At 39.8% G+C, this 144,179-nt stretch overlaps 6 protein-coding genes across 11 annotated transcripts in view; 3 read left to right on the forward strand and 3 right to left on the reverse strand.

The window, feature by feature from the left end:
• The first annotated feature begins 2,017 nt into the window (after positions 1-2,017).
• Positions 2,018-46,194, forward strand: fancd2.L (FA complementation group D2 L homeolog). Of its 4 annotated transcripts, none has more exons than XM_018256917.2 (44): positions 2,018-2,149; positions 6,086-6,161; positions 6,312-6,452; positions 8,131-8,198; positions 10,417-10,520; positions 11,411-11,474; positions 11,924-11,976; positions 12,061-12,139; positions 13,482-13,606; positions 14,114-14,201; positions 14,389-14,493; positions 14,874-14,974; positions 15,115-15,220; positions 15,980-16,015; positions 16,784-16,930; positions 17,258-17,392; positions 17,546-17,677; positions 17,753-17,860; positions 22,213-22,322; positions 23,647-23,704; positions 23,792-23,911; positions 24,790-24,863; positions 26,385-26,525; positions 28,004-28,104; positions 29,961-30,076; positions 30,172-30,280; positions 31,154-31,255; positions 32,181-32,290; positions 34,027-34,164; positions 34,752-34,865; positions 38,629-38,757; positions 38,871-38,989; positions 39,119-39,229; positions 40,186-40,313; positions 40,405-40,504; positions 41,185-41,307; positions 42,888-42,981; positions 43,275-43,346; positions 43,456-43,494; positions 44,494-44,568; positions 44,893-44,967; positions 45,058-45,204; positions 45,621-45,719; positions 45,846-46,194. In XM_018256917.2, the coding sequence occupies exons 2-44, from the start codon at positions 6,095-6,097 to the stop codon at positions 45,918-45,920; spliced, it is 4,338 nt and encodes a 1,445-aa protein (XP_018112406.1). In that variant the 5' UTR covers positions 2,018-2,149; positions 6,086-6,094; the 3' UTR covers positions 45,921-46,194.
• A 1,732-nt stretch (positions 46,195-47,926) lies between these two features.
• Positions 47,927-48,955, reverse strand: fancd2os.L (FANCD2 opposite strand L homeolog). Its single transcript, NM_001095309.1, is given in 2 exon segments — positions 47,927-48,470; positions 48,912-48,955. A coding segment is annotated over 1 exon segment (522 nt). The 5' UTR covers positions 48,463-48,470; positions 48,912-48,955; the 3' UTR covers positions 47,927-47,940.
• A 1,856-nt stretch (positions 48,956-50,811) lies between these two features.
• emc3.L (ER membrane protein complex subunit 3 L homeolog) lies at positions 50,812-63,501 on the forward strand. Of its 2 annotated transcripts, NM_001094319.1 has the most exon segments (10): positions 50,909-50,966; positions 52,404-52,572; positions 53,818-53,875; positions 54,372-54,465; positions 57,109-57,213; positions 57,913-57,994; positions 58,742-58,821; positions 60,151-60,233; positions 61,445-61,473; positions 62,270-63,497. In NM_001094319.1, coding segments are annotated over 9 exon segments (693 nt in total). In that variant the 5' UTR covers positions 50,909-50,966; positions 52,404-52,417; the 3' UTR covers positions 62,277-63,497.
• Positions 63,502-82,963: 19,462 nt separating this feature from the next.
• On the reverse strand, positions 82,964-87,307 carry LOC121403160. Its single transcript, XM_041591061.1, has 3 exons — positions 86,590-87,307; positions 84,016-84,138; positions 82,964-82,989 (listed from the first exon to the last, which is right to left on the reverse strand). Exons 1-3 carry the CDS (start codon positions 87,071-87,073, stop codon positions 82,964-82,966), a joined length of 633 nt encoding a protein of 210 aa, XP_041446995.1. The 5' UTR covers positions 87,074-87,307.
• Positions 87,308-103,369: 16,062 nt separating this feature from the next.
• LOC121403110 lies at positions 103,370-118,768 on the reverse strand. Of its 2 annotated transcripts, none has more exons than XM_041590754.1 (7): positions 118,689-118,768; positions 114,854-115,219; positions 112,096-112,197; positions 110,360-110,381; positions 110,244-110,278; positions 106,927-106,961; positions 103,370-103,693 (listed from the first exon to the last, which is right to left on the reverse strand). In XM_041590754.1, the coding sequence occupies exons 1-7, from the start codon at positions 118,729-118,731 to the stop codon at positions 103,562-103,564; spliced, it is 735 nt and encodes a 244-aa protein (XP_041446688.1). In that variant the 5' UTR covers positions 118,732-118,768; the 3' UTR covers positions 103,370-103,561. The 2 variants fall into 2 exon arrangements, with proteins under 2 accessions (XP_041446688.1, XP_041446687.1); XM_041590753.1 differs by having other exon boundaries at positions 103,370-103,696.
• Positions 118,769-137,776: 19,008 nt separating this feature from the next.
• The window catches only part of LOC121403111, a 9,719-nt gene continuing 3,316 nt past the window's right edge, over positions 137,777-144,179 (forward strand). Inside the window, exons 1-3 of the mRNA XM_041590755.1 lie at positions 137,777-138,027; positions 138,636-138,989; positions 142,853-142,966. Of these exons, the coding sequence (XP_041446689.1) occupies positions 137,985-138,027; positions 138,636-138,989; positions 142,853-142,966 (511 nt within the window). The 5' untranslated portion in view covers positions 137,777-137,984. The remainder of the gene's footprint in view (positions 138,028-138,635; positions 138,990-142,852; positions 142,967-144,179) is intronic.

Genomic DNA, 144,179 nt, shown 5'->3' on the forward strand with positions numbered 1-144,179 from the left:
AGTTTATGGCAATTCTGTTGTAGAAGTATTTCATTTGCTCTTGCTTTTGAAGCTTCTGAAGAGAAACCTTGTTTGGACCTAGTTGCCATCATACCTCCTAACATTTTGGAAATAAAAAGAGGAACAAAAAAAATGTTTTGCAATTTTTTTGACCACGCCCATTTTTGTGGCCACACCCCCAATAACCATGTTCATTTTAGAACATTTGCCAGGTTATAAAAGTTTTTCAGTTATTACTGTCTTGCTAATGAATGTGAATTAGCTGTGAGTCTAACTTCTCCCAAGGGACTTGTTATCTTATATTGTTACAATTACTTATTTCCTTGAAATTGTTACAATAGTATCTTATAAACAGCTGTGGCTGTTCTGGGCTCTGCCAAAAGCCAAATAAGTTAGAAACATTGTTTCTTTTTCTGGCTGTGCAGAGAAAAACTGGACTTTCCAGAACAAATGAGGGACTGCAGGTTGAGCTGTCAAAAGAGGGACTGTCCCTCTAAAAACTGACAGGAGGTATGTGTCATGTATGCACAGTATAAATATTACACTCTTATGGAGCTGAAGAAGTGGTAAACCTAACAAACAAGTTTCAAGGTTCTGGGTAACTGCAATAGCAAATATTCAAAAAACTTTATTTTTTCACTAGAAAACTTGAAATTTTAGAGAAAAAAAAAACACTGGATTTTTGAGATTTCTTATAACCCGTCCTGTCAAGTCAATGGAAGAGGCACCTATACCAATTTGAAGTTATCGTGGCCTGCGCTGGGTTTGGCCAGAAAATCCTACTTTCTCTGGGTTTTTGGAAAAAAAACTAGTAAAAATCTAGCGATCTGGGAAAAAAAATTGGAAAAAAAAAATTGGTACGAGTTTTCACTTGATTTTATAAGGAAAAGTTGTATCATACTTATCGTAATTTTCCTTTTCTGGTCCTCTCCATATCAATCACTCTCGGGATAGGCCCCTCCCTCTCCTAATTACAGAACCCATACCCACCCATTAATTAATTAATAAATACTCACCCTCAGGCGCTCCCCCTGCATTTAGTAATAAGTTCATATCCTCGTTAAGACACCACGGGTAGGGAGATCTTGACATGGAGAGGACCAGGAAAGGAAAATTACAGTAAGTATGATACAATTTTCCCTTTTCCCCAGTCCTCTCTATGTCAATCACTCTCGGGACGTAGAAAGCTTAGTGTCCCTGGGTGGGGAAATAATACTCCTTTAAGCAGTTATGATGCAAAAAATTATTTAATTCATAGAAGAAGCAGATTTAAGAATTCTAGAGCCAAAGAGAGAATATTCAGAAGATGTAACAGCCAGTTTATAATGAGAAATGAAGGTGCTTGGCGTAGACCAAGATGCTGCTCTGCAAACCACCTCCAAATGAACCCCAACTTTGGCCGCCCAAGATGCTGCTTGACCCCTGGTTGAGTGAGCATTAACATTAGATGGCTCTGGAAGATCCGCCAATGAGTAGGCTCTCCTGATTACCCATTTGATCCATCGGGAGATGGACCGGGGTGAAGCCACATGACCTTTTCTAGAGCCAAGGACCTGATAGGGAACTGAAGCCTGCCATTGCATGTGACTGCTCGGCTGTGATTGGCTGTCCCCCTCCTACGGCGCTTAATGTGATAATATTAATTTTTAGCACCATGTAAAAGCAACACCATATATTACTCATAATTGCCTACAAAATGAGGGGGTTTCTCCTGTGGAAAATACATAAACTCTAACTGGGTCTCAGTATAGAAAAGTCAATAAAAGTCAATAGTGCCAGTGCTGCTTCATTCCTGAATATTAATCTTGCAGAAATGTAACAACAGCCTCTGCCTGTACAGCCCTTCCCTTCCAGCAACTACTTGTAACTCCGCCCATTCTGCGCAGCCGCACTTTTTGTCTCCAGTTTCACAGTTCTGCGCAGTACAGACTCTACTTGTCTGTCACAGATAGTGAATCGCTTGGTGTTACCTAGCAACAAACCAGCGCTGTGTTTCCCTTCGCCATGTTGTGGCTGGCAGAAAGAAGCCGCTTATTGGTTGTACGGTGCGAGGAGATCACGGGAGCGGAAATAACGTCATTCCTGACGTCATTGGCGACAACCTTCTCAAATATTTGGCGCCCTTTGCTGTCCGGCTCATTATAACTAGGTGCGTGACTTTGGCGTTTAGGGTGCATGAGATGGGGGGGTTGCGAGTGTTGCTGCTCTTTGGCTTTTGCAAGTGGGTGGGTTATACTAAATGCAGAGACCAAAATAATGATCAGTATAGTGAAATGCCGGGGCTGCTGTACAGGGCGTATTTGACTATAAAAGCTCTTGGCACAATGCCCTTGTTGGGATTAAAGGGGCACTAATCCTAAATCACAGGTGGTGGGCAATTTGTTAGACAGATCCTCCCCTTCTTTAAAAATGCATAGGGCAGGGCCATATTTCTATATAGACGCCCAAGGGCATGTTGGTGACCCTCTGGTGCCTATTTAATAAAAATACATAAAAAATGACACTTGCAGTCAAATGACAGAGCTGAGGGGAAGGGATCGGAGCATCATAATGTTCTGCGCAATGGATTCCTATTATTTCTCCCACCCGTGTCTGGACTGGCATTTATTATAAGCCCTGGCACTTAGAGAACACAGAGGCCCAAACAGTCCCCACCAGATAATTACTGTCTATGGCATTTTATAGCAACCCCTCTGGCATTTGCAGAACCTGCATATTGCTAGTCTGTGCTTGAGCACACCTCTTCTGCAATAGACAATAGTTGTTAAAGGAGGCAATACATTCTATACTGATTATTGGGTTCCATTCAGAAGACATTAAAGCTTGAGGTAGGACCATATCCTTCTTGCCTTGTGTTGGAGCATGCTCTGCACAGAACTCGCAATTGCTGTACTGTGCCCAGCTTTACTCAGCACAGGGGATGCCTGATAAAAAGCAGATGGCAGATATCTGGCACCTTAGGGTCAGGGCACACAGATTCGGGGAGATTAGTCACCCGACGACAAATCTCTTCTTCGGGGAGACTAATCTCCCGAACTGACTTCCCGCCGGCTAAAATGTAAATCACCAGCGAGATGGCAGTCTGAGCACTTCGTTTTCCATAGTTGCCTCACGAGAAAACTTCGGGCGACTTCGGAGAACAAAGTGCTCTGACTGCCATCCTGCCGACGATTTACATTTTAGCCAGCAGGGGAGACAGTTTGGGAGATTAGTCGCCCCGAAGAAGAGGAGATTTGTTGTCGGGTGACTAATCTCCCTGAATCTGCCTGTGTGCCCTGAGTCTGACCCTTAAGTGATTTTAGGTTAAGATCTCCATGAAAGGGTAGCTGCCTTTGATATGAATTTTATTATAAAGTTGGATGTGTAATCATTCTCTTTACAAATAGGCTTTATTATTTTTCTGATGTAGTTTTTATGTGTTAATGGTTTTATTAGTTTAACCCTCAACCTAACATGTTTTTCGTGTTGCAAACTATACAACAATGCCATTGGTCAATTTTTTTTATGATAGTAACAGTTTCGTTTTAAGAGAAGTCACAACAAGTTTTGAATTTTCTACTGGTGCTGAAGCAATTATGTTTGTGTCCCATAAATATTTTAATTGCAATAAAGGTGCTGGTTATTTCAATATTGGGTCTTGCAACAAGAAGCTATCCACATTAACAACCAGATACATTTCCTATGGTTTTATCATAACACTGCTGGTCACACAAACTCCTGTTGTTTTAGGTACAGCAAAACCTGTTTACATGCTATATTTGATGCATGGGGTGCAGGGAGTCAGACTCCCATTTACTGATTTCTTCAAAGCCTAATGGTGTCAACAATTTGTTGAATCATTTATTAAGGTTGTGCAAACCCAAAATTCTAACCGCAATGTGGGCATGTTTTTGATGTACAGGTATGGACCTTTTATCCAGAATGCTCGACACCTGGGGTTTTCCGGATAAAGGATCTTTCTGTAATTTGGATCTTCATACCTTGTCTACTAGAAAATCATGTAAACATTAAATAAACCCAATAATCTGGTCTTGACTTCAAATAAGGATTAATTATAGCTTAGCTTGGGATCAAGTACAAGGTACTGTTTTATTATTACAGAGAACAAGGAAATAATTTTTAATAATTTGGATTATTTGGGTAAAATGGGGTCTGTGGGAAATGGCCTTTTTCATAATTCGGAGCCTCCTGGATATCGGTGTTTCCAGATAACGAATCCCATACTTGTATTAATACATTTTAAGTTTTTCCAGAGTGTGCAATCCTTACTTGATTATAGGACTGTCAGCAGAACAGTGTTTCTATCCCTGTCCCTTTGGTTGCCATCGAACAACATTAGCCAGGTGTTAACCCTTCCGTCATAGTAGAATGGGATCTTGTGTGCAGCATTTCCGAGATGCTGCTCTGAGAAATATATTCTTAGGGAATTTCAATGAGTATTTATTTTCATGTCCCAAAATGAAAAATAAAGTTTGCCGGTTAACATAGATTTATTGTTCAGCGTTACGCAATAAACAATACTATTGAAATAAAGTTGCTTTCTATATTAGACTTAATCTTTCTGTCTTTCTTCCACGCTGGTTGGTTCGTAGTACACATATAGGCTGGAAGCCAAAAGAATAGTCATGTATGTATGTAGCTATCTTTATATGTAAATTCCATTAAAGTATTATTTGTCTGGCTGTTTACATTCTCTGCACTCTTGACTCTGACTCCTGCAACTGTGTTGCAAACAGGCTGATTGAAAGACCCGGATGAGAACTGACACCTGTTACATTGTTTTAAGGCTCAGACCCAGCCAACAGATATGGATAAAAAAATGATGCCTTTAAATCTAATTACATTTACAAAGAACTTTAAAACCACTTAAATGTCAAAATATATTTTACAAACAAACAGCTGAATGAATCCCTGCAGTGCTGTCATAGGATATAATGGCTAATGCTAGCTTGGGCAAGTGTAAAGGTTTGCTTAAACACCCTGCAAGGAAAATGCTTTAGTAAATAGTGGAAAAACATACTCTGCATATTGTGTGAAAAACAAGAGTGTTATACTCTTTTAAATATAGAAGGAATGTGCTTAGGAAAGTCGTGTATTGGGCTGTTTTGTGGAAATTTTCTGCAAAAACCTTTTCAGCTGTTCCACTTACTGCTGCCTTCTTTCCCAGGCTGTGCAGGGGAGCCGGCAGTACTCGGCTCACTACACTGTAGGATAGTAACCAATCAACAGCTAGGCTGACCTGACAGGGAACTGAAGCCTGTCTTTGCTTGTGTGATTGCAGTTCGGTGATTGTCTATCCTCCTCCTACTGTGCTATCCATTAGGATACGCCCACCCCTTATTTGAGACACAGACTTTGACAGTTCTATGGGGAGCTCCAACAATGAGGGCATTTTTGAAGAGAATATTCATTTTTAGCCCCAAAACCAGTAAAGGTATAGGACCTGTTATCCAGAATGCTCGGGACCTGGTGTTTTCCAAATTCTAGTAGAAAATCATGTAAACATTAAATAAACCCACTAGACTGGTTTTGCTTCCAATAAGGATTCATAATATCTTAGTTTGGATCAAGTACAAGGTACTGATTTATTGTTACAGAGTAAAAGGAAATCATTTTTAAAAATTAGGATTATTTGGATAAAATTAAATCTATGGGAGACAGCCATTCTGTAATTTGGAGTTTTCTGGATAATGGCTTTCCGGATAACGTATCCCATACCTGTTCTGTGTATTATTCATTATTACCTACAATAATGAACTGACTGCATGCCTTTGATTGGCTAAGCCCCTCCTACAGTGCTTTTGGCAGAGACCATTAGGACACACTCACCTCTCTTTTTTAACACTGAGAGCAACTGTAGCAGATTTATAGGGAACTCCAATAAAGAGGCCATTTTTAAAGATAAGATTGCTATTCCCAATTGTAACCTGCACCATATATAATTCATTATTACCTACAAGATTGGAGGGGCTTTTGGTTATGCTAAATGTCTTCTTTAATTAAGGCTGGAGAATTAAGCTTTATAATATCAATCCTACACAACTGAATTGTACCATATTGTCAGAAATTTTTTTTTTTTTAGCAGACTAGTGCAATGGTGGCCAAAAGAAAGCTGTCTCGATCAGATGACAGAGAAGAGAGTTTTACTGCAGACACTTCCAGTGAGTAAATCATGTATGAATAACTTCTGTCATTATGCCTATATTTCTACCTGATAAATAAGACTTGCGTTGATTTTTTTTTAATTCTCTATAAATGTTCTCATTTTGAATTATAATGTTCTTTTGCTCTGTGACATTTTGCATTGATAGAAAACAAGAAGTGTCGTACGAGCAGTAAAAAGTCAAAGGCCTTGCCCCAAGATGGCGTGGTGGAGAATGACAGCATATTCGTGCAGCTCCTAAAGTCATCAGGAATGACTCTCAAATGTGGAGATCGTCAAAATGAAATTGGTATGATCCTAAAACAGATGCTGTAAGCTTTTATCACGAGAGCTAATTTGGCATAGCCTGTTAAAAAGGGGAATTATAAAGGCTAAGGTGGGGGAGTTTGGTACTGAATTGATATTAATGCATGTATACAGATTGATGTTTGCAGTGTCTTACAGTTTTATCTTTTGTGTGTTTTCTGTGCCACATGTTGCAAAATCAACATGTCAAGATTTTATAAAGGTAAATGCAGTAAATATGGCATAGCATAAATATGGGCACAAAATAGATATTATTCCACTGCTTTTAGAGTGGCATTTAAATACACTGAAATGGAGTGGATCATGAATGCAGGATAAAATGCTCAGTTGTATTTATTTAGGATTTCGTATTATGATGGTGCACAGTATATTGGTTTGTTTTTTTTAGGGATGCACCGAATCCAGTATTCAGTTCGGGATTCGGCCAGGATTCGGGCTTTTTCACTAGGATTTGGATACGGCCGAATCGAATCCAAAACCTAATTTGCATATGCAAATTAGGGGCGGGGAGGGAAATGTAGTGACTTTTTGTCACAAAACAAGATAATGAAAGATGTTTTCCCCTTCCCGCCGCAAATTTGCATATGCAAATTAGGATTTGGTTCGGTATTCGGCCACAAAGGATTCGGAGCTTCGGCCGAATCCAAAAACCGTATATACCCGAGTATAAGCCGAGTTTTTCAGCATCCAAAATGTGCTGAAAAAGTCTACCTCGGCTTATACTCGGGTCAGCGGTACCCGACCCAAGTAGCTGAGATTGCAGTCACTTTTAATCATTCCTATACCAACAGTACACTTGGGGAGAGACTGCAATATCCCACAATGCCCTCTGTTGGTTATATGAAAGAATAACAGTGCGCCCTCTGTTGGTTATATGAAAGAATAACAGTGACTGCAATATCACACAGCGCCATCTGTTGGTTATATGAAAGAATAACAGTGACTGCAATATCACACAGCGCCATCTGTTGGTTGTATGAAAGAATAACAGTGCGCCCTCTGTTGGTTATATTAAAGAATAACAGTGACTGCAATATCACACAGCACCCTCTGTTGGTTATATGAAAGAATAACAGTGACTGCAATATCACACAGCACCCTCTGTTGGTTATATGAAAGAATAACAGTGCACCCTCTGTTGGTTATATGAAAGAATAACAGTGATGGCAATATCACACAGCGCCCTCTGTTGGTTATACGAAAGATTAACAGTTATGGCAATATCTAACAGCACCCTCTGCACATGGTAGTGGGACAGTGGGACAATGCACACAGTAATACGTTTGGCAATTCTCTGTCACCATCAACTTTGCAAAGAAGTCCGGTTGATCGCTGGGGGGGTCGCTTTGGCAGAATGTGCGCTGCTGGGAGACAGGGCTGTAGTTGTGTCTAGGCTTATACTAGAGTCAATAAGTTTTCCCAGTTTTCGTAGGTAAAATTAGGTACCTCGGCTTATACTCGGGTCGGCTTATACTCGAGTATATACGGTAGTAGAATTCGTAATAGTTTTTTTAAATTCCCCTTAAGATCTTGTACCTTGTGTTGTCTAAATTAGGTATCAATATAGATATATATGTTTTGGTTACTTAGGAGACTTGAAAATCCATGACTGTTTCATCCGATTTGTAATGATGTTATCTATTATCTGTCTGTCTGTTCAGCTGTGGATCAGGCTGTTTTCCAAAGAAAGCTTCAACAGGCTCTAAGAAAGCATCCCAGGCACCCAAATGTGAGTATTGGGACGTAGCTCTTATTTGATTGTACTACAGGTACTCCAAATCATTCCATTAAGTGCATGCCTGAAATACAGGTATGGGACCTTTAATCCAGAATGCTCGGGACCTGGGGTTTTCCGGATAACAGATCTTTCCGTTATTTGGATCTTCATACCTTAATCTACCAAGAAAAATCATGTAAACATTAAATAAACACAATATGCTGGGTTTGTTTCCAATAAGGATTAATTGTATTTTAGTTTGGATCAAGTACAAGTTACTGTTTTATTATTACAGAGAAAAAGGAAATCATTTTTAAATAATTTGGATAAAATGGAGTCTATGGGAGACAAATATTCGATAATTTGGAGCAATCTGGATAACGGGTTTCTGGATAACAGATCCCATACCCATCCATTTTCATATGCCACCCTTTTTTCCATTATAACTCTCAACTGAGCACTGCTGTTAAAAAGGCATTAACTGTTAGATGTTCCAAGTAGTATGTGATACGTAGACCATGTAGAGATGGATTCTACTTCTGTAAAATAAAATTCTCTCTATCTATAAGTGGCAGTGAGAAGCTTTTATAGAGAGCTCACAATCTCTCCATAGTTTTATACCACTTAAACAGATCAGTAGTAGTAGTCTAGATGGCTAGAAATAGGTCTGCTACAGTTAGCAGCTTCATGGTCTCTTTGTGAGAAACCTTAGACTTAGGCATATTTACCAATTTTTGAGTTTGAGGGAAAAAAATGCAATCACAAGAGAAAAAAAAAGTAAAAAACTCGCAAAATGTTATTCTGTTTTATTCTCTAGCACTAGCCAATTTAGAAAAAAATTATTCTGGACTATATTCTCAAAAAGACGCAATCTTGAATATGGAGAAACCTACTAATTGCTAATACTGAGAAAAGAATAGGAACTTTTTGTAGTGAATATTCACCCAGGTTAAAAACAGGTTTTTTTCCACACAAAAATGTGAGTTAAAATAATCTCGGCGACTTTTCAAGACAATATCGTGATATAATTCCGGTAACCATGCAGAAATTATGGCCATCTTTTTCACCATCTTTAGAGCAGACGAATGCTGAGAAAAATGTGTCTAATTTAAATGTCAATAAAAATTACTGAAAAATTAATGAAAAATGTGTCTGAAGAAAAATGTGGAAAACAGTGAATGGAAAGAAGGAAGTAGTTTGCCTTTAAGTTAAAGGGATACTGTCATGGGAAAACATTTTTTTTATCAAAATGAATCAGTTAATAGTGCTGCTCCAGCAGAATTCTGCACTGAAATCAATTTCTCAAAAGAGCAAACAGATTTTTTTTATATTCAATTTTGAAATAGACATGGGGCTAGACATTGTCAATTTCCCAGCTGTCCCGAGTCATGTGACTTGTGCTCTGATAAACTTCAATCACTCTTTACTGCTGTACTGCAAGTTGGAGTGATATCACCCCCTCACTTTTCACCCCCCAGCAGCCAAACAAAAGAACAATGGGAAGGTAACCAGATAGCAGCTCCCTAACACAAGATAACAGCTGCCTGGTAGATATAAGAGCAACACTCAATAGTAAAAACCCATGTCCCACTGAGACACATTAAGTTACATTGAGAAGGAAAAACAGCAGCCTGCCAGAAAGCATTTCTCTCCTTAAGTGCAGGCACAAGTCACATGAACAGGGGCAGCTGGGAAATTGGCAATATGTCTAGCCCCATGTCAGATTTCAAAATTGAATATAAAAAAAACCTGTTTGCTCTTTTGAGAAATGGATTTCAGTGCAGAATTCTGCTGGAGTAGCACTATTAACTGATGTGTTTTGAAAAAAACATGTTTTCCGATGACAGGATCCCTTTAACTTTTAAGTATCCTATAGAATGTGATCAGTGACTTATAGCTGCATTTTCTACAAGTGTCCCTGACTTATCACATGATTTGTTAGCTTTAATTTAGGGCCATTTACTTTGCAGAGTTAAAGCAAATCCCCAATATATGGAGAACCATCTGTATAATGAGCTGCTCCTTATCTCAAAGCCTAATAAAGGCTACAGCTGATAAAAACAGAAAGTAGAATTGCCTTGTTTACGGCGAGGAAAAACAAAAACCATCTGTTTCTTGATTAAAAACAGTATGTTCAGTACAAGCTCTATTCATTGATCTCATTGAACTTTTCTATTCCTTAGAGATAGATGATATCTTATGTGATTGTATATGCTTGATTATTATTTAGGTCATTCAAGAGTTCATCAGTGGACTAGAATCACACATTGAAGATCGAGATATATTTAGAAATTGCCTTCTTCCCTGTGGAAACAGACAAGAGACAGAAGCAAGGTAAAACCACTTTTTACTAACATGGCAAGGCAAAAGTGAATTATCTTTTACCTGTGTTCATCACTGAATTGTTGGTTTCTTCTTACCTTTGTGTTGGGGATATAAATCTGAATGAAATATCTAGTGAATCTCTGTCGGCTCAGTTTTTAATGGCATTTTATTGGTCTTTAAATTCTTTTTTCACTTTCTATTTCCTTCAGCACATCCATCTATTTGATTCAGTTTTAACATTTCTATTTTTTTTTTTTTCAAATTATTTGCCTCTTACCCTCTTTTGTTGCTTTACAATTGAAGATGCTATCTGAATGTTAAAGGGGTTGTTCACCTTTGAGATAACTTTTAGTATGATGTAGAGAGTGATATACTGAGATAATTTGCAATTTATTTAGATTTTATATTATTGAAGGTTTTTGAGTTATTTAGCTTTTCATTCAGCAGCTCTTCAATTGGCATTTTACCAATCTGGTAACTAGGGTCCAAATGACCCTAGCAACCATGCATTGATTTGAATAAGAGACTTGAATATGAATAGGAGAGGCCTGAATAGAAGGATCAGTAATAAAAAGCAATAACAATACATTTGTAGCCTTACAGAGACAGCGATGCCCATTTGAAAGAAGAAAAAGACAAATAACTATAAAACTGTAAAAAATAAATAATGAAAACCAATTGAAAATTTGCTTAGAATTGGATGTTCTATAACATAATAAAAGTTACTTTAATGGCGAACCACCCCTTTAAGAGTCACTGGCTCTGGTAGTTGCTCTGGTAGGAATTAGATTTTCTTTCTTTGTGCAAAAAACAAAACAAAAGAAAAAACAGTTTTTTTTGGGTGGATGACCTATTTAAAATAGTCTCAAATAATGCTTGTAATTGTTCTTTATTAACAGTACCATGACTGGTTCCTTCCATGACAGCCTAATAAAACTCCTGTTGGGTACAGATATTTTACAGGTATATCAAGTTTTAACCTAATACTTTCTCTGACCGATTAAGGTTCTGTTAATATCACAATTAAATGGACAATTTTCTGACCATTCATGGAATCAGGAAACAATACAGACTTTACATGCATCCCTTCCTCTTCCTTTTCTTCCTGACATTTTTTAAATAATATGGCCTTAGTCTCTATGCATAAAGTTCTTTCATATGAGAAATCATGGAGATCGCCACTCATATTATACAGATATAGTTTGTTATAGATAGTAACTATTTACTGGAGTATATTCATTACAGGAAAATATATGACAAAGAAAAAATCCACGTCTAATATTGTTTGGACTTCAATTGCATTATTATCATGAGAATTAAAGTGTATGAAATGTTTTCTGTAATTGCATGTGTAAAATATTTTTTATTGAGTTGAAATGTCTTGTACTCATTTAAATATATGTTTTTATTAGGAATCTGTTATAAATACATTGTTTGAGAAACTTCCAGAGTTTTTATATGATAGGTAAGTTTCTTGTAAAAGTAATTTAAAAAAAATCAGTTGGTTTTGTGGAATTTGTTTGATGATAACTTTTTCAAAATGTTTCAGTGTTGGCAGCGATGGAATCAGCATTCCTCGATTAATCATCAACCAATTTAAATGGCTTGACCGCATACTGGATTGCAAGGTATAACATCAAGGTGTTTATCAAAGGTCAAATTTTTGAGTTTTATATAACTCGATGAACTCACAACTCGAATCGTTTCTAATGTAAGAAATACCTCGAATGGAAAAGACGCAAATCAGTTCAGGGCTAACTCGACTTGATTGAGTTTTGGGCGATAAAAAGCTCGAATTGATAGAGTTTTGGGCAAAACCCTCCGAAAAAACTCAAACATCACGAAGGCTATTACCATCTTCAAATAGTTCAAGAGACCCCCACATGACTTCGACAGGTTTTAGCTGGTGTATTTTTGTATTTGAGCTATTTCCAGGGTCAGGGTACGTAAAATGTGAGTTTTTTTAAAAAAAAAAAAAGTTTAAAAAAACGTGAAAAATGTGCGGTTTTGTTTTATCTGAAAATTTGAATTTTGAGCAAAAAAATGTACTTGAAAACCCGAGTTTTCTTGGAAAACACAACTTGATTCGTAAAAGATAATTCAACCCGTAATAAAAATAGATGGCTGCTGTGAACTCCGAGGCCACAATCGGCACCGAGGGGTGAGTAAAAAATTAGGGGCATTTGCCGGGGGGGGGGGCAGGTAGGCTGGGGGAGGAGGGTCTACCTAGGTTAGGGGGGGAGGGTTTTTTTTATTACAGGTTGAATTCTTCTTTAATAGATATGATATATAGAGACCCCCCCAAAAAAGGGAATAGCATACTGATAAAAAGCAGGATCATCATTCATTGTATGTATTAAAAATGATGGTGAATGTTGTTTTGCAGTCGGACGCTTACTGGGTTTTAAATGGAGCTATAATGACTATTACCTGACTGGTATCTGGTATGGAATTGACGATACACCTATGAGACAGATTTGATAACCTGTTGTGCAAGGACCATACTAGTTTGTTTATATGGTTCTGTGCCGGATGCTTCTTCATTTACCCCTATTGTAATCCAATCAATGGCCTGGGGGTCTGAGGACATATATAGATGATCAGATTACAACATTTTGGCCAACCACCATGACATCCTAAATTAATCAGATTACAACATTTTGGCCAACCACCATGACATCCTAAATTGGCAGTTGGGTTTGTGAGGTTACCAGAATAGAAAATGCTTTACGTGTCAGGTCTCCTGCAACTATAACATCTTTGCGATAAAAGGCAAGACTAGAGTATGTGTTAGATTGTTGCAGTATATGGAAATTATAGTTCAGATTTGGTTCGGTATTGAGCTGAATCCTTTGTGAAGGATCAATTTTTCGGCAGATCTAAAATTTATGGTTTGTATGACTCCCTCTTAATAAATAGTGCCCAGTTTATTTTAAATATAAACTTGCAACTTGGCTTGCTTTTTTTTAGGACCTCACTCTAAAGATTATGCAATTGATCTCTGTGGCACCTGTTGATATTCAGCATGACATTGTCACTAGCTTGCCTGAAATCCTGGAGGATTCTCAACATAACGATGTTGCAAGAGAACTCAAGTAAGTAGCCCGATTGCACCTGTATAATTATTTCTATCAAGGCCCATAGCCTACAGAGTATTTTCCAGTTAAATAAGGTCAACTGCGCATTTTCACTAATCTTAGCATTCTTAGTTTAGTTAATAATCACTTTGGAATTGTGCTAAATATCCCTGAGTTTAAAAGAGTGTATGCATCTGTCAAAAAAGTGCATTTTCCTTGTTATGGTGAGCTTAACACTTTTACATACTGTATCTCAACTCCTGTAAGTTGTACTCGCAAATTCGGTGCTGGGAAGTGACTTTTATGCAGTCATTACAGGAAATGATCTACTTTGTTCACTGCTGCATGTTGCACATCATCTGGCACGTTCAAAAAGCTTGTAAGTAAAAGCTAGTGCTTGATGATGGTCTTTTTGGACAAGCAGCTGGGGTCTACCTTTCAGCTACATCTGCAGTTCCCAGCCAATGAATCTGTATGGAATGAGTTTTATTACATCAGCACTAACTTTGAATTGTTTCCCCCCAGCTCTCTGTTGCAACAGAATACACAGCTTACAGTGCCAATTCTAGATGCCTTATCCAGCCTCAATATTAATGCAGACCTGCTTTCTGAGGTAGGAACACGTTGATCTCATTGAAAAAATAAGCTTGATTTTGTTTTAGATGAAACCCCCTGCACCCACAAACATCTCAGTCCTTGTAGTTGTGTATTGTATTGCAGTTATTTTCCAAACTAAATGCACCCAAATGGTAAATGGCAAGTTTTTGTACATCTAATCGTTTACATTTTTCCCTACACAGGTGCGCCAGTCAGTTATGTCCACCCTCTCAGCAGTTGAACTAGAGGATTTGCCTGTAATAATAAAGTTTATTCTCCATGCTGTAACACCTTCAGATGCATTAGAGGTGAGCTGTCTTGTACTGTATTTAACCAAGAACATATCTACATCATGGTGACATTTTTGCAGGAAAAAATATTTTTTCTCTTAGCAAATAATACTGTGGGCACATGGGGTGCATTCTCCACCAGCAAAGCGCAGAAAACATTAGAACTGCCCCACCCACACAAATAGGTAATATGTGCCCCCCCCCCCCGGTATTGTTGCTTCTCAGCCTAAGATTTTTCATCAGAGAATAGCCTTGTGCCTTAGCCATTTGAATGCTTACTGTAGGTTCAAGTATTTTTGAAGCTGCAATTCTGAACTGCACATGTGATAACTTATTAATACTCAATTTATTGTGTTGTGTGTGTGGATATCCGTTTTCTAACATAATCTTTTTTTCAGGTGATTTCTGAGCTCAGAAAGAAACTTGACCTGGAGTCCTGTTCTTCGCTTGAACAGATATATGCAACTCAGAGTAAAGAAAGAAATAAGCCACATGCTGGGTAAAGTACACCTAAAGCTCACCCTAGTATGCTCAGAATCCTAAAGCATCAATAGGCAGCCTTGTAGTATCGTTGTTTCTGTAAAATGTCTGTAACGTTTTTTAATGTGACATCGGAATAATAACCATTTCTTTTTTCAGCTCTTCAGTGAATAAAACAAAGAGCAGTGACTGTGTCTCGCTTATGATGGATGTCATTAAATCGTCTGTCCGATTTCAAAAGCACACGTCTGAAGCTTGGATGAAGGTGAAATTTGCATAGTATCTCTTGTGCAGTTGAAAATAAAGCTTGTGCTTTTTTATGCATTCGTATTTGCATTTGATACCATATATTTTTCCAAAATTCACGTTTGAAAAAGTATTTAGTTCTGTTTTATCCATTGTCCCTTGATATTCTGACAGCTTTGCATGGTTGCCCATGCTTAAATAGTTATTTCAGTTCTACATTACATGTGTGGAATTTTGTCTCATGGGAAGAGTAAAAAGAATAGTGGGGAAATTACCTTACCCCCCCCCAGCACACACACACATTTATGTTGACGATAGGAACCCTTAAAATTGCTGACTGGAAGTCATGAAAGTTTTTTTTTTTAGTTTATTTAAAAAAAAAGGTAAAACTCACAAAGTGCTCCAAAAACAACTTTTTTTCAATTGCAATTTGCGAAGCAGACATTCCATTTTTACCAGTGAAAGGAAACTGTACATTATAGCTGTAAACCTTAAGTTTTCTTTGGTGCTACTGGTCCTTTAAAGAGCAGCAGCAGAAAGTGCTGACCCATGTTTCATGGTAGACTTTTCAAGATGAATAATCTGATGCATGCTGTGATTTTCTGATAAATTTGATTTACAATAAATTCTGACTCTAATCTTTAGACTGTAGTGCTTAATTATATTCTATATTAGATTGATATGTTTAGTTCATCCGTTTGGTTTAGTGCATAGTGAGGATTGGTTTTTTTTATGCTTGTGTTCTGATTCTCTCTAATACTTTCTTTGTTTATTTAAGGCAATAGAAAATGTTGACACTGTTGGAGACCATAAGGTAATTCTATAGTAATAACAGATTTTACTGTAATCAGAACTTGTCCTGTCTTCCACATTATATTATTCATTCAGGATATGTCGTACCTTATAATACCTGTTCTAATATTGATGTTAAGTCATCAAATGTAGAGCACAATCTATCAGAGACTTTTTTTTGCTATTTAAATTGCAATAAGACACAATCAATAAGACAATCAATAATACATACAGTGAGTTTGCTGTAAGGATATAGTCATGTGGTTTAGGTTTTATAAATATATATTATTTTATATTGAGGTAGGAACACAAGTTTGTACCAAACTTTGTTGTCTTTAAGGAACAAGTCTTTTTGCCAGTGCTTCTATTTTTTTATGATTTGTGTCTTGGTTCTTTGTATTCTGTATTCATACTTTGTGGAATTATAGCACCCAATATCAGAGAATATGAGTGAAGTAGTTTTGTGGTGATTTGACATTGTTTGAAAAAAGTGGTGAAGCGAAAGCCTCAGATCCATCCTTGTGCCATATACTTAAATGAAGCTTATAATGGTGACTTACAGATGGATCCAAACTTGCCATATCATTTACTATATCATAGTAAATGGAGATATGTAACCAAAACTGGAATATCTTTCTGCTGACCTCAAACATGTTTATATTCTGTGCATGTGAAGTTAAAGGAGGTTCTCAAGTTTTTGTCATGTTATAATGATGTTTGTGGTGGTTCAATTGATTTTTCTAAATGTTGTGCACTAGGCACTGACTTTTTATTTTTATTTCTCTACCAGGTTTCTGATTTGATTGTTCTCCTGATCCTTTACACCACACAAACAAACAGCAGCAAGAAACAAGCAGAAAGGGTTCTGAGGAACAAGATTCGTTCTGGCTTCATTTTGGACCAGCTATTACAGAATGCCTTCAGGAATCATTCACAGGTGAGCCATGGAGGAAGGCAAATGTGCACTTTCACAGTCATGTTTTCAGGTTTGGTCTCATTCCACCAATATCGCTAGCATTTATACGAGGCACCACTTGCTAAAATTTTCTCAGCCATAAAGTGTAATAGCAGCATCTACAAAAAATTATGCAGCACAAATTGTGCATTAACACTAGAATTAACACTTCAGGGCTCCATTCACCCTCTGTTTTGCAGGAGCCCTTAGATAAATGTGTATTTGTTCGGGCAAATAAATAGCTTTCTGACAGATTACCAGTGCTGTGCAAGTGTGACTTTAATTTTATAAAAAAAATCTTTTGTGCAGGTTTTGCGAGACTATTTTCCCTCTATTCTGTCCCTGGCCCAATCTATGCTACGATCCGCAGAGCAGAGTGTGGTCTCATTTGGCAGCCTTATGTATAAAAGTGCTTTCTCTTCCTTTGATTCTTACTGCCAGCAGGTAAGACAGCATATACACAAGACGTGTGAATGTAATACAAGTCCAATTGAATTTACAATAAATAATAAAAATCACAGTTTTTTGTTGTGATTATATTGTTACAGCAGAATGTAATGCTTTTGTTTAGAATATAAACTTTCACTGGTCTTGCAGGAGGTTGTTGGAGCATTGGTGACCCATGTGTGCAGTGGTTATGCAGCTGAAGTTGATGTTTCACTTGATGTGCTTACTGATTTGGTGTCCAGTCATGCTGCTGCAGTTGCTCTTTATGCTGTTTTTGTAAAGGTCTGTAAGAACTGTCATTTAGAAGTCTCTCATTTTGTTCTTTATGCATAGTAAATGTAATATCCTTTCTTTCAGGGTATATTAGATTACCTGGATAACCTAAATGCACAACAAATCCGTAAACTGTTCCACATCCTCAGTGTACTTGCTTTCAGCAGGGGCCAGGAGGGAGGCCACATTCAGGTACAAAAAAAAAAAAAAAATGTATGGAGTTATTGAATTGTACTTTTTGTAGATTTCTGCACAGTTACAGAGAGTTCAACAACATTATTCCTGGGGCTCCCAGGCAGTGAACTTGGGCAGAATAAATATACTGATGTTGAGGTTACGCACTGGTTTGAAAGGTTCTGGTCTTAGCCGCATTTCTGCCTATAGCAGCAGCCTTTGGCTTCGGGTGGAGCCCTCCGCTACTCAGATGCCGCCAGGTGTTATTGAGGGAGAACAAGGGAGAGAGTTCTTGGCAACCTCGGGAACCATAGGTGTAGGGATAGGATGGAGGAGCAGCTAGCGAAGTCAAGGAACAGGCTGGGTCAAACCGCACAGGCAACATGATACCAAGGCGGGTAGCAGGAGCAAGGTGGGGTCACAGGCCAGTTTTATATACAGGTAGAATCAACGCAGTACCAATTGGAATCAGAAGAGTCTTCAAAACAGGCAGAGATCAAACCAGGCTGGGATTAATAACCTCAGATATTGAAAATGGACCAATGAATTTATGCCCCAATTTGGTGGAGGGACTTTCAGTCCCTATCACCCACCTTATAGTCAGGTGACGCCTTATGTTGACTGTCTGATGCTCTCTTTTGGGCATATGTTGCTGAGGATAGAGAACTTTGGGCCAAATCTTAGGTAGGTGCTCAACAAAAGAATTAACAGCAGGCACATCCGAAGACTGGCTTGAAAACGAAAAGTCTCTAGGATTATAGCCAAGAACAATAACAAATGGAGATGCTCCAGTGGAAGAAAGAGTAGCGTTACTGAAAGCAAACTCAGCCCAAGGAAGAAAATCGGCCCAGAGCGACTGTTTGCTGGAAACATAACACCTTAGTTATGATTCCACAATGAAATCCATGGATATATGAGTCCATGGCTTTACAGGAATAGGAAGTGACTGCAGCAGCCCCTGAGGCAAAGATCTGGAATGTTTGGAATGTTGGCAAACTAGGCATGAATCACCATATTTGCCAACATCATGCCTCAAGGTTGGCCACCACAATGAACAAGAGAAGAGGGAGCAGGTTTTACTATGGCCCGGATGAGCTGCAACTTAACAGTCGTGGGTCTCGGCCAAAGCTGCCTCACGCAGGCTTTCCGCAACAAAAAGTTTGCCAGAAGTCATATTAGGAGGATTAACCTGTGCTTTGGAGGAAGACAGATCTGGGCTCAGGGCTGCCACAATTACCCCCTTCAGTACAATATCCTTATATGCTATAACAAAATTGAATCAAGCAAAAAATATTGCCCACCTAGCCTGCCTGGGGTTTAGACGATTAGCAGAATCAATACACAACAGATTCTTGTGATCAGTAAAGACTAACCATGAGTTTGGCACCATCCAGAAGATGTCTCCACTCCTCAAACGCCCATTTTATAGCCAACAATTCCCTATTACCAATATCATAATTAATCTCCGCTGGGAGAATTTCTTAGAAAACAAAGCACAAGGATGGATTTTACAATACAGTGTCATTGTGAATCTAGGATATAGAGAAAAAGAAGAGTGATTGATCAATGCACATTCCCTAGTCCTCTGTCATATAAGTAATCTGTGCAGATGCATGTATTTACAAAGAAAGGGTTTTTTAGTTACAAAATTATGATCATAAAATTGATAAGCCACCATACCACGTCAAGGTAAAACCCATATGGCAGTCCCTAACTATTTACCTCTGGTCATAATACTCAAAAGCTAAAGCCTGCCGGCATAAAAGCATTACCTGAAATAACGGTCTCCCTACCTGGGCATTGGTTTCAATCATAGGGCTTAGTCCTCCCCCTCCATTAGCTTTCAAAGGAAGAAAGATAACCTAGACTGCAGCATTGGTTCCATGAGATTAATCCTTCCCCACTTTAAAAGGGATGGGTGTGGGGGTGCTACAACCACATTGAAGCCTGGCCTGAAGCATAGCTGCTAAACTTCCGAACAGAATAGATCTGCTAAAATACAAAATGCAAAAAGGAAAGGTTGTGGGCGCACTCCATGGCTAAATACTAAAATACAATGGAAGTGCTACTGATCTGGCCAAATTAAGTTAATTTGACTTTTATGAGTGTCTGGATGGCGGTATTTTTGACCATTCTTCCATACAAAATCTTTGATGGCTGCCTGCATGGACAGCCTGCTTCAAATTATCCCATAGATTTTCCATGATATTCAAGTCGGGGGACTGTGATGGCCATTCCAGAGTATTGTACTTCTCCCTCTGCATAAATGCCTTTGTCGATTTCGAAGTGTGTTTAGGGTCATTGTCTTGTTGGAATATCCAACCCCTGCGTAACTTCAACTGATGCTTGAATATTATCCTGAAGAATTTGTTGATATTGGGTTGAATTCATCCGACCCTCTACTTTAACAAGGGCCTGTACGGAGGCAGGGCTTTGGCTGCCTTTTTAGAAAAAACTTCAACATAGGATGAATAAACCAAGGCTAACCCCTCAAGAGAGGTTGCCGCAAGTACTTGGCGCGATTCGGAGCCTGTACCCCAACTTAGCAGTTCACCAGTGACCCAATTAATCTGAGGGTTGTGTTCCCGTAACCATGGAAGCCCTAGAATCACCGGGGTATGAGGGCAGTGGATTCACTCAGAATGATCCCCCTCAAATAAAACAAGCCCTTCCGACTGGGAAGATACCCATCCACCCCTAAAGGTCTACCATCAATTGCCAGTAATCTGACTGGCGGAACTAGAGACCTAGTGGGAATACCAGGCCTAAGTACAAAGCTGAGATGTAAAATAAATTCCCAGCTGCCCCAGAATCCAGAAAAGCGGGACACTCAATGCAGCCTTTATCCAAATTTAAGAGTACTAGAATAAATAACTGTGGGGAAGATTGTTGGGGTTTGAAACGGCATGACCCAAACAGGACTCCCCAGACCTATTTAGGATCTGTTGTTTCCTGGCCTCTTGGGACAGGTATTGTGAAGATACCCCTTTTCCCCACAATAAAGGCACAAGCCTTTAGCCAGTCTACGAGCCCTTTCTTCAGGGGTTAGTCTGGTAGAGCCCAATTGCATAGGTTCCTCTAGATAGAGATTAAGGGGCAGCCAAGAGGGGCTTAGGTGCAGAGTCTGTAGAGGAACTGGCTTTTTAGAGCAGTGTTGTTGCATCCTGTCTCTACTGCCCACAGCGGTACTCCGTATAATAGTCCTCGACCCGCAGCTTGCCTTTCCTGAGACTACATATGGCTGCATCGACAGAGGTGGTGCGATCATTATAAATGATGGTCATTGCCTTGAAGAAGGCTGCTAGGGAAAGTTGTGCTGGATCACTAGGGGACTGGCTAAATGCCAGGTTGGGGATCCCCCTTTAACAAGGTAATAACGAAATTAACCCTCTGTAGGGAAGGAATAGGGTAAAAACCCAAAATGGAGCTTACATGACTTTTGGAAGGCAAAGAACTTGCCAGAATAACTTTTCAGGGAAGGAGATCTTGGGTTCAGTGAAGGAGCTACCAGAGGAGGGTGGTAGCAGTCCTTAGAGACACTGGCTCTGATCCTGTTCACCTCTGGAGAAGACTTTCCAAAATGGACTTGGTCGTGGCCGTAGAAGCAGCTGCTCCGGCGGCATCTATGTTTCAGGGCCCAACGTACTGTAACGATTGGTGTCCCAAAACCAGAGCAGCCGCCTTTGACTTCGAGTGGAGTCCTTCGCTACTCAGATGCTGCCAGGTCTTATTGTGGGAGAACAATTACAGAGGGCTCGAAGGGGCCAGTGCAACTTTGTGACTTTTATTAGATTACTCCATAAATGTTTTCCACTCCAGGTTAGTTTTAGCAGAATTAGATGTAGTTTTATCAAATGTAAATCACAGTATGAAGGGAATACCATGTTGTCCAGGTCTAAGGGCAGAAGCACAACCACAATATTTTATTCCCAATATAAGGCATTTGGTAAATTATTCGTAATATTATTCAGTGCGGGTCATTGTCCCTGCTTGAGAGCATTGAAATCTTGGTTTATGCTGTCTTGCCACACCAACTAACATTGTTTCATGAAGCTAGAGTTACTTGATAAATGTTAAATTCTATTTATGTGCTATGTGTCTAATTAAATGTTCTGTATACCGGTACATCTATGTTCAAAGTAAGATTTCTAAATCAAATTTGTCTTTTGTAAAAGGTTCTATCTTTGCCTATATGTTTAATAAATCTAGCTTTGCCTGTCGCTTTGACCGTTTAAAAACTATAGAAAACCGCTGACAGAGAATGCACCAGATACTGGTAAAAATATACCTATAACTTTTTGGCAACAGCAACGTGTCCTGTGTAAATGTGTCAAAAATAATGATAAAATGTCTCTTGTTTTTCCCCTCAGGATGACATGTTTATTGTGATCAGGAAGCAGCTGTCCAGCACAGTCCTTAAGTACAAACGAATTGGTATCATTGGAGCTGTGCAAATGGTTGGAAGTATGGCAATGAACAAGTGAGTAGCTCTGCCCACCACAATCATTTAACCTTAACTCAGAAAAGCAACTAAACACCCCCCGTATGAATAATGTACTACACTGCAAACTTGGAAATGGTAATAATAGTGACGTTTAAATATGGGGCCCATTTATTAAACCACAATTTTTTTTGGTTGAGGCTTTTGGGATGAAAACTTGAATTTTTCGTGGAAGGGAAAAACTAGATTTTTTTGAGATTCATCATACCCTAAAGATGATAAAAATCAGAATCCAAAAACTTGTTGAGGTCATGTAGTAGTCAATAGCAGATGTCTTGAAGTGTCTGAATTTGCACTGGATTATCTGAAAAAATTGGGGTTTTTGGCCCATAATCCGAAAAAGTCAAGTTAAAACGAAATAAAATTGAGTTTCTAAAGCTTCAACAGTATGATACGAATTGATGCTTGATTTTGTCGCTCCAATTTTTTACAGAAAAATTATTGATAAATTCGTTGAAATCGTGGAAGGGAGTTTTGGTCGAATTTGTTTCATAAATTTTTTTTATTAATTTAGGTTTTAGCAAATCCGCCCCATAGTCTTTTTTTTTTTTTTTTTTTTCGGTTTTGGTGTATAAACTACTTGGCTTTTTTTGCTGTTCCCTATTATGAGATGTAAAATGTGTTTTATTTCCCTGCAATTAGCAAATACAGATAAAGCAACCTAATCTTTAGGCAAAATATTTATTACTTTGACTGGTATTACATAGGATTCATATCTGACCCTTATGTATCTTCCAGTTTGCTATTCATCTTGCTGCCTGGAATTATTGTGATTGACTTCCTAGCAACCAGCTTTTTAATTTGCAAAGGGAAAAGCTCAAGCATGAAACATTTCATTAAAAACACAACAAATGATAAGACTTTTGCAATATTGTTTAAAAAGTAATAACCTGAAGTTAAGCAAATGCTGCTTTCAATAGCAATTGCTTTTACAAACAACTTTAAAAGCACAGACATGTTTTAATAAATGTATAATAGAAAGTTGCTTAGAATTATGTTTCTTATTTTGGGGTTGACTTGCCCTTTAAGTAAATCCATGCCAGAGCAGTACACATAATGGCATAACTGCTTAATGGTATTAATGCTTATTATTTCATATGTACTGTGATTGTTTCAGATTTTTTATGCCCCCCTCATGTTGTCCAAGGGATCCAATTAACTTCTGTGTATGAACAGCATTCATAAAGATGAACTGAGTTTCATTACAAAGTGAATATCTCTAGATTAGCATTGCAGTGTATAATATTTTTGCATTTTTAATAGTCATTCTCATTTCAACACAACTTCTATTTTTCATTTAAAGAAAACATGGGAGTAAACATCCAGAAAACAAACCTCTAAGTGCAGAAACCTTCAGACAGGTAAGTATGCATAAGATATAGAAGCAGCTTGCGGAATACTGTGGGCAGGTAATATATAGTGAGGTATTTCTTTCTTTGTGGCTTCAGGTGACAGCCCTTCTTGAGTTGCTACAGACTTGCAGTGAGCGGGTAGCGGAAGCCTCTGCCCTCTATTATGATGAACTGTCCAGCCTGGTGCAGAAGAGAAATCTGGATCCACAAGTCATGGTACAACATCTATTTATTTGTCTGTCAATGCTCAAATTCTGCATGCTTGAAACAAGTAATTTATTATGGCAATATAGTTCAGGACTTTTATTTTACTCTTGGAACCAACCATTACTTTGCTAATTAACTACTGTTATAACAAAACAGGGATTTCCCCTTTGTGAGAGAAAATGCAGTTTCTATTGCCATAATATGTTCCATTTTTAACGGTGGTTGGTGCATCCAGCTGTTTGATCTCCATAGCATCACTACATCTTTACGTCTATGGCTAAATGTAAGTGCCATGTTGGGGCAAGCAGTAATGCAGATCTGCTAACAGTCCATCATGTGCTGCATTGACCTTACTTTATAATGTTAATAAACACATCTGAGGGTAATGTATTTGTATAGGAAACATTGCCCCGGCCGTACCTTTTAGTAACCATGTTTGAGGTAATCTTTTGAACTTTACTGAACCAGTGACATGTAGCAGAACCATATACCCGCTGACTGGTCTCTGTAGAGTAATGGGGCTGGTGTAGATAATAAGGGGGTTCTGCCACTATACATAGACGTGTATTTGTAGTCATTTGTATGCTAACAGTCCATCATGTGCTGCATTGACCTTACTTTATAATGTTAATAAACACATCTGAGGGTAATGTATTTGTATAGGAAACATTGCCCCGGCCGTACCTTTTAGTAACCATGTTTGAGGTAATCTTTTGAACTTTACTGAACCAGTGACATGTAGCAGAACCATATACCCGCTGACTGGTCTCTGTAGAGTAATGGGGCTGGTGTAGATAATAAGGGGGTTCTGCCACTATACATAGACGTGTATTTGTAGTCATTTGTATGCAGTTAATCTGTTAATCACGCATGTACTTGTGTTCTAGAGTTGGGTGGGGAAGACTGTGCTAACAGACTTTCAGGATGACTTTGTGGAGGATCTCACACCAACTGAGGAAGGGTATGTTGCCAGTTACTGTCTTTATTAGGGGTTTCTATTTTGGGAGGAATATAGGCGGCTATCCCTGGCACAGCAGTAGCAGGTACTTCATCTGCAGCAGCTGATTTAATTAATCCACCTAAATCCCTTATTTTCAAACCCGACCTCAATCCTGTGGGAAACCAATGTCATAAAACGCCAAACAGACTGGAGAATGTTGTGGGCCTTTGCTGCTCTGCCATATGTGACAAGCTGGCTGTACACACAGTTTTTGGGGGAAATTAGCTATGGTAGGCAGGTAAGCGTAGGATCAGGAGCATAAAGACATGACCATGTCTTCAGGCAAAAACACAGGCTTTGGCAAACTCTTACCAACATAAAGGTAACAGGGACACAGTTCATTAATGATTCAACAGCCCACATTCAAGACTTTTCCCCTGCTTTGGGGTTCTCGCCATACAGGACGCCTTCCACACTCTGGAATAATATTCTTGGCTTCTCACTAAGTCCTGCTGACTCTCCCCTCCCTACAGGGATACCAGCTCACCTGCCTCTGGCCTGTCTCACCTTCTGGCTGTTTTCAAACACTTTAGACTCAATCACCTGGTCAACTCCCCCTCTGCTCCTTGCAGTGACAGGCAGCTCTCCCAGCACCTCCGGGAGTTCCTAAAACAGACAGGTAACCTTCCTGATCTGTACCCTTCACAGAGACACCTTCCTAACATTTTCACTACATTTAAATACATTTCGACAGGACATTCTTCCTGTGGAAAGTTAGCTCTAACAAGTGAACTGGACCACTATAATTTATTGTCTGGCTTGCCTGTTCGTTTCAGAACAATATAGCTTGCAGGGCCAGTCAGCAAAATCCTTTAAAGGAGAAGGAAAGCTACAGAGGCATTTTATTGCCAATAGATTAGCTGCAATAGTGCAAGATAGAATGCTATATTTATTCTGTAGAATGTTTTACTATACCTGAGTAAAAAGCTCTAGAAACTCTCTGTTTGTTTAGGATAGGAGCTGCAGTATTAACATGGTGTGACATCACTTCCTGCCTGAGTCCCTCCCTGCTCTGGGCTCAGATTACAGCAGAGAAGGGAGGGGGGAGGAAGAGGAGCAAACTGAGCATGCTCTTGCCCAGGGCAATGAGGTTTAAGATGAAGGCAGGAAGTCTGATACAGAAGCCCATGTGTACACAATAGAAGGAAAGAAATGCAGTGTTTCTTTTGACAGGGGACTCAGAGCAACACTACTTTGGGGTTTTACTGGTGTATTTAGATGGACCTTTCTGATAAGGCTTACTTAGTTTTAACCTTTCCTTCTCCTTTAAACAGAGAAACCATCCCCTGTTAAGTAAAATCTTCTTTGCAGCTTAGATCTACTATATTGGGGAGAAATTAAAGGCAAACTCACCTTTTTACACATTTCTTTGGTCACTCTACCACACATGTTATGAACAGTTGATTAGTACATATAACCATATGTCTATTGTGTTCTTCTAAGATTTGCTAGTTATCATAACCGTATTTGCTCTGTTCATAGAAACTACATTTTCCCACTGAAAGCCATGTACAATCTAGATGAGGATGATAGCCAGGGTGGGATTGCTATCAACCTACTTCCTCTTCTGTCCCAGGACATGCGCAATAGAGGTGCAGAACAAGTAGCCAATAAAGAAGGAAGGTGAGAGTGCATTTTTGGCCACTTTTGGTATCGTACTATGTCAGCAATTCTTAACCTATGTGGCAGAATCAAAACATGGATATTTTATAATGTTGTGTTTCTTTCTACAGTAAAAAAACATTAATGAAAGAACAAGTAGCAAACAACTGGAAATCTATATATATTTTTACATTTAGCATCTACAAATAAACCTTTTTGGCAAAAAATACTTTATATACAACCAAACGGTTGTATTTTACTCAGTTGTTCTTTGTATCTGCTATGTAAATGTGCCCTACAGCCCAATTTGAACTTGAAATGTCTACAAAGCATTTACTCTATATAAACTGTAGTAGTGTTGCTGAATTATACACTTTTCACCAGTGCAAGGAACAGTGCATAACCAAATGCATACTGTACATTTCATTCTTAGATGTTACTTGTCCTTTACTGCAAGGTCCCCATCCAATTTTTGGGGCATGTAAATGATTCAGTTCAACTTTATTTGGGTCCCCTAAGAAATAAAAATAAAAAACTTTAAAAAATATATAAAGACATATCTAATGTTAGTGAAAAATTGAGCAATGGTTTTTTTTTTACTTTCATTTGTGCAGTCTATGTAAATATACTACCAGGAACAATGTAGATACATGTATTGGACCTATTATCCAGAATGCGCGGGACCTGGGGTTTTCTGGATAATGGATCTTTCCGTAATTTGGATCTTGATACCTTAAAGGGATACTGTCATGAGAAAAAATTAATCAGTTAATAGTGCTGCTCCAGCAGAATTCTGCACTGAAATCCATTTCTCAAAAGAGCAAACTGATTTTTTTTATATTCAATTTTAAAATCTGACATGGGGCTAGATATTTTGTCAATTTCCCAGCTGCCCCTAGTCATGTGACTTGTGCCTGCACTTTAGGAGAGAAATGCTTTCTGGCAGGCTGCTGTTTCTCCTTCTCAATGTATCTGAATGTGTCTCAGTGGGACATGGGTTTTTACTATTGAGTGTTGTTCTTAGATCTACCAGGCGGCCGTTATCTTGTGTTAGGGAGCTGCTATCTGGTTACCTTCCCATTGTTCTTTTGTTTGGCTGCTGGGGGGAAAGAGGAAGGGGGGGGTGATATCACTGTAACTTGCAGTACAGCAGTAAAGAGTGATTGAAGTTTATCAGAGCAGAAGTCACATGACTTGGGGCAGCTGGCAAATTGACAATATATCTAGCCCCATGTCAGATTTCAAAATTGAATATAAAAAACCTGTTTGCTCTTTTGAGAAATGGATTTCAGTGCAGAATTCTGCTGCAGCAGCACTATTAACTGATTCATTTTGAAAAATTTAACAATTAAGCAATAGTTTTTTTTTTTTAAATTTCCTTTGTGCAGTGTTCTGTAAGAAAAGGGGTTCTTCTATTTATACGATTGCCTTCTTTATGCATAGTTCAAAGATTATTCCTGCATCTTTGCTCACACTCACTATTAAATTACTGTCATCAGGGTTGTTTCTCCGATCTGTCTGTCTCCATTTTTTCGTCTTCTGAGGCTATGTATAGAAGATCAACATGAAGGCAATCTGGAGGAAATCGATGCATTATTAGGTAATAAGTGATGGATAGTATTGCATTGTTAAACTTTTAACAGTGTTTATGTGTACAGAATGCAAATATGTGTTTTCCCACAATTCCAGAATACAAAAAGTGTGCACTTGACAGCACAAATATTTTCAATAATAAATGGCACATAACAAAATGGATGTCACTTTGGCTGGCTATGTATTTACATTTTTAAAAATGTATGTATAGATTCTTAGCACTAAATAAAACAACTTTGTAATATGTCTATTAAAAATGTTCTACCTCCTTTGAGATACAGGCGATCGTTTCTGCAGGTTTCTCTCTTCTCCCTTGATAAAGATCCCCCTTAAAGTTCAGCTGCGGCTGGCTGTCAGGCTCTTAAAGGAGAACTAAAGCTTAATTAAAGAAGGAGCTAGAAATGTTATACATTATGTTTTGGGCTTCTGTACCAGCCCAAGGCAACCACAGCCCTTTAGCAGTAAAGATCTGTGTCTCCAAAGATGCCCCAGTAGCTCCCCATCTTCTTTTCTGCTGATTCACTGCACATGCTCTGTGCTTCTATCACTTACTGAGCTTAGGGACCGACTCACAATATACAGTACACATAGAATAGAAATGTCACAATATAAGGCTGATTAGTAATTAATACAGATAATTACTACATGGCAGCACAGAAACCAGTGCAGAATCTAATAATCAGCCTGTAGCATCAGCTTATATTACAGACAAACCTAATTTTCTGCTTGATAATTTGTGACGACCCCTAACCTTAGCCTCTCAACAGCTGCTCAGAGCCCACTGAGCATGTGAGTGTCAGAGACACTTTCCAAGATGGTGACCCCCTGTGACAAGTTTGAAGTCCTGGATCATTGCTGCTATTGAGAAGCTCAAACTTTAGGCTGGTGCAATAAGTTCAGTATATAAAATATGGCATTTTAGCCATATTAATTTTTAGGGTTTAGTTCTCCTTTAATGGATTTACGGGCTGCCCCGCTGATGCTGATAACTACTGAAAGGGTCAAGGGTGGCCTAACCTTCACATATACACATACTTGTTGAGGAACTGCTGGCCCTTAGAGCACCAGGGAGAAGGAGAGTCTACGGCTGTTAAACTTTAAGAGGGATTGCGATGAAGGGAGAGGAGAGAAAGCTGCAGAAACTCCTGTATCTCAAAGCAGGTAAAAAAGTTTTAACAGACATATATTAGAAAATTTTTTTACTTAGTGCTAAGAATCTATACATACATGTTCAAAAAAATGACTTTGCATCCCCGTTTAACCACAGTTCAGCTGTTTGTAACGTTGCTGTGATCAGGAGCAGTGCTCGAATGAAGCGCTCTGGTGTAAAGTACAGGTTGCTATTGTGCCTTTCACATCTATATGTAAAAGTACATGGGCATATTTGTCTCTAGAATATACAGTATAGATGATCGTTTGAAAGCTGAGTAAACCTGCCATGTAGGAGGCCACATATGTCCATCTGACAGGGCGATTAATGTCTAATAAATACATGTAGATAAAGTTGTTAAGGCTCTTTAACAAGGGCTAGGACAAAATGGGAAAAACCAAAGGACTCCCTGTCCTTTAAGCCAACTATACAGTTGACATGCAAGTACAAATGTGCCTCCTACATCTCACCCCTTCTTTATTCAGCACTGCTGAAGTCAAGCATCATATATTAAAAGGAATGTGTGTTTGCTATATTATAGCTGCTTTTGTTGGCAAGAGAACATTTTGTTAGGGCAAAGTGCAAAAGGATGATTCTTTGTGCCTGTTTTTTTCACTTTGCCCTTTTTTATCCTCTAATGTATTCCCGTATAGGTAGATATTGCATATGGTTACACACAGAAATATTTTAACAATTACCTTTTGTCATTTTAGGCTGTCCCTTATACCTAACAGACCTAGAGATAACAGAAAAGATGGAGTCTCTGTCCAAACAAGAAAGGGAATTTCTCTGCTCGCTATTGTTCTTTGCTCTTAATTGGTTCAGAGAAGTAAGGATTGTGATGGGGAAGGGGAAAGTTTTACTCCTGCCAAATATACTGCCAGAAGCAATATAGATGATAGGATATTTTCTCATTCTTATTAGATTGTGAATGCGTTCTGCAAGCAGCAAGATCCAGATATGAAGGGCAAAGTGCTGACACGATTACAAAACATCACATGGCTGCAGTCCGTTCTGGAGAAATGTCTGGCAGGTATGCATGGAGATCACAGCTCAAATTTGGAACTTTAAAGGGCCAGTACTGAAATGCATGTATACAGTATGTAGTGGGAAGAAAAAAATCAAAGGTCATCAGGCATTTGTCTTGTGTTCTGGTGAATCATAGGAGATCCACAACGGCAACGAGAGTTTTGATCCGAGGTCAGAATAAATTATACGTTAAAGCTTTGAATGAACTTATAGTTTATATGTGACAGTATATATAGTGGCTAATACCATGGTGTCATATACTGTTGTGATTTGAACTGTATTCAAATATATTATTCAATTGAAGAAAACAACGTAGCAGGGGATGCAGGTATATATGGCCCTGGCCTAGCCACTCGCCAGTAGTAAATCCAAGAAAAGAAAGTTTTGCCAATACCTGTGTTTGCTTTCAACTGGGTGCTACCACATTTATTCAAGGTGCTTCCAGACACTTTACAATTGATCAAACGTTTCGGGACCGCATGGCCCTTCCTCAGTGATCACTGAGGAAGGGCCATGCGGTCCCGAAACGTTTGATCAATTGTAAAGTGTCTGGAAGCACCTTGAATAAATGTGGGAGCACCCCGTTGAAAGCAAACACAGGTATTGGCAAAACTTTCTTTTCTTGGATTCAAATATATTATCCCAAAAGCTTTACAGGTCCAGACATCTCTTCTTTATCTTGTTCTCTTTTGAACATCCTTGAACATCAACCAGTTACTTGCACTTGTTTCTGCTTTAATGGCTATCATTATCAAATAATCAAATTATCTGTCTGAGTTGTTCTTCAAGTTTTGGTGTGTCTGTTGGTAAAATACATAACTTCTATTTATTGGAAAAAAAACCCCAGCTCTATCTGTATGTACTTTGTATTTTGTAGCCTCTCCAGGGTACATCCCATCATCTGCACACTTTGATTCTGAGCCACAGGAGGTATTGCCTTCTGCTATAGCACCAGCCCCGGCAAAAAAGGCAAAAAAAGGTATTCATTCTTTTTATGTGTTCTAGTTAAATCAGAAAAATATCTATTTTTTAACTAAATTATACATGTAAATAATGCCATGCTACCTGAAATATGAAGTTTACAGCAATAAATGAAAGAGGGTTATGTGCATTAAAATGTAAGGTACTGTTGCCATGCACTGGTAAAACTTGAATGTTTGCTTCACAAACACTGCTATAGTTTACATAAAAAGCCACAGTGTAGACGTGGGAGCCACCACTGAAGCTGAATAGGGCATAAGGCCTTCACTAGGCATTTTCTGTGCAAAAATGTGCAGACGGAGAAAACACCTAGTGTGTCACTGGCCAAAAGGCACATGTTTACTCGCCAGATAACCATAAGCTGTGTAGAATACAATTCTTTTAGGTCTTACACAAGAAGATAAATGGGTGGAATTATGTACAGGACATTAGAATAATAAATCCCCATTTTGTGTGGGGGGCAATTTTAGCAGCTTTTTGCAAAACTTTCTCCATATCCTCAATATAATGATTCAGTGCAGAGGACCTCTTGTCTTTGACTTATGGCAACAAAACCTAATACCTAGGTGGTCTTTTTTTTTTTCTTTTATTTGTCAGCTCCACAGTGACAGCCCCAGTGGAATTGACAAGCCTATGTCTTGGTCAATTATGATTTTTGTGGTGTTGATCTAAACGGGAATGCCCAAGAAAACCCACACATGAACAGGAAGAACATTCAAACTGCTTGCAGATAGTGCCCTTTCTGGAATCAAACCTAGGAGCCCATGCTAGAAGGCAGCAAGGCTAAACGTTGCACCATTGTGCTGTCACACATCAATTGCATAAACTACTGTATCTACAGATCTGCAGTATATAAATCATGCAGTGGATGAGTGAATAGTAAAGGCTAATAAATGCATACAACATCCTTTTTTTGTTTCTAGGCAAAACCCCAAAATCAGCAGGGAGTAAAAATGCATCTGCTGACAGCTCTCAGCTAGAGGAACACATGGATACTGAGAAGTCTGAATTAGAAAAAACTCAGCCAGAGAAGGTACACAACATGCGGCTAATCACTTCAAATACAGAGGGCAGAAAGCCTAGAGGAGACAAATGATCTTAATATCAATTAATATTTAAGGAGCCGAGTTGGTTTTGTACTATTTCTAGTGGTAGTTTCAAGGTGTTCGATTGATTGTGAAACAGAAAATTACTCTATATCTGTTGACTTTGTTGTTCAATGAATGTGCTTGTACGTTTAGCAACTTGGAATATGGCAACAGTTTTAGAAAGCGATGTACTGTATATACCACTGGGGTAATGTGGTTGACTGGGGTAATGGGGTTGCCAAGACAGAAAACACTAGTAGGTTTGTAAATATGCTGAATGACAACTTTTTATTCCAGCTCGTTCAAGAATCTACTAGGAACAACTTTCTTTTGGACCTTGTAATAACTAACAATACTTAACTCATCTCTAACATTTGTGAGGGTGAGCATTTAGGGAATAACATGGTCTCCTTTGAGATTCTGTTGCAAAGGCAATTCTATAAGGGAGTAACTAAAACACTAAACTATGACAGTATAAGGGCATCTCTGCAACATATTAAGTGGGAAATGCTTTTTACAGGGTTAAACACAAAACAAAAATGGGAAGTCTTTAAAATGCTGCTTAATAAATATACTTGTCAGTATATTCCACTTATAAGCAAGGAACGTCATTGCAAAGCAAAACCTTTTTGGTTCAATAGAAGTGTTGGTGTTGAGGTGGGTAAGAAAAGAAGTGCTTTTATGGCTTTCAAGTTATCTGGGACAGCCGAATCATTTATAAGGTACAAGGAGGCCAAAATATCATGCAAAGAAGCTATCAGGCAATCTAAAATCGATATGGAAAAGTATATTGCAGCACGATCAACATGACCTATAGGTAACTTTCAATGTACATTCATATTTTAAAAAGTAGTTTTTTAGTGTCTGTATAACTGTTAGGTAAACAAAGGTCCGGGTCAGATGGTATTCATCCCAGGGTCCTTAGCGAGCTTAGCTCTGTAATTGCCAAACCTCTTTACTTAATTTTTGAGTATTCATTGAGGTCTGGCATAGTGCCGAGAGACTGGCGAATTGCTAATGTGTTGCCGCTATTTAAAAAGGGATCCAGTTCTCAGCCTCAAAACTATAGGCCAGTTAGTCCGACTTTTCAAAGGGTTAAAAAAGGATAAGATACTGGACTTCATAGCAAATCATAATACTATGACTGTGTGCCAGTATGGTTTTATGCGTAATAGATCTTGCCAGACTTAATTTCTTTTATGAGAAGGTGAGCAGGGACCTTGATTCTGGGATGGCAGTGGATGTGATTTACTTAGACCTTTTGTGTGTATTTACGCTCAAATACGCAGTTTTTAAAGTGCAACATATAAATGCCCCATGTCACCTCACCAAAGACCTATAATCTCTCACTTTAACATGGAAAAAGATGAGGGGTGGTTTACTGCCTATCTCAGAAAGGTTCCATAATCAAGGTAAACAATGCCCGATTTGGTGTTTTGAGAAAAAGAGTTGAAAATACAGGTAGGGGACCTGTTACCCAGAATGTTCTGGACCTGGACAGATTTTTTTCCGTAAAATCTTTGTTTTCATCTTTATGCATTTTTTTAATGAGATTTTTTTCATAGGGCATTTTTTAGAGATAAGCTTGTAAACATGGCTCATATTTCTGTTTTTTATATCTCGCTGTGCTTGTTTGTTAATTATGATGGCACCTATATTTTCTATTAATGCCCACATACAGGAGAAGGAAGAAAGCAAACCCTCCATCAACCTAAACAACTACCGTGCCTATTTTCGTGAGTTGGATCTGGAAGTCTTCACTGTTCTACAGTGTGGCCTACTTACGCGATCCCTTCTGGACAGTGAAATGCATACAAAGGTACTGTGTCTCCCCTTAGCCAATACTAAAGGACTCTTGAGTTAGGGCTAGATTCGACTTTTCTGCCTTCTCTTCTCCCACCTGAACTCCCACCTGATAAAAGTAGGTATTTTGTTGCAGTACAGGTATGGGACCTGCTATTGAGGATACTTGGGACCTAGGGCTTTCCAGATAACGGATCTTCATAACGGAGTCTACTAGCAAATCATGTAAACATTAAATAAACCCAATAGTCTGGTTTTGCTTCCATTAAGGATTAATTATATTTTAGTTGGGATCAAGTACAAGGTACTGTTTTATTACTACAGAGAAAAAGGAAATCATTTTTTTAAATTTGAATTATTTGGATAAAATGGGAGTCTACGGGAGACGGCCATCCACTAATTTGGAGCTTTCTGGATAACGGGTTTCCAGATAACGGAAACCATATCTGTATATGGTGGAATTAGATGAAAGAGCCAGTCTGGCTAAATGATTCCCTCTCACACCACATTAACTGAGCAAAAAACAACAAGTTCTTTTTATTAGGTTGAACATGGTTGTGCTTAGTTTGTGCCAAAACCAACTTTTGTATTTTTACCTGCTAGGCAACTGAAGTGGTGCAGTTAGGTCCAGCTGAACTGGTGTTTCTCTTGGAGGATCTGTTTCGAAAGACTGAAAACATACTCACTTCTTCTGCAAAAAGAGTGACGTTCTTAAAGGTAATATTGTGTAATAGTGCTGAATGTAATGCATGTTTTTAAAGGAGATTTAAACCACGCTATTTGTGTTTTTAATTGATAAGACCTTATGCACCCTCCACAACCACATTGGTGCCTGCAGTTGCTGACCATAAGCATGCACAGTGGAAGCAGAATTCGTTTTCTCTGCCATCTCAAGGTGGACACAGGAAACGATGGGGTTAAGCTCCATCCTCCGGATGCAGGACACTTGATATTTAAATTAAGGCGGCGTGCCAGAGCAGGCTTAACCCCCCCTCACACACACACTGTACACTATAATCAGTTTTACAAGTGTCCTGTCCTGGGAGGATGGATACCCATCACTCAGATGGATTCTTCGGTCAGCTGAGTCTGACACCCGGGGTGAAGCCTAAAACAGTGCTACCTGTTTTTACAATAGCTAACCCCTTACGTGTGGAACAGCCCCGGGGTCAGAGCCTAGCCATTCAGGCTATACCGACCATCCAGACGAATCCCTGCGCTGAGACAACCAGAGCAGATGGTCTGGCCGGTGTGAAGGGTAAGTGGCATATTTTACCTGCGGGTTAATGCGGCTCATGCCTCATGCGGCTGCATTGTGTAGGTGACCAGCGCTACTACTCCCACCCCCCACCCCCGCGCCCTTCTTCCTACCGGCCTAAAACCTTGTCGGCCAGTATAATCCTCCCCCTCCCTGGACTGCAACTTGATACGCGCAGTGTAGCGTCTTAAGCCCAGCAGAGGAGAGTAGCGGGGGGGGGGGGAGTCTGCCTTTTTTTTTCAGGCACGCACTGGAATGCAACGTATCATGCGTTCCAGCAGCGTTCGCACTGCTTCTTCGCGCCCTTTCCTGGAGAGCGGTTCTGCACATGCGCATATGCTGGAACACACGCGCCATTTAGAGAGACAGCTCAGCCCCTCACGCTGACACTATTATGACAGAAGGTAGGATAAGGGGGCTGTTCACAAAGGCGTGAGGAGGTCTCCCTCCACAGCACAGGTGAAGTACCTTGCCTGTACTAGGTGCCTAATTAAGCTACTAGGGAGCCACAACGAGCAACTTCCACCTCTGGGGGTCCCCCAGATACGCGAGCCGAAGATCCTCACCAGGACGCCCCGAAGACCCGGCCCGGGTGTATCAACATAACCAACCCCCTTCTCTGGGTGGCCCATCAATCGCAATCCCTAGCTTCCTTGCACGGACTACCAGCTATTGCAGATAATTTGGCGAAGGCCCTTGCCAAACTTCACCACAAAAAAGGTGGCAAGCGAAAGCGCATGGAAGACCCTAAAGCTGACTAGTATTATCAAAAGACAAATGGAACAATCCGGAGCGTAAATTCCAGGCAACAAAGAAATTCACCAGGTCATACCCTTTTCCTAAGGAACTGGTTGACAAATGGTCAAACCACTTCGCTCCGATTGACACAGACAACACGAGAAACTCTCCGATGGTGGCTAGTTCCAAACAATCTAGCCATGGGCCAGTCCTGGGCAACCCCGGATTGGAAACCAGGCAGATCCTACACTGGGCGGAAATCAACTCCGTGAAACTATCAGCCATACATATTCCAGGAGTAGCCAACACAAAGGCAGACTTTCTCAGCCGGAATCAGCTGGACCCTGGGGAATGGGAACTGCATCCAGAGGCCTTCGAACAACTCGTAAGCACTTGGGGATGACCAAGCTAGAACTAATGGCACCCAGACTCAATCGAAAGACGGCAAGGTTCTTTGCTCGCCACCAAGATCCGCTAGCCACGGGGATAGATGTCATGACTCGGCACTGGCATTTCGATCTAGCTTATTTCTTTCCACCCCTACCCATGCTTCCACGAGTTCTCAAAAAGATAAAGAGGTCTTCAACCACGGTGAGAGTAGTGGCTCCTTTTTGGCCTTGGAGGACATGGTTCTCCGACCTCCAGGAGATGTCGATAGCACAACCAATCCAAATAGAGTACAGACCAGATCTTCTCCAGCAGGGACCAATAGTGAATCACAATCCCGGCCTGTTCACTTTGATGGGATGGCTGTTGAGGATCCATCTGGCGGAGTAGGGGACTAGCAGAGGACGTCATTCTAACTATGCTCAAAGCACGCAAATCATCCTCTTCCAAATCATAACATAGAGTGTGACACACCTACTCCAACTCGTGCAGAGCTGCTGAACTTACCTTCTCTGAGCTTGACATTCCTAGAGTGTTGTCATTCCTCCAGCACGGACTACAATTGGGTCTGAAGATCAACTCACTCAAGGTCCAGGTGTCTGCCCTGTCGGTCCTGTTCCAACATAGGCTGGCAAATGAAGACGCAATACGCACATTCCTGCAGGGAGTAGCTCATATAGCTCCTCCGTTCCGCCCACCAGTGGCGGGATGGGATCTCAACGTCGTGCTGGAAGCACTGCTCGATTCTCCCTTTGAACCTATGAACTCGATTTCTGAAACGTGGCTCACGTGGAAGGTTGTATTCCTCATTGCAATTTCATCCACTCGAAGAGTGTCTGAACTCAGCACCCTGTCCTGTGACCCACCCTTTCTGACTTTTCATAAAGATAAAGCCGGTTCCAACCTTTCTGCCCAAAGTTGTTTCATCATTCCATGTGAAACAAGAGATTGTAGTGCCATCACTGTGTCTGGACCCTAAGAATAGCAAGGAACGCCAGATACACAGCCTGGATATAGTCAGAGCACTGCGGTGGTACATCGAACGGTCTAAGCCATTCAGAAAATCACAGTCGATGTTTGTTCTTCCCTAAGGCCCACGTAGAGGTCAGACAGCCTCAAAGACTACTATTTTGCGTTGGATCAAAGAGACTATCAAGCAGGCCTATTTGTCGAAAGAAGGAAGAACTCCGCCAGAAGGGATTCGGGCTCACTCCACCCGAGCGGTGGGGGCCTCTTGGCGTAGTGTAACTCTGCTTCATTATAGCAGATTTGCAAGGCGACTACTTGGTCTTCCGTTCATACTTTTACAATGTGGACACCTTTTCTTCGGCTGAGGCCTCCCTTGGTCGAAAGGTGTTACAATCAGTAGTCCTCTAAATAGCACCGATCTAGGCTCGCTCCCACCCTGCTGTTTTGGAACTGCTTTGGTAAGTCCCCATCCTTCCCTGTGTCCCCCTTGAGACGGCAGAGAAAACAGGATTTTTATACTCACCGTTAAATCTGTTTCTCTGTAGTCGAAAAGGCCTTCCCGCCCGTCGGCGAGCCGTCGACTTGACCATTTTGGTCTCAGTGAATACTCCCCTGGTTACCAGTTCTGCCAGTTTATTGTTTAATATTATACAGTTTCCGTTAGCCGCTTTGGAACAAACTGATTATAGTGTACAGTGTGGGGGGTTAAGCCTGCTCTGGCACGCCCCCTTAATTTAAATATCAAGTGTTCTACCTCCGGAGGATGGAGCTTAACCCCATTGTTCCCTGTGTCCCCCTTTTGGACTACGGTGAGTATAAAAATCCTGTTTTTGCTGTCACTGCACATGCTCCTGGTCGTCAGTCATGTCCAGAGGGCCAAAAGCAAGATGTGTTGCAGCTAGGGTTGCCACCTGGCTGGTATTTTACCGGCCTGGCTGGTAAAAATGTTGCTTGGTGTCAATGTTATTTATAGGGAAAAACCATAAAAATATAGTTAGGCCGGAATATTTTACCAGAAAAGGTGCAGCCCAAGAGAGCAGCAAGCCAATCCCTCTGTCCAGCTGTTTCTTCTGATGGTAAATGTATTTGGTAAAACATTCAGTCTAACATTATCTTCATTTCTTAAAGGTTAAAAAAAGCAGAAATTTAGGATTTTCACAGCTGCTCCAAAAAACTCCACTGGAAGTTGCTCAAGCAGTTATCCATCTGTTAAATTCACTGTGCAACCACATTGAGAACATGCACAACTACTTCCAGGTTAGAAGGTCTTTTGTGCATCCTTTTGAGACATTTATGTATATTCTGCAATAATACAGCATCCTTGCCTTTTCGGGTGCTGTTACTAAATTGCAATATGTTGTGTTTTGCAGACACTGATGTTAGAAAACCATGGTGTAGTAGATGCCCCGGGTGTTGATATTAAAGAGCATCAGTATATGTCAACTTGTTACCAGCTGCTGCTCCAAGTTTTCCACACACTCTTTTGTTGGTAAGTTCTTTACTTTGTCCACATAGATTTATCGGCTGGTTTAACATATTGGTATATTTTGTACAAAATAAATAGATTATTTTTATAAATACTATGTAACAAAAAGATACAATATATTTTGTTCCTCAGGAATGGATTTTCCCAGCATGAAAACAGGAAATTACTGAAGTCTGCACTTATTGCCTTGGCAGGTAGACTGAAAGAGACTGAAACCGAACCTGCCCTTGATGATCTTGTAAGGTAGAGCTTTGTATTCATTGCTTAGCTATCTATCTACACTTATCTATGTAGAGAAATGGTGTATACATTCAGCAAAGGTGTGAAATCAACACTACATTTGCAGAATTAACTGTTCATCATTTCATACACGTTTATGCATAGACATAGGCAGAAATTTGTCCCAGCCTAAAAGCCACAGGCAATTAGATGTCTGCTTAATCAAACTGTACTAGGTTAGTTATTGTGATTGGTTTTTTTTTTTTATTTAAGATTTTGTGGTTATTATTTGTTATTTATATATGGCCAGCCCATGTATTAGGGTTGCCACCTGGTCAGTATTTTACCGGCCTGGCCGGTAAAAATTATGGTTGATTCCAATGTTATTAATAGGGAAAAATAGGGAAGGCTGGTATGGTGGCAACCCTACCATGTATACATCACTTCACAGAGATTGTTTATTATTTACATTAGTCTCTGCCCCAGTGGTGCTTAAGGCTGACTCCAACACGGTGAATCAAAATCTTTTGTAAGCCAGTGTTTTCAGGCCGATCTCCACTCATCTCTGTGTAGCTGTGCCTCTGGCCTCTGGATGAGATCTGATCTACGTTTCTCAGACTTCTTAGGAGACACAGGCTGAGTGACTCTGCCCTTATAATCACACACACTATGATGAGTTTTAGAGAAAAGCATTTGATATGCCCTGTGTGACTCTGCCCTTATAATCACACACACTATGATGAGTTTTATCAGGAGACAGTAAACCTGCCTGTATGTATTTGGTATGTGGGAAGAAACTGGTGTATCCAGGTAAACCCACTTAGACACAGGAAGAACATACAAACTCCTGCAAACCATGGAGCTACAAAATCTGCCTGGGATATCAGAATCTGACAATTTTTACCCCTGTTTGTATATAAATCTGAGTATAGTTTCTGCTACCATTTACTGTATGTGCCATATATTCTATTTCTTTTCAGACAGAGTTTCAACTACTTAAAGAATCTACACAGCAGTGTACCTACCTGCTCGTCTGCATTGTGCCTTACTCAGCTGCTGATTGTTATTGCAGAGAAGACAAACGTTCTTCAATATCGGGAGCAGATCGGTATTGACTATTTTTGTGCTGTGATGTTCTTCTTTAGCTTAGTATCATTATATTGTATTCCTCTTATGCCAATTTCTTCTTAATGAAACAGCTTCAATGGCAAAACAGTTTCTCTGTCAAGCATGGATCCAACCCAGCGGTGAAAGGGAGAAGGGTATCCGTTACCATGAGAATCTGCAGAGTCTTTTGTGGTAAGATTGTTTTCAGGGGTTTTTAGTCCAATTCCAGCTTTTCATTAGGTTTATTGAAATGAACATTAGGGGTCAGATTTATCAAGGGTCGAATTTCGAAGTTAAAAAAACGTTGAAATTCGAACATCGAATAGGGTAGTCCGACATTCAAAGTCGAAGGATTTTTAAGATCGTACTGCGATCGTACTTCGATCCTATGATCGTACTTCGAATCGAACGATTTAATCGTACGATTATACAACTTCGACTTTTCAAAACTTAGCCAAATACTGGCTATAGGTTCTAGGAGGTCCCCATAGGCTAACATAGCAATTCAGCAGGTTTAAGGTGGTGAAGTGTCGAAGTTTTTTAAAGAAACAATACTTCGATTTCCGAATGGTCGAATTTGTGCAGTATTTTCAATTCGAATCAAAGTTGAATTTGGCCTATTCGATGGTCGAAGTACCCAAAAATTACTTTGAAATTCAAAGTTTTTTAATTCGAAAATTCACTTGACCCTTAGTAAATCTGCCCCCTAGTATGCCACATATAGTTCTTTTTGTTCCATCTGCATAACCCCACATTACATTGTAGCATTCATTTATCTGGATGTTCATAAATAAATCGGTTGTGCCCTTACTTAAATGGTTGCTATCCTATATATGATTTGTTAAGTTAACCTTTTCCACTTCTTGTTTTAGTATATACCTAGAAAATACAGATGATGTCCTAAAAGCTGTTGAGGATATAGCTGGAGTTGGGGTACCAGAGTTGGTCAATGCAGCTAAGGATGCAGGCTCATCTTCCTACCCTACACTCACCAGGTAAATTGACTCACATTGTACAATAAATGTGTTAAATCCATACATTCGTAGATGGAGTGCTTGAACACATATCCCATCATCCTATGAAACAGTTCATTTATTTGCAGTAAAGTGGATTCAACTATCTTAAAATAATATTTAGCCTGTGAAGTATGTAGTGTCTTTTTAATTAGACAAAGGCTGAAAACATGATTCATATATAATGATCTAAATTATTGATGATTACTTTATACACTAGAGAGAAAAGAAAAGGCGTATATCAATGGCATGCAGCAAAATTCTGGACATTTTGTCACCTGATTTGCTAATAGGTCTGCATGTGACAAAATGCTCAATGCTTCGATGATTTCAATTGCAGTAACCAGGACCCATGGGTGCTTCCACCTACATTTTTTTAAAACCTCTTTTAATTTCTGCACCTGAACTTGTGATATTGGATTTCCCCAGGTCTAAGGTTGTGTGAAACAATGGCAAAAGTTATCTGCATTAGTTGTGTGTAAAATTATGAACTGTTTTAGCTATCGTTAAAGGACCGTTTCTATAATGTATTGCGTTAATTCGCCAAGGACTGCAAGGGAGTTTTATAACGCGCTTGTTTGTTAGGCACCACATTTCTGATGATTTTTTTTAGAAGTTAAATATAATGCACACAACATTTAATTGTTATCAATATAACATAAACTCTTACAGCTATATTTACCTTCCTCTCCTCTTTCTTTTTATTATAGTATAGTTTGCTAGAATTCAAGGATAGTCCTTGGTATTGTATAAGTGTTATGGCAGCATTCCACACTTGGAAAATAGCTCCAATAATAGAAATAATTCATACAAAAATATCTGTAGTTTTTCAGAAATACTTGAGGGGCTACTATCTCTCGACCCCAGCAAATACTAAGGGGCCGATTCACCAAGGGTCGAATATCGAGGGTTAATTAACCCTCGATATTCGACTGGGATTTTAGCGCAAATACTTCGATCGAACAATCGAAGGAATAATCCTTCGATCCAACGATTAAATCCTTAGAATCGATCGATTAGTTCGATTCTAAGGATTTTAATCCAACGATTGAAGGATTATCCTTCTACCAAAAAAATTTAGGAAAGCCTTCGGTAGCTTTTAGGTGGCGAACTAGGGGGTCGAAGTTTTTTCTTAAAGAGACAGTACTTCGACTATCGAATAGTCGAATGATTTTTAGTTCGAATCCTTCGATTCGAAGTCATAGTCGAAGGTCGAAGTAGCCCATTCGATGGTCGAAGTAGCCCAAAAAACACTTCGAAATTCGAAGTTTTTTTACTTCGAATCCTTCACTCGAAGTTTGTGAATCGGCCACTTAGCATATTATAAGAAGCATCAGTTGTGTGACAGAAAATGCTGTAACTGATCAGATGTTCTCCAATCTGGCAAGGCCCATCCCACTTTGCAGTCTAAATAGCTGCATCTCTAAATAGGATAACCTGCTTTGTTTTACTGACTAGATAAACGTTTCAGTGCTAGAAACTAGCTGGGAATACACTGTCATTGTAATACCAACTGGGGAATTTGTAACGGTTTGTTAGAATGTCATTTCTACTCTTGTCAGGCAAACGTTTGTAGTCTTTTTCCGGGTAATGATGGACAAACTGGAGAAGTGTGTGAAGTCTATACCAAGTGGCAAGAAAGCTGAAACGCTACAGGTATTGTTCAACCAATAAGCAATTGTAGCTGTGCAATATATGAATGTGATGCTATATCAGTCATGTTGTCAGTGTGGGTGAATACAGAACTGACATAATCATATAAAGCACTAGAAGACAATTTTTATGGTTAGAGGTCTGTTATATAGACACTTGCACAACACAGATTAATTGGAAGTTGTTTATTTACTGACTGGGCTGAAATTGACACTATCACATTTAACAGGGACAGCAATCCGCTAATAAAAAAAGCCAATTTATATCCCATATTGTGTTCCATTGTGTTCCCATAGGAGCAGACTGAGCAGCTTCTAAGTTGGAATCTGGCTGTCAGAGACTTCCACATCCTTGTTAACTTGGTTAAGGTAGGTTTCATATATTCCATGCAGAGAATAAAACAACTGTTACTGAACTGAACACAAAACCCAGCAGCTGTTTATTGCACATTTGGTGATATTGTTCTTGTCATTCCAGGTGTTTGATAGCAGGCCTGTACTGAGCATATGCTTAAAGGTAAGAAATTCAGCTCACTTAGTTATTAACAGGGGCTAGGAATGATAAGGTAAGAAGTGTGTTCACTCTGTATATGTCACAAATATGTATTCTTGGGGTACATCAATAATTATACTGTGTCACCAGTTTGGGTGATTAGAGCCACTTGAAAAATAACCCTTCCCCTCTCTCACAAAGCACATTTTCATAATACCAAATAAGTCAATATGGAAAAGAATAAGTCATCTTTACAAACCAGCGATTGGCTGTAAAATAAGTAAATATTTGATGATGATGATGGATGTTAAGCATTCCGTTGTTTATTAAATGCATTTTTAAGGATTGAGTACCCAAACCATTACCTTGAGTGCAGTAAAAAACAAAAAAAACCTTTGATATAAAGAATATTCATCATTTGTGATGGCAGGGATGTTGGTTAATGGACAAAAACTCATATTCTACATTTTAAATTTATAGTGAGACTGTTTATATTACTGTATAATATATATTATTAAAGTGAGACTATAGTGAAACTGCTTCTTTATCAAGGCTTTATCTTAACTATTTAGAATGGTGGTGCATCTGTCATAGTGTAGACACCCATCTTATTGTATGGAAATTCTTGTGTTGCATGATTGATGTCATGGGACCTGTTATCCAGAATGCCTGGGACCTGGGTTTTTTTTTTGGAAAACTGATCTTTCATTTGTATCTTCATACTTTGTCTACTAGAATATCATTTAAACATGAAATAAACCCAATATGCTGGTTTTGTTTCCAGGAAGGATTAATTAGTTTAGATAAAGTTCAAGCTACTGTTTTATTATAACAGAGAAAAAGCAAATAGTTTTTAAAAATGTGAATTATTTGATTAAAATGTGAATTATTTGATTAAAATGGAGACTATGGAAGACAGACTTTCTGTCATTTGGAGCTTTCTGGATAACAGGTTTCTGGATAACGGATCCCATACCTGTATCATTAATAGATCACTAACGTATATAATGACTTATCTTGCAGTATGGCCGCCTGTTTGTTGAAACGTTCCTGAAACTTGGAATGCCCCTCTTAGACTGCTGCTTCAAGAAACAGCGGGTGAGAATAAGCTCTCTGTATCATAAAAATGTAATTCAGTGGCCCACAGATATTGAAGTACATTCTACATGTATATAAGAAAATGAAACGCAATTTCTGGTGATAAATCCATATTACAAGTGTAATCTAATCATCCGTTTGTCTCAAAGGAATATAAAACCTTATCAAATAGACTGAACCCCATTGTAGAAGAGGGGATAAGGCTAGGTGCATTATTAATGCAAATCTGTATGCCAGGCAGCTTTTTTCATTTGTAAGTATTGGCTAATTTGTTTACATTGATTGGAAAACACCTGTTTTGTTGTCCTCACCATGACATTTCAGGAGGATGTACAGAGCTTGCTGAAAACCTTACAGCTTAGCACAAGGCAACTTCACCATATGTGTGGCCACTCTAAGGTAAGATTCAAAATAAAATCCTTTGCATATATTAAAAAGAAGTCCTTATTCAGTAATATGGTAACATTGCCGCTGTACTTATTTATTTAGATAAACCAAGACACTGCACTTACCAACCATGTACCTCTGCTGAAGAAAACCTTGGAGTTGTTTGTGTATAGAGTAAAGGCGATGCTTGTCTTAAACAACTGCCAGGAGGCTTTCTGGCTAGGAAATCTCAAAAACAGGGACTTGCAGGTATAAAATGCTGTCAAAGAATGGTGCATGCTGTTGTCTCTATCAGTGGCCTGTCTTATCTCTGCCCAAGACCCTACTATGTCAATGATTTGTTTAATATGTCTCTTAGGCTATGGTCACTGTTGTGATCCACTGCCATCTGCAGCAAACACCTGTCAAAGCTGATTTTAGTGGGAAAAAAAGTATATCTTCATGTTTTTGCTCTGTAATCAGACCCGTTAGTGAACTAACAGGCAGATACTGGGTTTGTCAGTACATACTGAAGACAAGGGTGGAACAGATTGTGTTCTTTTATCCTTACAATAAGTCAGCTCTAGCAAATAACACAATTGTAAACACTGGTCCGTTGGACACTTGTTCATGAGACATGGTCCTTTATGATGATGCTTCTATGAACATCTTCTTTCGTGCATTAGGGAGAAGAGATTGTATCTCAGGTCTCTCAAGAGAGCGAAGCTGAGGAGGAACAGGAATCCCAGCTCCCACCAGAGGAAGAGGAAGAGGAAGCAGAGGAGGTATGTTACCCAAAAACATAAAATACTACAGCTTAAACAGTTGTCTCATTAGCAACAGCAGTTTATATATTAAAAAAAAGTTTGTATTAGGGTGAGTTAATTACAAAAAAACTGTTGTTTCAACAGGAGGAAGAGAATGAAGGAAGTGACAAAGAAATTGAAGGAGGAGATGAGGATAATGAGGATGAAGATTCAGATTAAATTGTCATTAACCTGCTCCCTGTAAATTGATCTTATTCTTTCCTAGACACATTTCATTGCCATATGTAGGCTAAGCAACTAAAAGTGGATCACTCAAAATAATGAATCCAATCCCACAAAAAATGTCAACTTGCTTTGCAGTAAAGGAAAATGTGTTATATGTATTTTACCTTATGGAACTCTCCCAATCTCTGTATGATTCCCCAGTTACTGTACAGTTCTTTGAAATATCCTGTTCACATGCTGTAACTATTATATTTTTTCTTTAAAGTAATTGTATTCTCTGGTTTATTAAGTTATCCTGATTCTTCTGTTTATTTATTTTTACAGTTTAAATATCCAGTGTAGGGATGCAATCGGTTTGGGATTGGGATGAAATTCAGCCATTTACTCTGGCAGGTATCTGTGAGACATAGAGACCATGGGGTATAGCATAGACCTGCAAGAGACAGGACACTAGAAGAAGTGCTATACCCCTCGCTACTTCCCTGCAGGAGTTAAGGTGGACATATACGGGCTGATAAAAGCTGCCGACAGACCGAGTTGGAAAGTCGGACAGATCTCGATTGGATGGGACTAAAAATCCCGTCGGATCGCGGTCGCATCTGTTCGTTGATGCGGTCCTGCGATCCGACCACTCCTTACAATTTGTTAGGATCCGATCGTTGGGCCCTAGGGACCACAATCGGATCAGCCCGATATTGCCCACCTCAAGGTAAAACTGTGTAAATAGATAGACTGGTCAGAATAAAAAATGTTTCTAATATAGTTAGTTAGCCAAAAATGTAATGTATAAAGGCTGGAGTGAACAGATGTCTAACATAATAGCCAGAACACTACTTCCTGTTTTGCAGCTCTATTGGTTTCCACTGATTGGTTACCAAGCAGCAACCAATCAGTGAATCAAGGGGGCCACAGGGGCCATAACTGTTGCTTTTGAATGTGAGCTGCATGCTAAGGATCAATTGCAATTACTCACTGAACAGTTATGTCCCATGTGGCCTCCTTCAAGTCGCTGACTAACTCAGAGTTAGAGAGCTGCAAAGCAGGAAGTTGGATTCTAGCTATTATGTTAGCCATCTGTTCACTTAAGCCTTTATAGATTACATTTTTGGCTAACTAACTGTATTAGAAACATTTTTTATTTTGCACAGCCTATCTGCAACTGAAAAAGGTGTTTGGAAGGAACATACCCTTTAACAACAGTCAGTGGGAGAGGAGCAGTTCTGATCTTTAAATGGATGAAAGGAAGAGAGCCTGAAATGTACAGTATTTACTGCTATTGGTTAAGGACAGGTAACGTTGAAAGATTGAGTAATGTGTGCAATGAATTTGGCAGAACTAAGAATCCACCAGAAGATGCCTCAGTTGACTTGCCTCTCAAAGGCCTGTTTTAGCCCAGCCTTCTTCAACCATTACAGTACATGTGGTGGTAAATATAGGGATGCATCGAATCCACAGTTTTGGATTCCAGCGAACCCCTGAATCCTTTGCGAAAGATTCGGCCGAATACCGAACCGGATCCTAATTTGCATATGCAAATTCTGGGTGGGAAGGGGAAAACATTTTTTACTTCCTTGTTTTGTGACAAAAAGTCATGCGATTTCCCTCCCGGCACCTAATTTGTTTACGCAAATTAGGATTTGGTTCAGCCTGGCTGAAGGATTTGGCCGGATCCGAATCCTTCTGAAAAAGGCTGAATCCTGGCCCAATACCGAACCGAATCCTGGATTCAGTGCATCCCTAGGTAAAAACTAACTACAATAAGAGTTTTTATGGCTAGTGAAACAAATTTAAAAATCTGATACATTATCTAATTAACTTTTACTTTAATCCTTACACATATGTTTATAAAATCCTTTATATTACTATATCAATATGGAATGCACATAAATGTGTTAGGAAACAATCCTTTTTAGCTATTACAGTTATCTTTATTTTAAAAATTTAGATCTGGTTATAATAGTACATTCTGGAATGAGAAAGAAGCCATCTCTAGAGATATGTTTGACTGAGGATTTTACTTGGAGTGCTGCAAGATGAAAGAACATTTCTTATAGGTGGCATAGAGCAGCAGAATAGCACGCAGTAATTTCTTGCATGTATCTATGGCCATTTCAGTCTGTGCTTCTTTGAGTCCTTCTGGCCACTCGCTCTTCGGGATGACGACTCTGGAGAAGGCTGACTTTTCAGACACTCGGAAGGAGCCAGTCCACTTCGGAGGCTGGATAGTGATCATTCTACCAAACACTATATTCAAGCCAATTAGCCGCACTGGCTGCGGCTTCAGAACTTTGCTCTGTACATGTTTCAGATGCATTAGATGACGTGCCAAGTGCGGGCTCTGTCCTGGCTTTATCACTTTGTCTTGATTGATGTGAATCTCATGGAAGCACGCTTGCTTTTCCACATCTGTAGTGTACAGAGAGCTCCATACTCCCCGAAAAGGGTGTTTTGAGAACTTTTGTGGAGTTGCCTGTCTTAACCACTGTAAATGATCATCAAGTGGGGTCCATGGAGACCAGAGTTGATATGCAGCCATTATAACATCTGATAGGGGAAACAACAATTTGTTTAGTACATCAAGAGTTTTTATCTGCAGTATTATTAGAAATCTGCTATACATGGGCTATTCACTGACTCCTATGTGTACAACTTGCTATTGTGAGTACACACAGCCTTCTCTAACTCACTATATGATACACAAAGGTTTCAGCAGGGGGCACAAATCATTTCAGGTGAGTTGCTGAATGCAAACAAAGGGCCACTACTCATGAAACGGCCCTCTGGGGTTTCAAGGTACTTCTTGCCATGTATACATTACACCTCTCTATTGAGGTGGGTAGGACAATGTTTGTGGCCCAGCAGGCATGCATACACATAAAAAAAACATGGGAAAATGACCACTAGACTGATTACCCCTCTCCAAATTAATCTTCGCTTAGTTCTCATTAATGGAGCAATTATATAATAAACCAGAGCTTTACTGACCACGATAAAGTCATTCAGTCCAGCAGTTAATGTCCGTCTGCTCCTTGAGAAATGTGCCTGTTATGACAGGTAACAACGTTGGCCCTAGCAGTTGATTGGAAGCTGCAGCTTGGAGTGACTGGATCTCTCAACTGAACTTGCAGTACTTACTGTATATTTAAAGGGACCTCCACCCAAAAATTAATTTATTTGACTAATGATAGAAAATTTAATTCTAAGCAATATTCTAGTATATACTCTAAACACAGCTCACCTGTTTAATGCAAATTAAAAATAATAAACTCATGCACTGGGGTTCTCCACCAGAAACATCGTTAAAAAAAATTGCAGTTCTTTGCAACATTCCTGTTTACATTAGTTAAGGGTTTTAAATGGTTTTAAAGTTATTTATTAATGCAACAGCTATTGAAATCTCTGTCCAGGCTACCATATGGGCCCATTTCCATTTATTTTTAATATCTGTTTTTACTTGCGCTGCTGGGTCCGGTTGCATGCAGATCCAGTGACATCACTGGCGCACAGAACCTGATCCAGCGAAGAGAGCTCGGGTGCATGCGTCCCTGTATATGAATGCATCCAGACCCAGCAGTAGCCTAGAAGGGTGCCCACATGTCATTAATTCTCCACTGTCTGTTTGCCTATTTACATTATCTTCAATCCTGGCAATGACCCCTAAAACAATGTTGCAATTAGGGTTGCCACCTTTTCTGGAAAAAAATACTGGCCTTCCTATATATTTATCTTTTTTCCCTATTAATAACATTGGGATCAACCATCATTTTTACTGGCCAGGCCTAGGGTTGCCACCTGGCGGGTAAAAATGATGGTTGATTCCAATGTTATTAATAGGGAAAAAAGATAAATATATAGGAAGGCCGGTATTTTTTTCCAGAAAAGGTGGCAACCCTAGCCAGGTCGGTAAAATACTGGCCAGGTGGCAACCATAGTTGCAAGCCAGACAGACCTGTGGAGGCCTAGGGTTGCCACCTCTTCTGGAAAAAAATACTGGCCATCCTATATTTATATATTATCCTATTAATAACTAGGGTTGCCACCTGGCTGGTATTTTACTGGCCTGGCCAGTAAAAATGGTGGTTGATCCCAATGTTATCAATAGGGAAAAAAGATAAATATATTGGAAGGCCGGTATTTTTTTCCAAAAAAGGTGGCAACCCTATTAATAACATTGTCACCAAGCAGAATTTTTACTGGCCAGGCCAGTAAAAAAACTGGCCAGGTGGCAACCCTAAGGAGGCCTGGGCAGATAAAAATGGTGGATGTTGGGCAAATGCCCCTTTTGTCTATTTTCTTTCCCCTGAGATGAGTAAAAATGTAATCATGAGGCTCACCTAAAATGACCCATTCTCCAGCTTTATACAGGAATGGGTCATTTTAGGTGAGCCTCAAGATTACATTTTTACTCATCTCAGGGGAAAGAAAATAGGCAAAAGGGGCATTTGCCCAATGTCCACCATTTTTATCTGCTCATGTGTGCTGGTATTACTGGCCTGTACAGTAAAATATCAACCAGGCAGCCCCAACCTTGACTCCAATTTATCAAACACTAGTGACACTGACACAGGTCTTATTCAGGAACAACAACTGAATGTGCCTGGCACTTTATGTATGGCCTAGGGGGAAGTGGGAGATATTCCAGGTTTTTTTTAAAAAAAATAATTCTAGTATGTGTGGATGGAGGTTCAGATGAACAATTTTTGTTCCCTGTCTTTTATATACAACAATAGCAGCGGTTTCTGCTTAGGTCGGGGTTTTGCCATGAATAAAAATGGCCACCAGGAAACAGTCTATACAGATTCCATCACCATGGCTACAGCCGGCGCTGTACAAAGGCCCCCATTACTCAATTAGGCGATTGGCCATTGGTTATCGGGACGCTTTGCGGTGCTTCTCATAGGATAATGCCTTACTGACAGCTCCAATAACCAATGATTGTCGAGAGATATAGAGCATCTGCCCAATCTGGGCGGAGGTCCCTCAGTCTGTGAGGGGGGGAAGTGAATCAGTGGATTTACGCTTCTCGGGTTTTCGGATAAGGTGAGAAAAGGCCGCTGCTTGTTCATTTTATTTATATAACCGAGGGTATAAGGCTGCCGCTGTTCTCAGATCAGTCAGTTCTGTGGAGAACGTTCATGTCATATATAGCGGATATTCATTGTAGGGAGGGCGGGGTGTAATATCGTATCCATTGTAATAGCAGCGCATTCGACTGCACCTTGTATTCAATCAATAGGATGTCCGTCCTAAAGCGAAAAATGTCATTTTCTGCAGATGTTAATATATATTATATCAGTGGTTTTAAAGTCAAGTGTAATTGCAGTTGATAGCAACATTTACTACAATTGATCCCTTTCTGTTGTCTGGTTCTCACTCTTGAAACAATATAGCAGAAGCTGATATAATAATAACTATTGCTACATTGTTTCTCCAGTCACAGTTGCCTTCAGTCGCAATTACATTCACTAATAACCAGGAAAGTTCTCTATGAGAGAGAGAGAGGCAGGGGGCAATAATCAGGCCTAAGCTACAGACCCCAATAATAATTCACCAAGGGGAATTTGCTTTGTGCAATAGAAAGGAGGAGACAGGGAGGATATAATTGTCCATGTTGTAAGTCAAGGATGGGACAGGTGGCAGACACAGCTTATATTTGCCTGAATCAGCACATAAGCCCATCACCCACACTCATCAGCCCTTTATCCCACAATCTATCTAGCGAATACTTTTATTAATAATATTCACCATAACTAGCTACATCTCTCTCTGGGGGTCACTAAGCAGCAATGGCAACTGCTGTGGGGATAAAGCAGGGCAGCTGTATATTGTGTGTATATTTGCTGAAGTGAGCCAGCATTTATGTTTTGATATATTGAATTGAGCAGAGAGGTCACGCGCACTCAGGCCCTTCACAACTAGTTCCGCTTGGTGCTCAAACGTTTAAGGGAGACGGCACTCCCAATTTCCAAGTAACCAAATAGTGCAAGCTGGCACACAAGGCAAGTTAAACCGGGGTCATACCCCTGGTGCGTTTATTGCATCACAACGCAACGGATGACCCCAGTTTAACTCGCCTTGTGTGCCAGCTTGTACTATTTGGTTACTTGGAAATTGGGAGTGCCGTCTCCCTTAAACGTTTGAGCACCAAGCGGAACTAGTTGTGAAGGGCCTGAGTGTGCCTGAGTGTGCACGTGACCTCTCTGCTCAATTCAATATATCAAAACATAAGGGCTCGCTCACTTCAGCAAATATACACACAATATACAGCTGCCCTGCTTTATCCCCACAGCAGTTGCCATTGCTGCTTAGTGGCCCCCAGAGAGAGATGTAGCTAGTTATGGTGAATATTATTAATAAAGGTATTCGCTAGATAGATATACTTGATATATTTAATTCCCATAAGCAGTTACAGCAGCACAATGACGACGTGTGGAAGTGTCTGTTAATCTTATCTGATCATGGTTTCCGTTGACCCAGGTCCCGACGCCGACATGGCTGAGCCAGAGCTGTTGCTGGATTCCAACATTCGACTGTGGGTCGTTCTCCCCATCGTCTTCATCACGTTTTTCGTAGGAATGATCAGACATTACGTTTCCATTTTACTTCAGAGTGACAAAAAGCTAACACAGGAACAAGTGTCAGACAGGTATGTTCCAATAAACCCCTCTTATGTGTTATGATCACACACATTGGTTCCTTCTTTCAAATTAAGATGCTGGGCATCCTAGGGACTATGTGCCACTGAGATTTAAAATGGCAAGGAAAGCATAATACATTATTAATAAATGATTCATTTTTCCCCTTTGGATTGTTGCTCTTGTTGGGAAAAAATTGCAGCAGGGTTCTTCAGCCCCGGATTTGTGGAAAGGCCACCAAGGCCCGGGTCTAGGGCAGCAGGATTTTAGGGGGGTGGCATGCCGCCCAACCACATCCACATTGGTTCAGAAACACTGGGGATGTGTGTGAAAAACAATATTTTTTCTACAAATTCCTGTGTGCCAATCCCCAGTGCTCCAAACCTAATGATGCGCATGAATAACGAGGAGGGGACATGGTAGCAGGTCTAGGGGCACCCGCTATGTAAATCCGGCCCTGGGGTTCTCTCTTGTTAAGTGCTACCATCCTTTTGTTGACTGTCAGGAAAATTTTTAAACTGTTACATTTATCAAAGCATGACTGTATGTCTATTTTTTTTTTAGAATTGAAAATTCAGCTGTCAAATTCAGATATCACTACCAATTTGTAAACTACCAAAAATGAACTAGCATTGCATTGAATGTAGTTCTCGTCTATAACACTGTCCAATATACCTCTTACATGAAACGTCTCTTGTGGCTGTTTATTTCCTTTTGAGCTTCAGTACATTCCTCCCTATCAACCTATCGACAGAAACAAAATCAAGAGAGGGCTTTAGGATGCTTTAGGGAAGTAGCTGTCATGTTCTAGGTGTGCACAGTAAATTTGAGTTCGAGGTAGTGGGGACACTAGCAATGCCAGTAGCCTTAAATCTCCCTGGTAAATCATCCTTGTGCACTAATTATAAGGCACACTCATATCTATTTTTATATCTTTAATTAAATCATAGTCTACTAAGGGAATGTAAAATAAGCATAAGATCTGTATCAATTTTCACCAGTTTTTTATGGACTCCATCCTTCTATAATGCGGCGCTTGAATATAGTGCAGTTATGCTCATAGAATCAGTATAATCAAAAAAAGATGCTAATGTGTTCTTTTAAACCAGTGGTCCAGAAACACTGCATGTTTGTTGGCAGAGAATGAACATGAAAGTACTGATTGTGTAGAATCATGTTTATGTCAGTTTTTGAAGAAAAACTTGAAGAGAATATGTATGGAGACAAATTAATTACATTGCTTTTTCTTTTTTTAGCCAGGTGCTTATTCGTAGCAGAGTCCTTAGAGAGAATGGCAAATACATTCCAAAACAGGTACGTGGCATGGGTCTTATTTAGCCATTTTGAAGTGTCCAATTTAGGACTTAATTCCTATAATTAAAGAGTATATTTTAATAATGAAATTAATATTATTATTATTAACATGTATTTATATAGCGCCAACATATTGTGTAGCACTGTACTCTCTGGTTATGACTAAAACAGTATAGCAGAAGTCCGTTATCTTCCAGACCTGCTGCCATTGTTTCTGTTTCAGAGTCCAAACCATATGTGCAGAGATCGTAGATGTCCGACAGAAACTTATTTTTATTGCAGTTACATTAAATGCCACATATTTGCAAAAGTGTTCTTTAAAAATAAACAAAAGCAGATCTTTTTCCATTTATCCATTCACTTTCATTGACTTTATCTTAATTATTGTAAAAATCTTTCAGCTGTTGTAAATGTATTTGCCTAAAAAACACATGCTTTACGGTGATTGAATTTGGAGATTTTCCATCCTTCTGACCAAATATTGTTTCTGTTCCAGTCATTCCTAATGAGGAAGTTCTTTTTCAATAATTCAGAAGATGGATTTTTCAAAAAGACCAAGAGGAAGGTGGTTCCCCCCTCCCCAATGACAGGTACTGTGTGGTTTATCATTTGGCTTGATTTAGGATATTTTTTATAGCTATTACGATAATAAGACAATTATGTCAAATGGTTAATATGGAAATAAAAAAAAAACACAACCTAGAAATTTTGCCTAAGGCAATATTATTTGTTCCACTCACTGGGATTCCCCCTTCACTCGCTGTTTGCCACCACTCTCAGAAGCCCCACTGAATGTTTGTTTGCTAACTCAACTCTGCCCCAGTCACTCCCTTGTCTTTGCCGCTTACCCCTAAAGGTGGCCATAGACGCACGGATAATATCGTAGGAAACAAATTTTCCTACAATATTCAGTGCGTGTATGATGGGAAACGAGCCGACCAATATCGGCAGAAGACTTGGATATCGGTCGGCTCGTCGATCGGGCTGGATGGAAAATTTCATTCGGTGCCTTTGAAGACACCTGAACATCGGCCATTGTTAGTGTTGAATCATCAGATACAGGTAGAATTCTATTGTTTCTACCGAACAATCTTTCTTGGAATTGTTACATATATGGCCACCTTAATTCCAGCCATGTTCACTACTTCTTAGAGCAAATGTTACGGGGGACAGTGTAAAGGTGGCCATACACGGGCAGATTTAAGATGGGAATTTGATTCCTTTAGAACGATTCGGCAGCTTATCAGCACATGTATGGGGCCCTCCGACAGGCCTTCCTGATCGATATCTGACGAAAAATCAGACAGATCTTGATCGCAGATGCTTGATTTTTCTGTCGGATCGAGGACCACATTGGCTCATTGATAACAATTAATATATTCGGGAAGAGATACGCCAATGCAGGTACTATGCTACTACATTATTTATTTAACACAACATGTTTCGAGCTGTGGGCTCTTTCTCAAGTGTTCACAGCTCGAAAAGTGTTGTGTTAAATAAATAATGTAGCAGCATAGTTCCTGCATTGGCATATCTGTTCCCGAATATATTAATTGTTATTGCAACTTCACTTTATCTGAGGACATAAAGTCTGGGAACCAGATATCGTATTAATTAAGAAAACCACAACCTGGTCCACCAATTCCAGCACATTGGCTCATTGATGTGGTCCTCACTCCAACTTCTCATATCTCCTTCATTGTAATGCTATTGTTTGGCCATAGGGCCAAATGATTGCATTACCACTACATCTCCCACCCAAGGTGAGCCTGTCGGAGGGAAGATCATTTGGCGACCTAACCAGACCTTTGAATCTTATAGTTACATAGTTAGTTACATAGTTAAATTGGGTTGAAAAAAGACAAAGTTCATCAAGTTCAACCCCTCCAAATGAAAACCCAGCATCCATACACACACCCCTCCCTAATTTTAATTAAAATTCTATACATCCATACCTATACTAACTATAGAGTTTAGTATCAGAATAGGCTTTGATATTATGTCTGTCCAAAAAATCATCCAAGCCATTCTTAAAGGCATTAACTGAATCAGCCATCACAACATCACCCGGCAGTGCATTCCACAACCTCACTGTCCTGACTGTGAAGATCCCTCTACGTTGTTTCAAATGAAAGTTCTTTTCTTCTAGTCTAAAGGGGTGGCCTCTGGTACGGTGATCCACTTTATGGGTAAAAAGGTCCCCTGCCATTTGTCTATAATGTCCTCTAATGTACTTGTAAAGTGAACTCATGTCCCCTCACAAGCGCCTTTTTTCCAGAGAAAACAACCCCAACCTTGACAGTCTACCCTCATAATTTAAGTCTTCCATCCCTCTAACCAATTTAGTTGCACTTAGTCTCTGCACTCTCTCCAGCTCATTTATATCCCTCTTAAGGACTGGAGTCCAAAACTGAACTGCATACTCCAGATGAGGCCTTACCAGGGACCTATAAAGAGGCATAATTATGTTTTCATCCCTTGAGTTAATGCCCTTTTTTATGCAAGACAGAACTTTATTTGCTTTAGTAGCCACAGAATGACACTGCCCAGAATTAGACAACTTGTTATCTACAAAGACCCCTAGATCCTTTTCATTTAAGGAAACTCCCAACACATTGCCATTTAGTGTATAACTTGCATTTATATTATTTTTGCCAAAGTGCATAACCTTGCATTTATCAACATTGAACCTCATTTTCCAGTTTGCTGCCCAGTTTTCCAGTTTAGACAAATCACTTTGCAAAGTGGCAGCATCCTGCATGGAACCTATAGTTCTGCACAATTTAGTATCATCTGCAAAAATAGAAACAGTACTTTCAATGCCCACCTCCAGGTCATTAATAAACAAGTTGAAAAGCAAGGGACCTAGTACAGAGCCCTGCGGTACTCCACTAGCAACACTGGTCCAATTAGAAAATGTTCCATTTACCACCACTCTTTGTAGTCTATCTTTTAGCCAGTTCTCTATCCAGGTACAAATATTATGTTCCAGGCCAACATTCCTTAATTTAACCAGTAACCTTCTGTGTGGCACTGTATCAAATGCTTTAGCAAAGTCTAAGTAAATCACATCCACTGCCATCCCAGAATCGAGGTCTCTACTTACATTCAATGACCACGTTTAAAGTCTGTATTTGAATTCATATCTGTGTCATACAGTTCTCTATTCTCAGTAGCATTTTGTATATTTGGTACAAGGTACATAATGAATTTGTGTTTCTGATTGTTTTCAGACCCTACAATGTTAACAGACATGATGAAAGGAAATGTGACCAATGTGCTTCCCATGATTCTCATTGGTGGATGGATCAACATGACTTTCTCCGGGTTTGTGACAAGTAAGACCAAAGTCTTAGGGATTATTATTACAGAAAAAAACCAATATACCTTTATTAAATCACTCGGTAGTTTCCCCCCCCCCCCCCCAATGATTACAATTGTTTAACTTCCCCCGGGTCGCTGCTTCTCTTATCAGAAAATGTCACCAGCCTGAGCTATTACTGTAGGAGCACTACACTGTGATATTCTTTTGTTTCTTCATTTTTTCTCTATGGCCCCAGGCCAGTGTGCATGTAAAAAAAATTTTTAATTCTACGTTCTTCTGAGAGTAGTTCTCTGAGAAAACCGGAACCATGATTTTACCCTTACTAAAAAGTCTGTTATAAGACTTTTTTTTTAACTACCATGTTAAAAACTACCATGATACTACATTTTATGTAATCATTAGCTAGAAAAGTGCAACTGTTACATTGTAGGGCTACATGGATCCTGTAGAAAGAAAAACTCACCCATAAGTGAATAATTTACTAATGTTTAGTTATTGGTCAGTTTAGTGTGCTTAGAATAATGATAGCAAATGTTCACTTGGGCAAATTACTGTGTTAACAAAGGAGCCATCTTATGCCTGAAATCCTAATTCTGATTATATATTTGTGAATGTTACATCTTAGCTCTTAATTTGATATAAAAGCTATGAAGCAAACAATTTGATTGTAGACATATTGTTCCTAATAAAAATGTCTGTATCTTTTATTTAGCAAAAGTGCCATTTCCCTTGACTTTGCGTTTCAAACCAATGCTGCAGCAGGGAATAGAACTCCTGTCATTGGATGCCTCCTGGTAAGAAACCATGTGTGTACAGTCACAGAAGGCATCTTTATGTTGGGGTATTGTTGTATAGCCATAACTATGCCATTATATAAGGGGATCTTGACTTGTGGAGAAGGCCTCCATGATCTTCTTAGACAATAGTAATTTTAACGAAGAGACATAATTACAATTTAAAGGGTCAGTGCACTTTAAATGTATTGACTCCTAGTCAACAGTACTTTGAAAGTAAGTATGTTTGTGATTTCTTTTGAATGTCATTACTTACCTGCAAAGTAAGTGCTTATGAGTTTCTGCAGCATCCATGGGCACTTTTTTAGCTGACTCAAGATCCCACCTTTTGTTATGAAATAGATGGTAGTTGCACCAGGTGTTCTGTTTTTATCTTCCATAAATGAACATGCGAAAATTGCCATACTACCCCAGCATATGTACAGTAGAGAGTAAGTTTCCCTTCCAAGTGAGAAGCTGCTACTAGTAGAACATGTATCTTTAATATATTATTTAATCAGTAATAAGTCTGTAATACCTTCATAGAAGTTAGGCGAGGTAACAATTATTCATTTACTCTTAACTTTTCTCAAGACAACAAAAAGAGAAAAATAACAATGTATATTGGCCCTTAAGGAATGAAGAGATGGAAGCAGAAATGACTCTAGATCAGCAAAAATTTAACTTGTATCTGTTTCTGTAATGGCTGATTTAAAACGTACTGTAATCCAGAGCTGCTTTGCTGTAAGTTGTTTGTTTACTTTGCAGGGTAAGTTCAGCTTCCTGGTATTTTCTGAATGTATTTGGGCTGAGAAGCATTTATTCACTGATTCTGGGACAGGATAATGGTATGTCAAGTTCTTCTCATCAAATTTAGTTCTAAACCATTTTCTCCTCTGGATCCATGGCAGAAAAGTTTTGGGGTTTGTTTACACAATTCTTGTTTTGTGCAAAGTAATAAAGCCTCCCTGGAATATATATATAGTGAATAAAGTACCCCCTTTTGTAAAATATAGGGATATTATAAGTTACAGAGGAGTTTCATGACCATATAAAAACACGAGGCCGAAGGCCGAGTGTTTTTATACAGGTCATGGAACTCCGAGGTAACTTCTAATATCCTCATATTTTACAACTGGGGGTACTTTATTTATTATAATACACAAATTTCAATGAGTCATGTGACAGAAATGACATCAGAACTCACCGTTTATAACTGATGACATCAGAACTCACCGTTTATAAGGATATAATTTACAGGATATTCATGGCTTTTGTGTATTATATTGAAATATTGGCAACTGTGCTTCATTAAATTCAAACTTAACCGTGTTGAGACTGTAATATAGAATGGCTATGGATGTTATTATGGAAACTTGTGGCCAGGGAGCCTTAGCATCAGTGACAGTTTAGTAAGTTTAACAACAGCTCAGCAAAGAGACATTAATGGAATCCAAATTAAGCTTGCTGGTTCAAGAAGTACACAAAGAAGCAGAGCATTGTGTGAACTTAAAGCATCATACATGCGCTCCTTGACTTTTGGGATGCTGTATTGCTTTCCAAATACAGCAACCCTGTATGTCTGTACATTCTAGAACTATATAAATAAATACCTAAAAGGTTTGAACAGACTACCTGCTTTTGTATCATAGACTAATAAAGCATGATGCCTTTTTTGCAGTGCTATATCATTCTCTTTTGTAATAGTATGGAAAGCATCAACCACCCTAAAAATATCCTTGTTGGAGGGCTGCTAAAGCAGCTTGAACCCTTGACAAGGATAATGAATCATATAATATAACACGCTGTGGCACTTACGTTTGGAAAGGTGGAAAAGGTGCTTTTATTTTGGTCAAAGATCAGGCAACATTTCAGGCTCTTTTCTGCCCTTTCTCAGGCTGATCTGTGACCAAAATAAAAGCACTTTTTTCTCCTTTACAAACGGAAGTGCTGCAGCCTGTATTATATTATAAGCATAAATAATTATCTGCCTTTGTAAAGTTATTTGTGTGGCACACAAGCCCTATGTAACCAATTACACATTGTGACATTGTATTTTCTTAGACATAGTTAAATGCTTTTAGATTTTTGTTTTATAAATACTGTAAAATAATGCAAGAAGCGATGACAAAACAACTGTTATTGATTATGACTTTTTTTAATGCTTTTTATTCCAGCTGCAGATCAGTCGCGAGTGATGCAGGAACAGATGACTGGGGCAGCCATGGCAATGCCAGCAGACACCAACAAGGCTTTTAAGGTATGAAACAGGGCTGTTTATAAACCTGGCATCTTTTGGTTATATCAGAAATTCTTAAGGGAGAAGGAAAGGTTAAAACTAAATAAGCTTTATCAGAATGGTCTATATAAATACACCAGTAAACCCCCAAAGTAATGCTGCACAGAATCCCCTGTCAAAAGAAACATCACGTGTGTACACATGGGCTTTTGTATAAGACTTCCTTCTTTCAGCTTAAACCTCCAGGGCTTGGGCTTGAGCATGCTCAATTTGCTCCTCCTCCCCTTCCTGCTGTAATCTGAGCTCAGAGTTATGAGCAAGCAGGGAGAGACTCAGGCAGGAAGTGATGTCACACCAAGCTAATATCTGCTGCTATCTTGAACAAACAGAGCTAGTTTCTAGAGCTGTTTACTCCGGTATGGAAGAGCATTCTAAAGAATAAAAATGGCATTCTAGCTTGCACTGTTGTGGCTAATCTATTGGCAATAAACTGCCTTGGCAGCTTTCCTTCTCCTTTAAGTGCCATTAAAACTAAAATTCTGGTTGAGTGATGTGAGGTATAAAAAACTCCAGTAGGTCATAGAACTGTTGTACATTTAGTAAATCCACTTATGAAGCCTAATTTATTATTGTGGGCAAGGTACATCTATCTCTGCACCCAGTACTCTGTGATTCTCATGATGTGCTCAAATCTGCAAACCTTTGTGCTCACCACAGCTCAAAAGTATGCAGCCCTTGTTAGCACTGCATATAAATAGGTGGGAGGTTGGCTGTATTTAGGTATTCCCATCATGCATCCTAGCTTTCATTTTAAAGAGACATGCATGCTAGGGAGTGTGAAAGGTAGGCATTTAGTGCACGTCTCCCTTTTTCCATAATTTTAATTCACTGCATGGTGGAGAGCACAGGCTCAACTGCTATGTGTGTAGACTCCATTGGCTCTCCATAATACTCTTGCTTATGTGCCCAGGGCAGCGGTAAATGAGCCATACCAACTAACACAAGTACAATTTTGTACAATCTAACAAATGTAAGTACATGTACAAAACAGTGACAAGTGGGAAGAAGCCAATAGTGATCCCTGTGTGTTTGCTAAATACTCCAAAACATTAAGGGGTTTAGTAAAGGGTGAGCTTGATTGGCCTATGATTGTTTTTACACTCACCAACTATTGCTGACATTGGTTCTATAAACCCAGTTTTAACGAGTATATGTTATGCGTTTTCCCTCAGACGGAGTGGGAAGCTCTTGAGCTTACAGATCACCAGTGGGCCCTGGAAGACTTAGAAGAGGATCTCATGTCTAAAGATCTAAACCTTGAGGGCATGTTCAAGAATGAAGTGCAGACATCTATCTTCTGAAAACTGGGCTGCCTCTAGGTTCTGGTTCTAGACTGAAGGTGTTTACATTATTTTAAACGTTTACTGTCCTGTAAAAGGTGCATTGCGGATTCAGCAGCATTTATTAGGTGTAAAGTAGGAACATTTCTATCCACCTTAGATTATCCTTTTCAAGCATCTTATTGAGCGAAAGCTTACTAAGCATGCTGGGAGCTCAAGTCCTGGACAGTTATAAAGCCTCAGGCTTTAAATTGCTGACGTAGAACCAGTGCACATATACCATTTCTAAACTGCTATTTGCACCATTGATTGCTGTGTGGAATTATCTGGTAGGTTACAAAGCTGTGAATCCTATACATACAAAAACCTTGGATACAGACATATATTAAAGTAAATCTTAATTTATGGCATGTTATGGGCCTCTAGTGACCAAACCGAGTTATGGCTTAAATCTCAAAAACATTCAAAGCATACTTTTGTATTAAAAATATGTTTTATTTCATTGTCTTAAAATATCAACACAACCCCACATGGAGCCTTTACGCATTTCATGCTTACCTAGGAGCTAGGTAAGCATGAAACGCGTTAGGCATGAAATGCGTTAGGCTCCATGTGGGGTTGTGTCGATATTTTACGATGAAATAACACATATTTTTAAAACAAAAGCATGCTTTTTTTTTTGAATGTTGTTGAGAATTAAGCCATAACTCGGTTTGGTCACTAGAGGCCCATAACAAAGCTGTGAAGCCCTGGCGATAACCACAAAAAAATGGAATAAGAAACTGGCATAGCTGAGGACTTACTGTGCCAGTTTCTATGCAAGCTTCCTAAATCCGGCCATACATCAGTAGATTCACTTGTTTGGTGAGTTTGCAAAAAAAAAAAAAAAGAGGAGATCTTGTGCAGACCCATTAGGTGACAACCACATCAATGCTCCAAGACAGAATGTTTAAGCTGGCCGAAAGATACCTGAGCAGTTTTGGTTGGCCATCAGAAGAACCTCGTACACTGTCAGTCAGCTCGTGACTTGGTCTGCAGAATCAGCAGCTTATATTAGATTGTGTATGGCTGGCTTTAGTGTGTGTTTTTTTTGTTGTTGCCATTCACTATAGTGGACTTTACCACTTTTAGCAAGAGATGAAATACTTACATATATTCCTGCATAATTCTGGCATACACAAGCCCAGAGTTTTCTACCTACTCAATTGATGTGCAAAGGGGAAGTGTTAAGTGCTGCAGCATTATAAATATGCGGTTATACTAATTTTTAAGTTTTTTTTTTTTGTGTGTAAAATGGTTACTGTCAATAGAGCACTGATATGAAGCCTATCCATTTGCTTAGTCCTTATCTCACTGTGCTGTAAGCTAATATTCTCTAAGGCTATGGCCAGACGGGGCCGAAACTCCTCAGAGCGATTTCAGCCCCACAAGCAGTATCCTCTTCTTCTTTCACTTTCGGAAACCTTGTGTCAGCTCCGGCACAAACACACTCGACGGATTTCAGAGTGAAAGGCAAAGTCTCGCGTATCTTCCGCCGAATGTGTTTGTGCCGGAGCCAACAGAAGGGTTCCGGAAGTGAAAGAAGAAGACGATTCTGCTCGTGGTGACGGGCTTAAAACGGTCTGTGGTTTTCAGCAAGCTGGTTTTGGCCCCATCTGGCCTAATGTACAAGTTACTGCAGTGCAACAGAGAAGCAAGAGATCCCGACCAAACTGCCATATGCATTTCCGCCTGTACATTTGTTATTGACTATATAAGGGGAATGGGGGGCCTGCTTCAGCTTGTGCCTGTTGCCCATTACTCACTGCACATATACTGTATTTATTTATATATTACATCATCTGACACCCTTTTTATTTTTTAATATTTAATTACACACCACTTTGTGTTTTACAACTGCAATACTAGATATCTTTGCCTTTTTATTAAATTGTTTTTTTTTTTCTGTTTATGTTGTCTCGTTTTCTCTGCTGTTTAAACCATACACTAATACACACACACACACACAATATTCTAATGTATATTGTAAATGATGTCTTGTTTTGAACCAGCAACTTTACCTGCAATTTGAACCAAGCTGAAACACAAAACCAGCAAGACATGGGGTGCGAATCAGGCTAAAGATGTTATCCACGCAGCCCCATCTTGTGTTAAATCATCTGTTATCAAACATAATGCTAACTATATCTAACTACAGCTAACTAGGCTGTATTACAATAAGTTCTTCAAGTAACACATAGGTTGGAAAAGTTGAGGGCAACCAACTAAGGGGGGGGGCTAAAACCAGTCCTTGTTTGGCTAAAGGCCACGTAAAATAAGATTTGCGGTGGGTCCTTATATTTTCTGATATTATGGCAGCAAAGGCTGAAGACTAGGGATGCACCGAATCCACTATTTCAGCGGAGTCCCTGGTGAAAGATTTGGCTGAATACTGAACCGAATCCTAATCATTGTTTGCATGATTTCCGTGATTTCCCTACCCGCCCCTAATTTAAATATGCAAATTCGGATTCTGATTCAGTTCGGCCAGGCACAAGGATTCGGCCGAATCCGAATCCTGCTGAAAAAGGCCAAATCCCGAGCCGAATAATAAAAGACGTGCGTCAAAAAAAAAATCGCAGCGCGACAAAATTTTTTTGACACCCATGGACTTTTAATGGGCGTCTGTGACTATGATTACGTATCGCATAGATACGAAACGCGTCAGGACATTATGGTTTTAATGCATTTGAAATAAAAGCTGGATTTTACCTATTTGAAGTTGCGTCCGGAAGTGCTTGTCTATTTCTCCTATACTCGAAAGTGCACACACCCCCTGCTACGGGTTCGGGGCGATGCACCCGGACCACTCAAGACTTCGGGTGAGTGTTTTTCCCATTTGTACATCAGCGACTTCTATTTGAATATTTTGTTTAAGTGCCGGACCTGGGGTCTTCACACCCAGGTCACGTCTGTTGCTGGGTGAGCAAGGTTTTTACTCGTCTAATTAGACTACATTTATTAAAACGATCCATTGTGGGACTGTGCAGCTTTAAATTTGGGCGAATTTTATCGCCTTGTTTCGCCGAAAAAATGACACCCATAGATGTATGGCATCGTGCGTCAAAATAAAAGACGTGCGTCAAAAAAAAATCGCCGCGCAACAAAATTTTTTTGACACCCATGGACTTTTAATGGGCTTCTGTGACATTCGCTGGTGGCGAATTTTTGGCGAAATGAAACGGGTCAAATTCGCCCATCCCTATTCAAGACACCCAATATTTGATGCTATGCCCCCCGATTCCCGGGCCTCTGTCTCTTTGCAGCAACAGATATCAGGCCAATGGCCACTTTTCATACAGCAACATGGCTTTCTGCAGCTATGCTAATTAAGTCAGGCCTAGGGATTGGGGATTCAGATGATGAATGCTCCATTACCTGGATATCAGTTCCTGGGAGTAGCATATCAGAAATTGATATATTTGTTATGAGCCAAAATAAAGAGCTTGGATAGAAAATGGCTTCTGCAAGTTTTCTACATTTATAGCCTAGAAGAAATTAGAGGGGACATTGGTTCTGCCTACTCTTTTATTGAAAAAAATATATATATATTTTCCTACTTTTTCCTTTTAAAAAGTACCAATAGATCGATGTTTTGCTTTTTACCCTTACTACTGTCTGTCTCACACAACAATCCTCTATACATCAGTGTCTTCCTAAGTTCCTACATAAGAAGGAATTCTTTATACATTAAACATTGACTAAATACAGCTGCTTTATTCTTCTTTTCTTTAAAGGGGTTGTTCACCTTTGAGTTTACTTTTAGTATGATGTAGAGAGTGATATTCTGAGACAATTTGTAATTGGTTTTCATTTTTTATTATTTGTGGTTATTGTTATTTCGTTTTTTATTCAGCAGCTCTCCAGTTTGCGATTTCAAGCAATCCAGTTTCTAGGGTCCAAACTACCCTAGCAACCATGTGCTGATTTTACTAATAGACTGGAATATGAATAAGAGAGGCCTGAACAGAAAGATGAGCAATAATTGCGTAGCCTTGCGGAGCATTTTGTTTTTAGATGGGGTCAGTGACCCCCATTTGAAAGCTGGAAAAAGTCGAAACGAAAACAGCAAATAATTGAAAAAATATATAAAAATAAATAATGAAACACAATTGAAAGGATTCTTAGAATGAGCCAATCTATAATATACTGTATTTAAATTTAACTTAAAGGTGACTCACTCCTTTAAAGAACCGAGGAGGTGAAAAGAAGGGGAAATTAAAGTGCTTTATGTTTTGGGTCAGAAATGTAAATATTCTGTACTTTATAGTCCAAGAAATAACCTTAGATATATTTTATTAGAACAAGAAGCAGAATGTTCTGGACACTTTTGACTCTTCACACTGTAAGACAATGTTTATTCAGAGCTTCGACTTTATTGTAATGCAAATGCTGCAGATTTGAAAGGAGAAGTCAGAAGGGGAGAAGACAGACATTGTTTGGAAATTAAACTGTAGACAAAGGGGAAGCCGGGGGTTTGTGCTTTTTTTCACACTTCAGCTTTGCTGAAATGTCTAAATCCCATTACTGTCAAAAGGAAGAACCATTTATCTACAAATATACAATCAAAAGGTAAAACAAACAATGCTGCATAATTACAGAGCAGACATGGGGTCTGATTCACAGCAGTGTTCTGAGTGGATTTAACCAGCTTCTAAATAGCTTTATAGTTAAATACTTAGAATTTACAGTAGGGACTAGATTACCCCTTATAATATTCACATTTCTGACCTGTATAGCCCAGCCTGCAACCTTGTGCCTTTATATGGTCACATAACTCCTGAGTGACTTCTAATATCCTTATCATTTACAGTAGGGGGTACATTATCCCTTATAATACATGAGAGATACTCAGAGTTCCCTGTATAACTCAGCCTGCAGCCTTGTGCCTTTCTATGGTCACAGAACAACCCCTCAGTGACTTCTAATATCCTTATCATTTACAGTAGGGGGTACATTATCCCTTATAATACATGAGTGTTACTCAGAGTTCCCTGTATAACTCAGCCTGACGCCTTGTGCCTTTATATGGTCACAGAACTCCTGAGTGACTTCTAATATCCTTATCATTTACAGTAGGGGGTATATTATCCCTTATAATACGTGGGTGAAATAACTCCATGTAGAAATCATACAATACAAGTAATAACAAAATACTGAAACATGCCTCAAAGAGCAATAGTGTTTTGACTCCTGGGGTTAGTGACCCGCACGTGAGAGCTGAAAAGAGACAGAAGAGTAATTAGAAAAAACTATAACAAATATAAAATCAAGACCAACTAGAAAATGACTCAGAACAGTATAATTGATAACATACTCAACATTAAATTAAAGGTTAACCTAAATGTTGGGGTAAATCCTTTTTTCTCTGGTTGCATCAAAACGAATACACTGTGCCGGCTCATCACATAAATGAAAGAAAAATTTCTGCCAGGTCATGTGCAACATCTGGATTATTTGGGTACTACTTGTATAGGACACCAGTAATTGTTTACATAAGGGCCCAATAAATAGGGACTGACTTTGGCATCTTATAGCAGCCCCCATCTGTCAGCCTGGGGGTGTACAAGCATTTAGCACATTCAATATGCTGATTGGACAAAGCTTCAGGGTGAGACATAAAGTGGGAGGGGCTTATCTTGTCCAGAGGTTTATATAGTGGGGCTAACGTGTTTTATACACAGACTATTGTCACTATCCCCAGGAGGAAGGTAAAATGGGGAAGAAAATCACAGAGGAGAAGCACAAGAATATCATCTCTATGGCAAAAAAAGGCCACACCAAACGAAGCATTCAGGAGTGGCTACGGCTCTTAGGGGTTCATGTGTCTATCTGGACAGTGCGCTATCACCTACATTACTTCAAGGGGAGACGGAAACCTACTGGGTATGTACAAACTCTTCACTCATCAATGTGTCTATTTGAGCGAGTCTGGGGAGAGGGGCAGAGGGTGCTGCTGACTAGTGTCTTTAGAAAACAAATCTAGTAATGTCATCATTAGATTGTGCACTGAAAATCCTGTGAGATTTCGGATTGGAATGCTTAAAGAGATACTGACACCTGAAATTAAACAATTTTTTACATCTATCATAATATTGCATTTGAAAGCTATTTATAACTTTGCCATAAAATATTTGCACAATGCTTTTACATTACCTGTCTGACACCCCAATTACTTACAAAAACAAACCTCTCAGCAAGAAACAACATGACCTATAGGTAACTTTTAATGTACATTCATATGTTAAAAACGTAGTTCTTTGCTGTCAGTATCACTTTAAGAGCTGGGCAATGGAATCTGCTTGTCTGGTATGTGCCATTTACGTTACATCTCAACTCATCGTGGATAAGTGGTTTTGGAAGGAGTTATTGAAAGGGATACTGGCACGAAACAAAATGATCAATGGTAGTTACATTAAACTATTGAGATAGGTGTTAGCTGACTCTGTGAAGGTGCGATGCAGTCGTTATGGTACCATTGTGACCAGAGGACACTTTCAATCCTCTGTGAGTTTCAGCCAACACCTACCTGAATAATTCAATGGAACCATTGTGATTGGATATTGGTTACTGTTTCTTTAAGGGGTTTAAGGCCTTGTATCCTTAGCTGCCTACTAAAGATGTGCCGTTTGTGCTTTTCCCAATCCGCACCCGTCCGCCACCCATCCTCACGCTTGCCAGAGCCTGACTTGCGGATCTTTTTTAAAGACCCGCCTGGCCCTGCCAATAGGGTTGCCACCTTTTCTGGAAAAAAATACCGGCCTTCCTATATATTTATCTTTTTTCCCTATTAATAACATTGGGATCACTGACCTTCCTATATATTTATCTTTATTCCCTATTAATAACATTGGGATCACTGACCTTCCTATATATTTATCTTTATTCCATATTAATAACATTGGGATCACTGACCTTCCTATATATTTCTCTTTATTCCCTATTAATAACATTGGGATTACTGACCTTCCTATATATTTATCTTTATTCCCTTTATAACATTGGGATTAACCATAATTTTTACCGGCCAGGCTGCTAAATACCGGCCAGATGGAAACCCTACATGCCAATGATGTCACAAAATGACTGGACGAGAGGCGTCTATAAAAACTCAACCCGGAAGTCAGAAGCTGGCATGTGGAAGGTCATCTGTGACCCAGAATTGAGCGCACACATCACTCCTGCCTACTAAATAAATTTGCCATTCCTTCTCACTGGAGTGCTGCCTTCATTTGTATCACAGCTTAGACTGCAGCATACATGCCTTTACTGTATTTCCCTAGTCCTCTGGCTCAGCTTCACATCAGTTAGGCTACTTAGAACTGAACTTCTTCGCTAATTTTGATAAGATAGTGCTATGAATATTATTTCCAAAATAGTCTGGACTTCGTCCATGGCAAGTGCAAAATGTAACCATACAGTCTGTGGGAGCATTAGTTAGTAGCTCTTAAGTCAGACCATGTATGGGTCCGATTACAGATTCTAGTGCATTTTTAGACAAAAATCCTCCATTTGCTCAGACAGATGAATTACAACTTTTGCCAGTGGGGCTGAATATATATATATAGTAGGGATGCACCGAATCCACTTTTTTGGATTTGGCCGAACCCCCGAATCCTTGGCGAAAGATTCGGCCAGATACCGAACCGAATCCAAATCCTAATTTGCACATGCAAATTAGGGTTGGGATGGGGAAAACTATTTTTTCTACCTTGTTTTGTGACACAAAGTCACGCAATTTACCTCCCTGCCCCTAATTTGCATATACAAATTAGGATTTGGTTTGGCCTGGCAGAAGGATTCGGCCGAATCCGAATCCTGCTGCAAAAGGTTGAATCCTGGCCGAATCCCGAACCGAATCCTGGATTCGGTGCATCCCTAATATATAGATATATATACTGTATATATTAGAGCTTTCACCTCTTATTCAGCCAACAGACAGACATAATCAGTTTCAGTAAGGGATATACTGTATAATACACGTGTGCTGAGGTTTCATACTTGTACTTTAAACTGTATTTTCAGGCACACACCCAGGATCAGATATGAAAACAAAATGAAAAGAGTTGATCAAGCATTCAAATGGTTACATAGTGGAGAGTCGTTCCATGATGTTACATTCGCGGGTGATACCTCTTTCTCTGTTGAACAATTTAGCAAATGCCCCTTGAGGAGCAAGAACCCATTGGGAAAGCCCCAAGAGAAACTGCGAGTATGGGCGGGAATTTCACGGAAGGGACCTGGGCCTCTGGTTATATATGAAGGAACTATGAACAAGGATTTTTTCCAAGAGGTGATTGTGGATAAATCCATTGTGCCGTATCTCTCAGCAGGATGGCCCGGGGGTCATAGACTATTTCAGGACAATGAGCCTGCGTATATTTCATCAGCCGATTATCTGCAGCAGAAGGGAATCAACTGGGAAAGATCCCCACCCGCATCTCCAGACCTTAATGCCATTGTACCGCTGTGGGCTCACCTGGAACATTACTTGAGGACAGTTCGGAAACCCAAAGACAAAGATCAGCTGGTCAAGGGAATACGATATTACTGGTCGCATGTATTAACCGTTGACATGTGCAATACACTGATTGACCACATTGATACCGTCATAATTGTTCTGATTAAAAGGGACGGACGTGCTACAGATTTGCCAAACCCTTTACGACACACTGTATTTCCATAGAGTCACCATTGTTCTGCTAAACACAGCTAGAGTCCCTGTCAGACAAATAGTTTCTTTATAGAGAGACAATTCCCCTTTACCAGAACCTGCCCCCCACCCCGTGTATGTGTATTTTATAGTAGAGATATTAGATAGTAAGCTCCTCTGGGGCAAGCACTTTGGAATATGTCCGTTCTGTATCAGTAAATGATAATAATCAGCCCTTTTAACCTTCCAGCTAGATCTCTCCGCTGAAGGTTTTGTGGGATTATTTCTTTCCTTGTTAAACTTCAGTGAGGCCTCATTTGTATTTTAAGGGGTTTATTTATCAATGGTCGAGTTTGTGAGAATTTTTTTGCCTCGAATAAACTCACAACTCAAATGTTTGCTCTTGTATGAAAAAAACAGAATGTAAAAAAAAAATAAATCTCGAAAAATTCCTTTTCCTTTTGGGTATAAGGAATAGTTCTTCCACAGTTCTACAGGTATGGAACCTATTATCCAGAATGCTTGGGACCTGGTTTGTTGTGTTCTGGGTAAGTGAGTAATTTGGATCTTCATAACTTAAAGTGATACTGACACTAAAAATTATTAATTTACAATAAAAGTTACCTATAGGTCATGCTGATTCTAATGTTTCTAATGCTAACGGACTCCTGCTGCACAAATTTGGCAGCCCCCTCATAGGTGATCACACAGGGAGTCAGACAGGTAATGTAAAAGCATTGGGCAAATACTTTATGGCAAAATTATAAAAAGCTTGCAAAGTCAATTTTATGGTAGATGTAAAAAAAAGGTTACATTTCTGGTGTCAGTATCTCTAGTCTACTATAGAATCATGGAAACGTTAAATAAACCCAATAGGTTGGATTTGCTTCCAATAAGGATTAATTATATCTTAGTTTGGATCTAGTGATGGGCAAATTTATTCGGCAGTGGTGAATTTGCGGCACCAGCGAATAAATTCGCGAAACGGATGTGAAAATTCTATGGCAAAAACGACCGCCGGTGAATTTTTCACTGCACAAATTCGCCCATCCCTATTTGGATCAAGTACAAACAACTGTTTTATTATTGCAGAGAAAAAGGAAATAATTTTGGATAAAACGGAGTCTGTAATTCAGAGCTTTCTGGATAATCGGTTTTCAGATAACGGATTCCATACCTGTATACATGAAAGTACTGTATATGACTCTGCCACACTTCTCCTTGCCTGTCTCTTGCCTCTGCATTGCTAGCAGGGCCGGAACTAGGGGTAGGCAGAAGAGGCGCTTGCCTAGGGCGCAATGAAAAGGGGGCACTGGGCAGGTACCTCTCTTCTGCCCACCCCTAATCAATGTTCGCTGCTCTCTGTCCCCTCCTGCTCTTTCCCCTCCCCTCCCTCTCCGGCACTTTCCCCTCCCTCTGGTGCTCTCCCCTCATGTGTACAATGTAATTATCCTACCGCACACCTGTAGTTCACCAATCCTGCAAGCTGGTGGTGCGTTCCTTCCGTTGACCCGGCCGGGTCCCTTAGCAACCAATGTGTAAAAGAAACGGATCCGCACACACACCGATTAGTGCAGTCGGGGATTATCCCCTTTTATTCAGCCACCAAACATCAACGTTTCGGGGGGGAACACCCATCCTGATGAAGGGTGGGTGTTCCCCCCCGAAACGTTGATGTTTGTTGGCTGAATAAAAGGGGATAATCCCCGACTGCACTAATCGGTGTGTGTGCGGGTCCGTTTCTTTTACACATTGCTCCCCTCATGTGTGCCCACACTACATTTGGGGGCGCGCACGTGGAGGGGAGCTAGGTGGCCGGCAGGGTCACCTAGGGCACAGATCACTTTCTTTCAACACAAGAGTCTTTAATGACAAACATAATTCATTCTTTTAATTCCTCATTGAATGGTTAAAACCATATGTGAATTGATTGATCGGAGGGTACTTAATTGGTTGAATTAGAATTAATCAATTTTAGGGGTAAATAATCGGTTCAATAATGAATTGGTATCGATTACCACAAAATAATTGGGGGGAATAGAGGTATTCTTTCTCTCTAATTTTAAACATGATGTAAGAGATGTGACATTATGGGGCCGATTCACTAACTTCGAGTGAAGGATTCGAAGTAAAAAAACTTCGAATTTTTGTGCTCCTCGACTATCGAATTGGCGTAAATTCGCCTGAGAAGAATGATTCGAATAGATCGAGCGCAAAAACGTTGCGACTATTCGCCATTCGATAGTCGAAGTACTGGATCAAGCACAAAAACGCTGCGACTATTCGCCCATTCGATAGTCGAAGTACTGTCTCTTTTTAAAATACTTTGACTCACCTAAAACCTACCGAATTGCTTTAAAAGCCTATGGGAAAGTCCCATAGGCTTGTTTTCCAAGTTTTTGATAGAATAAAAAGGCATTCGATCGAATGAAAATCCTTTGAGCAAATATTCCATCGAGCGCCTGGCGAATAGTCGCCAATTCGACTATTCGCCAGCGCGTAAATTCGCCCGAATTGCCTATTCGATTCTATTCGATTCTATTCCCCAGTCGAATTTCGAGGGATTTAACCCCTCGAAATTCGACCCTTGATGAATTTGCCCCTATATATAAAATAATATTGTGTTATTGCTCCCTTTCAATTGACATTCTAATGCACATTACACAAACAAACATACACACGTATAAAACAGCCCAAAAGAGTCTGAACCCAAACCAAAGCTTCTGTGGGTGGTGATGTCCAAATATATAAATAATGGCATGAAGGACCAGCACTCCATGGTTAAAGGGTAGTTCTATGATGCAGTTTTTGTTTTTCATTTTTTTTTCAATTATTGTTTTTTTTTTACTTATTTAACTTTTTATTCGGCAGCTCTCCAATTTGCAATTTCAGCAGTCGGGTTGCTAGGGTCCAAATTACCCTAGGAACAACACACTGATTTGAATAAAAGACTGGAATATGAATATTAGAGGGACTGAATAGAAAGATGAGTAATAAAAAGTAGCAAAAACAATACATTTGCAGCCTTACAGAGTATTTGTTATTAAGATGGGGCCATAGACCCCCATTTGGAAGCTGGAAAGAAGGAGGCAAATAATTCAAAACCTATACTAAAGAAAAAAATGAAGACCAATTGAAAAGTTGCTGATAACATGCTAAAAGTTGACTTAAAGGTGAACCTCTCCTTTAAACCAAGAGTATGAAACCTTTATTTCACACCATATCACTGTGAATCTGGTGTTTCTGCCCCCCCCCCTTTGGGACCTTTTCTTAAGGATAGTGAACACTTAATCTACAATATACAAACTTTAGTGACATGATTAAATGCTAATTAACATCACACACGTTACATGTAAATTCAATCAGTGCATAATCACATAGACACCTCTATGGGGCACATTTACTAAGCTCGAGTGAAGAATTCGAATGGAAAAAAATTCGAATTTCGATGTATTTTTTTGGGTACTTCAGCCATCGAATTGGTCAAATTTGATCGAATCAAATGACTCAAACAATTCGAAGTAAGTATATAGAAGTAGTATATAGCTATAAAATGGTAGAGGTACCAGCACTCCCTGTAAATTTAATTTGATTCTCTTTATTAATACATTATACAACAAAGTCAGATGTTTCCGCCTTTATTAAGACCTTTATTGAGGATAGTACAACAGTGTGTGAACAAGCTGAAAATACACCCGACAATCCAATAAAACAAGGTCCCCCCTGTGACATCATCAGCATCAAGTGCATATTAGAAAATCCACATCATGAAATGTGCAGTATATTATACAGCCAGCAGGTGCCTCTGTCCCATCTCTTTTCCTAAAGTATCCAAGAGAAACTGAAACAGAAAATAACCATAAACATGTGATCAATTCTCTCACCAAATGGTGCGTCACCTTCATGCGTCCTTAAGGGCAGAGACACACGGGCAGATTGGGGGAGATTAGTCGCCCGGCAATAAATCTCCTCTTCTTGGTGCGATTAATCTCCCTGAACTGCTTTCCCGCCGGCTAAAATGAAAATCGCTGGTGGGATGGCACTCGGAGCAATTTGTTTTTCCTCACAAGGCGACTTCAGAAATTGGGGCGTTCCGAGTTCCATCCTTTCGGCGATTTTGATTCTGGCCGGCAGAAAGGCAGGAAAGGCAGTTCGGGGAGATTAGTCGCCGGGCGATTAATCTCCTTGAATCTGCCCGTGTGTCTCTGCCCTAAAAGCTAAAAGTGTCCTTTTTTTTAAGATCACAAGATTTTCTTGTAATCACATTGCATCAACTTGCCATTTTCATCTGTAACTTAGTTTTGAGGAACCTTTTATCACTTTGTGTAAATTTTACAGTCAGATAAGATATTCAAATAAAGCACATCTAAATCAATTGGCCTATATATCTTTTCAGACTCTCATACTGAAAAAATTAAACCAAAATTGAAGGATCGTTAAGGTACAGCTAACTAAAAGCTGCCTATTTAAACCTTTTGGTGTCACACAATTTAATTCACAAATCTTTTTTTTCTTTATCACCTCCTCTTGTATGTGTCTCAGTCTCAGCATGATCCATGGTTGTACATCTGAATGTTGTGTTTCAGCCCAATGTTTTGCTACTGGCTTTTCTGCCACGTCCTTTTTCTGTTCTCTGGTTTTACTTGTCCTTTCTGGATCTAAGGCAGCACAGACACTTGCTCAATACATGTCTTTTCTCTCCTTCAGTCGTCACTCTTTCTTCCCACAGTATAATAAGCCATATGGGCGCTTGATCATATAAACCACCTCCGTTGGGCCCAATTTACTAAACTGTGACTTTTTTGGGGTTTTTGGTTTTGTCGTCCAAAAAAAAAAAAAAACCCAGAAAAAAAAGTGTGACTTTCCCAGGATTCTTAATGAATCAGATGAAAATTGAGCATAGGACTGGCCAGATATGGGATGACTTTGACGTAGTTGGCCAGCTTAAATATATTGCAATATATGGACAAACAATCCCTGTTTTGTTTAAAGGGTAAGGCATTTTTTCAGTAGCAGTATGCACAAAATGTCTCTGTCTTAAATATATTGATAATGGGTTGAGTGCAGAGGAATCTTGTATTTGTCTATATGTATTTTGTGGTCACAGCCTCATTGCACCCCCCCCCCCTAATGGTTTTAAAAATTAGTGGTGAGCACAACTTTCCCTTGTTTGTTTTAGTTTTTCCAGGATTCATTTTGTGACAAAACAGCAACAATTCCGAATCTGGATTTTTTCATAAATGACTGACATTTATGGAAATGAGTTTATTCTTGATTTCAAAAACCACTAAAACCACAAAAATTTGACCTTTAATAAATAGACAACATTTCAAAAAATAGATGTGAGTTCCTCCAACAATAATAAATCAATCAGTTAAAAATTTAAAAAATGTATTAGGACATAAGAGACAGGACCTAACGCGTTTTGTTCCTACTGGGGCACTTACTCATACGCTTTAGGCTTTAATAAATAGGCCTCCATGTGTTTCATGTCATTTTGTGTCTAATTTTATAGCATTTGCCCAAATGTTGATGTGTAAAGTGTGTGTCAGTTATAAGGCTAGTACATATTAACATCCAGTACATCTATAAGCTCCTGGGTGTGGGGTAAGGAGGGGAGAGCTTTTTTCACATATTTGTCTCTAGGATCTGTAAGACTCCGTCATTCCTTCAGGTTCTTTGCTCATGAAAAATTGAATTTGGGCTGCTTAGAGATGACAAGTTGATACAAAGTGATAACAAGAGAATCTCTATTTTTTTCCAACATGTTTTTATTTATTTATATCACACAATAAAGCTTCTTTTCATTATGCAGTTTTGTATATAGTAAGAATAATCCGTACAGATTCTTCAACAGTTTTCGACAATGGTTTTCCAACTATATATAATAACATTATAAAATTGTACAGCTCAAAATTTAGTATATGACCCTAGGTAGGATTTAACGGGTATATAGCCAATAGTCTATTTATTTGATGACTCCTGGGGGTGCGAAATCCAGCCTTTCTTGTTCGTGTTGCCATGCGTCGAGGTATTGGGGTGACTCCATTACAAGTGGGTGTTCTCTAAGAGTTTCTTCGTCGTACCATGTTGTTTGTCTGAAGGTATAAACCGTAAGGTATCTAGTATGGTGTGGGAGTGTTGTTATACAGTATATGTAGTCCAGGTGTTAAAGAATTTTGTTGTGTTGTGTTTCTGATTATTGCTGCCAACTAGTGATGGGCGAAATTCGCGTTTTCGAAAAAAAAATTGACGCCGGCGAATTTTTGCCGCGAATTTTTGCCGCAAATTTTTTCCGCGAATTTTCACGGGCGTTTTGTGAATTTATTAGCTGGCAGCGAATCGCGCAAATTCGCCACGAATTCGCGCCTGGCGAATAAATTCGCCCATCACTACTGCCAACCAATCCATATGAAATAGGTGATGCAATTTTTGTTGGACTATCAATATAGATGGGGATTCAAGGGTTAACCATTGTTGTAGTATCGTTTTCTGAGCTGCTGCTGCTAGTCTACTGATTTTTCTCTGGTTTTGATAGTTGGATGTAATTTGTGGAATTACTAAATAGTGACTATTCAATTTGCATTTAGATAGGTTTCCCTGTCCATCTGTCCACCATATGCGGCTACCTCTTGCCTCTTACCTCTCTATTTAATATAGTCAAAATATACACTCTTATATATGCATATAGGCACATGCTGGCTATATAATACATTGCACATTTCAGCATGCGGATTTTCTAACATGCACTTTAGTATACATATGACAGTCAGGCACATTGATTGGATTATCACATTTAAAGGAGAACTAAATCTTAACTAAAGATTAATATATATATAATTATTATATGGCAGCACATAAACCAGTGCAACTAGCATCAGAATTTAATAATCAGCCCTGTAGCATCAGCTTATATTACAGGCCAACCTCATTTTCTGCTTGATAATTAGTGACGACCCCTAAGCTTAGCTTCTCAACAGCTGCTCCGAGCCCACTGAGCATGTGAGTGTCACAGACACTTTCCAAGATGGTGACCCCCTGTGACAAGTTTGAAGTCCTGGATCATTGCTGCTGTTGACAAGCTGAAATTTTACGCTGGTGCAATAACTTCAGTATATAAAATACGGCATTTTTTGCCCTATTCATCTTTAGGGTTTAGTTCTCTTTTAAGCATGCTGATGTCACAGGGGGTACCTTGTTGTACTGGATTGTCAGGTGTAATTAGAGGGATTCTTCCATATGGTTTATGGTTTATGGGCAAACTCAGACCAAGGCCAAAAGTGCAGAGGTACGCCTGTGATCGGTGGCCTAGAATATGTTGCTCGTGTTAAATATAACAGAACGTGCCAAGCATCTGTTAGAAGTGGAATGCACTGGATTTGTAAGTGGCACAGTTAGAGCCCCATGTTGCACGGCTACTGTACATCCAATATGCTGAACCATGCTATGTCTACTGTAAAACATAGACAGGTATGGGACCTGCTATCAGGAAACCCATTATCCAGAAAGCTCCGAATTATGGAAAGGCCGTCTCCCATACAGTAGACTCCATTTTAGCAAAATAATCCAAATTTTTTCTCTGTAATGATAAAACAGTGCCATTTACATGATCCAAACTAAGATATAATTAATCCTTACTGGAAGCAAAACCAGCCTATTGGGGTTACTTGATATTTACATAATTTTCTAGTCAACTTAAGGTATGAAGATCCAAATTACAGAAAAATTCGGAAAACCTCAGGTCCCGAGCATTTTTGATAACAGATAATATGCGATAATATGATCTGGCACTGTATAAATGCACATCATACTAGGAACCAACAAAATGCATAATGTGAATATGTGGCAAGTGTGCCTACTGTATATAAAGAGTATATAGTTGTATAGAAAGAGTTCATCCTCACACCCGCTGTAAAATCTTGTCCTTTAGAGAACTTCATATTCTGCCCCTTCCAGATTCTTGGCTGAAAAACTATTTTGCGGTTGCATTTCCATGCAGCCATACTGTAGGTTATCCAAAATATAAGGACACTGGATCTGCTGGGAAAATAGATAATTTGGAGTTGAGTTATATAGTTTAATATATAGTTATATCAAATACGTTGGATCTAATGTAAGTCTGTATGGGATACAGACCCCCTCCCCCAAACCCCTTGGCTAATTCATGTATTTATCCAAGGAATCAAAGCATGAGAATAAAACTGCACAAGTGCCAATCAATTAGATGTCCTAAAATTCAGTCAATGGTTCTTCATGGCGCCAGGCCAATGTATCTTGTTTTAAAGAATAGTTGCTTAACGGAGTGGTTCACCTTTAAGTTAACATAAGCTCTAGCCCTTAAAGGAGAAGGAAAGGCTTTGTGCACTTGGGGTTGCCAAATGTTAGGCCCCCCCAAGTGATTGTATTGACTTACCTGAAACCCTGGGCCAGTGCTCCTATCAGCAGAAAACTGCACCGGCCCGGGGTTATACCAGTGAGCAAGTAATTCAACCGGCACACAGGTCTTAGTTGCAAGCAGAGACAACCCTTCCTGTATTTTATTTGAGTGATGCAACGTTTCGGGGTGATCCCCTTTGTCAAGCATACAAACCGTTTGTGATCAAGACTATTGTACGCTTGACAAAGGGGATCACCCCGAAAAGTTGCATCACGCAAATAAAACACAGCAAGGGTTGTCCTTTCTTGCAACTAAGACCTGTGTGCCGGTTGAATTACTTACTCTGAAGTTGTGGGTTTCCGAAGCCTTCTCGGCCGGGCACCGGGCAATATACGATTTGGAGAGCCAGGGTGTGCAAGCTGGTAACTATACCTGTGTTTATTCCAGTGAGCACCATGGATTGATAGCGTCACTAGAGGGGGGCGGGCCCTGGTGCGTGACGCGCAGCCGGCCCCCGGCCCCCTCTGTACGGCCGAATTTGGCCACTTTGTCAGTGGCGCGTGAGCTGCCGGGGGGGCCTGAGGGGGTGCGGGCCCTGGCCCGCTCGCACCCCTTGCTCCCCCGGTAGTTCCGCCACTGCTCTTCCATCTTCTTCCTTCTTCAAATTTCCCGGGGCAAACACATGCGCAGTTGAACGAAATAGCCAACTTTTTAGTTAAAGCTCGGCTTTTCATCCTACTGCGCATTGCAGCCGCGCGAAGAAGGAAGACGCCGGAAGTGAGTCGCTCCATGGTGCTCACTGGTATAACCCCAGGCCATTGCAGTTTTCTGCTGATAGGAGCACCAGCCCGGGGTTTCAGGTAAGTCAATATAATCACTTAGGGGAGCCTAACATTTGGCAGCCCCAAGTGCACAAATCCTTTCCTTCTCCTTTAAGGAGAGTAATTAATTCTTGATGGAGACATCTTTAGATGTACAATGTAGTTGTAGACGAAGCTCTAGAAACAATGCCCTTGTCAGGTCAGCAATAAACTTCCCTTTATCATTAGCTGCCTAGTCTCCAGTCACTCCATAATCCAAACTAAAGGAGATGAGGTGCTTATAACATGCCATTATGGGGTCACTGTGGCACATTATACTCACATTCAGCTCTTTTCTTGTATGGCATCAATATAAACATGCTCAGGTTGTGCCACTGGATTTTGTAACCTGTTTAGACATTTACTTTACAAAATACTACAAATAAATATTACCTGTTCAGTCACTGTGCTTTGGAGGGCGTCATTATTTTGCTCTAAGAAAAATCAGTACACTAGTTAATTTCTAGATAGTTGTTTTGAGCATTAAGAATATTAGACTTATCCGCTAAAGGATGAAAAAATGTTTTTAAAAAAAGTGCCTTAAATGCTGTGACACATCCCAGCATTCCCTGACCAGAAGCCACAGCACTTGAAAATCAGTGCATTTCAAACGGCGGCCACACAGGGGAGCTTTTATTCAAGGGTAAGAATAGATTTCTCATAGAACTCCACAGATCTCTATTTACTTGTTTAGAGGTTTTTTTTTAACAGGCCTATTTATCACAGAAGGAAAATGAAATGAAAACATCTCATTCTCAGCTTAGTTTAATTGTTTCATTCCCCTTAACTCGTCTAGTTGCACTTAGTCTCTGCACTCTCTCCAGCTCATTTATATCCCTCTTAAGGACTGGAGTCCAAAATTGCACTGCATACTCCAGATGAGGCCTCACCAGGGACCTATAAAGAGGCATAATTATGTTTTCATCCCTTGAGTTAATGCCCTTTTTTATGCAAGACAGAACTTTATTTGCTTTAGTAGCCACGGAATGACACTGAGCACTGAATCATGTTTGTCCAAATTCTCATCTCCACTTACTTGACTCATTTTCAAGCTCGGCAACAGACTTAGGGGCACATTTACTAAGGGTCGAATATCGAGGGTTAATAAACAGTCGAACTCAAAGTAAAATCCTTTGAATTCGAATATCGAATTCAAAGGATTTTAGCGGAAATCCTACCATCGATAAAATCCTTCAAATCAAACGATTTGAATGATTTTAAGCGATCGATCGAAGGATTTTTCTTCGATCAAAAAAAGCTTAGAAAAGTGATGGAGAAGGTCCCCATAGGCTAACATTGTACCTCGGTAGGTTTAAACTGCCGAAGAATGCAGTCAAAGTTTTTTTTAAAGAGACAGTACTTCGACTATCGAATGGTTCGAATAGTTAAACGATTTTTAGTTTGAATCGAAGTCGAAGGTCGTAGTAGCCTATGGTCGAAGTACCCAAAAAAATACTTCGAAATTCGAAGTATTTTTCATTCGAATCCTTCACTCGAGCTTAGTAAATGTGCCCACAAGTTTTGGAATCCTTATTCAGCCAGTAGGAATCCCCTTGAGACTTTTAGGAGCAGACAATAACCGATCAATCACATGAAACTGCAGTGTCGTTCGCACCCTAAAATATTGTTGAGCTAAGCAGAATTCTCTCTGAATTTCAACACATTTGTTTCCCACTTACCTCTAAAACTAATTCTTGATATCCGAGATGCATAACTTAGGACTCGAACTCCTCTGGTGCTGATGTGTCTTAGACTAGTTCAGTGGGAAACAATAATTATTTTGGAATTATTTTTGAAGATATAAAATATTACTCAAATGAGTACTGTACAATATGCAGAACTAAGTGTTTCCTTTTGAAGGCATTCCAGTATACTTCTTCTTATTTTATAGTTGCAAAGGAAGAGATTATATTCTACATATTTCTAAATATTTTTGCAGGCCAAATGCCGCTATCAGATGTCATATTACCCATACTTCTTATTTGTCAGGGCCCCATCAGGAAGCTTCAATTATTAACCTTCTGGGGTTAGCGGGGTAGACGATGTGAACTAAACACTATAAGGGTCATTTACGTATTCCCTGGGGGAATGGCTAAGCTCTAGCGATGGGTGAATTGCTATGCTACCATTTTGCTGAAAAATACGGCGAAAAATACACAAAACGCAAATTTTGACGCTGGCGACAATTCCGATGCCGGAGGCAATTTGACGTGCATTAAAGTCAATGGGTGCCTTTAATTGTCACCGGTGTCTGAATTGTCGTGGGCATCAAAGAAATTTTGACTTGCTGACGAATTTTCATGGCAATTTCTTGATTTTATTCGCCGCTGGCGAAACGTGGAAATTCGCTGCGAATTTGCGCCTGGCGAATAAATTCGCCCATCACTACTAAGCTCAAGCCAGATAAAAAAATCAGATTTGCAACGTGCAAGAGGCACAGGCCAGCGCCCATGCGCCTACAAAAACCAGAAGTGCGCACCGCGCGCACACTAAGTAGGAGTCGGCGCAGGAGAAGAGGAGCGGCATGGCGGGCAATTTCCCAGCTGCCCTGGTCATGTGACTTGTGCCTGCACTTTAGGAGAGAAATGCTTTCTGGCAGGCTGCTGTTTTTCCTTCTCAATGTAAATGAATGTGTCTCAGTGGGACATGGGTTTTTACTATTGAGTGTTGTTCTTAAATCTACCAGGCAGCTGTTATCTTGTGTTAGGGAGCTGTTATCGGTTTACCTTCCCTGGGGGGAAGGGAGAGTGATTGAAGTTTATCAGAGCACAAGTCATATGACTTGGGGCAGCTGGGAAATTGACAATATGTCTAGCCCCATGTCAGATTTCAAAATTGAATATAAAAAAATCTGTTTGCTCTTTTGAGAAATGGATTTCAGTGCAGAATTCTGCTGGAGCAGCACTAGTAACTGATTCATTTTGAATTTTTTTTTTCCCCATGACAGAATCCCTTTGAGTGTTTGTATGACATGCTGTCTATGTGCTGGCCCTAATCTAACATAGACATCACTCTATTCAAGGTGCTAGTCACTGGTCTCTGTGCTCCAAAATGGAGATCTGGATCTGTCAAGACCAGAAACCAGTGTGCGAAATTCAAGAAAGGTCAGACCTTGTTTTTGTATTTTGCCCACTGCATTCTGTTATATATACGAATTAAAAATGCAGTGAATTGTGCTAATCTAAATTGCAGCATAAAGTCATAAATAATATAAATGCATTCCTTTTAACTATCGTATCATAGGTACAACTTCTAGGCGGAAAAACAGGTTTGCATGCATAAAAACGCTATACCCTTGGAGAGAAATCAAATTTAAAATGAAAAGAAGGTACCATATTATTTATCATTAGTTGCCCTTTAAAAATAACTTTCCCTGTTCATTGAAGGCATTTCAATTAAACATGTATAATTTCCTCGCTTCCCTAATCAATAGCCTTAACTACCGTTCTTGTAATAACTTGGTGTAGAAGGAAGAGACAGACTTACAGTTCTCTGCTGGGAGCATGGCCTAAGGATGAAAGAAACATGCTACAAGTTAGTTCAGTTACAACATAAACATTAACAAGCCCCAGAATAACAAACCTTTCTCCCCGCATTCAGGCTCATGTTGTAGCTAAATCACAAGCAACTCATTTTAGCTTCATCACTGTCTAGTCTCAAGCTCCACCATTTTTCCAGAGATTTCCTTCTCTCTTTTGAGAAGACAGCCAAAGAGGTGCCTACTGTATATGATTAATTTTCCATTGGAGCAGAGGCATCGCACATGTGCAGTAAACACCTCTTCACAGTGGAAGAGAGAAGGAGAGCTCAAGGCTTCCTAGACTAGGAAGTAGCTGAAAGTGCTGCATTTGATCCTCTTGTGATATAGAAATGACAGGAGACTGGATGCAGGGAGAAATCTAGACACTGTTTACAGTAATTTTAGAGATAATAAACAGGTCTATTATTAAGTCATTCTGATAATGTAAACAGAATGGTGTCCTAAGAAGCTCTGTACTTTGGTATACAGGTATGGGACCTGTTATCCAGAATGCTTGAGACTTAGGGTTTTCCGTATAACGGATCTTTCTGTAATTTGGGTCTTCATGCCTTAAGTCTACTAGAAATTAATTTAAACAATTACATAAAACCCAATAGGCTGGTTTTGCTTACAATAAGGATTAATTATATCTTAGTTGGGATCAAGTACAAGGGACAGTTTTATTATTACAGAGAAAATGGAAATCATTTTTAAAAATTCGAATTATATGGATAAAATGGAGTCTATGAGAGACAGCCATTCCGTAATTCAGAGCTTTCTGGATTCTGGGTTTCCGGATAAGGGATCCTATACCTGTATTAGATTACCTGTATACACATCCAAACAGACTAGATTCTAGAGACAGTGGGCAAAACATTAATACATTAATCTCAAAAAAGAATATTTTACCTTTTGGTGTACAAAATAAAGACTTATACGAGACAAACACCCATCCCATATGTACCTACACCATCAACTTTCTCATAAAGAAAGGGCTCATTTTCTCTTTCTCACCTCGTTTGATCCACAGCAGGTACAACGCCCCAGACATGAAACTAATCAGCAGCACAATCAAAAGCCTAAAGGTAATTCCAACAACGTTGTCTACAGGATTCTCAGGGTTCAGGGTTACAAACTCTAGGGGGTACAACAAGAGAAACACATAGACATGGTCAAGAAAATCTCATGGAAAAAGATTTCAGGATCTCCATCCAAAAACTGATTTTTCCAAAATGAAAATTAAAAGTAATTCTAAATCACTTTCCAATATAATTCATGCCAGTAAAATTGCTTTCTGGGGAGACATTAAGCCTGTGGGAAGAAAAATGATCAAAGCTCCTTGCACTCTATAAAATACTAAGCCCAATCCAATAGAACAGGGAACTTGTGTGGAATAGTATGAGTTAGAATACAGAGGGTTGAGAATAGGGATGCACCGAATCCAGGATTCGGTTCAGGATTCGTCCAGGATTCAGCCTTTTTCAGCAGGATTCGGATTTGGCCGAATCCTTCTGTCCGGCCAAACCGAATCCAAATCCTAATTTGCATACGAAAATTAGGGGCAGGGAGGGAAATCGTGTGACTTTTGTCACAAAACAAGGAAGTAAAAAATGTTTTTCCCTTCCCACCCCTAATTTACATATGCAAATTAGGATTCTGATTCGGTTCGGTCTTCAGTTGAATCTTTCGCGAAGGATTCAGGGGTTCGAACTAATCCAAAATAGTGGATTCGGTGCATCCCTAGTTGAGAATACAAGAAATACATTAGGGGGAATGTATGGATAGACTGGTGATAAGGTTTAGAAGGTTAGAATGAGTTAGACAGAATGGATGAAATGCAGGTGATATATTCACAAGCTTCACAAAACAGACCAAAAGAAAGGCTGCATGCGATTTATTGAAGGTTATATGTGGGATGGAGGCAGATCGTTGACCTGAAACCATGACAGGCAATTACAGTACTTGTTAGTATCTTTAAGTATTAGTAATGGAAGTATGTGTTTGTAAATGGTTCAATATACTGCAGCATACACTTTATACCATGTAGATGTACATGTGTAGTTATAACCTAGATATTTTGCTTTTAAAAGTGATTTAAAGTGGACCTGTCATCCAGACACAAAAATCTGTATAAGAAAAGTCCTTTTCAAATTAAACATGAAATCCAATTTCTATTTTTTATTAAAGCATTCATAGCTGTTGTAAGCTCATTTAAAAATTTCAGCTGTCAATCAAATATTGTCTGCCCCTCCTCTATACCAGTGGCATAGAGGCGGGGCAGACAATTACTTTCACTTTCCATTCAGCACTTCCTAGATGTCACTGCTCTCCACACATTCCCCCGTTCTCTTTACCATTAAATTGTGTAGCCAGGGCATGGAAATGGACATCGGATCCCCCATTCTGGTGCACAAACAAGATTCTGAGATGATACAAGGCTTGCCTTAATAAAACTGTCCACAAAATGGCTGCTTCCTGCTTGCTATAATTATGAATTCCCAGACTGAAGGAAACAAAATTCAAATAATTTATATAGTGTAATTAAAGTTCATTTTGCTTGACTAATGTGATAAAATAGGATTTGGAATGTTTTTTTTTGGGTGACGGCTCTCCTTTAAATGGGTCATTATTTCCCTCATGTTTTGTCTAGCTTCAAAGAAATTGTTACGGGCTGAATCTGCAGTATTAAATGCCATTGTCTGTGGCTGACTAACCGCAGCTTTCCTTTTTACTTTTGACAGCCTTCCTACTGTGACTCTCTGACATTGCTCTCTCCCAGAAACTTCACAAAAACCACTGACTTTATCAAAATTTGGCTTTATTTAGGCACACATTAGTGATTTTAAGAGGCAGTGACTGTGTAATGTTTTGGTAGCCGAGGATGGGTAGAGTATAACAATGCTTTATTAGCAGCTTCATGCAGCCATTACACAACAGTAAGCAACTCTAACACCACAAGCTGTATAGAATGTGCAATACAAGCTAACGCGTTTCGTGCCTTAGTAAACCTTACCAAAACTCAGTAAGCTCTGAGGAAGTGCCGGTTTATTAAGGCACAATATGTGTAAGCTTGTATTGCACTGGGGGTTATGTATAAACACTGGGCAAATTTGAACCTGGGCAGTAACCCATGGCAGCCAATCAGATAATAGCTTTCAGTGTTCAACCTTCAGCTGGCTGAAAAAAGCTGATCACTGATCACTGTCTCTTAAAATCCCTGGGTGCCTAAATAAAGCCAAATGTTGATAACGTCAGTGATTTCCATGAAGTTTCTGGGATAGCACAGAGTCACAATGTTTGATTTGTAGTGGTGTGGTACAGAATTACCGAAGTGTCCCGAGTGCAGTGAAGGACACGTGAAGTAACGCCATACAGACTGGTGAGCTCTGCCAAGATTATTGCTTATTTGTTGTATTACTTACTATGACCCTGGATGAAATTACTACATAACTTAGGGGTGTGAAGCAAAATTGGTCGCCCCTTCTCTGGTCTTCATTGCTTTGACTAACTACAATTTCTTTCTTTTTGAATATCCCTGTTCTTTTTCTCAGCTCTGGGTATAATAAAGCAAATGATCAGGAATCTCACCTTGCACATGAAGGAAAGTCCAGTTCCCGTAACCTTTTGTCGACTGATTGAGCATAAATTCAACTTCGCAGAGGTACATTCCACTTTCCTCCAGCTGTACATCATGCAGCTGAATATTAGCCAGGCCATTAGAAAGGAAATCAGTGTTTGTGACTCTAGAGACTCTGTCCTTGAAATGAACGTTATCATTAGAGACCTCCGGCCCACCCAACACATGTTTGTACCACCTGTACCAGCCAATCGATGTCTCCTCAGTGCTAATGAGTGTGTAATTACACTGTAAAGTGACTGTGCTGCCCTTTGTTGCATTTACTTCTGGGATCTGGAACACATGGATACTCTGTGATAAACACCCTAAAACAGAAGAATCAAGAACATGTGAATCGTTTACATGTAGTAGGTGAGGATTTACAACCAGCAATAAGTGCAGAACCAGATGATGCAAGTGCTCTTTGAATCTGCACCAAGGGGTGTGATTTTGCATCCTTGGTTCTCAATCACTTGTATCATAGTAAAGTGACCCCTATATTGTATAACACCAGTTTTGTTCCATTACTGGGCTAATCATTGTCTAGTAAATATCCCCAATAGTAGGTTCTCCACTAAATTCTGGATCACATGGCCCTTATTAAAGGGAGTTACACTGTATAAATAAGTCAATAACCCGTGCCAAACCAATAAAGCACTGCAATCAGTCTAATGTTTTTTAATCTTACAAAAAATTAGCAGTTGTCTTGGCCATTACAGTAACTTGGCCTCTTGGGGAAATAACACATTGCTACTTATTCAGTTAGCTAATAAAATTCAAACCCATTTTCTATTAGACTTCAGAATGAAGTGATTGAACATGTTTAACCTGAAAGCCATTCGTATATGTGACCTACTTAGTTATGAATAATGTCCCATATATAGACTTGAAGAGTTGTTATAAATATATGTACAGTAGATATAATCCTATTTCCAATATCCAAGTGTTGTTCCCCTCCCCATCTCTCACCTTGCAGGGCTCCCTGTAGAAAGAGCAGCAGTCTCATGAGACTCATAGCTGTACTATGAGTGGAATAGTCATAGCTGAGAGGATGGTTCTTGCTGCAAACCTCAACTTCCTTTTGGGAGCTCTCATACGACTCTGCTAGCCAGCCTTGGAACATAGAGGGGAACAGAGACTACACAACTCCTGCCTCATGTGGATAAGTGCTTTCCAGACTGTGCTGCCCCAGCAGTTAAAGTTATCAGGGTTAAGCTGGCCATAGATGTTGGGATTTTTAAAAGATCCAGTCCTCATCTTGAGACCACGGTCTTCTCGGAACGATCGTACGAATTGACCATCAACTAAAAAGACCAATTTGCCAGGAAAACAAAGGGAAGCTGCCTGCTTGGCCCTGCAAACATAGATAGATTGCACTGGGACCAAGAAAGATTTTTTTGATCTGGCCGATCAATTTCCTGACAGATGTCGGCCGAAAAATCGTAAGATGTACAATTGTTCGAATCCCACTAACCGCACGATAATTTCGAAGGATTGGTCGGACTTCAAAAATTGGTCATTCGGCAAGAAGAATCGTTGCGTCTATGGGGAGCTTTAGAATATATATGTTTAATTGCTTATGTTTATATGCATACCCATTGTTATGCTGCCACCTAGTGACCAAAGCTATTCAGCAGGCTCTGTATTTCCTTGTTTGTAAACCCTCCTCCTGTTCCTTCCTTATGTGTGACATCAGTTCCTCCCATCATCCTCTTGTGTTCCTGCCTTCCATGAGTGAGGAGCTACTCTAAGGGTTAAGAAGGAAATATTCTTTTTGACCTGCAGCACTTATTCATCCACTGCTTCATGTGTCTATCCACCTCAAATAAAGCAGCTTTGTGGACTTAAGAGTTCAGCTATCAGGCAAAGATTGTCCTCTGTGGTTGTTACAGCTCCATTCAGGCCCAGCAGGGAGGTCTCACAGCCATTATTACAGCAATTGGAGTCAGAGTAGTCAAAAAGAATATATAGTGAATAAAGTACCCCCTCTTGTAAAATATAAGGATATTATAAGTTGCCTGTGAATGTTCAGGACTGTTTTATGCAACTGGATAGTGTTATTGTGCTGCTTAAGCTGCTGTATACACTGCTCTCAGGGTCCTGCTATAACACTGCTGCAGTTTCCCCCACACTCCTGCCACTGCTGTAACATTCTTAAAGAGACAGTAACCATTTTCAGCAAAAGGGCAAAATGTCTCAGCAAGGCTCTGTGCATTAATTTTCAATTGAAGCTAAGCAAGTCACCATGCACCAGATCTCACAGACATCCAGGGAGAAAACCCCATATATACTGCAGAGCAAAGCGTCAGGCCCAAGCGCATAATAAAGCCATCTCAACAGTCCAGAGAAAATTATGCGATTACAAGGGATGAGTTTTCAAGCAATTTATCAGAACTATGGGATAGAACAGTGCAATGCATGTCCGTTCTTTCACATTCTAACAATGACGCAGCCGATTTAAGAGACTGTATAAATCGCTTTTCTGCTAACTATGAACGTTATCAGCGGCTGTCTGCTAAATATACTACCTTCTTAAGGGACACTTATATAGAGGAATCCTCAGCAGAGCTAACCAGATCTGAAGCCTTAGACCAGTTATCCCCAACCAGTAGCTTGTGAGCAACATGTTGCTCACCAAACCCTTGGATGTTGCTCCCAGTGACCTCAAAGCAGGAGTTTATTTTTGAATTCCAGGCTTGGAGGCAAGTTTTGGTTGTATAAAAAACAGATGTACTGCCAAACAGAGCCACAATGTAGGTTGACAATCCACATAGGGGCTACCAAATGGCCAATCACAGCACTTATTTGGCACCCCAAGAGCATTTTTCATGCAAGAGTTGCTCCCCAACTCCTTTTACTTCTGAATGTTGCTCACGGGTTCAAAAGGTTGGGGATCCCTGCCTTAGACCAAGAAAGAGACCTTTTGGTGCAAAGCGCTAAGGATAAGGTAGAGCTCAAGATTACACACCTGGTGCAAATTTCCTATGCTAAAAGAGAGGTTAAACTTAGAGCAGAAGTTGCAAGGCAGCAAGCAGAAGCTACACGCCAGCAATCAGAGGCAGCAGCAGAAGTTGCATGTAAAAGAGCAGACATGGAAGCTGAATTAGAAATTCTTCAAATGGAAAAGGCAGCAGCTATTGCAAGGTTAAAGGTCTTTGAGCAAGCACTGGGAGAATCGCATGAACCAGACTGCCCTATCCCAGCAGAGTCTGAAGATCCTATTGAACACACAAGTAAATATGTACTAAACCAGGATGCATCTAATGCATACCTCCCAACTGTCCCTTTTTCGGAGGGACAGTCCCTCTTTTGACAGCTCAACCCGCAGTCCCTCATTTGTACTGGAAAGTCCCTCTTTTCTCTGCACTGAACAGCCAGAAAAAGAAACAAAGTTTCTCACTTAATTGGCTTTTAGCAGAGAGCACAGAACAGCCACAGGTGCAAATAAGATACTTTGTAACAATTTTGAGACACAAAAACACAGTTTAGATAAGGAGAAATATCTTCAAACTTTCATAACCTGCCAAATTTTGTAAAACAAACATGGTAATTAGGGGGTGTGGCCACAGAAAGGGGTGTGGTCAAAAAATTGCTGCGCTACATGTGGAAAAAAAATTTTTGTCCCTCTTTTTACTTCCAAAATGTTGGGAGGTATGCTAATGACAACCAACCAATCTTACAAAATCCAAGGATAACTCCTGCAACTCATAATACAGGTCAGTCTCTTTTACCTGTTACTACTAACAATGCTGTACCCAAACCATGGAGCTGCCACCGCTGGCACAGCGACAGACCAACCACACAGACGTAGTCACTCAGCATGAGATGATACCCCCTACCATCTCTCAGGTGAATTCCAGTGACAAACCTCAGTTTAAACTAGAGCCAGCAAAAGCCTTCCAGACCAAACCACTGCTTAATGCATGTGCCACTTCATTTTATCCTGGTTCATCTCACCTTTATACACCGGGAAGCTTATACAACCCCCAGGTTCCACAAGTTACCCAGGCACCAAAGAGTGAGAGATCAGACCTGTCTGACTTTGCCAGGTACATGATACGTCATGAGCTCATTAACATTAGTCTCTCAAGGTTTGATGTCCTGAGAATTATAGAGCCTGGAGATCTACGTTTAAAGCTGCAATTGCTGACCTCAACCTCACAGCCAAAGAGGAACTTGATTTACTCATCAAATGGCTAGGTCCAGAGTCTGCAGATCGTGTTAAGAGACTAAAGCTCCCCATAGACGTGACGATTCTTCTTGCCGAACGACCGATTTTAGGGAAGCCCGACCAATTATCGTGTGGTTAGTGGTATTCGAACGATCGTACATCTTACGATTTTTCGGCCATCTGTCGGGAAATTGATCGGCCAGGTCAAAAAATCTTTGTCGGTCCCAGTGCAATCTCTCTATGTTTGCAGGGCCAAGCAGGCAGCTCCCCTTTGTTTTCCCTTTGTTTTCCTGGTAAATTGGTCTTTTTAGTTGATGGTAAATTCGTACGATCGTACGATCGTTCTTAGAAGATCGTGGTCTCACGATCAGGATCTGATCTTTTAAAAATCTCAACATCTATGGCCAGCTTAAGAGCTGTGCATGTTGACTACCCAGATGCAGGTCTTGCTGCTGCTTGGGGAAGACTTGAAAAAACCTATGGTAGCTCTAAAGCCGTAGAAAGTGCCTTGTTTAAGAGACTACAATCTTTCCCAAAAATAACCGACAAAGATAATCACAAGCTGCAAGTGACCTTCTGATGGAGCTAGAGTTAGCTAAGGCAGATCCTCGCCTATCAGGACTCAGCTATTTGGATACAGCTCATGCAGGGCCGGATTTCAAACCGCGGCGCCCCAAGGCCGCATTGTCCAAGTGCCGACTTCTTCTGTTGCGCACGCCCCCCTGCGGCTGCCGGTGCTACATGGTCCTAGCACCGGCTGCGTGAAGCGACATTGAGCGCAATTTAAATCATGGGGGCAGGGTTGCGGCTGGGTGGCATGCCGCCCCTAAATTTTTGCCACCCTAGGCCCGGGCCTATGTGGCCTTGCCACAAATCCGGGCCTGAGCTCATGGTGTGAACCCAGTAGTGGCAAAGCTACCATACGGGTTGCAAGAGAAGTGGGCCACATCGTGCTCAAAGTACAAGAAACAATACAATGTATCCTTTCCTCCATTTTTATACTTTTGCAAATTCATCAGCGACTATGCCTGGGTCAAGAATGATCCAAGCTTCAGCTTTAGTAACCCAACCTTTCTGCCTCATCATCTGCACGGCTTGACAACACAGCTACTAAACACAGAGACTTGCGTGGCACAGTGTCTGTTAGAAAGACAGACATCCCTCCTGCTACAAACTCTTTAGTTGACAAAACTTCTTCTGTTGGGAAAACCGAGGATCAGGGGCGTAACTATAGAGGAAGCAGACCCTGCGGTTGCAGGGGGGCCCAGGAGTATAGGGGGCCCAGTGAGACCCTAATTAATTAGCAATTTTAATATATCTTGGTAAAATAGGCCAACTTAAAAATATTTTGGGGCCCTAAATTGAATTTGCTATGGGGCCCAGTAACAACTAGTTACACCACTGCCGAGGATCCCAACCGGCAGTGTCCAATTCACAAGAAACCACATCCACTTAAGAAATGTTGTGGGTTCAGGGCAAAGTCTTTACAGGAGCACAAGGATCTTCTCCAGAAGTTTGGGGTCTGCTATAAGTGCTGTGCCTCCTTAGACCATATTGCTAAGGACTGTAAGACTGTTATTAAGTGTACTGAGTGCAGCAGTGACAAGCATATTGCAGCAATGCATCCAACACCTCTTCCTGATAGTCCACAGTCTCCAACCCCATCTCAAATCATGGCGGGGAGGAACAAAGATGTGTTCCTGCTTCAACAAAGATTTCAACTTCATGTACCGAAGTCTGCGGAGAAGGCTATAGTCCCAAATGCTGTGCCAAGGTATGCCTAATCCAGGTATATCCTGAAGGTCGACTGGAGAAACTAATAAAGACTAATGCTATGCTTGATGACCAAAGAAACAGATCTTTGGCAAGACCACAGTTCTTTGAGATTTTCAACATCAAGGGGGATGCAGAACCCTATACCCTCAATACCTGTGCTGGTCATATAGAGACTCTGGGCAGGAGGGCTAATGGGTACATTATCTCCTCAATTAAAGGTAACATTCATCTGCCTTTACCTACACTAATTGAATGTGATGAGATACCTAATAACAGGGAAGAGATTCCCACACCAGAAGCTGCATGCCACCAACCCCACTTAAGGCACCTCGCCAGTCAAATTCCTGCCATTGAAAAAGATGCTCAAATCCTGCTCTTGTTGGGAAGAGACATTCTTAGAGTCCATAAGGTACGGCAACAGTGCAATGGTCCTCATGATGCTCCCTATGCGCAAAGACTTGACCTAGGCTGGGTAATAGTGTGCGATGTTTGTCTAGACAAAATGCACAGGCCATCTGAAGTTGACTCCTTTAAAACTCATGTATTGCGAAGTGGACAAGCAACTCACTTCACACCATGCCCACATCATTTTGAGGTAAAGGAGAATCCTAAGTATATGATGCCAGTATCCAGTGTCAGTCCCCTCTTCTGTGATGACAACTTTGGGGATACAGTGTTTCATACTACAAGTGATGATAAAGCGGGGTCCATGCTGCGTCCTCGGCGTGGACGCCCGTCGTGCTGCTTCCTTCTCCTGTGCCGGCTTCCTCTAGGGCGCGCGCTGCGCACCTCTCGTTAAGTCCAGGTGGCATCTGAGTAAGCTGAGGGCTCCTCCCGAGGCCAAAGGCGGTCACTTAACTGGTGAAGTCGAGCCGAGACCAGGGTGCTCGGCTTCTGTTCTGGTGTAGGGGGCCGACCGTGATAGTACAACGGGCCCATGAGACAGAAGAAAATGGAAGAAGCTCCCGCTATTCCGCAAACCACTGAACTGTTGTATTCGACCCTCCTCCAGTGCCTTGATGAACAAGAGGGGAGGCAGAACTTTATTATTCAAGGTCTGCGGTCTCTTTCCCGAGAGGTTGGATGCACAGCAATCTGAGATTCCTGAGGGGTCTGTTCTGTCAGCTACTCCGGGTAAAAGAGGTTTTTCCCATGACCCAAAAATCCCCTTTCCTGAGAAGTTTAGTGGGGATAGGAGTAAATTTTTTGTTTTTCAAGAGGCATGTAAGTTATACCTTAGTTTTTTCCCTCACAACTTCCCTACTGGTGAGGATGAAGTAAGGTTCGTTATGACCTTACTACAAGGTGACCCACAAGTTTGGGCACTAAGATTACCCCCCTCTGACCCTGCCCGTTTATCCCTAGAAGCATTTTTTGCTACCATGGCCATGTTATACAATGACCCGGATCGTGCTAGTTCTGCCGACTCCGCTATTCCTAAACTCCATCAAGGGAAAAGAATTATTGAGGAGTATTGTACAGAATTCCGCCGCTGGTCAGTTGAGACTGGGTGGAATGATACAGCTCTTCGTAGTCAATTTCGGGTGGGTCTTTCTAGCTCTGTCAAAAATAGCCTAGTTAATTACCCTCCTTCATCCACTTTGGATGACCTCATGAGGTTAGCCATCCAAATTGATAGGAGGCAAAGGGAAAGACGAGCTGAGGGGGATACTGATTTCCCTACTACATGTAATGACTCCCTCCTTTCCTAACCCTCAGGGAGAACCCATGCAATTGGGGGCTAAACGCTTGTCTCCAGAGGAAAGGGCCCATAGGCAATTCCTGGGTCTATGCATGTATTGTGGGGATAAGGGGCATTTCCTTAAAAATTGTCCCAAGAGGCCTGGAAATTTTGGAAACCTATGTGGAGAAGGGAAGCTCCATTTGGGTAGAGAAATTTCCTCTCCCCAATTCGCCTCAAAAAACGTAGTACCTGTAGTTTTATCCTGGCCTGGGGGCTCAGTTACAGTTTCAGCCTTAGTGGATTCTGGGGCTGGGGGGAATTTTTTTAGATGCTGCCTTCGCAGAAAGGTATAATATTCCCCTTATTCCCCTCACATCTCCTATGAGGATTTCTGCTATTGATAAAAGCCTACTGGGGTCAGGTTTGGTAACCCAAAACGTAGTTCCCTATCGGCAGTTACATCCGCTCAAAAAAGAGCAGTAGATACAGTAAGTCCCATAGGGAAGTACCCAAATTTCAGGTTGGGGACTTTTGGTTTGGTTATCCACAGGGAAAATTAAGTTTAAAATTCCAGCTCTTAAGCAGGGGCCCAAAGTTATAGGTCCATACCCTATTGTGGAAATCGTGAACCCAACCTCTGTCCGTCTTGAGTTACCTGAGATATTTTTATTATCTAACCTGTTTCATGTTTCTATGTTAAAACCAGCCATACAGGTCCACCAACAATCAAGTCCTCTTCCAGTGTTGGTGAAAAGTCTGGTCAAGTCTGATGCCAGGGTGGACTACCTTAGGAGACAATCCCATCCCAGGTCTCCTGGTAAGGTTGAGGGTCCAGTGGCCCCTCCTAGAGGAGGGGGTAATGTAAGGAACTTACCCTGGTGGTCTAGCGGCAGCGGGGTCCACGCCGCGTCCTCAGCGTGGACGCCCGTCGCGCTGCTTCCTTCTCCTGTGCCGGCTTCCTCTAGGGCGCGCGCCGCGCGCACGTTCGTTATTTAAAGGTGCAGTTGCGCTGGCGTCATCACGCCAGCGCGCAATTGGCGCGAAATTCAAAGGTATATAAAGCCCATTCAGATTACAGGATGTTGCCCGTTGTTAGGTTCAATTAGCTTGTTCCTGGGTGTTATTCTGGTGATTCCTGTCTTGATCTACTGTGTTTGACCCTTGCCTGCCTGTTACTACTCTGATCTCTCCAATCCTGACCTTGCCTGTCTGAAACTACGTTGACCTCTCCAATCCTGAGACCTTTGACTGTCCTCTGACTATTCTACGATCTCTATCCTGATTTTGGCCTGTCTGATTATTCTACCTGCTTGTGCTGGCCCGGCCTGCCGGTTCCTGGTGGCTTCCATCTTCTAGTATCCTTGTAAACAGTCGTGCCCCATTGCCTGCCAGAACTTACGCCTTGCACCTCTCGTTAAGTCCAGGTGGCATCTGAGTAAGCTGAGGGCTCCTCCCGAGGCCAAAGGCAGTCACTTAACTGGTGAAGTCGAGCCGAGACCAGGGTGCTTGGCTGTTCTGGTGTAGGGTGCCGACTGTGACACCTACATTGTATAACAATACTCATATTCTTTCTTTTTCTTTTTTTAGAGTTTGCTATTCTATTAAGATTTTGTAGAAACTATTTGCTGATAATGTAGTAGACTGTGTAAATGTATCAGACCTCGTAGTTGTGGACTGGGGCCAGCTTACTCTATTGCCGCAAAACAAACTTAGAATTTATGTGCCTGCTGCCTGTGCAGATTAGACAAAATCCAGAAGCACACCAAAAAACAATTGCTGCGTGAAAAAGGTGATTTATTTAGCCCATATGCATTTCACAAACAAGGCAACGTTTCAGGGCCCCTTCCGGGACCTTTATCAAGCCTAGGCTTGGGTCCGAAACATTGCCTTGTTTGTGAAATGCATATGGGCTAAATAAATCACCTTTTTTTCACACAGCCATTGTTTTTGGTGTGCTTCCCCATGCAAGGAAGGGGATTTCTGGTCAAGCACCCACCACTTTCAACAAGTGGAATCCTTACAGGTTGAGCACTCCATTATCGTGCAGTGCTTCCTGTGCAGATGGCACACACAAAATCAAGCAGGCACACAAACACAATGAACTGTTTCAGTGAAGGCCGAGGGCACATGTATGATGAAGGTCTCAGTGCATGCTGGGCCCCTCCATAGATTGTTTATGCAGCGTGGCCTGGCTTACTGTTGGTACACCACTGTTAGTGTTGGCATTCTTTCTAATATATCAACAGTAGCATTTCATAGATGCAGAGACAGTTCTTAGTAGGACAGAGCCCCCCCCCATTATACCATGGTTTTAAAGGAAGGAGAAAATTAGATAGCTATATTATTCTGTGCAACAATCATAACATATTTTCAGTGTGTGTGCACAACCTGTAGCCGTGGGAGTTGCAGTCTAAGACCTGGAGGACAGAAGGCAGGACAAAATAATTTTGTCACCCCCCCCCCCCCCAGACTTTCAGGGGCCCTACAACCGTCCCCCAGGCCTGCCTGCCACAAAGTCCTCTCTGCACTCCCCCCCCCCTAACCTCTCCAGAGAGCGCACATGCACACACGTACCTCTTCAGTGTGTCGTTCAGGGAGGGAGTGCAGTGACAGGGAGTTCAGGGAGTAAATCTGGGCTGGCGGGGCCCAAAAGAGCCTGGGCCCACTGGGTTTTTTCCTGGTGTCCCGCCGGCCTAGTCCGACCCTGTCTAGCACTTACTTTCATTTTCCATTCAGCACTTCCTAGATGTCACTGTCCGTCTCACATTCCCTCTCCCTCCTTACAATCTATAATTGTGTAGCCTGGGCATATGGATGGGCATCAGGTGCCCCATTCTGGCCCTTAAACTTTAAGATTTTGTAATGAAAGTGTGCACTAAATGGCCACTATCTGTATGCTGTGATTGTAATTTCAAGACTTCAGGAAACAAGATTTCAATAATTTATATAGTGTAAGTATACGTTATTTTGCTTGAATAACACAATAGAAAAGCATTTGAAATTATTTCTAAATGTGGCCATACACGGGCCGATAAAAGTCGGCATCTTATTGGCCCGTGTATAGGGCCCTCCGACGGGCTTTCCCGATTGATATCTGGCCAAAGTCGGCCAGATGTCGATCGAACGGGACTAAAAATCCCGTTGGATCGCGGCAGCATCTGTTCGTTAATGTGGTCCCGCGATACGACCAACCTTTAGGTGGGCATATCGGGGAGAGATCCGCTCGTTTGGCGACATAGCCAAATGAGCGGATCTCTCCGTGTTTGGCCAACTTTAGGATGACAGTTCCACTTTGAAAGTTAAACTTATGGGTTGTGGGAAATTATATAACAGATAATGAGCAAATAGCCTATTAAAGGAGAAGGAAAGGCTCTATATAAATACACCAGAAAACCCTCAAAGTAGTGCTGCTCTGAGTCCTCTGTCCTCTCCCCCTCCCTCCTCCCCTCCCTGCTGTAATCTGAGCTCAGAGCTGTAAGTGAGCAGGGAGAGACTCAGGCAGGAAGTGATGTCACACCAAGCTTATATGGCAGCTTCTATCCTAAACAAACAGAGACAGTGTCTAGAGCCGTTTACTCAGGTATGGTAAAGCATTCTGCAGAATAAATATAGCGTTCTAGCTTGTACTATTGTGGCTAATCTGTTGGCAATAAACTGTCTTGGAGCTTTCCTTCTCCTTTAACATATAAAAGAGAAACCCCTATAAACCTAAAACCTGCTTTAAATCTATAGGCACTATTGTGTTTAATCCTGGTTTTCCCCATATGTTGACCGTGGCTTGCCCTCCCAGGTGGCTATTAGACCTTGCACTGAACCCAACACCTCAACATGTTTTGCTCACTTTACAGGACTTTCCAAAGAGGATATGAAACTCTCTGCCTTGGTGTGTATATATATATATATAATTATGTAGTTTATGCAGGTTATGTCTGCACAGTCAGTTAGTGAGCTGGATCAATCAGTTGAACATAGTTACATAGTTAAATCAGATTGAAAAAAGACAAAGTCCATCAAGTTCAACCCCTCCAAATGAAAACCCATCATCCATACACACACCCCTCCCTACTTTCACATAAATTCTATATACCCATACCTATACTGACTATAGAGTTTAGTATCACAATAGCCTTTGATATTATGTCTGTCCAAAAAATCATCCAAGCCATTCTTAAAGGCATTAACTGAATCAGCCATCACAACATCACCCGGCAGTGCATTCCACAACCTCACTGTCCTGACTGTGAAGAACCCCCTACGTTGCTTCAAATGAAAGTCCTTTTCTTCTAGTCTAAAGGGGTGGCCTCTGATATGGTGATCCACTTTATGGGTAAAGAGGTCCCCTGCTATTTGTCTATAATGTCCTCTAATGTACTTGTAAAGTGTAATCATGTCCCCTCGCAAGCGCCTTTTTTCCAGAGAAAACAACCCCATCCTTGACAGTCTACCCTCATAATTTAAGTCTTCCATCCCTCTAACCAATTTAGTTGTACTTAGTCTCTGCACTCTCTCCAGCTCATTTATATCCCTCTTAAGGACTGGAGTCCAAAACTGCACTGCATACTCCAGATGAGGCCTCACCAGGGACCTATAAAGGATCCACACAACTTTATTTTCATGCAAATAATCTATTTGTTCTTCAAACATGTACAGGGAGTCTTTAAGTTACATACACCCGACTTACATACAATCCATACTTACAAACAGAGGCTATTACAGTAATGTACTATGGTTTGCTTGGCCTTTATTAAGATTTAGCTTTATAAACCACCTGCCTCAATCATCTCTGGCATGTGTTGTCTACAGAAGAGCACAGAAAGGTAAAATTAATACTTTGTTAAGACAAACATCTGTCTTGTATCTACACGCTGAGAACTTCCCACACCAGTCAGTTGAACTGAAGAAGCTGCTCGGATGAGTAGTGAAACGTCTTCAATGATTACTCAGCAAGTCCAGTTATAATTACTTATATTAGATATACCATAACCTGGATGAATGAAAATCTTCATAGTCATCTGTCTTGTTGCATTTAATAAGTAAATGTATATGTTTCAATTTACATACTAATTCAATTTAAGAACAAACCTACAGACCCGATGTCGTACTTAACCCAGGCACTGCCTGTACAGTGTTTGATAAAGAGATTATTTGCACAAGATTAAAAGTGTGCAGATTTAGGGTTGCCACCTTTGCCGGCAGCAAAAGCTAGAGAAAAGGGGATGGGCCTATTATGTTGGGGACTGGCTGATGGCATAAGGGTCGGGCTGGGGGGCAGATGACATTTGGGAGTGGGTTTATGATTCCATATGTTGAATGGTTCATGGAGTTTGTCTGGTTTTACCAGGCAGGAGGTTTTGAACTGGACAGCTCCTCCAAAAACTTTGGTAACTCTAGTGAGGATCCTTGGATGCAAGCCTCTCCCTATATTTCAGCTCTGATCTCCAAATACACTACTTCAACTTATGATCTACTTATGAATTTGCCTTTCTTCTCCTCTAATCACTTCAGCCTATTCCCTACTACAAGACTTCTCTTGGGCTTCTGTCTCTGAAGCTCTCTACCTTGAACTATCAGACTCTCCCCTTCCTTCCAAATGCTCTCTAAAGACCCACGTGTTTAGCGACGCATATTCAATGTATCTTAATTAATCAGACATCAATTTATCACAGATTACCATTTGTTTCATATTCATTATGTTTTGAATGTACCATAACCCTTTAGATTGTAAGCTCTTGCGAGTATGCCTCCCTGATCCTATTTTTAACTGTAACTCTTGTTTGTTAAAATATAAGATTCTTATTTGTTATACATTTAGGGGCCCATTCACTAAGCTCGAGTGAAGGAATAGAGGAAAATAGAGGCTACTTCGACCATCGAATTGGCTACTTCGACCTTCGACTTCGAATCGAACGATTCAAACTAAAAATAGTTTGAATATTCGACCTTTCGATAATCAAAGTACTGTCTCTTTAAAAAAAACTTCGACCCCCTAGTTCGCCACCTAAAACCTACCGAGGCCAATGTTAGCCTATGGGGAAGGTCCCCATAGGCTTTACAAGGTTTTTCTGATCGAAGGATAATCCTTCGATCGCTGGATTAAAATCCATTGAATCGTTCGGTTCGAATTTAATTGCGCTAAATCCTTCGACTTCGATATTCAAAGTCAAAGGATGTAACTTCGACAGTCGAATATCGAGGGTTAATTAACCCTCGATATTCGACCTTAAGTAAATTTGCCCCTTAATTTCAAGTATAAATGATACTGCGTAACTTGCTGGTGCTATACAGATAAATGATTATAATATATATATATAAATAGGGATGGAATCTTTTTTCCAGAATGCTTGGGACCTGGGGGTTTCCAGTATGTTAACTTTTGGTATGTTATAGAATGTCCTATTCTTAGCAGATTATTGACTGGTCGTCATTATTTACTTATAGTTTTTTAATTCATTAATTTAATAATTGCTTTTAACTTTTGCCTCTTTCCAGTTTTGAAATGAGGGTCACTGACCCAAACAACCTAATACCTGTTACCAGCTACAATTTTATTGTTACTTTTTATTCCTTATCTTTTGATTCGCCCTCTCCTATTCATCATATTTTAAACCCTTTATAAAATACCTCACTTGCCACATGGAAGGAATGTCAGCCAGATAATTAAAAAAAAATACATACATTTTCTCCACACAAATAACTTTAAACAGAAATAAAGATGAAAACGTATCCTTTAATCACATCATTAACAGTGATTAAAAAGTACTTCCCAATCCCCTAAAAACAAAAAGTAGTGGGTAGGAGGGGCCCCTACAAAAGTTCATTGTTTACCATCCACAGAAGGAAATAAGATCTTGAGTATCTACACAATTGAGCAATAATTATATATATATATATATATATATATATATTATATATATATATATATATATATATATATATATATATATATATATATATATTCCTTCTTTTCTGTCAATCTGCCACATATACATGCATACTGGGGGCACAGAAACTATTCTTAATCAAAATTTAAATGACATTTTAGTATGATGTAGAGAGTGACATTTTGAGACAATTTGCAATTGGTTTTTGTTTTTGAGTTATTTAGCTTTTTATTCAGCAGCTCTCCAGTTTGTAATTTCAGCAATCTGGTTGCTGGGGTCCAAATTACCCTAGCAACCATGCACTGATTTGAATAAGAGACTGGGATATAAATAGAAGAGACATTAAAAGAAAGAGGAGTGATAAAAAGTAGCAATGACAATACAATTGTAGCCTTATAGAAAATGTGTTTTTTAGATGGGGTCAGTGACCACCATTTGAAAGCTGGAAAGAGTCAAAAGAAGAAGGCAGATAATTAAACTATAGAAGATAAATAATGAAGACCAACTGAAAAGTTGCTTAGAATTGGCAATTCTCTAACATACTAAAAGCTAAATGAAAGGTGAAAGCTAATTAATGTGAGAGTTGGGGTGAATGATGAAATTAGCTTGGATTTTCATGGAACACCAGAAGGCTGACATTTACAGCCATATTTTCATCTATTCATTAGACTTTTATTAGATAAGGCAGGTCTGGCCATGCATACCACGATTAAAAAAAAAATTCTCCCTACCTCTGTTATATACAGACATATATCCTATATAATAAAGTTGAAGTGTCTCTGCGTCCAGTCCCTGTGCATTAATTTAATGGGCTTAAGTGAATCAATAATACAAAAGGCTGTGGTGTATTTCTCGCGACTGCTAGGAGTCACTGACATATTCTGCAGCTTATTTCGGAACCTGTTCTTGAAACCTTTAAAGGGGACCCGTCACTCAAAAAAATGTATTCAAAATCCTATTTTATCACATTAGTCAAGCAAAATGAACTTTAATTACACTATATAAATTATTTGAATCTTTCTTCCTTCAGTCTGGGATTTCATTATTACAGCAAGTAGAGAGCAGCCATTTTGTGGACACTGTTATTAAGACAAGCCTTGTATCATCTCAGAATCTTGTTTGTGCACCAGAATGGGGGACCTGATGTCCATCCCCATGCCCTGGCTACACATTTAAATGGTAAAGAGAACGGGGGAATGTGTGGAGAGCAGCGACATCTAGGAAGTGCTGAATGGAAAGTGAAAGTAATTGGCTGCCCCGCCTCTATGCCCAGGGCATAGAGGAGGGGCAGACAATATTTGATTGACAGCAGAGATTTTAAATGAGCTTACAACAGCTATGAATGCTTTAATAAAAAATAGAAACTGGATTTCATGTTTAATTTGAAAAGGACTTTTATTATACAGAGTTTTGTGTCTGGGTGACAGGTCCACTTTAAGACATTAGTGGGTTTTTGTTGCCGTGTAGCAGTTTCCCCATACTGATAAGCAATGAATACGGTTCTCACTGCTTCTCGCGGGACAGAGCCAATTCTCTCATCACGGCCCGTCGTCCCATAGCCGTGAATATCCAGCCCCTTTACTGCTGCCGGATGGCGAATTCGACGTCACAAGTCTCATCTCGCGAGTTTGGCGTCACGACTACACGTATAAAAGCGCAGTGACGCTACACGTAAGCCGCTGAGTCTATGTTGTGTGAGGCGGCCATACGCACTCATGGTCTGTTGCTCGCGGCTTCTACTTCTGTGAGGGGGTGTCAGGGGAACAATTACAAATCATTTATTTGGTGCTGGTTATTGTCTCCTTGGCACCAAAACCTCAGCTCCAGGGTTGCCAGGTCTCATCAAAACCAGTGAAAGTCGGCTACAAACTAGCCAAGAGGCACTTCAAAAGTAGCCCAAAAATAGCATACTGCAGTGAAAAAAAAGTCTAGAAAATAAATGAATATATATATGAAAATATGCCTTTTTCAAATTTTCAGTTTCACAAATTTGAAGCAAAATGGGACAGATTCGCCTGTCCATGTAACTACAGATACATATACATGTATACATATACAATTTTAATAAAGTTGAAGTGTCTCTGCGTCCAGTCCCTGTGTCCGTGGGATTGCGCTACTGCGCATGTGCCCCACGGACCATCAGTTGAAGTGTCTCTGCGTCCAGTCCCTGTGCGCCCGTTAATTTAACGGGCTAAATGTCTAGTATATATAAATTTGTTGTAAAGACCTGCACACCAATGTTCATTTAATCAAACAGTGATTTTATTCAGTACATCAATCCGACGTTTCGGCCTCGTCAACAAATCTACATATGATTTTTTTGACCCTGCACCCACAAAGATTGAGAAAAGTCCGGTTTCCAGAGTGCGGCCGCTTGCTACAGATTATATATATATATCTACACACCCCACACCAGGATGTGAAACTAGGCACTAGGATAGCTCACTGTACACATTCAGATCCTGGCAGGCCTGAGGAGGATATCTGTTTCTGACGATTTCAGTTTCATCACATGTGTATTGATCATTTTCCATGCTGAAACCACACTCCTCATTGTTCTGCATCTGCTGGTATGAGAGAATGAGATATGAAATCTATTTCATTAGGAGATACGCCCTAAATATTGTCACATGCATCAACATCAGCCAATCCTCTGCCATGAAATTCTACTGCAAACAGACAAGCCTAGCCCAAATGTAGTGTTCACTCCTAGTACAATACACCTAAATCTGATGTAACTGTTTAAAAGACTATGGGCCAGATTCAATTCAGTGAAATAAAGTTATCTCATGGTCTATAATGTGAAAATTCATGGACAAGATTCAGTTTGAGGATAATAAACTTTTCTCCAAATTCAGGTCTAGTTTTTTTCCCATAAAATTGGTGGCAAGTAAATTCCTGCAGTAGAAAAAAAACATTTTTAACTGGAGCCTCATTGTATTTTTACTCAGCGTTCTCATGTGCAGCTGCTGCTTTTCACACTGAAATTTTACAGGAAAAACGTTTACGCTGAAAATGTACACACAGCTTGATAGATAGACTGCAATCACTGTCAGGAGCGGTGTGATCCAAGATGGTGGCGCCCATGGTAGCCGCATGGGTTCGGGCTACGGCGCGTTGACATTAGCATGCAAACGCGGGATGTCACAACACCGTGTTTTGGCACCAAATGCAAAATAAAAGAAAACCGAAGACGCCGGTATAGGAATTGCCATATTGTGTTCCTGAGTTCCCTTAATTCCTAAATTCTTGTTCCTTGGTTTCCTGACCTTTGGCTTGACCCTAATCTTGTTTCCTGCTGCCTGCCTACGATTACACCTGACCCCTTTCTGGATACCGCAAACTTGAACCTTTAACCCTAAGCTTCCTCCGTGGTCTGGATGTCTTGCTGGGAGCCGATAGGCCCTCTGACAATCAGATGGTGATGAGGGGTGGATCTGGTTGCCATTTTTGTACACAGCTTGATAAATAGGCCCCACACAGCTTGATAAATAACTCACAGGCATGGTCTTGCTATGCCTGTGAGCTCAGCCTGAAAGTCAGTTTGGAGGAACACTTTGCAGCTCTTTATAACCACATACATGGCCGCCATCAGGGGGGCACAGGGGGTACTACTGTACCGGGCCCGGACCTGAAGGGGGGCCCGCAGAAGCGTCCACTGAAAAATTTTCAGGGGGGGAGAACAGACGCTCCAGCTGCGTGCGCTCTCTCTCCTAAGGAAGAAATGCAGACTCGCCTCTACTCACTGATTTACGAGGCTGCAGTGACAGCTCTGTCCGTGCTTCAAATACTTGTTGAGTTGCAAACTCCCTCCTCGCTCGATCCTCCCTCCTCAGCTCAGCCCCTCCCCTCTTAGCCCTCCTCCGTGCTCAAGGCTGACACGAAAACCCTAGCTCACAAGCTGAACACAGAGCACGGAGGAGGGTTAAGAGGGGAGGGGCTGAGCTGAGGAGGGAGGGGCTGAGGGCTAAGGAGGAAGGATCGAGCGAGGGGGTTGTTTGCAACGCAACAAGTTTTTGCAGCATGGACGGAGCTGTCACTGCAGCCTCTTAAATCAGTGAGAAGAGGCGAGTCTGTATTTCTTCCTTAGGAGAGAGTGCAGCAGCCGGGGCGTCTGTTCTCCCAATGTCCCAAAATGGATCCCAGGGTCTCCCCCACTCATCCCTCCTCCTTCCTCTCTCTGCCTCACACACTCAAGGCGCATCCAGGGGGAGAAAGTGCCCCCCTTTTGCCCCTATGTACAGGGCCGGACTGGGGGGACCACCGGGACTGCCATCCAGGGCCCCCCCGCCGGCCGTCCAGGCCCCCCCCTCTCCACCCTTCCTCCCCATCTCACCTATTGCAGTGCCCAGGGTTGGACTGCTGGGCCTGGGGCCCAACAGGACTGCCGTCCAGGGGCAGGGGCCCCCCCACCCCTCCTCACCTATTGCAGGGCCATCGGGCACACAAACGCTGACATCGCTGCCCAGCACACCGCGCATCACTGTGCATGCGCGCACGTTGCCGCACGTCAGGAAATTTTTATTTTCAAACTGGGATTGGGAGAAGGGGATCTGGCCCGACGGGGGCCCATGAGGGTTGGGGCCCACCATGTTTTTTTCATGGTGTCCCGCCGGGCCAGTCTGACCCTGCCTATGTGTGGATGCCCACTGGAGCCCAGCTATGCTGCACTTTTTGAAATAGCAGGGCCCCCCTTGACCACAGTGAAGCCGCGCCACCTCTTCCATCTGAAAAGCCGAATAACTGAAGTCCTGAAATTGGCGAAAAGACCCAAAGTCCTGAAGCAGCGAAAAGACCCGAAGTCACGAAAGAAGGTGTAGTTGAAGTCCTGAAGCCACAAGTTCAAATCCCCTGCCCGCCAATGTATTATTGTAATACTCTATAGGCCCCTGCCACCAATGGTTTTTTCTGGGGCCCCAATTTTTTTTTACTTGTAAGGAGAGGCCCTGGCGCCAATGTTTTTTTTAAAAATATTCTCTGGAGCACCAATTTTTTTTTTTTACTTTTATGGGGGCCCAATGTTTTTTTTAAAAAAAACTTTTATGGGAGCCCTGGCACCAATTTTTTTAACTTATAGGGGGGCCCTGGTCACCAATTATTTATTTTAACTTGTAGGGGGGCCCTGACCACCAATTTTTTTTTTTAAAAAAAACTTTTTTGGGGGCCCTGGTGCCACAGTTTTTTTAACTTATAAAAAGGGGCCCTGACCATCAATAGCTTTTTATAACTTGTGTGTGTGGGGGGGGTCACCTTTTTTAGTGCTGATGTCTGGGTGGTGAAGTGGGTGGGATCTGGGGTGGGCGGGGTCCAGGGGGCCCCGAAAATTTTGTTGTACGGGGCCCCGTGATTTCTAATGGCGGCCCTGACCACATATACCGTATATATATATATATATATATATATATATATATATATATATATATATATATATATATATATATGCAGTAGTAATGGATCAGCACACTCATTTTAGAAGTGATTAAAGTGTCTTTATTGGTAACACAGCATTGTTATATATATTATTGGATAACAATGCTGTGTTACCAATAAAGACACTTTAATCACTTCTAAAATGAGTGTGCTGATCCATTACTACTGCATATTATGAACATTGATCGTGCACCTCTACTCTATTGGAGATCGAGTGCGGACACCCAAAGCAACTCTATATACATATATATATATATATATATATATATATATATATATATATATATATATATATATATATATATATATATATATATATATATATATATATATATATATATATAGAAGAATAAAGTAAAATTCACACCTGTTGTGCAGGAGTATTCGCATGGATTCGCGGAGCTGGTAAAAAAAAAAAAAGGTAAAGTATACATTATAATAAAACTTATTATACATATACATATCAATTAGCTTTGCAAATATGTATGCATGTATGTAATGTACATTATAGTGTCTGTTGTTTCTTATTCATAATGTTCCTAAATGTCCTATTTGACCTTTAAAATTACATTATATATGTTGTTATTATTATTATTTGATAGTATCTTAAAGGGCTAGTAACACCAGATGAAAATATGCTTCATGCTTTACCAAATTCACAAAGACATTATTATTTATTCCACAATTACCCTCTTTTTTTGCAAAACATTTTGATCAAAGGACCCATTGTAATCCATTACTACATATAATGGCATCTGTGTTGTACAAACATATCCACTTTGACTCGTCTGTCAGTAAAACATTGTCTTAAACGTCTTGCAGTCCATCCAGGTGTTACTCTTGGACAGCAGCGCTTTCCTCTTTGCTACTCTTTCATGAATCCGCCATTTGCCAAGTTTTTTTCTTACTTTGAAGCGCATCATCAGCTTGAGTTACCTGCAGTCCTCTTTGGTATCATTTTGGCTAGTGTTTAGTACATGTCAAATGTCAGCCCTTTATGCTACTGCACTTGCGCCTAACCCTTTATGAACAAGTCCTGTAGTGTCAGACTATGGGAGTACTCGAGTTTATCTCAGTTCTTTATTAAAACAAAGTCGACCAAACTCCCTTCAACAAACTAAACTTATTTATCAATAATACTTCTTGAAAAAGTCAGAATGAAAAGCACCAACTCGAATCGTAACATTGACGAAAACTTGACTTTATCGAATTGCCCCTGCGAAAACGCAACTTTATTGGATTCTCGGACGAAAACCCAGATTATCCAGAGCAGATCACAATGTCAAGAAACAACTTCAGGAACATCTGCCATTGACCTCTACATGACCTTTGACAGGTTTGAGAGTTTAGCAGCTTTGGGGTATAATAAATCTCTAAAAATTTTAGTTTTTTTCCCTTGAAAAATTGGAGTTTTCCCCTTTAAAAACTCAACCAGATAAATTTGAGGTTTAATAGAAAACCCTACCCTACATAGACCAAACCTTCCTCCCCCCCCCAGCCTAGCTGCTACCCAGGGAAAATGCCCATAAGTCTTTACTTGCCCCTCTGTGCAGATTCTATCCAGCGAAGTTCACGGGCGCCATCTTCTTCTCTTCGGTAATCTTCGGAAAGTAAGTGCCTGTCTGCCAATCCCGAACATCTGCGCATGCCCTGAAGATCACGGAAATTGGTGAAGCGCCTGAAGAAGACCCGAAGATTACCGAAGAAGAAGAAGATGGCTGCTGTGTACTCCAATGCCCTGAATCTGCAAGAGGGGTAAGTAAAAAGTTAGGGGCATTTACAGCAGCTAGGCTGGAGGGGAGGAGGATCTTTGTAGGGTAGGGTTTTTTTTATTAAGGGTTTAGTTCTCCTTTAATGTACAGGCAGGACAGTTCTACAACATGAAACAAGGTATAGTATATGCAAATGTATACAGATATATTACAGGAATAGGTCTATTATCCAGAATGCTTAGGACCCGGGATTTTCAGGATAAGGGATCTTTCTATAATGTGCAACACCATATCTTAAGACTACTAATAATCATTTAAACATTAAAGGAACTGTAACACCAAAAAATTATAAATAAAAGTGTTTTAACGTAATTGAAATGTAATGTACTGTTACTATGCATCAGTATAAGTTATGTGCTTTCTTTAGACAATAGTTATAGTTTATGTAAATAGGCTACTGTGTAACCATGAGAGCAGCCATTCAAGCTAAAAAAGGAAAACAGGCACAGGCTTCTTGGCAGATAACGGATAAGCTCTGTAATAGAAATGCAATGGGATCCTACATATGTAACCTTTAATTTGAATTGCTGCCCCCATGGCTACACATAGGGTTGCCACCTGGCCGGTCAAAATGATGGTTGATCCCAATGTTATTAAAAGGAAAAAAAGATAAATATATAGGAAGACCGGTATTTTTTTTCAGGAAAAGATGCCAATCCTAGCTACACAGCAGCTGGTTCAAATAAACTATAGTAATGTTTTTAAAGCAAACATACCAGATGTAGTGCAGGACAACAGTACATTATATTTTAATTACTTAAGAACTTTTGGTGTTACTGTTCCTTTAAGTAAATAGATTATTTTGTCACCAATATAGATTCAAGCAGCTTAGTTAGGGTCATGTAGAAGGTGCAGTTTTGTTATTATAGAGAAAAAATAAATTGTTTTTTAAAAACTTAAAATGGAGTCTATGGGGCAAATTCCCTAAGCGGCGAAAATTCGCCAGCGACGGCTTCGCAGCCATTGCAACAATTATTCAGGTGTAAATTCGCCAGGACAAGTTGTTATAATGCCCTACACATGAGCCCAGTGTATAGTTTATGTGCCATATGTTAGGAAATATATGGGGGAACCCGGTTACCCATAAAAAATTTTACGGTCTTTTGCAGGCTATCACTCAGAAAAAAGAAAAGACACCAGAGTTTTTTGGGACTTAGATACATTTTCAACAAAAGATTGAGGAAGTCCTATCCACTCCATTGCACTTCGCGTGGTCTGAGATGGTGAAGGCAAGTCTGGCGAATGAGGTAACGTTCAGTAAAATCTGCATCTTAGTGAATTTGCGCAGTTACGTCCGTTCACCAGAGCAAAAATTCACCTGGCATTAGAGTGTGTATCAACACTAGCGTCTATCTCCTTCGCTAGTGAAGTGAAGCCTGAGCCCATTAGCGAACCAATGTAGTTACAAAATGATGTCACACTGGCGAATTTTCACTAGCATTAGTCACTTTGCCCTTTAGGGAATCTGCCCCTATGGGAGATGGCTTCCTGTAATTCGGCGTTTTCTGGATAATGGGTTTTTTGGATAAGGCCTCCCAAATCTGTACCAATATATTCCACAGTTCTTAATGTAGATAATACATAATTCCTTGCCCAAGAGTTATACACTAATAAAGTAGGCTTCCTATTACATAATATAGATACCTGTACATTACAGAGTAAAAGCCAAAACGCACATAAGCATAAGCAGAACCTACAAACAACTTGCCTAGAATTAAGCCTGTGATCTTAGTACTAACTATATCACTGCCATGCTGTCCACACAAATCTAACCCGTTTTGCTTCACCAAAAATGGCCAAACTGCATTGAAGTCTATGGGTGTCAATATTTTTTCAACCATTGGAGTCTGTGGGTGTCATTTTTGCAAAACTCGGCAAAAAATGTTGCTCAATACTAGTAGTCTGATATTACCTTGTGCTGTAAAATCTGTATACGTGCAAGGTTCCCTGCAAGGCAATGGAAAGATACATGAAATATAACAAACCAAAAAACTGGTAAAACCCCCCAAATATTTAAATGTAACTTACACTTCCCTGGGGAAGGTAGAGACTGTAAGAGAAGACAAACATAGATATTAATTTCTAACCTTCTAGGTGTATAGCTCTGTCATACAGTAAACACTCAATCTGCTGCAACAAATCATAGAAATATTTATTTATCAACACAACAGGGATCATTTTTTATTCCTCAGAATGGGGTGAATGATCACAAGCTCTTGTGCCCAGGGTTGCCACCCGGCCGGTATTTTACCAGCCTATCCGGTAAAACACCTGCCAAGGCTGGGGCCAGTATTACAAATTTACTGGCAATGTAGTTGCCGATAAATTTGTAATACCCTTAACAAAAGCCCTTGGCTCTCCGCTTGAAACGTACCATTTCTCTGCCTTCTGGCCATCGCGCAACGTGGCTCCACCCCTATTACATCATGTCCTGCCCCCTATTACATCATAACCTGCTTTTGTTTCCACCTCCACAACCGTCCGGTAAAAATTTTCTGAAAAGGTGGCAACCCTACTTGTACCCCAGGGAAAGCTGTGCTCTGCTCCTCCGCTTAATGAGGCTTGTGGTGGGGAATTCATTATCAGGAGAAGTAGGCGAGAAGACAAGGAGCCTGACAATTGTGGGGTCTGCTCTATGAGCGGGCTCCGAAGGGTGGGGGGATGAAGGAGTGGAAGGAGAGAGTGGGGCATGACTCAGGTTGTGAGTTTGGACCCCCAGCAATTTTTCTTTTTACAGGTGGGCCCAACTTTGTTTAGTTAAACCACTGCTCCTGCTAATACATAAACCACAATCTAAAAAACAGACTGAACTGTCAGATTATGGATCAAAGGACAGATGACATCCATACATTGGTGTCTAAATTAAGGGTGTTCCATGACTGAAACAAATTCGCTAAACTCTCACATTATAGTCTAAGTAGTGTTTTACTATTGGAAACTTTTGGGATTTAATATTTTGGGATGGTAAACTAATCACTTACAGTAGTTAATCCACTTCACAAGTCCTGCACTCATTAACACTTTAACATTCCTATAAGAGCTTGTGAATGCATTCACAGGGTTAAATGGCCAAACTGCATCAATAGGAATGCTATTCACAAATTTATAGACACCTATTCATAGGCATTCTGACTTTTACCAAATATTAATTGCTACTACTGTGCCAAGCAACATGCAGTGATAGGGTTCTTTGCTGCAAGGCAAGACCAATCAATCACACAATCACACACCATTGAGACTGAAAAACCAGGAAGACTTTGCAAAATTTTGCAGTTGCTTTGTAAATAAGTCCTGTAAAAAAAAAAGTGAACACAAAACAATCCTACTAAAAGATATAACAGACAGGATATTATTCCCTGGATGACAAAAAGGAATTGTGTTAAATAGGGATGCACCGAATCCATTATTTTGGATTCGGCCGAACCCCCGAATCCTTTGCGAAAGATTCGGCTGAATACCGAACCAAATCTGAATCCTAATTTGCATATGCAAATCAGGGGTGGGAAGGGGAAAACATTTTTTACTTCCTTGTTTTGTGACAGAAAAGTCACGCGATTTCCCTCTCCGCCCCTAATTAGGATTAGGATTTGGTTCGGCCGACCAGAAGGATTCCGCCAAATCCAAATCCTGCTGAAAAAGGCTGAATATTGGCTGAATCCCTTACCAAATCCTGGATTCCGTGCAACCTTAATTCTAAAATAACAATGCAGACAAAGTTGGCTTCTTTAATAAGATTCAGTAGAGCAATTCAAGTCCGGCCTCACCATATTTAGTGTAGATATAAACTGCCACTATGATCCCCATGATCCCTGGCACAATAAGGAAATAGTAGAAATTGTGAGGGGAGGTACTGGATTCTGGCTGATCTAAGAAAGAAAATATCAACAAGGGAAATATAAATGAAAATGTTAATAGCCTTAATAGCCTTTTTGTCCATACTGTAAATATATACTTTGGAAAAAAGATGTACTTCATTAATTGTTTTCAGTATAGAAGAGTGTGATGAATGTGGTATAGAAATAGCTGTTAATGTATTTAGTACACATGTGAGAAAATTACAATGTACTGGGAAGAGGTGTTTCGTGAAATAGAGAAACTGAGACCGATGACGTACACAAACAGTATGGAAACAGGGATTTTCAATGTAAACAAATCCACACAAGCAGTAATAAAAGACAAACTGATCATTCATATACTCATCGCTGTGAGAATGGCGATACCAAAAAGATGGAACGTGGAAGAACCCCCCAATAAACTAGACTGGGTCAGGGAACTGGAGATGACGAAGACAATGGAAGAACTTTTAGCACTAAAAACGGTACAATGAAACAATTTGGAAATATATGGAGTGATTGGAAAGACCTACAAAATACATAACAGGAAAATACGAGTCAACAGACAACATCCAAGAGACTAAAGTAATCTTAGGTATACTGAATAGATGAAGAAGAGATATAGGGAATTAGACAAAAAGAAGGACCAATGAAGAGTGGTTCTAGATTTGCTTCCAATCCCCCCCTAGTTTACCCCCTCCCTCTTTTCTCCACTCCCCCTAACTTAGATAGCAACAGTATAGAATCACTGAAAAATATTTAGAAGGAAAAAATGACAGAAGGGCTTCCCAGTCGGTCTAACACAAAAGACAAAAACAAAAGGGTATAATTTGAAGGAATAGCCTGAGGATGAATGTTCTATACTGTATGCTAAATGTGATATGTGTCTTCAATGCAATATTGTATCCCTCACCCCCCCCTTCTTTTCTCTTCTGTACCCCCCATAAACTTGAAAATTAAAAAATAAAGACTTACAAAAAAAAAAAAAAGAAATAGCTGTTAATGTTACATGGAGGAATGACTGCTTATTTTTTATTTCCATACACTTTTATTAGTAACTTAGATTGGGAGTACTGTAAGTATTAGGGGAAATTTCATAAAAATTTATATTTTGCAGCTATTCAGGAAAATTACAGCAAAAATCACAATCACTGAAAAGTTACAGCCAAAAAAACTATGATTGCCCCGAAAAGCTCGCACTTGCCCTTTGTTGCTATGACTTTTTGGTGATTATAAAAAAAAAAAAAAAAGAACCTACTAAAAGCCCATAAAAGGAACAGTAACCCCAAAAAAGAAAAGTGTCTGAAGTAATTAAGATATATTGTACTGTTGTCCTGCATTAGTAAAATGTACGTGTTTGCTTTAGAAAGACTACTATAGTTTCTATAAATAAGCTGCTGTGTGGACATGGGGAGAAAGGGCACAGGTTACATAGCAGATAACGGGTAAGCTCTGTAATAGAATACAATGGTATTCTGCATAATGCATCTGTTATCTCCTATGAAGCCTGAGCCTTGAATGACTTCCCCCCATGACTACACAGCAGTTTATTTATATAAACTCTAGTAGTCTTTCTGAAGCAAACACAGTAGTTCTACTAGTGCAGGGAAATAGTACATTATATTTTAATTACTTTAATACACTTTATTTTTTTGGTGTTACTGTTCCTTTAAGCACGTTTTTTTCTCCAAATTTGCTATTGAGCTTTTTACTGCAACAAAACATGGCCCTTTAGTGTCATACATGTAAATAGCATTAGGCTATAATCTTGACTGGAGAAGATGTACTGATGTGCTACATAGCCTGGAACCCATCACACAGCTTAAAGCAGCCGTTCCGTGTTTTACATCATAGGGCACAGCTAGTAATCATCAAATATATGAACAATGCTCTGTGTATTTCAGCTTTTGTGTCTATGTACCACCTTATACATATTGCTTGGCTATGGGACATTTTGTACTTTTAACACAGTGTGAGAGCCCATAATGAATTTAATTAATCAGCAGGGGAGGAGGGTGACATTTTTGTTTGGGGAGGCCAGTGTCGGACTGGCCCACAGGGATACCAGGAAAACTCCCGGTGGGCCCAGGTGTCAGTGGTCCTCTTGCTTCTGACCATTTGGCCTAGTTCATGGTAATTCCCTATTTCTTTATGGGAACTTAATAATGGAAGAATAGACTATAGTATGTAGAGAAAAAGAGACTAGGAGAATAAAAAGGTTGAGTGAGGAGCGGAGGTATAATAGTTTGGAAAGTGGGCCCTCAGCCTAAGGTTTTCTGGTGGGCCCCTGGCATCCCAGTCCGACACTGGGGGAGGCTACCTATAGAAACCTTTGCATTGGAGGACTTAAAGTTGTATATAAATATATATAACAATATATTTTTGGAGGACATATCTTCATTAGGGCCCTGACACCCTGCTTTCCCGCAGGGGCTTGCAAAACCAAATACAGTCTATTCGTCTTTATCAGCCTGTACTGACACAGGTGCATCCAATTGCCTGATATGTTGCACCAGCGTTTGGATGTGTCTGGGTGTTAGTATGGGCCATTAAGGGAGAATAGGTTGCATTTTGTTCTGCACTCACCTGCAGTGGAACACAGTGGAGATTAACCGCAGGGGGAATGCAGGGTAAAATCCCCATATGTAATCGTCTTTATTCTCTGCCTGTTAATGAGTAAGAGTCTCACCTGTCACATCACCTGTCACATTAAGGAACGTCCCATTCCCATGTCCTTGTAGAGTCTGACTGAACACAAATGTAACTTCACAGATGTACATTCCAGTGTCTGAGGATTGCACTCTGTGCAGCTGGATGTTGGCTGATCTGTTATTGAAAAATTCACTCTGAGATGCTCTGGAGACTCTGCCTGTATAATCACCATTATTATTAGAGACATCAGGCCCCCCCGGCACATGTCTGTACCACTTGTACCAGCCGATGGTCACATTCTCAGTGCTGCTGAGTGTATAGTGACACTGTAAGGTGACTGTGCTGCCCTCTGTGCTGTTCACTGCTGGGATCTGGGACACCTGCATATTCTGCAAGAGACACCCTGAAGAAGAAGAAATCAGATGCATTTTTGGGTTTGAAATGCAATCTAAACAAGTAAGTAAGAGTATGGAAAATAATTTTGCAGACAGATTGAATTATAAAATGCCTTGGTGCGAGAATGTAATAAACGTTGTTAGTTTAAAAATTATTTACAGTGTGAAAAAGTAATCCTTTGCTTGAACAAATTTTCCTTTGCATGCATTGTGAAATGCAACTTTTTATTTGTATTTATCCAGATCAAGTACAGTGCCTTGTTTAATGTGCTTTGTTGATTTTGGTCATTATTACACACTTGTCATATGACTATATACTTTTTATGAATACGATATGTAACCCTTTATTGGTGCACTCTTGTGGAATTGGATTACACTCATGTATTTAACTCTTCAGTAGCCTGATTTCTCTTTGCATACAGGTGAAAGATACTTGGAACTGGGATTTACAGAGCAGTAGGAAGTACCCCTCAGGAGAACATTTTAAATTTGATTACAATTTTTTGGAAACAACATTTATCACTTGATTGGTGCATAGGTGTTTTACAGTGTAATGTTTCAAATTAACTTAATATTTATCACTCAATTGGCATTTGGTTTGTAAAATGTTTTATAATGCAATAATCAAAAAGAACTAAAATGTATCACTTTATTGACACACAAGTTGTAGAAAAGTATATTATTGTATGCACTGTTTTTTTGGACAAATGGACAATTTTTAATGTATAGATAAGTACACAGTATCTAATTTTTGGACACTCTTTGTCAACACAAAGGACACTGAAATGGATGGACTGATCTTTTTATGAAAGTCACAGTGGTATATTGTATAGTAATGTAACCAATTGGAGCTGTTGAGTTGTTCCCGCCCAGCACTTTCCCTGCCCTTGTCCCCACCCTCACCTAACACTATTTAGTACAGAGTGGAGTGTGTCACTAGAGGCTTGATAAAGGGCCCTGCGAGGTCCAAAACTTTGCCTTGTCTATTTTGCATGAGCCAATAAATTTGCACAACTAAAAAATTGATTCACTTAATCAGTGTGCAGCAGCTTTTTGGACTATATGTGACTTACCAACCTGTGGCAGGTTGGGTAATACGCTTTTTAGCTCTACTCTTGAAGCGTTAATGGCGGAGCTCACCCGGACTAATATGCCGTCCTGCTCGATCGCTGCTCTCGCGATATGCAGGTCACTGTTCGCCGGCTACTACATCAAAGCCACAGACCGCTACCAAGGCGCAGATCAAGAATACCAGGAATCCGGCACAATTAACATCAAGGTTCGGCTTTATTCTTTATTCACACATAGGAAGGATGACAATGGAGGGAGTACAATTCTAACGCGTTTCATGCCCCATAGCTGGGCACTTCATCAGAGTGATTGTGTGCACTTGTGTAAAGGATTAAATAGACACGTGTATGCATATATTTAAAATAGTATAAAGACAAAGTGATACCTCAGTGCAATTAAGGTTCATGTAATAAGAATGAAATTTTTGTGCAAAAAATATATATGTATATAAAAAGTATGCATGATTATACCATATACACGCATAGGTAGAAATATGTAAATATATTAAATAAATAAAATACATTCTATTATTAATACGCTTTCAAGCACCTGATCCCGAAAGAAGGAATACAGGGGTACAGACTCCAACATTGGGTGGAATTGTTTATCTAGCACAGTCCTTTTATTATCACCGTTCCAATCAACTCCGAAAGGCATTAATAACCACACAGTTCAGTTCAATGCAAAGTCACTTCCCAAGAGCTCTTATTTCCCTAGGTAGGGCTACTGTTTCCAAAGTACCTCAACTGTGGACAGTTAGGGGGTTATTTATCAAAGCTCGAGTTGTGTTTCCACAAAAAATTCGAGTTTTCTAGGGAAAACCACCAGCATAAAATTGAACAGCATAAAAAGAGTTTTGGGTAATGACAAAATATCAACAGTAGTTTTAACATTCACACTTTCCTCCCCACCCACAGCTCCCTAACAATCCAGCAAAAGGAATGAGAATATTTATTGCAAATAATTCTAAATATTGATACCCGCCACCGATGTTCTATCTTGGGAATAGGTCTTTGTTATTTGCCATAGTGAAAGAATGCAGAAAATATACAAGGAATCTTCCTTTCTTTTTTTTAGCATGCTCACAGGTTTAGGACCTGTTATCCAGAATGCTGTAGAACTGATAAGGGGTCTTGCTGTAATTTGGATCTACTAAAAATAAATTAAACATTAATTAAATCCAATAGAAATATTTGCCTCCAATAAGGATTAATTATACAGTACAATTACAGAGAAAAAATAAATTATTTTCAAGAATGATTTGATCATAATGGAGTCTATGGGAGATGGCCTTCCCATAATTCTGATCTTTATGAATAACCTGCTTCTGGATTACAGATTCTATACATGTTCTTGATATTGATGAGATGTGATGTCGCTAAGGAAACATTTGTGGCAATGGTAGACTATGCTTGGAATATTGTACCATCATTATTGCAAGCTCTATTGTTCAACCTCACTGTCAACTCTTTCATTTCTTTTTTCTTTATTTGAAAATACAGTAAAACAGTTTCTTGACTGTATTGTGTACATATTACACTATATATATGTTCTACTATGTACGATAGATGCACAGCCAACATTTGACTTCAGTGGTCAGGAAACTTTGAAGGTTAGCAGGAGAGCGTACAGAGAATGTTCCATTAGATGATTCATTTACAATCTGTTTCTTTTGTTGACTCTGCTCACAACTGTTTTGCTCTCTCATCAGAGTTGTATCAGGGTAATGTGGGGTTACATTTAAGAACAAGAGCGAGTGCTGTGGAGTTGGGGTGGGAAATGCCTGCAGAGCTATGGGCAGAACAAGGAGTGGTATACCAATACTACATCACAACCTGAGACATTGGAAGAACCCAAGGACTCTCCTAGAAGGTTTAGGAGACTTGGCAGGTATGTGTTTGTTTCTTTGCACCGATACGTACTTAATCCATTACTGAACTATAACCTATGTCAGATGCGAGTAGAAAGGCTACTGAATTGTTTGGAATGATATGGCTGCAGGGAGAAAGAGATAACTTATACCTGGAAACTGTAGTGTTGCCAAATCATACTGCAAAATGCACACTCCACTTAGTTAAGACAGGCAAATACATTTTCTGTTTTTTAGGCCAATAAGCTTGCTATTTAAATGAGCGTTACCTATAGATATTGCAGGCACCTAGTTCTCATAGCAACTAGGTCTGAACTGTTATTTTGTTAGAGATATAGCAAGTGTTTCATTCCTGCTTTGTTGAACAACCCACCCCTGCCAGGCTACAATGAGAATATCAGGTCAATTGGTTCAATATTTTAATATGGTGACACAGAAGTTGGCAAGTTCAGCACTGAGTAAATACTTCTGTGTTTGTTTTGCTTAAAAGCATGCAAAATAATCGCAAAATAGCAACAAAGAAGGCAATTGCTTACCTTGCAGGGCACCCAGTACAAGCAACAGTCCTGTGCCTCTCATTTTGTCATCTCACTGCTCGAAGAAGCTTGAGGTTTGTCACTTCTCTCATTCTACAAATGTTCTGCTTCCTCAAGAGGCAGTTTTGTGGTCAGACCCTGGCCTGGTTAAAAAATGGAACCAAAAATAGAGATCACATGTAAAATTGGAAAGTTTTTCTTTTCAACTTTAGTGCCCCGCTTCACAAGTTACATATTGCTTAAAAATGTAATTTCTTAATATGTATAGATATAAATCTATTCACTAATGCTTGCTTGTGTTATTACTTATTGGATGTCGCACATTGCTTGACGCTTGACATTCACACTATGAAAAACATGGAGGATGCAGATTTAGAAAACAGAGACTTCCTTTTAGAGGAGACAGCACAATCACCCCTTGCTCCTCCATGACTGGAGATGATCATAAACTCAGCAGTGGAATAATAGACACAATTTATATGCTATGAATAACAAGACCAAAGCATAATCGTGATTTTGGGAGAGTAATCATGTTTTGGGGGAGTCTCCAAAACATGAACTAAATGCCATATATTTGGTTTATTTGAGACCACTCCACTCCCAAAGAAAAAAAAGAATATGATAGTGAGGTCATTATAGATAAATTGAGGTCAGTATTCAGCAGACTAATTGGAACATATTCTGAAAAGACTGCATCTGCACTAAAAATTAATATTGAAAGGTTATAGCTGACCAGGTGTACAGTGTTGGGGTATGTCTCAGAAACGTTCAGTATTGCAGTAAAAAGTCATAATATTATATAAGTGCTAAAACAAAACTCTCAGAAGTACTGTAGCAGAGTGAGATTCTACAGGCTGACCAGCTGGGTGTGATTAGCCTCAGGTAATCAGTAGTCCTTAAGGGCAGGGGCACACAAAGCTACTGGGGGAGATAAGTCGCCCAGCGACAAATCGATTCTTCTTCGGGTGAATAATCTCCCAGAACTGCCTCCCCACCAGCTAGTATCTAAATCAACGGCGGGATGGCACTTGGAGCTCTTCGTTTTCCGAAATTCGCCCGAAGTTTCCTTGTGAAGCAACTTCGGGCGACTTCAAAAAACAAAGTGCTTTGAGTGCCATCCCGCTAGCGATTTAGATTCTAGCCGACGGGGAGGTAGTTCTGGAAGATTTGCTGCCAGCTGAAATAAGAAGGATCTAGCCCTCAGACTGAAACCAAGGTTTAGGAGACATTTACTCCAAGTAATGATACTGTGCAGAGAAGTAAAAGACTTTTTATACTATGACCAGAGGTAACCAAGTTAGGGACCACCGTGTGGGGTTTACCTTGACGTGGTATGGTGGCTTATCAACTTTATGATCATAACTTTGTAACTGTTTTTGTAAACACATGAATTAATTAATTAATTAATTACTGAATTAATTATGGGACAGGGGACCAGGGAATGTGCATTGATTAATTGGCCAAATCAGTAGCACTTTCTTTGTACTTAAACACATTTTAACTTAGCCTTAGGAGTGCACCCACAACCCCCCTTTTTTGTATTTGAAATGTTCCTATCAAGCAAAGTTAAACATATTTACAAATAACTTGCTGATTTATCCAGTCTACCTAAGTTCAAGTAGATTTACCCCTGGGATGTCAGTTAAGGAAGAAATGCTATTTATATGGTTTCACATATGTAGTTCCTCATTCTAGTACCTAGTACCTTAGAGGAATAAAAACTTTACAAAAACAGGCTTGAAAATGACCGCTAAGAAGTAAAGTGTGGTTTGCAACACTGTTTAAAGCCTCTTTAACTTCTTTTTCTTTTTCCACAAAGTGTTACTAATTTATAACCTATATATGTGATAATTAAAAATGTATTTCTCAATTTTTTTTTAAAGGTGATCAAAACCCAAAAATGGAATGTTTGTAATCTTATCTGAGTATATTTCCAGAGCAGTTTCTGAGATGTTTGCATTTTCAGACAGCTAATTGCAGGCATTTTGCTCAACAGGGTCAGCAACCCAAGGGTTAATTGAATACAGGATGTGTCTAGAAAGTGACTTGACCTCACAGTTATGCAGACATATTATTTCAAAAACTACTAAAAACAGGAGATTAAAGTAAATTGAAAAAAGTACTACATACCTGCAACTGGCAGTTGCAAACACTATATTATTTTAATAGAGTCACCTGTAAAAATGGGCATTACTAAAGATTTTCATGGAAATAACGCAACACAACCACTTAAAATGACTCTCATGTAAGATCTGCAAGTCAGGTCTTAAGTGAATTAGCACAGTTTCCTGAAATTAAATGGGGGATGACTTTTGTTTAGACAACGTCAGTGACGTCAGTGGTAGGAAAGCTTTTCGAAGGGTTAATAAAGGATAAGATACTGGACTTCACAGCAAATCATAATACTATGAGTTTGTGCCAGCATGGTTTTAGGCGTAATAGATCTTGCCAGACTAACTTAATTTCTTTTTATGAGAAGGTAAGTAGAGACCTCGATTCTGGGATGGCAGTGGATGTGATTTAATTAGACTTTGCTAAAGCATTTGATACAGTGCCACACAAAAGGTTACTGGTTAAATTAAGGAATGTTGGCCTGGAACATAGTATTTGTACCTGGATAGAGAACTGGCTAAAAGATAGATTACAAAGTGTGGTGGTAAATGGAACATTTTGTAATTGGACCAGTGTTGTTAGTGGAGTACCACAGGGCTCTGGACTAGGTCCCTTGCTTTTCAACTTGTTTATTAATGACCTGGAGGTGGGCATTGAAAGTACTGTTTCTATTTTTGCAGATGATACTAAATTGTGCAGAACTATAGGTTCCATGCAGGATGCTGCCACTTTGCAGAGTGATTTGTCTAAATTGGAAAACTGGGCAGCAAACTGGAAAATGAGGTTCAATGTTGATAAATGCAAGGTTATACACTTTGGCAAAAATAATATAAATGCAAGTTATACACTAAATGGCAGTGTGTTGGGAGTTTCCTTAAATGAGAAGGATCTAGGGGTCTTTGTAGATAACAAGTTGTCTAATTCTGGGCAGTGTCATTCTGTGGCAACTAAAGCAAATAAAGTTCTGTCTTGCATAAAAAAGGGCATTAACTCAAGGGATGAAAACATAATTATGCCTCTTTATAGGTCCCTGGTAAGGCCTCATCTGGAGTATGCAGTGCAGTTTTGGACTCCAGTCCTTAAGAGGGATATAAATGAGCTGGAGAGAGTGCAGAGACTAAGTGCAACTAAATTGGTTAGAGGTACGGAAGATTTAAATTATGAGGGAAGACTGTCAAGGTTGGGGTTGTTTTCACTGGAATAAAGGCGCTTGCGAGGGGACATGATTACACTTTACAAGTACATTAGAGGACATTATAGACAAATAGCAGGGGACCTTTTTACCCATAAAGTGGATCACCGTACCAGTAGCCACCCCTTTAGAATAGAAGAAAAGAAATTTCATTTGAAGCAACGTAGGGGGTTCTTCACAGTCAGGACAGTGAGGTTGTGGAATGCACTGCCGGGTGATGTTGTGATGCTGATTCAGTTAATACCTTTAAGAATGGCTTGGATGATTTCTTGGACAGACATAATATCAAAGGCTATTGTGATACTAAACTCTATAGTTAGTATAGGTATGGGTATATAGAATTTAATTAAAAGTAGGGAGGGGTGTGTGTAGGGATGCTGGGTTTTCATTTGGAGGGGTTGAACTTGATGGACTTTGTCTTTTTTCAACCCAATTTAACTATGTAACTATGTAACGTCAAAAGGTCATAAAAATCGAAGGGGTCAAACAGAATTGTCAGAATTTTTTAGAGACCTGTGATAATTGTGATGCCAGCAAAAAAGCATACCGGGCCACAATACTAGAAAATAATATTAGAAAATAATGATCTTACTAAGACAACAGGGCAAGATAAGAATTGATGGTAAATAAGTTGGTGTGGAACTGGTTAATAAAGTCTTCAATCTTAAAGGGATACTGTCATGGGAAATCATGTTTCAAAATACATCAATTAATGGTGCTACTCCAGCAGACTTCTGCACTGAAATCTGTTTCTCACAAAAGCAAACAGATTTTTTTATATTTAATTTTGAAATCTGACATGGGGCTTGACATATTGTCAGTTTCCCAGCTGCCCCATGTCATGTGACGTGTGCTTTGATAAACTACAGTCACTCTTTACTGCTGTACTGCAAGTTGGAGTGATATCACCACCCCCCCTCTGTCACCTCCCCCAGCAGCCTAACAACAGAACAATGGGAAGGTAACCAGATAACAGCTCCCTAAAACAAGATAACCGCTCCCTGGTAGATAATCGAACAGCACTTAATAGTAAAATCCAGGTCACACTGAGACACATTCAGTTACATTGAGTAGGAGAAACAACAGCCTCTAAAAGCACATGACCAGACAAAATGACCTGAGATGGCTGCCTACACACCAATATTACAACTAAAAAAAACTCACTTGCTGGTTCAGGAATTGATTTTCATATTGTAGAGATCATATAAATTGTCAGAACCCCTTTGAAAACTCCATACAATAAGGTTAATGATAGGTGGCTGTCATGAATGTTTATAACCAAAGGCAGGCCAAGCAAGCCGGGCGCCCTAGTCAGCCCAGCCAGCCTTCTCGCCCCCTCCTTTCCCCTGTCACTCGCACATGCGCAGTAAAGATGTTCCCGGCACGCATGCGCAGTAACTCCGATCCCGTGAAACGCCACTCGAGCATGCTGCGCATATCGCAAACAGAGTTCCAGGTGGGTTCAGTCTAAGGGTAGGCAGAAGAGGTAGTTGCCCATCACCCCCCAATCATTGCGCCCTAAGCAGCTGCCTCTTCTGCCTACCCCTATTTCCGGCCCTGTTTATAACAAACATTTATCAAAGGTGACACTTCTTTGAGCAGTCAAAGGCTGCTCTAAAGGGAGGTAGCACTATCCAAATCCTTATTCCCTGATGATAAACACATGCGAGGAAAGGTTTCAGGCAATTATTTTTGCCAACACCCTCTGTCCACCCTTCTTGTATTAAGCGATGTTTGCCTCAGGCAGTTTTTCATTCAAGGAGCTTGCCACAGGTCTATGAGCTATGAAAAGGAATGCTAAGGCATGCTGCAATACCGGTAGGGCAAAACAGAGTGCGAAGTACAAAAAATGGCCGATTGGGGTGCACTAAGAATGTTTACACTGTATAATTTCTTTAACTAAAGATCAATATCTGCGTTTAGTCAATATCAACTCAGCCAGATGCCAATGGGCCAGGGGTGAATATCATGTCAGAATGGGACTGCATTTGTGCATTGATGTTGTCCTTATCTAATGGGCCTCAATAGGCCCCAGTGTATGATTCCGTTGTAAGCCTAGGACCAATGATCAAATCAGCTCAATTGGATCCCGCACATGGGTGACCAAATTGGGCCCAGAGCCTTTTGTTTCGTGACCTCACCAAACCAGGCAGTATATGGTCAGCTTAAGTCACAAGGTGAAGTCATTAATATAAAAGGATTTCCAGTGAATGGTAAAACCACCACTGACCAATTGTTACATGCTAGTAAGTTAAGGAAGCAGGTTCTGGGCAGTAGTAATAGGGCTGCATTTGCTTCATAAAGAAAGTGTAATGGAAGCAACAGCCGACCCAGAGAGAATCCATGATGGACCTGCTGGAGAGAAGGCAGATGATCTCTGTATATTATCCTATTTCTATAGTGTTAACTATAATGTTGACTGCATAACAAATAATTGCCTGTGCATATTATAAATATGCCCCAGTGTGTGATCCAACTGAATAGTTACTTGTGCATATTGTAAATATCCCTATGCACTGTTACCCACAGCTAAAGTAACACCCACACTGTAAAGTAAAGGTCCCCATAGACGCAAAGATTTTTCTTGAACGGCCGATTTTAGTGCAATCCAATCAATCCGTCAAGTGAGGTTAGTGGGAATGGAACGATCGTGCATTTTACGTTTTTTCGTCTGACATCTGTCAGAAATGGATCGGCCAGGTTAAAGCATTTTCATTGGTCACAGTGAAATCTATCTATTGTCCAATTGTTTGCAGGGCCAAGCAGCTAGCTCCCCTCAGTTTTCCTGACTTCAACTAGACAACATCGATTGAAATGGTCTTTTTAGTTGATGGACAAATTGTACATTTAAACGATTATTTCAAGATATTCTTGGTCTCACGATAAAGAAAAGATCTTTTAAAAATCTTTACATCTATGGCCAGCTTAACACACATAAAGTAGCACCCATTGACATTGTGCCACTAACCTCCACTCTCCTTGGTTCTTGCAAGGGTTACTGGAGCAAATTTACTTACCTCCGTAGATCCGCCAGTGTTGTCTTCGCCGCACTTCGTCTAACTTCGCCAGGCGTAGATTCGTCAGGACATCGCAAATTCACGAAGATCCGAAGTTCCGCACAAGTTACCGATCATTTACGAAGTTGCGCTAGCAAAGTTACGACGAGATAACAGATAAAGTCCTTCCTGCATCACCCTTTTTATGGGCTGGTTGGAACAGTGTTATGTATATGGACAGAAGAACCCCTATATATTATACATCAAAACCTATTTGAGATTTAATGATGATTTTATAATCATATGCATGGACTCTGACAATGATGGTTTTGTAGAATTTTGCAATAACAATACTCTTAATCTGCTGTTTACTAGAGAGATAAAAAAACACTTTTTAGATATTCTTTCAGAGAGACTTATTAAGTGTAATTCAGATCATTTGAGGAACTTAAAGGGATACTGTCATGGGAAAAAAACATATTTTCAAAATGAATCAGTTAATAGTGCACTGAAATCCATTTCTCAAAAGAGCAAACAGATTTTTTTATATTCCATTTTGAAATCTGACATGGGGCTAGACATTTTGTCAATTTCCCAGCTGCCCCTGGTCATGTGACTTGCGCCTGCACTTTAGGAGAGAAATGCTTTCTGGCAGGCTGCTGTTTTTCCTTCTCAATGTAACTGAATGTGTCTCAGTGGGACATGGGTTTTTACTATTGAGTGCTGTTCTTAGATCTACCAGGCAGTTGTTATCTTGTGTTAGGGAGCTGTTATCTTGTTACCTTTCAATTGTTCTTTTTTTGGCTGCTTGGGGGGAAAAGGGAGGGGAGTGATATCACTCCGACTTGCAGTACAGCAGTAAAGCGTGATTGAAGTTTATCAGAGCACACGTCACATGACTTGGGGCAGCTGGGAAATTGACAATATGTCTAGCCCCATGTCAGATTTCAAAATTGAATATAAAAAAATCTGTTTGCTCTTTTGAGAAATGGATTTCAGTGCAAAATTCTGCTGGAGCAGCACTATTAACTGATTCATTTTGAAAAAAATGTTTTTTCCCATGACAGTATCCCTTTAAGTAAAATATTTTAAAATAATGAGTTACACTAAATATATATTTAAATGAGGAAGGCTTTTATCTGCAGATCTTTGGCATAGGCTATACACCTTTGCAATAACCTTTATTGAGCAATAAAGCTCCATAAATGTTACATTTAGACAAGGCTTTATTTTTAGATCTCTCACATAGCTTTTACACCTCCGCTAGAACCAAGAAGAGACGAGTGTGAAGCGGTGCTATAGGTGTGAAAAGGAAATGTAAAATATGGAACTTTCACCAGCATTAGTTCAGATACATCCAGAATACCAAGTAATATTAACTGTGGCACTTTGGGGCAGATTCATCAAGGGTCGAATTTCGAAGTAATGGGAGTTTTTTTGGACTCCCATAACTTCAAAATTTATTTAAAATAAGTTTTTTCTGCGTGTGAATAGATGTTACTTCGATCGTTCGAATCAAAGTAACATCGTATTTGATCGAATTTGATTCAAAGTATTTTCAAAAAAAACTTTGATTTCTCAAAGTCCACCAATTGAATCCAAATAGGTTCTAGGAGGTCCCCCATAGGCTAAAACAGCAATTCAGCAGGTTTTAGATGGAGAATGGTTGAAGTCGAAGTTTTAAAGAGACAGTACATGCTAAATTTCTATATTCGAATAGTCCAATTTTTTTCAAATTTTTCAAATTTGAATTGAATTTTGGCCTATTCGATATTCGAAGTACACAAAACTGGCTTAGTATATAGTTTTGGTCATGTCAAATCCTTCTTTCTAAGGGCAAATAACATCTCTTGCTTTAGTTGTAGCTGCTGTTCTAATTGTCAGGGGATGTAGTATACCACCCAAGTAAGGGCATACCTATAAAAATGAAAGGGGTTGTTTACCTTTACATTAACTTATAGTATGATGTAGAAAGTGATATTCTGAGATAATTTGCTATTGGTATTAATGTTTTATTGTTTGTGGTTTTTGAGTTATTTAGCTTTTTATTCAGCAGCTCCCCAGTTTGCAATTTCAGCAATCTGGTTGCTAAGGTCCAAATTACCCTAGCAACTGTGCATTGATTTAAATAAAAGAATGGAATATGAATAAGAGAGTACCTAAATAGTACCTAAATAGAAAGATGAGCCATACAAAGTAGCAATACATTTTTAGTATTTTTTAGTATTTTTTAGTATTTTAGTATTTTTAGTATTACAGAGCATTCAATTTTTAAATGGGGTCAGTGACCCCTATTTGAAAGCTGTACAGAGTCAGAAGAAGAAGGCAAATAATTGCAAAACTATAAAAAATAAAGGCCATTTGAAAGCTTACAATAAGCCATTCTTTAACATACTACAAGTTAACTTAAAGGTGTACATATGTAATATATGTAATAAAATGTCCATGCAGGCTATTGTATGTTGGTCAAACCTCCCGCAGGATCCAAGAATGCTTTTGGGAACATATTTAGCCATTATGACTAGAAAAAAAATGGACCAAACTGTTTCATGTCATTTTCTCAAAGAAGACCATGGAGCGCAACAATTAAAATTCCAAAATTAAAAAAAAAGTAGAACAGATGATAGAATGAAACTATTACTGGAAAAGAAAGCCAGTATATTGGAAACACTGACATCTCATGACCTTAATAGAGAATATGACTGGAGGTCCTGTAATCTTTTGATTCCATAATTTATAGTCAGTTATTTATTGTTAGTCTTTAATTGTAATGAATTCTATTTCAACTTTCACGGGATGTTTTAAGTGAAAACATAGGACTTTTGATAACTGGCGAAGGGAACTTGCACTAAAACTAATAGATAAGTGATACTGAGGGGCACATTTACTTAGGGTCGAAAATCGAGGGTTAATTAACCCTCGATATTCGACCGTCGAAGTAAAACCCTTCGACTTCGAATATTGAAGACAAAGGATTTACCACAATTCGTTTGTTCGAATGACCGTAGGAAAAATCGTTCGTTAAATCGTTAAATTTTTCGAATCGAACGATTTTCCTTCGATAAAAAAATACTTAGAAAGCCTATGGGGACCTTCCCCATACATTGTACCTCGGTAGGTTTTAAGTGGCGAAGTAGGTGGTCAAAGTTTTTTTTTTTTTTTATTAACAGATTGTAACAGTACAGTTATCACAGTGCCAAAAACATATTTAGACAATCAAGATAAAGGCAGTCCAGCAAAGTTTTTTTTAAAGAGACAGTACTTCGACTATCGAATGGTCAAATAGTCCAACGATTTATTCAAAGTCGAAGTCGTAGCCAAAGGTGGAAGTATCCAATTCGATGGTCGAAGTAGCCAAAAAAAAATACGTCTAAATTCGAAGTATTTTTTATTCTAATCCTTCACTCGAGCTAAGTAAATGTGCCCCTGAATGTATCTAATTTACAAACATTGTATTTGTAATATGGTGTTTCACCAATAGATGTCACTGTAATGCACTATATATAAATGGTTTCAGCAGGTCCTCTTTGTATCTTGGTGTGAAGCATTACTGTTGCTGGGTCAGAAGAAATGCTTTAATAAAGGCTTGTGAGAACAAATCTTTGTGCAGTTAAAAATATAACTGTCATTCATGTTTTCTCAACCCAGATTACCCTGTCTTGACGTTTTCATTTTCCCAGTTCAGTTTTGATTAAAATGTTTATGGGATAAATTTACTAAGCGACTTCGCAGCCATTGCAACACTTCGCCAGGCGAAAATTCGCTCAGACAATGCTAATTTACTAAAATGCGAAGGGTTACTTCGGCAATCAAAGTGAAGATGCACTAGCATTCAATTATGCCTAGTGTAACTTCGTGTCTTCGCTCAGGCTAATTTACATACGGCGGGAAATTATAAAGTGGAATGGACGTATATGTTGCAGCAAATACATTACACTACACAAGTCCAGGGAACCTTAATAAATAAAATAGAGTTGTTATATTTCCCTACACATGAGCCCAGTGTATAATTTATGTTCCATATGTTAGGAAATGGAGGGGGAATCCGGTTACCCAATAAAAATTTAAGGACTTTTGCAGGCTATCACTCTGAAAAAAGGAAAAGACGCCAGCGTTTTTTGGGACTATTTCGACTAAAAATATGATGTAAGTAATGAGGAAGTCCTATACACTCCAGTGCACTTTCACCTGGTCTGAGCTGGTGAAGGCAAGTCTGGCGAAAGAGGTAACGTTCAGTAAAATCCGCATCTTAGTGAATTTGCGGAGTAACGTCCATTCGCCAGAGCGATAATTTGCCTGGAGTGTGAATGATCGCTAGTGTCTGTCTCTTTTGCTAGTGAAGTTACGCCTGCGCCCGTTAGTAAATCGGCAAAGTACCTGAAAGCGGTAACACTGGTGAATCTTCGCCAGCATTAGTCACTTCACCTTTTAGTAAATCTGCCCCATGGCCTTCCCATAATTCTGAGCTTTCTGGATAATGGGTTTCCAGATAACAGATTCTATACCTGTATAATGCAATTGCCTTTAACATGCAATTTATTCATCTAGTTATGTGCAGGGCCGGAACTAGGGGTAGGCAGAGTAGGCACATGCCTAGGGCACAAAGCTGGGGGGGCGCCAGGCATGTACCTGCTCTGTCGCCTACCCCATGTCTGATCCCCTCACTCCCCATCTTCCTGCACGGTGTTTGGCCTTTCTGCGCATGTGCACATGCTGATTTGTGCTTGTACACATGCACACTGGCCTCAACACACGCATGCTCGTCGGCGTCAACATGTGCATGTGCACACTCAGCCGGCGCCATGGCGGGACAGGTTGCCTAGGGCGCCTGCACGGTGTGGCCCGGCTCTGGTTATGTGAGTGTGATGGGTTTTAAAGTTACGGAAATATCACACATGTACAGCTTCTGTTTGTCCCCAAAGATTTGGATCTCATTGTAACTGAATGTAGATATCGAGAACCTAAAAATTGTAAATTGAAGATAATGTTCCCCTTACTGTAATTAACAAGGTTATTAGAAATCAGCAGGAACTCTGTGGCAATGCCTAATAGCCTTTTACATTATGAATTTGATTATGCAGCTCATTTAGTTGTGGGTGGACAATTTTCAGAAAGCGAGTGCAAAAGAAAAAAATGAGGAACCGCACAAACAGTCACACACTAGGGGGCCCATTCACTAAGCTCGAGTGAAGGAATAGAGGAAAATAGAGGAAAAAAAAATTGATTTTCGAATTGGCTACTTCGACCTTCGACTACGACCTTCGACTTCGAATCGAATGATTCAAACTAAAAATCGTTCGAATATTCGACCATTCGATAATCGAAGTACTGTCTCTTTAAAAATTTCTCCGACCCCCTAGTTCGCCACCTAAAACCTACCGAAGCAATGTTAGCCTATGGGGAAGGTCCCCATAGGCTTTCCAAGGTTTTTCTGATCGAAGGATAATTCGATGGATTAAAATCCTTCGAAACGTTTGATTCAAAGGATTTAATCGAACGATTATTACTTTGATCGTTCGATCGAAGGAATTGCGCAAAATCCTTCGACTTCGATATTCGAAGTCAAAGGATTTTAATTCAGCAGTCGAATATCGAGGGTTAATTAACCCTCGACATTGGACCCTTGATACATCTGCCCCACAATGTAATGAGAGTACTAACAGACTATAGTGGTAGCCATGTGCAGCAACTATGGTTTGAACTTATCAGTCTCTAGAGACATTGGATTTACATTGGATTTACATTAAAGGGATTGTTCACCAATACCTTTATATATTTACACATAGTTATCATATCCCCCTTATTCTCCTCTTCTCCAGCGTAAACATCCCCAACTTGGCCAATTTTTTCTCATAACTAAGATTTTCCATACCTTTTGCCAACTTAGTTGCCCTTCTCTGTACCCTCTCTAATAGTGATGGGCGTATTTATTCACCAGGTGCGAATTCACAACGGACTTCCATGTTTCGCCATTGGCAAATAAATTTACGAAATTGCCACCAAAATTCGCCGGCATCAAAAATCTTTAATTTTTTACATTTCCAACGCCGTTGACAATCAAAAGACGCCCACTGACATTAATGTGTGTCAAAAAATTTTTTTGGACGCCGCCGTCAATATTCTCGTTTTGCGAATTTTTCACAGTTTTGTGAATTTCGCGGTAAATTCACAAATTAATTTTGAATTGAAAAAATTTTGAAATTCAAAAAGACCAACCAAAATTAAGTCTAGTTTTTTTTTTTGGTTGAATAGGTCCATTTTCGATCGAATAGGTCCATATTCGGCCAAATCGTACGAATCGAAGGAATAACACATTCGATCTAATTCGATTCCATGTTTTTCCCAAGGCCGGCGACAATTAATAGATGCCCATTGACTTTAATGTGCGTCAATATTCCCTTTTTCGCAAATTTTTCGCAATTTCGTGAATTTCTTGGGGAATATGCAAATTTTTTTGGCAAAGCCAAATGGGTGAAATTCGCCCATCAATCGAATTTTGAATTGAAAAAAAATCTGAATTTGATTTGAATTCAAAAAGATTTTTTTTTTGGTTGAATAGGTCCGTTTTTGATCGAATAGGTCCGCATTCGCCAAATCGTATTAATCGAAGGAATATCGCATTCGATCGAATTCAATTCAATGTTTTTCCCAAAAAAACTTTGATTTTTCAAAGTCCACCAATTGACTCCAAATGGGTTCTAGGAGTTTCCCCATAGGCTAGTATTCCCTAGTCGAAGTACATAAAAAATATCTTGAAATTCAAATTTTTTTCATTCGTAAAGTTACCTCGACCTAATGATAAATCTGCCCCTTGGTGTTATATACGTTTTTGTGCACTAAATTTAGAAATTATCTATAGTATCAACTATTTAGTTATTCTAAGAGCATTTCAAAGCATGATATTGATATAGTTCATGTAATGTAGGCAATGTTTGTAGTTAAGTATTTTAGAAATGTCTATGGTGGTTCAGTGGGTTTCTGCTTTGCAGCGCTGGTGTCTGGCCTGGGCACTATCTATAAGGAGTGTTGATGTTCTCCCAGTGTCTCCCACACTACCAAACATACAGGCAGGTTAACTGGCTTCTGAGTGACCATAGTGTGTGCGGGAATGTGATACGGACCTTAGAGTGTAAGCTCCTCTAAGTCAGGAACTGTAAATGTGTTGGCGCCATATAAATAACATAGAAATCTGTTCCTCCTACGTAAATCAGCTATAAATACTGTATGTTGGGGACATCTATGAAAGCGCCTCATTCCCCCTAGGTGTTCTGCAGTGTTTAAGAAACAAGTATGTTTCTCTGTATTCTTCCTTGCTATAAACAACCAAGCTTTCTAAATTGAGCTTATGGCAGGTTTTCTCAGTGTCACTGGTGTGTAGTGAAGGAGGACATTTGCACACAACAACATTATTGGAGAACTACCGTTTTCTGAATGAGATGTTACAGTTTGGTGCATTCTCCAAAGAGACCATAATCCCACTAAATAGCTAATTGGGAAAATATGAATCCAAGTTGCAGAATTAATATGAGCACTATGAGCAAATGTATTTAAATTGTTGGAAGTAAACTTAAAAGGACACTGTCATGAGAAAACATCAGGCATAAGTTAATAGTGATGATCCAGCAGAATTTTGCACTGAAATAGATTTTCTTGAAGAGCAATCAGATTTTTTTATATTTAATTTTGAAATTTGGCATGGGGCTAGACATATGTCAGTTTCCCAGGTGCCCTAAAGCCATGTGACTTGTGCTTCTGATAAACTTCAGTCACTTTTTACTGCTACATTGCAAGTTGGAGTGATATCACCCCCTTCCTTCCCTCCCCAGCAGCGAGAGGTAGGGTGAATTTTTTGCAATGTAAACAGTGTAATTTAAAAAAAAAAAAAAAAAAAGAGCCAGCCTGAATAAATTGCAATATATGGACAAAGCATTTTTAGTAGCTCAATGCACAGAATTCTTAGTTGTTTTTTCAAGTTCTGTTCATCTTGAAATAAATTGTAGTCTGATGTAGAAAGTGATATTCTGAGACAAGTTGCGATTAGTTTTCTTCTTTTATTATTCAAGGTTTTTGGGTAACTTAGCTTTTTATTCAGCAGCTCTTCAGTTTGCAATTTCAGCATCTGGTTACTAAAATAGTCTCTATGCTCAGAGAGATGGGAATATGAATAGGAGAGGACCTGTATAGAAAGATGAGTAATAAAAAGTAGCAATAACAATATATTTGTTTCCTTGCAGAGCATTTGTTTTTTAGATGGGGTCAGTGACCCCCATTTGAAAGCTGTAAATAGTCAGATGTAGAAGGCAAATAATTCAAAAATGATAAAAAAGACAAAATGAAGGCCAACTGAAAAATTGCTTAGAATTAGCCATTCTATAACATGCTAAACATTAACTTAAAGGTGAACTACCCCTTTAATAAATTTATAATGGGACGAGTGCAGAGAGGACCTCTTGCCTTTGTCTGTATGAATGGTACAGAGAAATTTCCCGAAGGAATATGTGGAGTAAACATGATCACAGCCGACCTTCATATTTAACTCATATTTCCAATAATGGAGTAATTTGTAAGATATTTGAAAGAAAGTGTAAAGTTACCAACATGTTTTTACCATGAAGTGACATACAGATGTACAAAGGAAATTTTGGGGGGGGGGGGGGAACCCTGTGTTCAGAAGAATCAGGTGCTGCTTAATTGTTTATAGTTTTTTTTAACCTGCTGCTTCATCGAAGCTTGGTAATAGTATAAAAATAAATTACCCATGTAGTAGCTCTTACTAGTGCAGGATTATGCTTTACCAGTTCTTCTCTCATTTATATAGTTCAGGCCTATATTTCCTGTTTCACTATTATTCCATGGCTATTAAAAAACAAAGTTTCTTCTCTTTTTAATCTCATAAGTACTCATTGCAGAACAGGCATCACTGTAGAAAAAAACAACATTTTTTGTTCTCTATTTTCTGAACAGTACTGGCTGAATAACTTCTTAGCAAATGCCCAAAGACATATCCTATGACCATACCATCACACCAACCAAATTTATACTTGCCAATAAACTGTCTCATCAAACAGCCACAGACAGACCCCTAAAGAGACAGATTCTCGATAAGAAGCAAAGACAAGATTTTGTTAGAGGCAAACTAAACATCATAAAGAAAAGAGGAGACCACTGTTCACTGTACAGGAAACCAGACTTATTAAACCTGCATCATATCTAGAGCAATGTAAGAACCCAAGTATAAAGACGCTACAGTATAAGAGAATGTGGTGCTTTGAAGTTTTAATAAAAGCAGAAGTGGTTTATTTGAGTATGGCTACAAGTTCTGTGGATTGAGAAAGTAACTTCTAAACTAGGTATATTGAAGCTTATGCTTAGCACATCACAGCAGGCCAGAAACCACAGAAACCATTGAGCTATTGTAGACGACTGAGCTGCAAAATATTGTAGATACAACGTGCTATAATAAGATGTTCAAGCACCAGTGCAGTTATACTTAGCAACCAATCAGATTTGTGCTTTCCTTTTCTAACTTCTGATAGACTTATAAGTGTTTGACACCAAAAGACTAGTCTGTATGTTTATTTATTTTTGGTAGCATGATATAATTATCATCAGTATAAATTGATGATAATTAGCTAAGTAATTCATTTGGGCAGGGTCTGAAAAAACCCTGTGGGCCCCCGGCTCTATTGGGGCCCTGCTGGCCCAGATCCGCACCCTGCTATTCTTCCTGCCGCTTGCACACATGTGTGACCGGGGGAGGTTGCTGGACAGGGGGCCCTGAGGCAGCAGCCCCCCCTACATTTGGGGAGTACATAAGCTCTGCCATAACGGAATTCGGGTTGTAGGGTCTATTCCCAGAATGAGGCTCATGAGTCTCTAGCAATGTTATGAGTATTACAGGCTGCGTCAGGTCCTCTGTGCTTATAACGATGTGCTGCAACTTTCCAGATGTCTCTGATAGGACAACTGCATTATCCAATGTGTAATAGACAGAAACAAATGAACATCAGCAGAATATGTTGCTTGTTCTTTCTTATACCACCATTTGTTTTTGGGAAACTCTATTGCAGATTTGTGTAAAATTTTGGTCTCTTGCGAATATATAGTAAGATATAGTAAGGCAGTAAGAGACAATTGGGGGAGTGTATTAAAAGTTGCAAAAAGCAAAACAATTTGCACGAAAAAGAATAAAAAGTCTCATTTCACAATGTAATGCTCGTCCTTATCGTGAAAATTAAAATGTAATATAAGCTTCCTCATGCCATAATAAGAAACCTTCTAAATAAAATCAATTAAATATTTTGTTTCTGAAATAATCCTGTTTATCTTAACTATTCCTCTCTCAGCATCTGTTTCTCTTCATTCTGTTTTCATGCAGCAGTTGGGTCAAATGAATGATCCAATATATCTTATGGGGGGGGCTTCCTTTTCTAGCAAATGAATTAGAGCTCACTTAAATAACTGATTCCAGTACAAACAAAATCTAACAAAACAACTGCCTTTTGCACAAATTCCTCATGTAGAGAGACAGGATTTCTGGTGATTTTAATAGAGTGAGCTCTAATACATCTTCTAGGCAAAAGGAGCTCCCCTATAAGATACATTGGATCATTCATTTAACACCCAACTCCTGAATGAAGACAGAATGAGGAGAAACAGATGCTGAGAGAGGAATAATGAAGATAAACTTGGTTATTTCAGAAATGGTACAGAATTGTTAATTGTTTGTATTTAGAACGTTTCTTTCTTTCAGTGTGCTGAAGCTTATATTAAAGGGATACTGTCATGGGAAAAAAAAATTTTTTCAAAATGAATCCATTAATAGTGCTGCTCCAGCAGAATTCTGCACTGAAATCCATTTCTCAAAAGAGCAAACAGATTTTTTTATATTCAGTGTTGAAATCTGACATGGGGCTAGACATTTTGTCAATTTCCCAGCTGCCCCTGGTCATGTGACTTGTGCCTGCACTTTAGGAGAGAAATGCTTTCTGGCAGGCTGCTGTTTTTCCTTCTCAATGTAACTGAATGTGTCTCAGTGGGACATGGGTTTTTACTATTGAGTGTTGTTCTTCGATCTACCAGGAGCTGCTATCTGGTTACCTTCCCATTGTTCTTTTGTTTGGCTGCTGGGGGGAAAAGGGAGGGGGGGTGATATCACTCCAACTTGCAGTACAGCAGTAAAAAGTGATTGAAGTTTATCAGAGCACAAGTCACATGACTTGGGGCAGCTGGGAAATTGACAATATGTCTAGCCCCATGTCAGATTTCAAAATTGAATATAAAATAATCTGTTTGTTCTTTTGAGAAATGGATTTCAGTGCAGAATTCTGCTGGAGCAGCACTATTAACTGATTCATTTTGAAAAAAAAAATTTTCCCCATGACAGTATCCCTTTAAATTTCATTTTCCCGATAGTTCCCCTTTAAACTGTTATTTCATTGCAAATTTTTAATTGCCCATTGCCCACTTTTAAGAAGTGCTTGAAGGTGTTGTAATCTTTTGGAGCAAACATACCAACCTTTTCAGTAAGTAGTTTTATTACATTCACTGTGCACTAGCGTTAACTATAAAATTCTTCCACTGTCGTAAGTGGCCGCTAAGCAGTTTCCGGGTTCACAAAAGCTATATTGAATTTGTGCAAAGGAAAATATGTTTGCACAAAGGCATAACTTTTTGCATTGCGAATATTTTTCTGTTACCGACTTTAATTACATTTCCCCCATAGTGGAAAGATGGAAATAGTAAAACTCTATATCTATATGTAAATAGTTAAGCTATACTGTAGTTCAGCCAGCAGGTGGCACTAGGTCCACCTGAGAGCCTATAAAACACAGTGCCTTGCTGGGGCATTTCCTCTTTTGGCCTAGCAGCAGCATCAGACCAATGTGGCCAGGCCCGTGGGGAGGCTGGTACCATTAGTGGATAGTAGTGGCAAGTGAGTTCTCTTCAGAAGTTTAAAGCTAGAGAGGGCTAGCAGGCATGGACAGCCTGTTGTCCCAACAAGAAGTAAAAATTTTGTCAGGAGCCCATAGGTGAATGTGCACCAGAGTTAGGGAATTGAGCGTTCAGGTGTAGATAAGTGGAGAGCCTATGGAAGAAGCTTGGCCATTGTATGTGAGGTCACAGCAGAGAATCAGGGGTAAGAGCTAGAGTAGAAGGAGGCCCCTGTACAGCTTTTGACACTCCTACTAGTGCATCTTACAGGACAAGAGCCCTGAATTCTTCAGAATGGAGATTCTGTGGTGAGTAACGAGTATTGTGTGACAAATACCCTTGTGGACAACCAGAGCCCCAGATCTGTATGCTGTGCCTCTGCAAGAGTCTGTACAACAATAAAGAGAGTTTGAGTTCATCACATTTATTGTGACAGTGAATTATTTGGGCAACAAAAGCTTTATACTTAAACATCTTCTAGTGACAAGTGCACATAAGGCACAAGTGGCCCTGTTACAAGCCTTTCAGCTGCTGTTGTTGAGCTGCCAATAGACCTGTATACTTTAGTATCTAGCTGTGCCCCTAAGGAGTAGCTTACCCCCCATGTACCCATTTTGATCATTTGATATTAAGGATGCAAAAGAAAACCTACAGTATATTTAATATTGGAAATAAGTTTCCCTTTTCTCTGACATACTGAAATAGGACCAGGAACAAGCTCAGCCCCTCCCCTAGATATAAATGCACATGTTTTCTGCATAATAAATGATTTATTTCTAATATACCAGATACTCATCTAACTAAATAACAGGTTCTGGTAAGATGTAAATATTATTTGGCAACATGTGTCTTACCATGTGCAAGAGTATGCCCAACCAAAGATCTACAAAAAAAATGACAGCTATGAAACTATTTTAGTTGATACTTCCCTATTACAAACATAACATTAACAACTTGACTGATATGCTCTCTGTTCCTTATGTCAGCTACTTAGACCATTCCCACACATGACAGCATCATTCATCATTTTAATCACTCGCACTTTTAACCACTTGCGACATAATGAGAGGTGCGGAACTTCTGCTTATCCTGGGAGCCTTACAAAGTGAGTGCTGGGGTATAAGGTAATCTTTTAGATTTTTGTATCTACAATTGTCATTCAAGAAGCCAAGCCACACGGTCAATTTGCCTCTCTAGAAGGCAGTGCCATGAGATTTCCTGGTTTATGGTCACTGTACCCAACCAGCTGAACTTAAACCTCCACATGGACCATCTGACCAGAGACACCGCCATACACTAAATTATCTTCATGGATCCTTCTACATATAGTATATACCCCCCACGGGAAGCAATAAATATTGCTTTTTCTTAAATGCTCCAGAAATGATGAGGCTTTGTATGTCTACACCATTTGTTCATATTCTACTTCTGAGAGAGCTATGCAAGCAGGAGATGAAGAAACCTGTTGGGTTGGAAAGCTGGGGAACAAAAGAGAAGGGGAATGAAAGACATAGAGGGACTGAACGAAAAGAGAAAGGACAGTTAAAATGTAGATTAACAAGAACTTTAGTTCTAGGGTGACCGACGGGTTCAGAAACAGATTCCAACGGACAACAATGCATTTTTTAAAACCTTTCTGCATACTGGTGTTTCTTTTATAAAATAACATATATCAGTTAATTTCCATTAGTAACTGTTCTATGCACATTGCAGGTTTTGTTTCTCAAAGAATCCATGTATATCAGATCCCAGAAGTGACTGTGTCTGAGGATACCACAGTTACTTTGCAATGTAACTACACACTGAGTAACATGGAGAATGCAACTCTTGGGTGGGCCACTTGGTACAAACATACCCTGCGTGGGCCTAAGGTATCCAACATTGATGGAGAGTTTATTGGAAGAGTCAGTCAAGCTGCCCAAAATGATTTTACTGAAAGGCGATCAGCCGGCATTCAACTACACAGAGCACAATTGTCGGACAGTGGAATATATATTTGTCAAGTTTCATTCAGCTTGAAGAATGACGTCAGTGGACATGGGAATGGGACATTCCTCATTGTGACAGGTGGGAGTATCACAAATTCAGTTAAATAAATAATATATTTATTGTATATAAAAAAAAACATAGGACAAACCTTCCTACACGCAGCCTTAAAACAGGGTACTTTTTTTACAAAACAGTTTTGCACAATGGGTTTAATTCTCAAAACAAGAAAATAGAAAAAATATAGGGCACACTGTCTCATAAAGTAAAAAACACATTTTATTTTTACAATAAAAAACACAGGTAGTCACTATAGAATAGATGCCTAAACCGTTTAGGGAACATCCCATAATCATAGTCTAAACAAGATGACATTAAGACATTTATACACTTGATAACAGCCTCATCTACTGAAAAAAAAACCATAGAGTACAACATAGTATGAAATACACCATTGTAATAAAAATATTTACAAATTGAGTGACAGAGGGAAAAAAGTCTCAAAACACCTACAAAATGCTTGAGAGGTCATCTATGAACAGTGGGGCAGAGTGCCAAGAGCAAAAAACATTGCCCCACCAGACGAAAGCACAGAGGCCTGCACGTTCAGCATAATCCATATAAATCCTGCACTACCATCCCCTAACTTGCCTGCCATTCAGATGCATGTCCTGCACATTGTGCTGGATTTTAAATGGTACAAGAGTGTTTTTTGAGTACTAAGGGTGGTGAATTTGCACACATATTTGCCTCTAAACACTTGTGTCCAGAGATTTTGTTAGAGAAGAGAGTGTCTCTGGCAATGAAGGAAAACTGTTTCTCTCATCAGGTTAGGGCAGGAGCCGGAATCAAACTCAGATTAATAACTATAGACACGGATCAGGAGTAGGGTTTCCACCTTTTCTGGAAAATACCGGCCTTCCTATATATTTACCATTTTTCCCTATTAATAACATTGGGATCAACCATCATTTTTACCGGATATGCCGCTAAAATACCGGCCAGGTGGCAACCCTAATCGGGAGGGATCTTGATGTTCCGGTGTAATCGGATCCAAGTGTGGAATCTACTGCAGAGTTGTGCTGAGGCACAATATATCTTGCTTGACAAGCAGTTTGGATACCTATAGGGTTTACATTACACTCCGGATAGGGACATCGACTGAACCACCTGTGGGAGGGGACTCTATGTGGGTGAAGGGGTTGGTGTCGGAAGGGGAGTGAACAGGTGACTCTGCCGGTTCCTAAACATACTACAGGATCATACCTCAGATCGCTATATAGTATATCTGTTAGGCAGGTTTGGATATCTTGTTACATAGAAGCTGTACATGGTTGTGACCAACCCTTTGCTTTCGGGTATTCTGTCCCACTGCTCCTAACCCTTATTTTAAATGATTCATAGCGAACTTTTTATGGTAAATATTTATTAAAAGTTACATTTTATTATTACATACACAAGAGTTTTCAGATCGGAAGATACAATAATATGGGTCAATTCTTTTCTCTCCTTGATACATGATATTTTGCATTGAGCAATCCCCCTAGCTATATCACTTGAATTTTTGCAGACAAGCAGGCAAAAGAATACTACCCACAAGGTATAGTGTGGAGAAGACATTTTGCATGGGGTGGGGAAAAGGTACTGCACCTAAAATTAAGGGTATACATTTCTATAAAGGTACAATAACTTTAGGTGCATTGGGCTGTTCTAATGGGAAATCACTAAGCAACTGAATGCATTTCCCATCCAATTAAATAACATGCCTACATAGATTGCTCTAGCTAGCTGAAGTATGTGGAGAATTGACAACATTTAAATGCCTCTAATATGTTTCAATGCAAATATGTAAATGCAAATGTACAAATATGTGTTGGGTAAAAACAATGAGCTCCACCCTCAGAACTAGGCCAAATAACCACTTTAACCACTGTATTTTGCTCCTGTTGATCAATCCCTTTTAGTATATTTAGCAGCACAGTTTCTCCATTATCATAATGTTTCCTGCTTGCTTCTTTCCATGCTGAAATTGATGTCTACCTTTGAGTTAGGCAATGATATTTTGACATCCCATTCTTCCTTGCTACACCATAGGCACTCAACAAGCACATCTCTTAAAAGTTTCAGGAAGATTTAATGACTTTCTCTCTCTCCATGCATCAGCTGATCTTTTTTTTTTTTAAACTGAAATGTTTTATTGATTTTCCAATAAAAAAAAAAAAATCAACATGTTATTGCATGAGTACAGTCACAGAAAATCGTAAGATATAATATGTAGGTTCAATCATGAATAAGAGAGCAATAAGATAACATGGAGTAAAATGGAGAGTAAAAGAAACAATAGAGAAAAAGGGGGGAGAAAGGGGGAAAGAAAGAGGAAAAAAAAAAAAAGGGGGGGGTCTTAGCAAAGAAATATATAAATAAACAGGTAAATAAGGTAGGAACGGCGGCTGGGCTAGGTATCAGAGCAAATAAAAACAATGGTCGTAGGCATTTTCAAGGTTATAGGCAGTTTGGTGACCCAGGGAGAAAGTCAACAGATTATACATGCAATGCTGAGAAAAGCAAGGGATCGTTTTCATATGCTAACCAGGGCAACCAAATCTTATCGTAGGCCTCCAAATCATTCTGCAACATATAAGACATTCTTTCTTGCACCTTGGCAGTTTCCCTGCTCCTAAACTCAACCACTCATGTCCATGTCTGGTGGCTTTATCACAGCAAAGGTACTAACTCCAACTACTCTCCTTGTTGCAGCCAGAAAGCTGCTCACTAAATTACCCTGCCACTATCTTTTGCTCCTAGTGCACCTATTACATAAACTCCTTATACTAAACTGTCCCTGCTTTTCAGCCTGACAACATTCAGACCCACTTCTGTACCCACCTCCCGGCAAGGTGGGATCCAGGAAACAGCCCTAAGCACACGTGTGCTTTCCCTTTTATACATTTACACACTGCCACCTACTGGGAAAAAACCTTGAACTACAATGGACTCAGGAAAATGAACATACTGTAGCTGCCTGGGTGAATCAGAGGACCACTTAAGTGTCCAAATACAGGGGAAACTGCCTGAGTTAAACATACCTTAACCTCAGGGTCTCTACAAGTTGTTAGTGTACGATATGAGGACGCAAGAAGGAGCTATGAGTCTGGCTGTGTTGAGAGGCTGGCGAGTGTAAAGAGATCAGCAATGTATTTTGACTCAACTGATGAGTGCTTATATGTACCTGAGTGGATAACCTTAAAAGAACAGGAATAGTTGGTAATAGGCTGATTTACTAACATTGATGCAGCTGCCGATAGCCTCCAATTAGCATTTTACTTTAAATAGTCTAATATAAGTTGCAAAATGAAAGGAAAGACCTGGTTCATTGTTGCAGTTGCACATGTTCAAAGTAGTGCATACGTTTGTAAATCTATCCTTGTAAGTGTGCACCTTATGGGTAGCCCTAATCTGGTACCTGCCTCTGAAAAGCTGTGACTAAGAAACTAAACTATGTTATTGAACTGTGTCGCCCCAAGTAATGGAACTTTGCATAGAGCTGTGAACTTTCTAATAGACTCTTGTAAGTAGATAGCACTGATAACTGTTAAAATTAGGAGGTATTATTATAACTATTGCATGAGGGATCTCTGTATTAATGTGTAAGTAAATTATTTTTCCTGTACATACATACTTTATTTCCTTGTGGGCAAAATTCTTGTGTCCCGTTAGGTGAAGGTTCTGTGCTAATGATATACCAGGTGCCCCTCTTCCCACACTACTTCTGAGGTGTGTCCCATGCCAGAAGGTAAGTGCAAGCACAGGCTGATTAATTACTCCCAAAGAACTCACAGGTGACCAAATAATCACCAAAACAAGAGATTTTGCAAAGAATATCACCACTGCAATATTGTGTGTCCAAAATAACTTTGTGATTATGTTGCTGTGCTCTCTCCTAGGTTCTATAGAGAATAATGCCTCATACAATTTCCTTATCATGCTTGTCATTGTGGGTGCGGTGTCCCTGGTTCTTTTGGTCTCACTTGCAGCTTATCTGAGGTGTACAAACAATGGTGAGGTCAGAACTTGTTTCCTAAACCCCATCTGAATTGTGCAATGAAGGTTAAACCATTTAAATGCATTCAAATGCCTGTAGTGTACAAAGGATGGCTAAGATTCACTTTACTTTGTAAAGTTTTTTAAAGCTACAGCATATTCTTATAGGTACAGCAGGGTCATCACTCCAACTTATTTGAGTTAGTGTCCTGCCTTCCAGCTAGCTGGACATGTCGTGGTAATTAAGAATAGCAAGGTCCAATCATCAGATTATAAAAGGAAAAGGTTGAAAGGGGACAATGAGGTCAGAATTGCCCATTTGTGTCTATTGGTTGTGTGTGATTATTATACATCACCGAAGAGTAGGGATGGGGCTAAAAAAAAGGCAACGATGATATCCTAGTAAACCTGGTATGCAGATAGTTCTCTCTTTGGCTAAATGTATAGAACCTCCTGCAGTCTTAGAAGAAATTGATACACCAGAATAATTGCATTCCTTGAGGAATTGTAGTAAAAGGCATTTCATTTTTTACATGCAATTCATAACTTAAAAGCTGGGGAAGACCAGGCGACTGGCGCTTGGGACAAGATGTGCCCCCCGTGGTTATCATCACTAATGCCCAGGATTGTGAGGGCCCAACTTGTACACAATTTACTAATGCAGACTCTGATTTGTGTCCATGTTGGCAAATCACACACAAGATAAATATATTCATAAGTATGAGTGGGAATTTCTCAATTTCTGTAAGTCATATGTAAGCTGCGCATGAAATAGCAGTAACAATTCATTAGATGCAACACAAGGGGGCCTCAAGGAAGGTCTTATTTGCAGAGTTGCCTTGTATCTATGTGGTTTTACTTTACACTTGGCACCTTAATCAGCAAAGCAGATGTAACTGACAGTTTTGCAAATATAGAGGATTATGTAACTGTATCTCACTTAAGTATTTATATAAATATATCTTTCTTACAAAGAAATACCTGATTCCACAAACTGAACTCTTCTTTACCTTGATTTTTGTGAAATGATGGATTCAGGGACTTGAAGTTTCTCTGCCTCATCTGTGGTGCACAGATTCTTTAGAAATCAGAGGGAATTCAAATGCCACAATCCATTTATATTGGCCTGCAGAGCCATTCATTCCCAGTAGTTATATTATTAATTCTACATAATAGTCAATAGTCATGTGATATCAGGGGACTCATTTATCATGGAGGCAAAATGAAAAA

The sequence above is a fragment of the Xenopus laevis genome, chromosome 4L, assembly GCF_017654675.1.
Source record: "Xenopus laevis strain J_2021 chromosome 4L, Xenopus_laevis_v10.1, whole genome shotgun sequence".
Lineage (NCBI taxonomy): Eukaryota > Metazoa > Chordata > Amphibia > Anura > Pipidae > Xenopus > Xenopus laevis.

Bases quoted from the DNA above. Each gene is read 5' to 3' on its own strand.
- fancd2.L (XM_018256917.2), top strand. From the start codon at position 6,095: ATGGTGGCCAAAAGAAAGCTGTCTCGATCAGATGACAGAGAAGAGAGT. The intron at 8,199-10,416 runs GTGAGTATTGGG...ATTATTATTTAG, and splicing joins AGCATCCCAGGCACCCAAAT to GTCATTCAAGAGTTCATCAG. The intron at 23,912-24,789 runs GTACAACATCTA...CTTGTGTTCTAG, and splicing joins ATCTGGATCCACAAGTCATG to AGTTGGGTGGGGAAGACTGT.
- emc3.L (XM_018256836.2), top strand. From the start codon at position 52,418: ATGGCTGAGCCAGAGCTGTTGCTGGATTCCAACATTCGACTGTGGGTC. The intron at 53,876-54,371 runs GTACGTGGCATG...TTTCTGTTCCAG, and splicing joins GCAAATACATTCCAAAACAG to TCATTCCTAATGAGGAAGTT. The intron at 60,234-61,444 runs GTATGAAACAGG...GTTTTCCCTCAG, and splicing joins ACACCAACAAGGCTTTTAAG to ACGGAGTGGGAAGCTCTTGA.
- LOC121403160 (XM_041591061.1), bottom strand. From the start codon at position 87,073: ATGCAAAATCACACCCCTTGGTGCAGATTCAAAGAGCACTTGCATCAT. The intron at 84,139-86,589 runs GTGAGATTCCTG...TGTACCCCCTAG, and splicing joins GACTTTCCTTCATGTGCAAG to AGTTTGTAACCCTGAACCCT. The intron at 82,990-84,015 runs GTGAGAAAGAGA...TTTCATCCTTAG, and splicing joins CCTGCTGTGGATCAAACGAG to GCCATGCTCCCAGCAGAGAA.
- LOC121403110 (XM_041590753.1), bottom strand. From the start codon at position 118,731: ATGAGAGGCACAGGACTGTTGCTTGTACTGGGTGCCCTGCAAG. The intron at 115,220-118,688 runs GTAAGCAATTGC...CTTCTTCTTCAG, and splicing joins TGTACTGGGTGCCCTGCAAG to GGTGTCTCTTGCAGAATATG. The intron at 103,697-106,926 runs GTGTGAATTTTA...CTCTCATACCAG, and splicing joins CGAATACTCCTGCACAACAG to CAGATGCAGAACAATGAGGA.